General features: G+C 46.4%; 5 protein-coding genes and 1 long non-coding RNA gene across 13 annotated transcripts in view; 4 read left to right on the top strand and 2 right to left on the bottom strand.

Annotated features, from left to right (window-relative positions):
* MARCO (macrophage receptor with collagenous structure) overlaps nt 1–5,461 on the top strand; it is a 10,642-nt gene extending 5,181 nt beyond the window's left edge. The window contains exons 7-15 of the mRNA XM_033064977.1: nt 708–815; nt 894–938; nt 1,467–1,565; nt 1,654–1,707; nt 2,213–2,257; nt 2,399–2,506; nt 3,802–3,843; nt 4,140–4,316; nt 4,601–5,461. Coding sequence (XP_032920868.1) covers nt 708–815; nt 894–938; nt 1,467–1,565; nt 1,654–1,707; nt 2,213–2,257; nt 2,399–2,506; nt 3,802–3,843; nt 4,140–4,316; nt 4,601–4,731 — 809 coding nt within the window. The 3' untranslated portion in view covers nt 4,732–5,461. The remainder of the gene's footprint in view (nt 1–707; nt 816–893; nt 939–1,466; nt 1,566–1,653; nt 1,708–2,212; nt 2,258–2,398; nt 2,507–3,801; nt 3,844–4,139; nt 4,317–4,600) is intronic.
* Nucleotides 5,462–30,647: 25,186 nt separating this feature from the next.
* On the top strand, nt 30,648–34,777 carry LOC116998750. Its single transcript, XR_004418454.2, has 2 exons — nt 30,648–31,032; nt 33,316–34,777. It is a non-coding gene; the product is annotated as an uncharacterized LOC116998750 (long non-coding RNA).
* Nucleotides 34,778–59,256: 24,479 nt separating this feature from the next.
* Nucleotides 59,257–62,711, bottom strand: C1QL2 (complement C1q like 2). The gene is made up of 3 exons (XM_033064816.2): nt 62,005–62,711; nt 60,449–61,208; nt 59,257–60,049 (listed from the first exon to the last, which is right to left on the bottom strand). Exons 1-3 carry the CDS (start codon nt 62,088–62,090, stop codon nt 59,870–59,872), a joined length of 1,026 nt encoding a protein of 341 aa, XP_032920707.2. The 5' UTR covers nt 62,091–62,711; the 3' UTR covers nt 59,257–59,869.
* Nucleotides 62,712–82,416: 19,705 nt separating this feature from the next.
* Nucleotides 82,417–134,014, bottom strand: C7H2orf76 (chromosome 7 C2orf76 homolog). Of its 6 annotated transcripts, none has more exons than XM_033064313.2 (7): nt 133,967–134,012; nt 133,614–133,730; nt 132,242–132,394; nt 130,704–130,754; nt 127,177–127,214; nt 126,961–127,042; nt 82,422–82,747 (listed from the first exon to the last, which is right to left on the bottom strand). In XM_033064313.2, exons 3-7 carry the CDS (start codon nt 132,372–132,374, stop codon nt 82,572–82,574), a joined length of 480 nt encoding a protein of 159 aa, XP_032920204.1. In that variant the 5' UTR covers nt 132,375–132,394; nt 133,614–133,730; nt 133,967–134,012; the 3' UTR covers nt 82,422–82,571. The 6 variants fall into 6 exon arrangements, with proteins under 6 accessions (XP_032920206.1, XP_032920205.1, XP_032920204.1 ...); XM_033064318.1 differs by lacking the exon at nt 82,422–82,747 and adding an exon at nt 119,397–119,751; XM_033064316.2 differs by lacking the exon at nt 82,422–82,747 and adding an exon at nt 123,778–123,963.
* Nucleotides 92,015–116,097, top strand: STEAP3 (STEAP3 metalloreductase). Of its 3 annotated transcripts, none has more exons than XM_033064310.1 (5): nt 92,015–92,089; nt 103,835–104,318; nt 104,772–105,299; nt 106,871–107,035; nt 112,725–116,097. In XM_033064310.1, the coding sequence occupies exons 2-5, from the start codon at nt 103,836–103,838 to the stop codon at nt 113,013–113,015; spliced, it is 1,467 nt and encodes a 488-aa protein (XP_032920201.1). In that variant the 5' UTR covers nt 92,015–92,089; nt 103,835; the 3' UTR covers nt 113,016–116,097. The 3 variants fall into 3 exon arrangements, with proteins under 3 accessions (XP_032920201.1, XP_032920200.1, XP_032920203.1); XM_033064309.2 differs by lacking the exon at nt 92,015–92,089 and adding an exon at nt 103,508–103,706; XM_033064312.2 differs by lacking the exons at nt 92,015–92,089; nt 106,871–107,035 and adding an exon at nt 103,508–103,706.
* A 192-nt stretch (nt 134,015–134,206) lies between the features above and the next one.
* On the top strand, nt 134,207–137,143 carry DBI (diazepam binding inhibitor, acyl-CoA binding protein). The gene is made up of 4 exons (XM_033065415.1): nt 134,207–134,316; nt 134,400–134,517; nt 136,129–136,191; nt 136,848–137,143. Exons 1-4 carry the CDS (start codon nt 134,308–134,310, stop codon nt 136,919–136,921), a joined length of 264 nt encoding a protein of 87 aa, XP_032921306.1. The 5' UTR covers nt 134,207–134,307; the 3' UTR covers nt 136,922–137,143.
* Nucleotides 137,144–141,564: the final 4,421 nt, after the last annotated feature.

Raw genomic sequence — 141,564 nt, 5'->3', positions numbered from 1 at the left:
GTGGTCTCACATGGGCTGAAGGCAGGTGATGTGTAGTGCAGAGCAGGGAGGACGGTTGGACAGGTTTGGTAAGAGCTTCCTCAGATCTTCCATGGGATCCTGAATGCCTCAATGCTCTCATTAGCACAAGATACTCCAGAAGAGAAGAGTGATTGTAGGAGGAATACCCAAAAGCAAGAACTTTGGGGTAATTGTAGAGCAGAAAGATGATGAGAAGTCTTCAAAAGAGGCACTTTCAAGTAATTCAGCTCTTTTGGAACATGCTGATCACCTGTTCAGAGAAGAGAAGGTTAAGGGGAGATGAGAGAACTCTCTGGAAGCACAGGAGAGGAGTGTGCTGCCCTGTATCTCCACTGTGTCTAGCAGAAGGGAAGCATTCAGACTGCAGTAAGGGATATTTAACTAGAGGAGAAAACATTCCAGTAGCAGGGATAGTTTGGGGAATAGATTGGGGACTGGCTTGCACCACTGCAATCCTTTAACAGCAGGCCAGACAAACATCTGGCCAGAGAGGCTGACAGAGGCAGAGGTGGATCAGACAGACCAGCTCTGTCCTCCTACAGCTTTATGGTGCCAATGTCACCAAATGGTAAATGTAGGTGTGAGGCCAAACCTTGTGCTGTGTGCCCAGACAGAGATGCTCCACAGCCTGCAGAGACAGCAAACCTGCTTTTTTGAATTTACACGTGTGCTGTGCTGTTTGATAGGTCCCCAGGGACAGAAGGGTGACGTGGGCAAGAAGGGAGATCCTGGCCCCCAGGGACCTGCAGGTCCTGAGGGAGTGAGCGGATTGCCAGGAGTGCCAGGCTCTGAAGGTGAGTGAGAGGACACGGGGTGACCCCAGCTGGGGGCTGGCTGAGCTCCTCAGCACTGATGCCAGCGTGTCATTACAGGTAGCCCTGGGAAGCCTGGACCTCCTGGGCCAAAAGGAGAGGCAGGTAAGCAGTACAGAAGGTGCAGCTTCCTCTGGAGATACAAACTCTTTTATATGGTGCTCCATGACAAGGAAAACTGCTGCTGGTCTAGATCCCTGCATGGGTAAGAGAAGATGATGATTGGATGAAGAAACCATGCCAACATTTCAATGTCATCCAAACCCATCCAACAACCTTGTCTGTCTCTCCTGGGCCCCACTCCCTGTGCAGGAGCCTGAGGGGGAAAGAAAGGCTGTGCCCTCCTTCCTGACGTGTGTGCCCACACAAGGACAGAAATTGGAGGCTCTTTTAGGAAAGAACTTGTGCATTTAAGGCTGGCAGTCAGACAGGACCTGGTTCCATGCAGCCTTTCACTCCAGATCATCCCTCACTGCATTGCTGAGATTGGCACTGCCAGGATTGCAATCTGGAGACATTTGCCTTCATAGGCTCAACTCAGTGTGCAAGGGCTGGGGATAGAGCTGTCTGGTTTTTTATCAGCTTCATGTGTTGTGTTACACTTCATCTGTGCTGCTTTCACTCAACCTCAAGGTGCAGCTGGACAGCGTGGACCTCCTGGAAGTCCTGGCCTTGATGGCAGAGCTGGTCAGAAAGGGGAGAAGGGGGAGCAGGGCCCCACAGGTAGCCCAGGTACAGCTCTGCTCACACCTGTGACTCACTGACCTCCTACTCTGGCCTCACTTTGGCTTCACCCTCACTGATTTCCTTTTGATTTTAGGAGCAAAAGGCATTGCTGGACTCAAAGGTGAACGGGGAGAACAAGGAATAGCAGGTAAAGGAGAATAAAACAGGTTTTGGGTCAGCATCATGCATCATGCAGACACCAGAAAGGGAACTCCACCACCCAAAGGAGATCTCTTGAGTCTTCTTCTTGGACCCCCAATGCATGCCAGGGTGCCATGGCACTCCTGGGGCTCTGCTGTGAGCTGACTACTCACCAGAGGGCTGTTTCTGCCATCTGTAATATGTGTGAGGGGGTGGTGGTGCCTGAATTTTTGTAGAAAATGAAAATGCACAAGGAAACAGTTTAAGATGAATTTCAAGAGATGTTTCTCCCCTTCCTGTATTTTCTTTTTTGACATGGTCTGCTCTGAGTATGAGAAATGGGACACTTGATTCAGAAACAGATGTTTATGGTGTACACCAACATTAGATGAGTTAAAATCAATTGTAAATACTAATTTGCAAAACTTTTATAAATATATAAATATCAGTGTTATAATGTTTGTTTGTTTGATTGACTATGATTGATTGATTGCTTGTTTTGATGATCTTAGGACCTCCAGGGCAAATGGGAATAAAGGGAGAACGGGGCTTTCCAGGTAATCTCTTATATCATGATTTATTCTGATATGCAAAGAACTTCAGGTGCCACATTCCAGTGTTCTGTATCAATGTGAAGAGTTTGTCATGTCCTCTCCCTGGGAAGGGACAAAGACAGTGATTTTTTGCTTTCCACCCAGGCATCTCAGGCCCAAGCGGTCAGAAAGGAGCCAAGGGGGATTATGGCCAGAAGGGTCAGAAAGGAGAGCCAGGACTGAAAGGAGCCAGGGGAGACACTGGATACACTGGTAAGGCTCTGTGCCACAGGCTCTGTGGTGGCACCTTTGGATTTGGGGCTGTAGATCACACACCAACATAAGCTGCTCTGGGGGGCTCTCAGAGCTGGTTTGCAGGAGCTCAGCAGACAGATCAGCCTTCCCAGCAGAGCAATGTGCAGGGTGTCACACCCTGGGAGGTGTGCTAAAAGACATGCAAGTACACAGAGGCATTAGATTTTCCCAAATCCCTGATTTCACAGAAAACTGGAACAACCCCTGTTCCTCTTTGCTTTGTCCAGAGGCATCAGAGACACCCTGTCCCTGGGATAAATCCCATGTACACCCAGCACTCAGGAACATGGAACAGTGAAGCTGTGGGAAACACCTGACAGTGAGGCTATTTAACTGCACCTTGCTAACTGTGGGACACAATTGTTCAAAAGGGCCAATTCTACAACTACTCTCCATCCTTAACCCCCTTTCCTTACAATCACAGAGTGTTTAAAGAAACATAAGACCTGTAGTAAACCCCCCCCAATGAAATAAACAAACAAACAAAACAAAACAAAACAAAAACAAAAACAAACAAACAAAAACCTCCACCAAATCCCCAGTTGTTATGAAAGCCCATGGGAAGCAAACAGTGCTCCAGATGCTTTTTTTAAAATTTTAATTGTTCACACAAAATAGTACAAGAATCATCATAAATAAATTAGATTCTGTGTGGGGCTCCTCCATGCACTCCTCTGGAGCTTTGCATCTGGAAGATGGAAGAAGTGTAACTGTCCTGGTCTCCTGGTCTCTACAAGGAGACAGCAATGAGTGCTTTCTGGAGGTAGCTCTGCGGGAAAGAGCTCATTGGGTTTTTTCAAACACCCTTACCCTCAAGACCAAGATGCTCCACAGAAATGTGGAGGACTGTTGAGAGCACCTTTGTGCTCTCCCTGGAGATCAAATCCCAGGATGCAGATCTTCTGCAAGTACTTTGGGAGATACCATGCCTGCTTCTGGAGATCCTGAAGTCTATCAGAGACATCATTTGACAGGTAACAGTGGGAATGAGATACATTTCCCACAAGGGAATGAATGTATGGGATTTTGAAAGTGGCCTTTTTCTTGGGTCGTACATTGGGACCGTTTTGCTGTATGTTATCCTACTTTTCCTGCCATGTTTCTTTTACATGCTCTTAGTCACTTCAGGGTGTTCATTTTCTATCAGGGGAGGAGTCTGCACATCTCTAACTCACACAAGTATTCAGAACTAGATAATAACCACATTTTTCCACAAGCAACTCTCAAATGTTTGCTTTTCTAATTTGGAACAGGTTCCAAAGGAGAGAAAGGGAGCAAAGGTGAAAAAGGACAAGGTACTGGACTTTTACTTCTTCTCTCACTTGTCCTCTGCTATCAGAGCTACCTGAGATCAGGACCAAAATACCTCTCTGCTCACACTGGTTAACCCACAGCACAACTAACACCAGTCTGTGCTCCAAAAGGAGGGGCTCTTGAATTGTTTGGATTTGGGCTACCAGTAACCTCTGGTCCCACCCTGGAGATGGGAACATCCCTCTGGTTTGGGTGGTCACTGCCTCTGTCTGTCAGTGTCTTTTGCCTTATGCCTGTATGACCCATAAAGTTATTTTCATCTCCTCTGAACTCCCAGGTGGCCTCAGTAATTTTGTACGACTCGTGGGAGGAGACAGGAGGGGCCGAGTGGAAATCTTCCACCAAGGCACCTGGGGTACGATATGTGACGATGGCTGGACCACCCGCGAGGCCAGCGTGGTCTGCCGCATGCTGGGGTTCAACCGCGCGCTCTCTGCCTTCACAGCCATAGCAGGTGAGTCCACAGCAGCTTCTCAGCTCTCCAGGCCTGGCAGGGGGGCTGCTCACACCCACAAAGTCCCACAGCAAGGTCACCTACACGAGCAGCCTCAACAGGGCAGCTCATTCCTCTTGGGATGGGCAGCTCTGTGTCAAGTGCTGCTTGAACCGTGCCCAAACACTTGATTTCCAGTAACCCAACACACACCCACTACCCACAGGGCTCCCTTTAGGAAAGAAAAGCATATTCCTCTTTCTCCCATCCAACAGGTTTTTGTTTGTTTGTTTAATCTTCCAAAGGTACTGGACAAATTTGGCTCGATGACGTTAATTGCAAGGGGAGTGAAATTACAATTACGGACTGTTCCAAGCGCGACTGGGGTGCACACAACTGCAACCATGCCGAGGATGCTGGGGTGGAGTGTATTTGATGGGACACCCAGTCTGTCCTGGAAGCTGCTGCTGCCTCTGCTCTCCACAGAGCTCTTCTTCATGATGCAAACCCAATTTTGTCAGGCTGTGCTTTTGTGCATCTTTACCAGGTCATAGAAATATTGACAAAGAAAGTTGAATTTTCCACAAATCAATAACAGTTGCAAGACCCACAGGTAACCTGAAACATCCCAGATGTCACAAAACAATTGGAGCTCAGGCACGTGAGCCAGTTCACAGCTTTTCCAGCTACCTGCCATGAGCTCATCCGCAGGAGCTCACAAGTGTGTGACCTCCAAGTCCACGGGGGAGGGGATGGTCCACGTTAGCTCAGTGCAGCAAGAGAACAGGATCAGTGTGCAGGAACCTGCACTTACTGCAGCTGAGCTGGCTGGTCCATCTCCATCACAGTACAGCTGTGAACCTGAGCTTAAAACCCCAGGGAAGTGCATACACCCAGGAAAGCAGATGCTCAGAAATATTCAGATGATCTCTCTGGCATGCAGATATAAATATTCTTCAGTAATGATGCTGATGACACATTAAAGTGCAAAAATAACTGGCTGGGATCTAGGTGCCATACTACCCTGGTTCAGCACAGCACTTGTTTCTGACCTTAACTAAGCCCTTGCCTTCTCTGTCAGCATTTCCTAAGACGTCTCCAGGAGCAATAACCCTTACTTATCTGGTGTATAAAGCTAAGCTTGAGAAATTAGATGCTCCAGTAAAGCAAAATGATGACAAATAAAAAAATACAGCCAAGCATGAATAAGCTATCGATTGGTGTTAAAAATAAACATATAAATAAACAAATAAATGGTCGAACAGACAAAGAAATAAAATTTTACATGCACACCTGTAGATATTAGGGAGAAAATATTGAACTGGGCTTTCCTGGATCCCATGCGGTTGTCGCAATTTACATTCAATAAACAAAGGTCTCTCTGCAAGGACAAGCTCTGGACACATCCCACGGGATGCCACGGGCGAGGTGAGACGTGCGGGATGAGCAGGGCACCCATCAGCCTCCCCAGCATCGCTCCCGTCCAGCGGAGCCCGCTGCTCTCAGATGCTCCTTGCCGGCACTAAGGGGAGCTCAAGGGCCGCCACCGCTCCGGAGCCGTGCGGGAGAGCCGGGCATCGGCCCGAGCCTGCCCCTGCCCTGTACCTGTCTCTGTCCCTGCCTCTGTCCCTGTACCTGTCCCTGTACCTGTACCTGTCCCTGTCCCTGTCCCTGTCCCTGCCCTGTCCCTGTCCCTGTCCCTGCACCTTCCACACACCTGCAAGAGAGCTGGAGAGGGATTTTTGTCAAGGGCATGGAGGGATAGGACAAGGAGGAATAGCTTTGAACTAAAAGAGAGCAGGTTTAGATTATATCAGGGAGGTATTATATCAGGGAGAAATTCTTTGCTGTAAGGGTGGTGAGGCACTGGCACAGGCTGCCCAGAGCAGCTGGGGAGGCTCCATCCCTGAAAGTGTCCATGGATGGGGCTTTGAACAACCTGGTCTAGTAAAAACTGTCCCTGCCCAGGGGGTTTAAACTAGATGACCTTTAAGATCCCTTCCAACTCAAATCATTCCATGATTCTATGATCCCAGGATGGGAGGGCAGTGGTGGCCATGAAGGCCTGGTGATGCATCCAGAGGGTGCCTGTCATGTCCCACCTGTGTCGTAGGGAAGGATAAAAATGTGTTTTATCCAGTTGAACAGGTGATAGCTCACACAGTGACACCAAAACCTGAGAGTGGGGTGCTTGGTTTGAGGGAATGCAGCAGGCTGTGGTGGTTTCAGTCAGGTAACTGCAGCAGGGGTCAGCCAGTAATCCTAGAAAGAGACTTTGTGAAATAAGTGTGGATGGGTTTAGGCCTTTGTGATGCTGCCTCTTGTGCCTGATGGTTTGAGAGAGACTGCCAGGCTGCTGTGACACTGGTACAGGTCTTGCTCCCCACTCTTTAGCAGCTAGAAACACAATTTTTAGGGCAAACTCTCAGATTTTGCCAGCATGTCAGAGATGTCCCCTGAGAGGGACAGAGGAGGGATGGCTGCACAGCTCATCCCCCCGGGAGGGCAGGACACAATCCCAGCAGTGGCATTTGGAGCCTGAAGCTCAGCACTGGGATCCCTGTGCAGCATATGCTCACTTCTCCAGTCCACTGGGGCAGGAAGAGTGCCACAAGTCACCATGGGGTGGTTGGTGAGCAACAAAAAAAATCCTTTTGCATCTACACAAAGGGGGAGCCCTGAGATGTGTAGGTTGGTTCACAGGGCCACACTCCCTCCCTCCCAAATACCCAGCTCCAGCTATTCCACCCCAGCTTCAAAGTCTCCCAGGCATCCTGCAGTGTCCTGAATGTGACAGCTAACAAGGAGTGGGATAGCTTCACTTATCATTCATGCCCAGCACCAATTAAAAAGACTTAGTTAAGCAAAATGCAATTACACTGTCATGGATAAAAGGGATACAATTAATTAAAATGGAACACTTTCCCTTAGGAATGATGTTATTTCCAGATGCTCCCATCCCCACCCCTGACCATTCCTCGTGATCTGAAGAGATTTGGGGTGAATGGGGGTTTTTTTGGGGGTAGTTTTGTCCCATCTTGCTGGCTCATGTGTGTTTATGAGGTAAGTTAGCAAACATTCTTGAGGACACAAATGTTTTCTGGAGCCCTAATACAGCATTTCCAATGTATTTGACACTACCTTTCCAAGACATTGAACATTTCATAGAGGTTGTCTTGTGCCAAGCTGAGAGTTTTCTCCTTTTGGGGAGAAAACTGAGCCTTCTGTCATCTCTGAAGGGATGGGGAACAGCCAGACCCTGTGGGATATGTGTGTGATTGGAAGGATTTTCCAAAATTCACAGAGAAGAACTGAAGTGAGGTTTCCCATCTCAAGCGCCATGGGAAGGGAGAGAAGCTGAAGAGCAAAATGTTTACCAGCTAAAAGCCAGTTTTCCAGGTTTCCAAAGTCTGAAGTTTATGCTGAATGCATCATAACACACCTTCTTAGTAAAATTATAGATGATTCCGGCTGCAAAGGTAAAAAAGGCAATTAATGCATTTAAGACATTGTATTAAAATATGCAATAAAGGAATTAGTTCTCTGCATTACATTCATATGACAGACAGGTAACAACTTTAATACACATGCAAGCTACATCTAAAGCTTAAACTCATCACATCATATATAGGGCAATAATTGTATTTTCATCCTTCTCTTCTGAAGCCTTCTGATGTTTTAGATCACATCTCCACAAATCTGCCAGCACATTTCCTTGTTTTTTCTGTTAAACATCACAGTGGAGGGCAGCATCTGGTCTCAAAACCCTAAGACTTTTTTTCTGTCTCACTTGGTGTCAGAACAGGTCAGGTTTTGCTTGGTTAACTCTTCCCACCAGCATGGTCCAGCAAAGGCCCAACCAACCATCTAGTGCAGTACACTAGCCCAAACTGGAAATGTTTCTGACCCTGCAAAGGAGCCAGTTTGGCTCTCACAGGAGCTGGCACAAAGCTGGATCATGCACTGATGCAGGCAGCTGCTGTGCTGTGACACCAAGATGATTTTAACCCAAAGTGCTTAAACAAACTGTTAATGGTAGCTCCAAGTGATTATCCATTTATTTCAGTATTTGTCTTTTTCAAATGTGACCTAAAATCTATAAGTAATTAGTTATTGTACAGGCTACGGTATTGCAAAATGCTTCCCTTCATTTTTTATTCCGACTCTGAACTCTAACTCCAAAATCATTCCAGTCACACCAGCCTTCAAAGGTCTAAATGGGCAGGAAGGGGGGCTAACTCCTTAGTATCTCTGAGATTTACAAGAATATTTGAAGATTTTCTGGGGATTCAGTGCGAGACAAAAAAATAAAAGAGTTTTGCAGGCAAACAGAGAAACTTATGCTTCCAGTTCAAAAGGAAAGACACATCCAGATAGAGAAAGATTTAAATGCTAAAATGATAAATAAACATTGCTATTCAGCAGTGGTCTTTGTCTTTTGAGTCCTAGGTTAAAACTACTTCACAGGGACTATAAACGCTCATTACTCTCCTTTGTTGGAGCTAAATTAATTTTAACTGCTGAAGTTCCAGAATCAACTGATAAAGAATTGCCTCAGCAGAGGAAGGCAGGAGAGGACTTTGGGAGCTGTTAAACAAGGTGAATAAGAAAATAGTATACAAATTGCATTTATTCCACTTGTGAAATTTTGTATAAATGCTAACAAATCAGTAGTGCTGTGAAGATGCTGGTTCCACACATCAGGGTACCAGCAGCAAAAGAAAGCACAGTTCTGCAATGACCTTGCCTTAGGAAATCCCAGTGGAGCCAAGGGATTCAGAGGGCTTTCAGGCTCAGGCCATAAATCACTCAAGATATGAATTACTGCCTTATTAGAGCAGATTCATAACTGCAGTTTTAGATAAATACACAATTAGTGTGATCTCCTCTGATAACATGCCAACAGGAAAAAAAAATAAGTCACCTCCTACCAAGAAGAGTAACTATTCAAAGGAACTGCAGCAAACTTTCACAGATGTTGAGGCCAGCAGGACCACTGTAATAATCCCATCTGATCTTCTGCATGGTGCAGGGCACAAAAACTCCCCCAGGGATTTCTACATCATTTTGAAACTGCAACTTGTTTTCTAGGAAGGTGCCTTACCTTGGTTGAAAGTTTTCTGAAAGCAGAGAAAGCATTCCTTAAAATCCCACCGTATTCTTGCCAATTAATTAATGTGGCAGCTCTCTCCCAGTGGCTCCGCTCCTGACCTGTGCTGGGACACCAGAGCCAGTTGAGGTCCTTGAGCCACTGACTGCTCTTGCCTGAAGTCCACTCAGACAAAGTTTAAGAGATAAAATAAGTTTTCCTTAACACAATTCACTCCACCTGGCAGGGACAAGCCCACAACCAGGTTTTGGAAGAGCTATTTACTGTTCCAAGTAAGCTGCACACCTCTAAAGGGATGCTAATGCCCTTGCCAGAGTTCAGGGAAACGAGTTATGTGCAGCACATGCCAAGATCAAACCAGAGGTGACCTTGATAGCTTTACTTCTGCTCAGCATCTGACAGGGTATTTCTGGAAGGCTTTTGCCATGATAGCTGTGGCTGATGTGAACACTGGGACTCTGCTTTTGCAGTCTCTCTGATTTTAAAGGAGATGTTCGACTCTATGGAGTAGCGATAGAAGGAGCTCGTTGGGAGTAGAAGGCTCTCAGCACACTTCTGAGGCCCTCAAACTCTTTTCTGGGTGGAAATAGGATCAGCCTAAACTAAAGTGGCACTGTTTGCATGAGTAACAGCTAATCCAAATTACCCAGGGCTGAGAGATGAGGATCCCAGGGCTAAAAGAGCAAGGGTGTTTTTTTCCACACATGGGTAAAGATTGTTGACTCAACTTGCAGGGCTATAAAATTTCTCCAGTAACAAGCAGGGACAGACTCCTACAGCAATGCTGCAGGGAAGGGAAATACCCTATTTCTGAAAATCCACTTATTTCAACCAGACTGAAAGGGTTGCACAAGGCTACAAATGGATTTGGCTGTGGTTAAGGGGTAGATGAGAGAAGGAAGAGCACCCTTTGCTTTCCTGTGTTTTTACTTCAAAACTGTAAGATTCAGAGCGAGGAAGTTCCCTTCTTCCAGTTTATTTGCTTCAGAAGCCTCTTTGAGTCCCCTCGTGCAAGCTGGCATGAAGAGGGCAGGAGAAGCTCTTTTCTGGACATGGTGTTCTGGCACATTATGACTTTACACATCATAGAATGGGAAATGTAAAGAAAAAAAGTCACTTTTTCAACATTTTCCTTTTGTTGCTCCCGGATGCACAGTGCCACTTCCCATCACAGGCCAGCATGTCAGCTGTGACCTGCTGGGGGGAGACGTGCTGTGGCCCCGTGGGACAGGCTCAGCACACTGGGGATGTGAGGGTAAAATGTGCAGTCCTCAGTAAACCTGTGGGGCCCAGCTCAGCGAGGGGTCCTGAGCCATGAGACTTCAGCAGAAGGCCTCCAAGCATCAGCCAGCGTGGGAGATGAAGCAGAGTTGTGACCTAGGTCACATCTGCAGCTGGTATAAATCAACATCGCTCTGTGGATAACTGGGGAAATACATGGATTTGTTTCTGCTGATAATTCAGCCCTACCGATTTTTTTTTCTTTTTTATTTTGCCCAGCTCTCTAAAACATTGCTTAGGTCCTGGTGAGTCTTCCCTTGGGCTTGATGGTGGGTTGTGTGTGCTGTCCAGCAGCCTGGGAGGAAGGTGAGACCCCTGGCAGGAATAGTGAGTCCTTCCTCAAATGCCTGGACTACCAGGAAAAGCATGCCTTAGACTAGGAATCCTAAAGTTGTCTAGTGCAGAAAGCAGCAGGGATTCTTTCCAAAATGGTTATTTAAACAAGGCATTTTAAACTGAGCTGCACTGATTATTAGAAAGTGCAGTAATTTTCAATCTCATGCCACAAGGGCATTATAAAACTGCCGACAACAGCATCTCATTAACACCTCTGATTCCAGCTCTCTCCCACCTTGACACTTCTGCAGTTTAACCCTAATTATTGCTGCTTGCCCCGTTATGATGGATGTAGTCCCAAGCCATCTTTCATCTCTGTGCCATCAAACTCTCAAGGATCCTAATTCCTTCACTTAATGTGAAGTGATGAAATGGGTTCTGGCAGCAGAGACACCAAGTTGGAAAGCTGAAGTTTTTTTAAGTATAAGCATAGAAGTGAGTTGTGTAGAGCTTTCATCCAAATTACTTTAAAGAGACATATTAGAATCAGAATATCCTGAGTTGGAAGGGACCCACAGGGCTCATCCAGGTCCAGCTGCTGGCCCTGCACAGGACCACCCCAAAGATCATTCCATGTGCCTGAGAGCATTATCCAAGTGTTTCTTGAGCTCTGACAGGCTTGGTGCTTCCAGAACCAAGCACCCTCTGGGAGAGGAGCCTTTTCCTAACATCCAACCTAAGCCCCTCTGACACAGTTTCATGTCATTCCCCCAGGTCCTGTCCCTGTCACCACAAAGCAGAGATCAGTGCCTGCCCCTCCTTCCCTCACAATGCTCTCTTGTAGATGGTGACATCTCCCCTCAGTGTGCTCCTCTCCAGGCTGAGCAGACCGAGTGACCTCAGCTGCTCCTCACATGCCTTCCCCTCAAGGCCCTTCTCCATCTCCGTTGCCCTCCTTTAGATGCTCTCCAACAGTCTAATATTTTTCTTATATTGTGGTTCCCAACATGGAGAGGAGAAACTCCTCCAATGTAAAAGGTCTTGTTCCCCAGCTAACATCAAGTACCACAGCCTATCTAATGAAGTATTTGTGGATCCCTTCCCTATTTAATGAAGTATTTGTGAATCCCTTCCCTTAGATTTAGAGGGCAGTTTTAGTTTTTCCCTTCTTTTCAGTTGTACATCTTCTGCTCTTTAGCTCTAACTGTTCCAAGATGTTCATCTGATATGAATTTACAAACCAGATGATAGCCATCATTTTCACATTAAGGAGGAAAACTCATGTACTGTTTCAAAGGCTTTAGCTCTAAATCTGTTTTCAGACCTGTATGCACTGCTCTGTTCATATTTCTGCCATTTAGTTTCCAAATACTCAATCCTTTTCAAACAAGATCGTGGTAGCTGGCAGTATTTGAAAACACTGATACTGTTAATCAGCAAAAGTCTGGTTGAGTTGAAAGAAACCCAAACTCATCTGTCTTGCATGACAAACAACTAATGCCATGTTAGCCCAGCTGACACGTTGAGGCACGAGCAGGGAGCAAGCCTCTAAGGCCTTTAAGGCTGGTAAAGACAGAAAATATTTTAATCACAGCTGAAAAAGGAAGAGATCACTGTCAGGTTTGGATAGGCTCAGTAAGGTGCTCAGCTGGTGTAAATAAACTCAACTCTGTCGAGGTCAGAACCGTTTATACCCACAGTTATTTTTCCTGAGTGAGGTGAACATGTACAATCCCTTACTGAGTAATTTTCAGCAAGCTTGAGCACTACAATTCTCTCTAAAATCAGGAGGAATGAGCAGTCTGAGAGAGGACCACCCCAGTTATTGCAGGCTATCAGCAGCTGTCAAGGGAAAAATGGCTGCAAATCAAAGAATACAAAGTTCTTCTCCATTAAAAGCACAGATTAAATGCATATAGCTGAAAGGAGCTCAAACACTTTTCTTCCTTTGTGTGCTTGATGCAGCAGGAGAGTATTTGTCCTGGCAGCAACATTTCAGGTAAACTGGAATAAGTCAAATATGTAAATACTGGGTTTGAGCCATCCCATCTGCCTTTTGAGGGTTGCTGAGAGAGTTACCTGGCAGGTGATATGAGCAGAACCTGGATGGAAAGAAGAGAATTTCAAAGATGAGGGGAACATCCAGCTTTCAAAATGGTCAGAGGAAAAGAAGGTCTAAATTGACTCCATAGGAAAGAGTAGAAATGCAGAAACATCCAACAGAACATCAAAACCCCACACTATTATGAAAACAAAGCAATATTTTTAGGGAGTTAGGGATTATTAATTAGAGTCTGGGCTTCAGAAGTATTTGCAACCACAGTCAAGTCAAATCTGAGGAAAAAAGAAAGCTCATATTGTCACCAAAACTTTGGGAAAAACAAAAACTCTCCAACAACATTAGCGTTAGAGGATCAAGGCATTACTTTATTCTGGCCAGGACATGTAACAGAAATGGTTTTATCTACACATAGCCTGGGTTGGGCAGAGAAAATCATTGCATGACACATTAATTTTACCAGATTTTTCAGATAATTACACAGCCAAACCCCACAGAAATTCATTGGTTCAATGTTCATTGGTCCCAAGTTACACCGTTCTTAGGATTTGGTTTCCTATTAATTGTTGGTCTCTTTGCCTTTGATGTTAATTAGGTTCTCATTCTTGGTTCTCACATCTCTCTTTTCCCAACAGGAGTCTCTGACCATGCCAGGGTGATGTCTGGAGTTGATGGTCATTGATGGTTGTTATGTTTTGTGTGTGCTCTGTGCTACTCCCAGTCTGCTGAGATGTTAAACTCATCACTGCCTTGAGTGATGAAACAGTCCTTTGAAAAGAAACTTAAAATTCCTTTTGCCCGGGGCAAAGGTGAACAAAACCCCTGACTAAAGTTATATAAAAAAAATTAAATTTGGTATCTTTTCCAACAATATCAAGTCTAAAAACTCCAGGCACAGAAGATATGAGAACTGCAGCAGTAAGAGACTTTTTGCGAGCTTAAAAAAATGCCCAAAAACTTGAGATCGAGCCAAAATACCATTTTTTTTTCTGTTTTCTTACCAAAACAAAAAGCAAAAATATTACCATTTCTAGGGAAAATTAGTCTTAAAGATTTCACCAAGTTTGCCTATCATCAATCCACAGTAATTTAGGGGTGGTCCCAGCCATGAGGAAAGCAGCCTTATCTATTCCAGTCAAAAGTGGCCCAAAAAAGGAGTTCAGCCCACCCAGCACTGTGTTTGTGCCACACTAAAACCAATTTAATCCTAATATCCCTGTACCCACCCTGCCAATAAGCACTTCTGAGCATCCCAGCTAATTTCTAGAAACTTTCTCAATGGTGACCATCTGTCATTGGGAAAACACAAAAAGGGGGATTAGAACAGACTGGCAGGGAATACTGGAAAGCTGGCAATATATTTTACTGAGTACAGATGTAAACACAATGAGGATATTGTTTTGAAATTAAAGGAAGAGCAGGAAATTTTGCAGTGTTCTCCTGAGTTGGTTTGTTGGGATTTTTTTTACCCTTGCCACATGAGTGTGAAAAAAAGGTTGGCGAGTGAAAAGACTAATTACAGGGCATAGATGTACCATTTTGGGGAGTTTCCCCTGGGGTCTGCCTCCCCTCCCTCACTGCTCAATTGCCACCATTACTGCACGTGAGGTGCATGTTTATGCTGCTGCTGAATGAATGCACAGATGCATCTCTGTTATCCTCAGAAGCATAAACTGCTCTTTCCAACAAATACATTGCCCAGTGCACAAACACACCTAACGAGCTCCTTCTGCCTTGTTTGCTGGAATACAGCACCTTCTGCTGAGACAGAGATAAAACTGAGAGAGCACAGAAACCTCCTGGAAAAGCTAAATGGGGGTACTTAATTGCCTCAGCAGTCTTGCTTCCAAAATTAGAGGGGAAAATGTTTTACAGATGAGAAGATTTTAAAGTGCGCCAATCACAATGAGAGAGATTTCTGTTTGAAATGCTGATGGTCGAGACATCTCCAATGCCATGTTCATAGCAGAAGGGGAAAATATTCAGAGAACTGCCAAAAATGTCATCCAGGGAGGGAACCTCTCCCCAGATCTTGTCTGCACTAATAAGAATTTGCTGGCACTTCTGAAGGCAGATGTATCTTCTGCTGAAAAGTCTTTCCCATTCCCTCGGTGAAGGAAGACACGCTCTTTGGCTGGTGTGAACCCATATACTGCTGCTCCTGCTAGCAGTAGTCAAAACATCATTAAAAATCACAGCCTGAGAGGCATTACTGTAGCAGGAGAAATCTCTGGCAAGGGGGAGTCTTTGGCTGGAGGCTGTGGCTTGGGAAGGGTCTGTAACATTGCTGAAGCAGGCATAGGGGCCAGCGAGTCCCCCAGAGTGAAGCAAAAAGCACGAAGGCAAATCTGCCATTAGCAGGGCAGTGTTGGGCAATGAACGTTATCCACAGGAGTGGAGGCTGGCTGGGATTGCTCCCACATCTCTGCACTCCCCTCTTTCATCACTACTCTTGAGGATCAGCCTGGAGCTAACCAAAGTGATGGAAATACTTCACCGACTTTGACAGATTTTGGATCCAGCTTTTCATGACATTTTGTCTTCTCGTACTGCTCCAAAAGGTCCTACACAACAACCATGAGGCTGAGATTTTCAAGTCTACTCCCATCACTTCCAACAGAGACTTTTCTTCCACCTGCCGAGACAACCCCGAGCCACGCACGTTAATAATTAAATAACAACTGAGCACCAGGGGAGGGGAAGTGACAAAGCTGCCAAAATCCTTCTGAGATATTTTGACAATCCACAGCCTGAAAAGATTTTAAATGAGGGCCTGGCCCCTTGTTACTCTCCCACTTTCTCTGCGTATCTTTAAGCATCACAGGGATTATGCATCATCCATCCCAAAGATGCATATTGATGTCATAACAGCATTTCCCACTCCGGACCACACAACACCGAGCTGCAGCCACCGTGATTAACAACTGCTTTTGCCCCTGTACCTTCCGGACTCCCATCAAAGCAGGATTTGTCCCAATTAATCAAACCCAAGTGTTCTCTACTGCCGGGTTTGTCTGCACGGAGAGGATCCCAAACGTTCATCCCGGATGCTGTGCGCGGCTCTAACCTTTCGCTGGAGTCTGCCGGGAGCTGCTGCTCATTTATATACAAAGCACAGCAGGGAAAAGGGCAGCTAAACATAATTTACCTGGAAGTGAAGTTAAAAGTGGTTTACCAGCTTGATGGTGTTTGGCTTGAGAAACAAGACGTTAATTAACGCCTACCCATCGATTAATATTGACCAGGATTTTGCCTTGGGCAAGTTTAAGGCACGTGATGCTTCAATTTATTTTTATTTAAGTTTTACCTGTACCAAAAATATTCTGGCTGAACTTTGACCAAACATGAGGTTCCCTCTGGCCTGACATCCTAACACAGAGAAGACTTGCACCTCCACTGATGACTGTAAGCTGCTCCAGGAGGTTTTCCTGCCCTCAGTGGGAGAGTGCCCCAGGACACCCTGATCCAGTGCCACTGACATTAATGAGCCTTGTCACTGCTTCCAAACTCTTAGGGCCAAATCCTGCTGCCTGCAAGGCTGGGACTTTATGACATGCTCTCCTTGCCTTGGGAGCCATGACCAATTTCACTACAGGCATGTTAGAAAAACCCAGCATAAAGGCACAAATCCTGTGTTTCTTTGGAAGATGTCATATTTATTTAGCAGTGGAATCCTCCTGGTGCCATGCAGAGATTGCAATGCACTGTGGGGTGTTCACATGATCTCAGCACCCCAAGTGCCCTGCTGCTCCCACAGAGAGAAGCTGAGCTATTTCACCCCAAATAAGAGAGAAGACCTGCCCCATGATTTGTGGTTGCCCCTGGAAGCCTGTGACATGATTAAATTATCCTTATTGCCAGGGTGGTCCTCTTGGCACAGGAATATAGTCCTGGTTCATCCTCTGAAAGTGCTGGGTTTATCACTTCTCACCCATCCATGGCACATTTAGATTGTCAATATGAGATACCAACAAAACTAAAGCCAGCTATTCTGCCATCTGAGGCAGGAGGGAGCCTGGATTCCTGCAGCGAGCAGACACTGAAAGAGGGGAAACTGGCTTTCCTATGAATCTTTTCCCAAAAGAGGCAGCATAAGCCCAAAACTCACCCACAGATGGGACCTCCCAGGTCCCAGGAGACCCCATTTAAAGGAGGGAGGTGATTCTGGACCTATGGTGGGAGTGCAAACACCTAAGCCTTATCTTCCTCCACAACCTTCCTCCACAGTCTTTCCAGATGGCCAAAACCATTGGAAGTGGCTTCTGCAAAAAGCAGAGCAGGTGAAAAAAGCCTTCAGGAAGCAAAGACAAAGCCTTGAAGCTGTATCTGCCTTGGCAGGCCTTGAAATACAGCCCTTGCTTTGTACTGTCTTTTGGGGGGGTTTTTTGAGTGGCTCTTTAACTGGTGTTTATTTAAAAAGGCCACTTTTGAAACTTAAAAGATCTTTTTCCAAATTGCCATACTTTTTCTCATCTTCCAAAAATTTGAGTTTTTTCTTGACTTGAATTTTCCATAAATAAAGACCCTCTGCAACTTTAAAAACTACTTTGATTCAAAGCTTTAACAAAAAATTTGAGGCATCTTACTGTCCTCTCCTAGAGGGCAGAATACTCATTTGCTTGTTGGTAGGGTGGAAAATGTTGGCAGTAGTGGCATCTTCAGGAAAAATTAATTTTTGGGTGATTACGTGTTTTTTTCCTGGCGATTCAAAAAAAATTGTACATTGGGGTTTATACCTTCAACTATAGAAATATCAAAGCAAGTGTTTGTTTAAATTTAAGCTATTAAAATATTTCAGTGCACCCAAGAATCAATCTGATAATTTTGTGTTCTCACCTCCCCTTTCAGAATGGGATGACTTTGCACTCTGGAGTCATGCTGTTCACTTCAAGATTGACCTGACTGTTACAGGACAGGTGAAACAATCCCAACTGCAGTGTGATTTTAAACAAACCAAGCATTCTGGAAACAACAAAAATATATACCAATCACTTGTTTTCCCATGCAAAACCAGTACAGCACACTCTGAGCCCACCAGTGAGGTGGCTGGTTCAGCCACTGCTGAAACCATTTTGCAAGTTTGGTTTTGTTTGCTTCATTGGGTTTTTGGGCTGGTTTTAAGGATAGATCAAAATGACACATCTTGCCCATCACAGATCAATAACCCATCCTATTCTTGGCCTGTGTCCTGTCCTCCCACCTCCTAACCACTGAACTAGAACAAGCATTAGAGGAGTCTGAAATCAGTCCTGGCCCAAGACATGGGCAGCAGACAGAGATCTCACTCTGCAGAAGCACATATTGCTCTCTGTGCTCCAAAGCCCCCAAGAAAGCATTCTAAAAACCATTCTTCAAAATGTTCTGCAGCTTAGCCTTAAATGCTGAACATAAATGGGGTAACCTCAGCCTTCAGGAGCTGCTTCATGGCTCAGGCTGGTTCAGCACTCCCATTTTCTGCCAAGGGCTTGGGGTGTGCTCACATTTTATGGCTGTGCAACAGAGACAGCTTGTCTAGTGATCAGGTGAGAGATGAGGAGTATTCCTAATATATAAAGGTAAATAGAAGGATGAAAATTATTTACATGTGTGGTTTAATGAGAGAAAGTTATTTCCTTGCAGTTGAATCCTGGTCTCTCCAAAACAAAAGGAAGGCTGAACTTGCTTCATCCCTTTACAGGCAGATCAGTGCACCAGGCTGCAGCCACTACTTGACTGACACAGAGATTTTGGAAGCCCTGTGAGTGATGAGTCACGTCCCTGCAGGAGTCTCCCTCAGCCCCAGCGTGGGCACAGGACAGCCAGCCTCTCCTCTGGGTGGGTGTACAGTCATACTCAGCACATGAATAAATTGTAGCTCTGCAAGGCTCATAAACCAGCCAAATCAGACCCACTTTTCAAGGGAGTGCCCAGCTACACTCACCAAGGAGACCCATTCCCTGGCAGGATTCACTTGCCTGCCCCCAGCTGCTTTGACTATGCAGATGTTAAAAATAAAGTTGCAATTACTGTTGTTAGAGGAAATAAAGAGGTTTTTTACTCTCATATTGCAGAGTAAGCAGGCCAGGTCAGCTCACAATCCAACCCCCCCGCCCCTTATTAAAAAAATACATGAAAAGTGATAGAACTGCTAACCCTTTTGTCCAGAGAGAAGCCAGGGTTTGGAATCAATACTCTGGCAGGCAAATACAGAAATACTCTTTCATCACCAAGAGACCTCAAGACCTCTTTAATCATCCATGCTGATCACCCCAGCAGCCTGGCCTTGTCTGAGTGCTCACCCAGCACTGTGTGGGACAAACTGGGGTCCTGCTGAACCCCAGCCCCACCTGCCCTTGGAGGTCACCTGCCAAGGCTGAGCAGCTGCAGCCCCCGCCAAAAAAACTTACTTTTCTGACACTTATTGTTTATGAACTTCTACAAGCTGCCAAGAAAGGGATTTTCTCACAGGGAGAGTTGACTGAAGCAGCAGGAAGACATGAAAAATGCCCATTCTTCCCCCACTTTCTCATTCATTGGTAAATTAATGAGAAGCATTTGCAAAGGACACAGGCATTGCAGCCCACGCTGCGCCCCAGGTTTCCCCTCCCACGTAACCTCACAGGTAAACAGCATCACCAAGGTCTGGCTCTGTGACAAAAGGCACCCACCATGGCCAGAGCCAGGTCTTTAAGAACCGCTCTTCAATTAAATTAAAAACATTTCTTGCAATAGTGTAACTCAGAGTCTAGGCTTAAGAGAGGATTTTTGAATGCCAGATAATCCATTCATTAAAAGTTAAAAAACCCACCCTTAGTTTATTACCTGCTATTCTGAGGTGAGAAACTTACACTCAGCTTCTGCAGAATGCAGCTATATTGACTGCAAACAGGATTACTCACAGGAGCTTTTCATTTAAAAGTTTTCTGTGGAGCTTGAAGGTCACACATTAAAAAGGGCTACAACCTCCTTCGAAAAACAGCAAGGGAGAATGCATTACCTCTGCTGCTGCTGCTTATGCAAGGAAACAGTAAATGCCTTTCTTAAATGGCATAAATTGAGCTGTGCTGATGTTTCACAAAGGCACAAATTGTTTTTCTTATTTAAATGTATGGTTGCTTGCTCCTGGATGAGATCTGAGCCGCTCCACCATGACAGACAAGATTAACTCAACATCTCTGAAGCAGGAAGGGCCAGCTCAGAGAGCCAGCACAGCTCACCAGGCCAGTTAAACCATGTCTGCAGGGACAAACCACTCTACTCCACACATGCAGTACTTTGCCACTTATGACCCAATGATCTGAGTCTCCAGAAGCTGAGAATTGACATGACCAAGCCAGAAGGGCCTTTGGCCCCTTCAGTGATCCTTCTCGAGACACTGGAGTTTGGAGAAGCCACCTTGTGCCTGCTAATGAAGGCAATGGGCAGCCACGAATTCCTGCCCCCAGCAGATCCCCAAACCCTGCTTGGGGTCTCAGGCAGCCTCACACAGGTGACACAGAGGTCACCTCTCCGCCTTGTTTCTGCTGGCAACAGCTCCAAACCCCTCACCGGGTGACAGTGCTGCAAAGACCAGGTGAGGCTGTTCCCATCTCCCTTCCCAGCCCTGGGCAGCACCAGTGATGTGCAGCACATGCCTGAGGACTCCCTGTTCTCATCAGGGACACAGTGGGGCTTGTTGAGGAGCAAAATGAACTCACCTCAGTCTTGCCTCTGGTCTCTGCAATAATTAGTTGTGCCCCAGAGGAGCCCTGGGCCAAAAATCATACATCTGAAGAGTTCCTTTTATTTTGAATTAATTTTCAGATATTTTAATTGTCTCCTTCAGCACACTTCAATAACATCTATCTTTTAAAAATGTCTTCATTAAAAGCCAGGCTCTCAGAACTTTGAAGGATAGCAGTGGAAGTGTCATAGGGAGATGCACAGACTCCTACCCCACCAGACCAACCAAGAGGGTTGATCTTTTCTTTTTTAAGAAAAGGAGGAAAAGGAGTTGATCTGTCTGGTCCACAAAATGTCTGCTTGGGACCCGAGGAGCCACCTGAGAGCAATTCCACGAGGTTCATTAGTAAGTACCAACACACACCAAGTCAGGAGCTTCTTTTCCAAAGTCAGCACCCATGACATGTGCTGCTCCCTGACCACAAATCCTCTCCTGCTAGGGTCAGAGCCTCCCTCCACATGGCACCAGCAGGTTTTATGAGCCTGGACTGGTGGCTAGGGCCATCTGCAATCCAGTTTTACCAACCTTAAGGACCTGCTAGTGTTACAACTCCTGACCTTGTGGTACATGCAGCAGCCCCCAGCTTGTGTCTCCTGGTTTACATCCAAAAGGATGCAGACTAATTTTTTTCTCAGGACCAGCTGTAACTTATGCAGCCTCTGTGATTCTTTTTTCTCACTACTTCTGACATTTTGGTGTGCTAGCTTTGTTCTGCACTATTATAACTCCTCCTCTCAACTGTGGGAAAGAAGGACTGGGTGGGTGGAAAGCTTTGTCGAAAAATCACAGACAAAACAGAGTGGTAATGGGGGCAGCAGCACAGCCAGGATCTCTTCTCAGATGTTGGGTTCCTTGTCTGGACAGCACCAAAGAGAAGTCCAGAAACAGTTTTGGACAAGGACATACGGCATGGTAGTGCCCTATGTATACTGAAGATCTCAGATATGAGACCTGACATGGTCAGGAACCATCCTCCCGGACTCAGCCTCTAGAAATACACTTCACATCAGGAGAAAACTTTGCCCCAGCTGTCTAAGCTGAACGTTGTTAGTAATAGGAAGGCTGCTGAGTTCCCAGGAGCTCCCCAAACCCTGCATCTGTGTGGTCCCGCAGAGCAGGCTGCAGGCATGGGTCAGCTCTGCCTCTTAGCATCTTCATCAGGTACCACATCATGACACAGATCCTGAATGCTAAATAAATCATGTCTTTCATAAGCATTTATTGCTCATTAGTTTGGACACCGAGCTAATGAATGACTCATTTGTCTTCTAAATCCCTAATGACCATTAATTAAAGAATTAACCCAGCTTGCTGAGAAATGGGAGAAATCAACCGACAATTATTTACAGATATATACAAAAATCCACAGCTATTTTTAAGATTCCAGGATGCTTTGTCAGGGGATTGCAATCACTCACCAAAGTGCTGTTCTTTAATTTTCAGTTGGAAAGCTTCAGAGCATGTCTCCTGGCAATTGCTAAGTGGCTGAATGATTGCTCCCCATTGACAAACGAGGGGCTGGCAGGTCGCAGGTGGTTATGTGCATTCATATGAAGCAGCACAATGCAAGCCAGTGTTGCTTAGCTGTGTGTGTCACCTTTTCATAACAACAATGAAAAATACCTCCAAAGGTTTCAAGAGTTTTGCTTATTAAGCAGTTGACTGATTGCTCCAGACTGGCAAGTGACACGGCGAGAGGCACCAGGTGTTGCTGCTTTCTGGAGTGCTAGAGCTGCCCACCTTCCTTTTGGACTAACAGGTTAGTGAGGGGCACAGTCAGAAGATGAAGACTTTGGTGGCTTAAATCTTTTGAAGTACCCGTTATGCAGTGTCTTCTTGCCGACCCAAGACCTCTCCCCTTACAGAGCAGCTCCTTCTAATAACTCTGAAAACAACAGGAAGAATACTTGGCTGACCACTTGAGACACAAAAGTTTCCATGGAGGCAGACAGGGGGCTTGGTGTAATTGGGCGTCAGGTGAGGAAGCACTAGGAAGCTTTTTTGTGTTTCCTTTGAACCTGCTGCTCACCAGTGAATACTTGTGTTCAACAACACGGTGAATAATCCATCCATCACCTTCAAGATATCACAGCTTCTAGCTCATCTCCCTCAGAGTCATTTATTTTCCAAGAGGAAAAGTCCCAATCTGTTTAGTGTTTGTCATATGGAAACTCTTGCATGCCCTTGGTCATCCCTTACCCTTCCCTGTATCTCTCCTGATGGATGAATGATGCTGTTGGCTTCACTGGAATCAGTAGAAGCATGAAATTGGGATTGAAGTTAAAAGTTTGTTGGTTTCATGTGTGGGTTTTAATTTTTTTAAAGCCACACACAGTCTCATAATTTCAGTGACACTGGGCTGGATTAGAAAAAGTGCTGGTTGGATCACTACAGACTAGAAAAACAGAGCCTTTGTGTGGACTCAGTGATCTGGATCACTCAGTAGCTTTCAAGATCTCAGTATTAGATGATGCAATAGCCAATACACCTTTGAACTTCATAATACTAATTTAATTTATATCCTATAATTTACATATTCAAGTGTTGGCTGCTGATGGGTGGGAATGAGACCTCATATTGCCAAAACAGCTTTCCAAAATCAGGTTAGATGTCATCCTGCCTCCAGAAAAATCATAGAGGGGGAATGTTCTTCTGGGAGAGAGATTTTTAATCTGTGATTTCTGAACCTGTGCAGCCTGCTGAGCTCACGTTTCCAGGCTCTTTGGATTAGCTGCTCTCTTTGCCAGTGTCTCAGCACCTCATGGTGACTCAGCCTATGATGAGGGTTTTGCTGCAGAGTTTTCTCTGCAGCCACTCCCCCAGCGCTTGCCTTGCCCATGGTCTCCTTTGGCAGACGTGGGCAGACATCATGGCTTGGGCATTTTGGGGTGTTTGAAGTGGGACTGCCACCATATTTTATTTTTTTTTAAACACCAAAAAAATTGCAAATTAAATCAAATTTGTAACCTCCCCTGTTTAAACCACTGCTGGATGAGGCAATGCTTAAGATCTCAGTATGTTTGATGGACTAGAAAAACCATTTCCCAACTGCCTAATTACAGCCTCATTAATGGGAGAATGGACAGTACTGAGCCACCAGCAAAACCAGGCTGCCACAAAGCAAAAACAGGGAAAGGCCTTAGATTTCATGACCTGTGGCACTTCCAGGCTGGAACACTGTGGCAGGTCTCATGAAGGACCCATCCAGACAGTGTGCATACACAAATATGCCTGAGCATGTATTTCTAATTTTCCACACATGAAAATTGGCAGTAGGTGGTGCCAGCCCCAGCTATCCCCCACCCAGTGCCCACCCCCAAGCATGGGCACACCTCTGCTCCTGCAGCAGGTCACCTTGGTGTCACCTTGGTGCCAGCTCCAGCAGCTTTGAACTGACAAAATGGCACTAAACAATCACCATGAAGCTGGATAAAAACCGAAAACCATGGGGTTTGGAGTTTCAGAATGACTTCATGGACTAGCAAATACCTTGGACTCTGAGTCTGCAGTTCCTGGGTGAGAGGTGAAAATTGAAGGTAGAAATCACCAGATGGGGTGAATATAACATACCTAACCTACTAATAATTAAAAGCAGGCTGGGTTCACACAGGACCCAAACAACTCCACGCTTCAGTGGCCACTGCACTTAAAAGCCCTCTCTTTTTTTTTTTTATTTTTTAATAAACTAGTGTGTAAGCAGAAGGAAAGGCCTGGTGCATGGACTGACTTTTGATTGATTAATTGACTTAATTAATTGCTTTTCATTTTTTTTTTTTTTCCTCCTGGCCATCTCTCATCCTCCCAGGCACACACCAGTGCAACCCAAATTGCTGGCAGAAGCAAGATGAGAGCACAGAGGAGCGTTGAAGGTGGGTGTTTGGCAGCAGGGCTGGGCGCCTGCTCCATGTTCATCACTGCTGGGAGGACAGCAAGGAGCCAGAAAGTTTCATCATGTCCGAAAGAAAAGAGCAGAGTGATGAAAGACTGCTCAGATGGTGCTGCGGGGTGCTGAGGGTAATAAATCAACCAGAAAGAGAGTCAGAACAAACAGGAGAAAAAACCTGGTTTTGTGCTGAATTTTGAGCTTGCTTTGTTTAAGTTTGGAAGAATTTGGTGAGGGCAAGTCTTTGCTTTTATATAAAACATTTGCAGTAAAATTCCAGTTTCTCATCAGGCTCTTCTGTTTAAATCAGAATGATTCTATTTTTTTTTAAATCAACAATGAGCCTTCCACAAAGGATTTTGTAAATGGTACATCTACAAAAATTATATTTTAAATAGGATTACTTTCTGCCCAAATTGCTTTTGAAAATAAAAACTCATGTTTATTTAAATGTGCAATTTGAAAAAAACATTGACCAAAATCCTCTTAGCAGAAACCTTGGCCACAGTGTAATGAAGGGGATTTTTGTTCTTGGTTACAATGAGGACCAAGATTAATCACAACACAATTTTGAGAAACAGCTGGATTTTTGACTAGAGGGAAGGGAGTTTAAAAATAAAGTTGGCATAAAGATGAAAAAAAGACTTAGACATTATGTTTAGCTAATTAGCTAATTATCCTGTCCTAGCAGTCTGCACAAAATGAAAATACTCTTACACGAGCATCAAACTCCTGCAAATTTCCAAAACATGTTTTGGAAACTGTTTTGCCCTCTGATTCCTTCCCTGAATTCCTCTTCTTTCCCCAGCCCAGCCAGTGGTGGATTAAATCCCCTCTGCTCACTCTGGGGTGAGGTGCAGGCAGGGACCTGCCCTGGTGCAGCTTCCCAAGGCTGAGAGCAAACCTGGCAGCTGTTGGGAGGGCCATCCTGGAGCTCAGCTCCCCTGCTCTCACACACCCCAAACTGCACAAATAAGGACTATTTACCCCCCTCTCACCTGCTGGGGAAGATGCAGACCAGCCCTTTGCTCTTGGGGCAGAGGAGGGTACTTTTACACTGAAATCAAAGCTGTAGTTTGAAGTGTTTGTTTTAGCTCAGAAATGAAGAGCCACCCATGCCACACTCTCAGCAAGCACTGACTGAAAAGAGATTTCCAGCCCAAGACCAGAGAGAGCTGCAGACAGCCAGGGTGAGAGCAAGGGCTGAAGCACCCACACTCAGGGCAGGCAGTGAGTGTCAGATAAATGCCTGGACTTGGTGATTTAGAGGTCTTTTCCAATGTTAATCATTCAACAACAACTGAAGAAGGAAGCTCCATGGTGGCTCATCAAGCTGCATTTGTCTGGCAAGGAGGAAAGGTGGGTGCAGGGGAAGCTGGAGGAAAGATGTAACACCAGAGGCTGATGGAGGGGTGGTTGCCTGTAGCTGCTGTACAGAAATAGCACGTAGGGCACAGGCATAGCCTGGAGGCAAAGGGCTTGAGCTGGCAACCAGACATCCACTAGGACATGTCAGAAAGACAGGCTGTGACTGATCTGGGAGAGCAACGCTGGAATGCCAGCTGCCAACATTCTCTGAACTGAAATCTGCAGATGAGCAAACCTGAAGAGAGTGGGGGGAGAGGAGAAGGGGTACAAGGGTAAAGCTGTGTGGAGCTCTGACATAAATATGGGATGACAGCAAGGATTGTCCAGAAGGGATGGCACCACCCTTTACCACTGGTCCTTGGGAGCACTGTCCTTCCCCAAAGAGCTGTGAGGAGCAGGTGGATCTGCCCTGCAGAGCCAGGGTTCTAGAACACTGGGCATTCAGCCCTCTGCAAGGCTCAGAAGAGCTCAGCTGAACTGCTTGGACCTTAGCTCACCCACTGCAATATTCCAGAGGAAGGGAAAGAATCCCAGGGAAAGTCAGAAAAAGATTAAATCTTAGTGTTAGTCCAATAAACTCAGACACACTACTGCAGCTGATGCAATCATGATCCCTTCAGAGATGTGCTACCACCTCCTGGGATTTTAAACATCCAGATCATTTTAAGCCCAGTTGCTTCATCAGCAGTGCTGCTCAGGGGCTTTGCTCCACGGCAGCCAGTCCCACATCAGCTTGAACATGAGTCTGGTAAAGCCAAACCATTCCTCCTCCAAAGCCCTCTGACCCTCAGCAACCTCCAAGCAAAAGTAAAGCAACAATTAAATCTGTTCAGTTTGGTTTGTTTTGATGCTGCTGACAGCTGTAACACCGTGGTGCCTGCTCAGTGGTGGGTGCCAGGACATGCACCTAGCTGCACAAAGACCAGAGATCCCCTGAGACAGGAGGATCAAGAAGGGATGAGAAGGTGCAGCATGGACCTGCCAGACAGCCCTAGTCCCACATCCTTGCAGAAGGAACAATAATACTTTTCCTGGCATCAGGAAGCACTGATTGCTCCTAACAGATGTCTGTGCTCACCCAACTACATGAAGAAATGCTGAGAAACCCTGTTTCTGCCACCACCAGCACACAAAGCATCCCAAAGGAGGGTGGAAGCTCCCTGATCTGAAGACATTTTATTTTATTTCTGCTGCCTTTGCCCTTCAGCTGTGAGTCCTGACCAACTCCCCCGTCCTACTCTACCAGGACAGCTATTTTTGTGTTCAGTTGTACAAAATGTCAGCAGGTATCACCACGTACTTCCTGGCTACAGTTTGGGGATTTCAGAGCTTGCAGCCTTCCTTGGCAAGAACAGTGTCATTTTGACAATGTCCTCCCCAAATTCCTGCACTGAGAGTCTCCTGGATTAGTGTGGAGTGTCAAAATGAATATATCAGGCTAACGCCTCCAACCCACGCCTGTTAGATCAAGTCTGGCCTGCCTAGCAAAAGTGAGTTTGATGGACATGGTGTCTTGGTTGGCTGCAATAAGGAGTGGTAAAGTGACCTCACACAAGTAAAATTAAGAGGGCAGAGCTAACTGCAGCGGAGCAGGATTTTATCAACAGCTACGTGCCTTTGCCAGAGGTCTGTCTGAAGTGAGCAGACATCAAGCAGCAGGGTTGGGCTCTTGTGAGCGTGTCAGCCAACATGAACCTGTCACCTGAGCTACTGGGGACAAAGTGGGACACACCCCTGCCCACTGCCAGTGTGGCCAGGGACAGTAGTTTCTCCTCCGTGTACAGCTTAAGCCTCTGGTGTGCTCAGCAGCCTTCTGGTCATCCACATCAATAAATTAACTCTCACTGATTTTGTGACACCAGTTCCTCACGTCTAACCCACCCATACACCTCAGTAAAGAGTTGTAACAACTTCTTTAAAACCATCATTCACTGGAGTCCAAAGCAAAACACCTCTTGTTCAGCACAGAAAGGATGTGGACCTGCTGGAGTGAGTCCAGAGAAGACCCCAAAGATGCTCAAAGGGCTGGAGCATCTCTGCTGCAGAGACAGGCTGAGAGAGTTGGGGCTGTTCAGCCTGCAGAAGAGAAGGTTTAAGGGAGAACTTAGAGCAACTTTCAGTACCTAAACAGGCTGCAAGAAAACTGGTGAGGAGGCTTTTTATAAGGCCTTGTGGTGATAGGACAGGGAGGGGATGGCTTTAACCTGAAAGAGGGCAGGTTTAGGTTAGATATCAGGGAGAAGTTCTTTGCTGTGCTGGTGGTGAGGCACTGGGTCAGATTGCCCAGAGAAGCTGCGGATGCCCTGTCCCTGAAAATGTTCAAGGCAAGGTTGGATGGGGCTTTGAACAATCTAGTCTAGTGGAAAATGTCCCTGCCCAGGGCAGGGGGGTGGAACTGAATGGTCCTTACGGTCCCTTCCAACCCAAACTATTCTGTGATTCTGTGATTCCCAGTGACATTTCAATCCGTAATGAAATCTCTTCAAACATACATTTTCCTGTAACCAATCTTAGACAAACTCTCCAGAACAGTCATTCTTGCTCTGGCTTCTCCTTGGACTTGTGTTTTCAGCATCTCTGTTTAAAACCGTGTCTCAGAGGTTGACTTGCATGTGGTGAGCCATGCCCAGGAGCACTTCACTAATTGCTGTATGACCAATGATCCTGGTAGTACATCACAGTTTCAACACCCTTGGCTCAGGTGCAAACACAATTTCATAAGAGTCTTTTGATTTTAACAGCACATTGCTGAAGTGGGGAGGAGGTGGGTAATTCATCAGCTGCAGAATCTCTGAGCTGTAAGACATTGCTCTCTTCATGCTTAGTGTGAAGAACAACATTCAAGCCTTGTCTTGAGAGGCTCCTCACCCCAGCTGTCAGTGTGTGACCCCAGCTACTTGTTTTTGACCTAGTGAGTCTTTGCAAAAAATTGTCCCTGATGGATACCACAAACTTCCCAAACCTTCACACGCTGCTGTCAGATGTAAGCAGATTTGACTGTTATTGCATGAAACAAGATACTAATAGCTAATAGGCAATTTATTTGGTGCTGTCAGCTTCGTGATTATCCACCTCAGAGACATGGCCTAAGAAAACGTGGATAAAATGTATGGGCCAGATCCTCATCTCTGCAAATCTGCCTCATTATCTCTATTTGTGCATGGGAGATTTTCACAATCTGACACTTAATTCATGTGAAGGACCAATGTCAGCCACGGGGAAAGAAGCACTCCATCAAAAACAGAAGGTTTGCCACAAACACTTGGAATACGAGGTAGGATTTAAGTATAGAGGCAAAGGGCTCAGAAATTATAAACTTATCTTAATTTCCCCTTCACATTGAAGACTAACTCTCCCATGGGTAGCACTGAGTGTGAGAGCAAGTCAGTGCTTGAGTGGCTTGTAACATATGTCACATTGGGGATTTTTATCCAGCTCTGGTGGGGGAAAAGCTGGGCACTCAGACACATGACCCAGGTTTGCTCAGCTCTTCCCAAATTGATGCTGACCTGTGGCAAGGACAGGATGGGGCACAATTTTCCATCAGGGACTCAACATGTTTTAGGTCCCTTGACTATCGACATACTGGATGTTCCTCAGAGCTGGAGGTCTGGTGGCCTGTTCTCACACAAAGTCACCACTGACAAAAACAGGCAAAGATTAGCAGCCACTCCTTACAATAACAACATATGTAATGGGTCCAGGAGTCATAAAAGACATAACACTGCTGAAATCCTGCCCTTCTCCTTTCCTTCCACTACAGAGTGGAACATTCTTGCAGCTATTCTCAAAGCATGCTCCATCTTGCTGGATGCAGAAGGAGCATTCCCCAGTGTTCCACTCCAGCCTGGGCCAGGACAAGGGCTGCTTTGTCACTGTGCACCTACAGCTAGTGTAGAAAGGCAACCTTGTGGGCTAGCAAGGACTTCATCCCATTTTTCTACACCCATCAGCATTAGTTCATTACTTCATGCCCCAAAATTTTCTACTTGTAAGTCTCTTTGAAGAGGTCTAAGTAACTTTCATGGTGCTCCATCAGATCACTGGGTTTCAGGGCTATTCTTTTTTCCAAGCTTCCCTCGTTTGCATTCCTGGTGACAAGGGCTGGCGCAGTGCATAAAGACAATTTCATACCTGTTTATTATGGGGAAGGACACATGCATCTGTAACTGATTTGACAGGAGACAGCATGACAGCTGTTTTACAGGATTCTCCATTGAAATAGCAAATGAGAGGCTTGCTGGCATATATGGGACATATTTATATCCTAAACAAAAGGGCAATAACATACATAGTGACAAGCCTTGTTTGTACACAGCTTTCAGCAAGTTTGTGCCAAGCGCTGGCTCCCAGCCAAGCTCAGGGCTGGTACAATCTGGCACAGCCCCTCTGACTCCAAGGCAGCTGCATCAATTTACACCAAGGAAGAAATGAGGTATAATTTTCTCAGTTACACACCAGAATTACAAGAGATGGGGTGGGGGGGAGGGAAGAAGCAGTGATCTGCAGGAAGGCTGGAGGCGAGCAGCATCTCAGGCTGCCACGTGCTGGATGGAGGGGGATAGATCTGGATGTGTTTGCAAGGCTGGGTCTTTGGATTTGTGTGGGGGGGTGCAACAAAGATAGAAACATTTTAGAAGCCCCCATAGCTGCCTGCATCCAGCATGGCAAACAGCTCTTGGTACAGCAGCCCATTGTTTTCAGCCTGTTTAAATGGGAGGGTTCCGTGGGGAAAGCTGCGCTTCCATCGATGCTTCCACACAGGGAAAAGGAGATGGGGCTCTCCTGTACCCCAGGGTCCCTAATCATTCTGCAAACAGCAATTTTCTCATGCAGGGAAAAGAGATATGAAGATCACCTCCAGCCCTCACTTAGTCCCTGACCATCTGTGTAATGCCAGAGGATGCTTCAGGGAAGAGGCTGATAGCTCATGGAGGCTGAAGCAGGACATTAGTGATCACACCACTGAGCTGAATTTTGGCTGAAACTAGCAAGTGAACAACCTTTGCCATACCATTAGTGGGGCTTTTTTAACAGCAGCACACTCTCAGGAGCACAGTAAGTATTAATGCCATTTCCAGACACCAGTTCAACATACTTTGTAGAGGTCTCCACCTTAACCTTTTAAATTGATTGTCATAACTCAATGACCAAATTAAAAAATATTATGGATGCTTAGTCCTGCTCTTTAGGGAAGGCTTTGCTTCTCCATGGGGGACTCCTTAGCTCCTTGCTGCACCAGGCTGTTGTCTTGGCTTAAACATTTCACATTGTTTCAGCAAAAATAGAAAGAAGTATCTGTTATTGTTTATAGCAATTCCAACCATAATAAATAATGCCATGCCTGTACATCTACTCATAGTATATAACTACAGCTGATCACACCCAGCCCTGTCCACAACTGCTATGGAGTGTAAGGGATTTGCTGTATTTCCAACCCAAAGCCTGGTATCAGATCCTCACATGTAGCCAGAAGGCTGCCCAGCAGATGAACACTGTCAGAAGGTTAGAAATTACAGTGGCCCAATCATGTAATTTTGTTTTCACTCTGTCCAAAAAAAAAAGCATAACACAGGAAAGCATATAGGACATAAATCTTAGCAAGAAGCTCCCACAGATCTATGCTCTTGTTTATATCACAAGTTTTATGATGATCATCTTGATGTTGGCTTTTTATGTCAAAGGTAGGTGTTAAGAGAAAGGTTTGGAATGGCTTGTTTTAATTTCTGTTAAAGCAGGAACTGATATATAATTAATTTTAATTTTAGCCTTCTAATACTAAAACCAAATTTCTTTTCAGAAAACTGAGATGGCTCTGCCTCCAGCTATTAAAGGCAACAATATGGGTATTGTATGCTAAAAACCCCAGGAACAATGGCAAAACAAGGACTCAGTGTAAACAAATGGATGAGGCAACAAAAACTGAGTGAGACATTTTCAAACATTTAATGATTACATGTCAAAACACAATTTAAATATCACAGCACCTTATGTGCTCATGAAGAGGAAAACAAAATGACTGAGAACTCCTGGCTAAAATAGTCTTGTTCCTGGCACTGATTGATATTCTTGAATGGAAGACTTGATGGATTATGATTTTTGCAAGAGAATCATTACACGCCAAGCGCACAAATAGAGAAGTACAGCTTGTTGACACCTCTGTGCAAAATAAAGCCATTCTAGAAATTTTGATTCATTATATCTCTATTAGGAATCAATCCACCTGACCTAAATTTTGCATCATAAATCAGATTAAGGAACCCGTCTGGATCTCAGCAGAGGCTGTACGCCCTTGGTTTAAAATCACTCCACTATATCCAGCACACCATTATTATTCTAAATGCAATAATCTATACTGTATAATTTAGGTCAACTTGATTTCAGACTAGGCAAGAGCATTTCTACCCACTCACCTGTAGAGGAATTTAATCATTTTAGGGACATTATTTGTCTTTTTGTATATGGGTTATTTGTTGCATTTTTTTAGTTTCTTATTCACTCACTGCTCGAGGTGTGGCAGAAAAAATTAGCACAACATTGATAAAATACTACAGGAAGATCATAAAGCAACTTTGGAGAACCTTAAAGTAGAGCCATATAGTTTTCTTACATGGGTAATTACAGTAAATTGGATTTACACAACTAAGTAGAGAGTCATTGATTTTTCCTGGCTGGCCACAATGCTGAAGAGAAGCCAGGTGGGTTTGTGATGCTGCCTAAAAGACTTTGACAGCTGAAAATCTTCCCCCCTGAAAGTGTTTAAGAGTGCATAGGTCTGGCTGAAAGTCAAAGGGAGTTGCATCCAAGTCTGAGATGCTTTTTAAACTATCCCCATTGGTATCAACCTGGAATTTGGAGTGAGTTTTAAAAGGAAAGACAGTAGCATTTTCTGCATAAAATTAGACAAGTTCATTAACCGTGAGGAATTTTTGTTTAACTTTGAGGAGCTGCATCTCTCGCTCCTCTTTGAGCTGCACAAGCAAACCCAGGGGTGCAGCACCAGCCTTTGACGATGAAAGGGCTATGAGCAGAAACAAAATGGGTTTTTGAAAGCTTCAAGCCCATGACAGCTGTGAGAGAGCAATAATTCAGGAAATGTCTTGGGTAAAATCAACTCGAATGACTTGATGCTTTGTTTTATCATTACGAACATAAAGGAGTTTCTTTTAGTTATCAACCAAAAATCTCAAGGGGTTCCCCAAAGATTTGCTAATAGCATGCCTTGAATAGAAATGACTGCAAGTGATTGGAAAGGGACATTTTGCCTACAAGTGTCAGTGCTGTCACTAAAACATGAGATTCCCTAGCTACACCTTCACCCTGTTCCCTCTAAATCCACAGGGCAAGTCTCTCTCCAGGCTTCAGTCTGCTCCTCCATAAAACAAGGATGTCCAGCTGGCTGTCTACATTCCTATGCAAAGTTCCTGGGAAACCTTCAAATGAGGCCATTTATTGCTACAGCCCCACGGCTCTTGGTGGTCATTTCCACCTGTGTGTGTGGGAGGTAGGGAATAAAACGTGCTGTTAGTGTTGGATGCTTTGCAAACACTTTGCCAAGGGGGAGGCACCAACGGATGGGAGCTGAGCCCTGTGGACACCTCCCTGCCTGGGGAAGCTGGTGCCCATCCAAGTGCCATGCTGCCATCAGGCAGAGTCAAAATGACAAGTGCTTTTCTGTAACATTCAACACTGAGTTTCTATGGACCCATTTCCAAATGAGATGCCTCTTTTCCTGGTGAAGGAAGTATTTACACATAATTTGGTTATTTTGTTATGACCTGTAGACATTTACGTGCCTTTAAAGAGGTTTCCCACCCTGGGCATGTCTGAGATGGCCCCAGACTCTGATCCCAGGGCAGGACCAATCCCCAATTCCATGGATGGGTAATACCCTGACACTATTCTTGCCCCAGCAGAACCCCTCAGCCTTGAGACAGCTCAGCATGAGCCCAGGAGAGCACAGTGAAGTACCAGGGAAGATGCCAAACAAGGTGATTGCCAGCTGTGCTAGCTGGTTATATTTATACCTGCAGTGGAAATAGACTTCAAAGGGAACATAAACGTTCTTGGCTCCTTTCTCAACCATTCTTTCACCTGGCACAGTGGTGTGAAGGGACTAAATAAACACTGAAAATCTTACTTAGTCTGTATTCTGCTAAATAAGACCCTACCAACTTCCTTTTTATCTTTTTAACACAAGACAAAGAATTCTCTTAAGACTTTTCTGACTTTTTCTAAGTCCTCACACAGACTTTCTTAGCAAAGAACTAAGTTATGCCTTTCTTCCAGAACATTTGGACAAATGACAAGACTAGATAATAGGTCGTCCATATCCCTTAAGTATAAATGTATTCACTGACTGCCTATGAGGAAGCTGATGAAAGCTTTAAAAATCTATAAACAGTCAGAATAACATTTCTGCCGTGGGGAGACCTGTGACAAACAAGTACCCCTGCAATTTAGCAGCATTTTTGATCTAAATGGTTAATGCTGGAGAAGAAAAACTGCCTGTGTCACACACCTTAGGGGACCTCGAAACACCTTGGCTGAATGGCATCTCCCCTGAACTCAGCTGCACTGTGGATGCCTCCCAGAGCACTGGGTTTAGGTTTTTAATCCATTCCCAAACTCCTCCAAGTATCCAAGGTTCCATGAGGGGTGGTCTGAGGATGCTCTGGGAGCATTGTGCTCACATCACCTAATTCTCCTGTCAAACACTGCAAAGTCCCCTTGTGCCATGTCCCCATCACTGGAAATACCAATGTTATTTTCACAGAAAATAAAGACTTCCTGATAGACAAGATTTAAATAATACAGTCTTGGCTTTTTTAAAGGGGAAGAAACAATCCATTCAAATGTAGAATGATTTCTTTCTCAGAATGTTTCAAAGTCATGTCACTCTATCTATTACCCAAGACAAATTACTTTGACAGCACTATCTACTCTTGACATTTGAGTTGTCTCTCTAGCCTATTATATTTTAACACAGGCATAAAATATTGTTCAGACAGTATGGTTAGTCTAAAAGAGTAAATCTAACTGCTTTGAAATGGCCTATTAGGAGGCGAACTCTCAGTTTAGCTGCAGGCAGAGAATTAATCCAGTGCTTTTCTTAGTTCTTCAATGGCAATCTTTTCTTCCCGCTAACTAAACGCTCTTTATTTGGAGGCATGTAAAAAGAGAGTGATCTTCAGAAGGAGAGGGAGCAAATTAAACAGAAATCAGAGGGGAAAGTGTCATTAAGAAAGTCTGACACATGACATCGTTAGAGGACATATCTGGGCACTCCTGTTGTGGCAGAAATGGAGATGGGGTTGAATTTTTACTTCAGTCTTGAGAACAATTATGTACACAACTTACTCAGCCTCCTGCATGCCTTAAAATATAACACCTGCCTCTGCTGTTTGGGCTGGCATGTTGCAAATGTCCAGTTATAAAAAGGAACAGCCTGGGGGACGCCTTCCCAGAGCGCAGCTGCTCCTGGTCATGAGGATGGGAGCACTGGGGGGTCCCAGCCCTGCTCACCCACATGGGCTCCAGCTGTTCACCAGGGGACAGTGCCCAGCTCATAAAGGGCTTGTGCCTGTCTCACAGCCCCACCTGGGGCCATGGGAGTGGTGTGAGCTTGTGCATGGCCGCACCATCCTCTTCTGCGTGTGGAGATATGCGGTTTGTAATAAACAAATGGTTGCAGCTGCTTCAGAGGAATTCATTTCTATCCTTTCCCCGAGCTTCTTCTCTCCTTAGAACCTGCCTTTCCAGTGCTTGCTTTTACATCAAAACTTTAATGTTTATCTACTTCATGTCTGCTATTCAGCAGCTCCTTCTGTTGCCCCTCGGCAGCTTCTGCAGGAGAGAACCTGGAATTGGAGCCATACACATACTCACAAAGGCCAATTAAACAGCAGTATCTTGCTGCCCTCCAAGTGTGTGATGAGGTTTTGCACAGGTCTTGAACCACCCCCAGCTGTGGACATCTCCCACGCAGTGTGTGTGCTGGTGGAAACCCGGGGAGATGGGGACTGAGAGAGGGGAGCTTGGGCGGGGACAGGACCAAAAGCCACCCCAGCGTGCAGATACGGGCAAGGAGTGTTCCATGATGCTGAAAAGGCACCAAGCTGGAGGTGCTGGGGTCGGCCAGGTGCTGCTGTGCCCATGTCGCTGTCCCCATGTCACTGTCCCCATATCACTGTCCCCATGTCAGTGTCCCCATGTCAGTGTCCCCATATCACTGTCCCCAGCGCTGTCCCCATGTCACTGTCCCCATGTCACTGTCCCCATATCACTGCCCCCATGTCAGTGTCCCCATGTCACTGTCCCCATGTCACTGTCCCCATACCACTGCCCCCATGTCAGTGTCCCCATGTCACTGTCCCCAGCGCTGTCCCCATGTCACTGTCCCCATATCACTGTCCCCATGTCACTGTCCCCAGGGTTGTCCCATGTCGCTGTCCCCATGTCGCTATCCCCATGTCGCTATCCCCACGTCGCTATCCCCATGTCGCTGTCCCCAGCGCTGTCCCCAGCTTTGTCCCCATGTCACTGTCCCCAGTTCTGTCCCCAGCTCTGTCCCCATGTTGCTGTCCCCATATCGCTATCCCCATGTCGCTGTCCCCATGTCACTGTCCCCATGTCGCTGTCCCCAGCTCTGTCCCCATGTCACTGTCCCCAGCGCTGTCCCCAGCTCTGTCCCCATGTCGCTGTCCCCATATCGCTATCCCCATGTCACTGTCCCCAGCGCTGTCCCCAGCTCTGTCCCCATGTCGCTGTCCCCAGCACTGTCCCCAGCACTGTCCCCATGTCACTGTCCCCAGCTCTGTCCCCAGCTCTGTCCCCATGTCACTGTCCCCATGTCACTGTCCCCATATCGCTATCCCCATGTCGCTGTCCCCAGCTCTGTGCGCAGGGTCCCCGCCGGGGCTCGGCGGCTCCGCGGGCGCTGCGAGCGCCGGGCCGGGCTCCGGAGCCGAAGGCAGCATTGCCACCCTGTGGAGAGAGGAGGGCAGCGGACAGCCCGGCCGGGCACGGCTCTGGGCGCTGCCCCGCACCCTCGGCACCCCTGGCCCGGAGCCCGGGCACGGTGCGGGCTCCCCCAGGCCGGGGGACCGCGGTCTGTGCCCTGCGAGAGAGCACAGCTCCAAAAACGCGCAGTGCCCAGCGGCTCCAGCAGCCCCTGCCCGCCCCGCTGTGCGTTTCCCCGAAGGATGCCCAAAGGGATGGGGACCCACTGAGCCCCCTGAGGTTTCCCCGTGCTCCTGAGGAACAGCACGGGGTGAAAGCACGGATCCTGGCAGCTCCCCGGGACAGTGCAGTGCATCCCAGCCCTTTGCAGCTGTCCCAATGGCTCCAGAGTTTGTCAGGTGCTGTGATGCATCCACCCGGAGCACTGCATCCAGCTCCAGGGTCCTGAGCCCAGAAAAGACGTGGATCTGAAGCCAGAGGAGGTCATGGAGATGCTCAGGGGGCTGGAGCACCTCTGCTGCAGAGACTGGCTGAGAGAGTTGGCATGTTCAGCCTGGAGAAGAGACAGCTCCAGGGAGAACTTAGAACACCTTCCAGAACCTAAAGGGGGCTGTTATGAAAAGGGAGAGCAGCTTTTTACACAGGCAGACAGTGTTAGGTCAAGGGGAGAAAGTGTAAGATTAAATACTAGGAAGAAATGTTCAGTGTGAGGGTGAAAAGGTTGCCCAGAGGAGTTTTGGAGGCTCCATGTCTGGAAGTGTTCAAGGCCAAGTTGGATGGGGCCCTAAGCAATATGACCTAGTAGGTGGCATCCCTGCCCGTGAAAGGGGGATTGGAATGATATTATCTTCAAGGTCCCTTCCTCCCCAGACCAGTGATGCTATGAAAAAACAAACTGCAGATCAAATGCCTGAGCAGCAACCACTTGCACCAGGGCTGAAGCAGTGTCCAGGGATTCTGCACATCTCCAGTGACAAATGCCAGTGCCATTTGCCACGTGGTAAATCTGCCTTCATTCCCCTCACTCCTGGATGATGGTGAGGTTGCAATTCTTCTGTGCTTCCCGCATGGTGAGGTCACTTATTGCTAAAACACATTTATTGTTGTGACAGCTTTGCTTTGTGTAATTATCTGTTTATCAGCCACCAGCCTTCTCTTACTGAGGAGCTTGACGCCTTCTTTTTTATTCATCGCGCCTGATTAGTCTTGAAGATAGATATCAGGTTAAACGAGCTTCCTGGGCCAATCAATCAGCTCCGGAGACAACACCTCTTGTTGCTCAATGAAACTCCCCTGCTGCCCTACCTGTGTGGGGTGATTGCCTTTCCCTTCCCCCGGGACTGCAGCAAAAGGATCCAGGAGGCATTTGTTTTGCTTTTGTTAATTGAAAGGTGAAAATTCCTCTAATTAATGATCCTACTACAGGGCCTCATTGTGTCATTATTCCTTATTGATGAAAAAGGAGTAACAGGCATCGGATAAATTAGGGCAGGCACGTTTGGACCTTCACTGTGTGCCTAAATTGCATGTGTTGGCTCGTGAAGGACTGAGCATAAAGGGGCTCATTAAGAGTGACTTGGTGACCAAAGGGATACCCAGGATTACTGTCCCCTGCTATTAGATGTGTCTGAGTTACACGCCCTGTGGTAAGCCAGGAGCTCTTTGTGCCCTTCCTCACGTCCTTTCAGGAGCTGACCCAGCTCTTTCGCTGGTAGGTAGGAAATCTTGACCCCCCTCATTCTTCATGGGTGTAGTTATGTTATATCCATCTTTTTTCTTACCCAGCATTGTCCTCTAACTCACACAGTTCCTTCTGCATCCCCATGTCTTTATCAGAGAGAGCACCCAAAGACAAGAGCTCCTGTCCCTGCTCACTGAGCACTCCCAGCCTCTTCTGCAGGATAAACTCTCCCCTCTGCTCTCTTTCTATCAGTCTTGCCCTGAATTCCAGGCTAAACTCATCTTTCTTGAGGATGTGTGACCCACATATGCAGTATTCCAGGCAAGGACTTGTACAGACCTTGTGTGCTGGCAATGATATCTCATTTTACTGTATCTGGGGAAAGTCAGTGCCATCCCTGGGTTACTGCTGCCTTTCTGATAACTGGGCCAAAGAGGGTGGCTGTCCTCACTAGCTCCCAGCCCCAGTGTGTGCCACAAGCTCCCAGCACGGTCTCTAGTGTCCAAACATAGGACTTTGCACTTCTCACATTTCATTCCTTTTCTGTGATTCCGCTCTCCACTGGCCAGATCGCCTGAAAGTGTCTCAATGGCTAATTAAATAAAGAAAATGTTGGCTTTTTGGGCCATTAAAGAAATATCCTTAAAGAAAATCTGTCCCAATCTTTGAGGAAAATGTTTATTAAGTTCCTTGCTTGCTGCTGTCTGCGTGTAAATGAATTCCCTATCAATCTTATTTATTCATCTGTTGAGAAACAACTTTTCTAGTTACACCAGTGACTTGCAAAGTACTTTCTCAAGACTACATTTTCAGGGAGGAGATTTACTGCCCTTGTGTTGAGTGTGTTTGTTAACTTAGCCAAGGAGACACAAATCAGATTAACCTGGCACGAACTTCCTGGCAACACCTTGCAGGATTTTGCCTTGCCAGCCTTCCTTTTAAACTGTTTGTGACTCTGAACCTTTGTCTATAGAAATCAAAGCTGCCTTTCCTACTGTTGAATAGTCCATGAATCAAATGTTCCTTCTGACAGCAGCTTCTGAAGTGTCAGACAATCCACCATGTTCAAGTCTTTCCCAGATTTCTATTCTGTGTGCTCCCACTTCCCATCCCAACCTTTTTTCCCCCCTAAAGGTGGGGCAGACCCTTCACTTAACCAGTCAGAGGTTAAGAAGAGAATGTGAAATGGCATTTGAATTTGAAAAAAATAGTGAAAGGGAAAAATTGCAAAAGGGAAACTTTCTTCAGCTGCATGAAACCCACCTTTTTGCACAAAACTGAAGAATTTAAAGACTTATGGAGACATTTCCTCTGAAGCATCAACCCACTTGTCCCTGCTCAGTGCACAGAACAGACCGGGCAAACACTTCTGCTGTGGCTGAGGTGGTACAGCACAGGCTGCAGCCAAGTCAGCCCCAAACTTGGCTGAGATGAAGATGACATCTACCACTGTCTGCTCGCAGCACTCTGAGCAAGACAGGCAGGAGGTGCCACTGGAGCACCAGCAGCAATCACGAAGGTGTCTCGAGGGCACGCGAGCTGTACTCGCACGCACACAGCTCTTTAATGGGGAATGTCTCACCTCCTGAACCGCTCTGAACCAGGCACGGGGATTCTGCAAGCCAAGCAATTGTAGGGGAGGGAGATCCAGGGAAGACTGGCATTTTTATATAGGCAATAAATCCTACTTCATGAAGAAACATGTTGAGGTAAAATTGCCAGTGGCTGTTTTAATAAGTATTTATGATACATAAAGGGATTTGATTCATAAACGCAGTAATTATGTCTTTACTACAAAGCAGTACAAATATAAAGCCTCCTACCTACTACACTGAAACTGTAATTGCATCTCATTAAAGAATATAAGCAAATCAAAATTAAAAACTTGAGCGGGGGGAGAAGCTACCCAAAGTCTTGGTGGTTAGACATTATTGGCTTTGTGTTGTGCCATTCAATCAGCCTAAATACCTCGTAAAATGGGGTGAAGCCCTGAAGAACTGGGTGGTGTTTGGGCAGCCCAGAAGATGGCTTTGCTCACCCAGGCAGCAAGTTTCCTAGGAGACCTGTCCACATAAAAGGCACAACAGAAACCTTGGGTTTAACCTCAGACAAGTGGGAATTCCACCAGAACCTTCCATGCGGCTGCAATTGCACCATGCCAGTCATGGCAGAGCCACAAAGGAAGATTAAACCCTTCCTAGTCCAAACATGGTTGAGGGATAGGCTGAAATAAGCATTTCAAAATATTATTTAAGTGCACACCTCTGAAGACAGTCTTTTGTGCTGTGGCAACAGAGAGGTGTAACATCACATTCCTCTACTGCAGGCACCAAGTGTGCACAGGGTAAATTAATGTCACACAGAAAAATAACAGCCCTGAGGTTCAGGCACTTGTGACAGAGGTACCAGAGCCCAGTGATGGTTTTGTCCTCCAGGCTCACCTCCTTACACCTGGCCTCTGCCAGGACTCCTATTGCTCCTTACGAGGTCTTCTCTCAGCATCTCTGGAGTCTCAGCCTTTCACCCTCTGCTCTGTTCACCAGAGTGCTTTTGGGGTGAGGCGCTCTCCCTCCTCCCATCTGCACCTCACCCTTGGGCAGTTTGTGTCCCTGAAGGCACCAAGCTCTCCTCACTGTGTTCAAGAGGAGTCCCCTGTGGTCCAGTACAGCTTTTATTGCCCCAAGTCCCTTCAGGCCCAACACCTGCCCACCTCAGTGGCTCGGTGCTGTGAGAGAACCCCCTCAGCACGGCTGGAGGAGTGTCACTGCAGTTATCAATGCAACTTTCCTACCAAATGTTCTCTGCTCTAATCGCTTTCTTAAACTACACAAACACAATCTCTGCACCACGATCAATTATTTAACAGAAAATGATGCATTGAGTTAGAAACTAAATACCATTTAATATGCTTCAGGAATTCTAATTGAGAGATTTCACTGTACTGCTAATGAAAACTTTAACTTTGCGGTGTTTTCAAATCTTCTTTGAATATAGATTAGCCAATATCTATATACATTCTTTTAATGTCCGGAATTATTTTGCCATTTTAATGTAATCAGTCTTTCTATTTTGAAGAGGATGCCCTTGTAGGCTATTTGTTTTCCTTCTGTTTTGCAAATTGTTCCCTTTTCAGGATTGTTTGTTTAGTGTCAAGAGGTTATTAAACAAACCAAGCACAGTCCTTAAACTAATCAGCTAGAAGTGACAATAGAGATCAGGAATAATTCAATATTAAAGAGGTTACTTTTAAATTTGATCTGAAAATGTAACGCATTGGGGGGAAGGGGAAGCACATGCACATCTCTTATTAAAGTTGAAAAGATGAGCTGGAGGGACCAGATGCCTTAAAAGCATGAGCCAGGAGCCCCCATTGATGGGAATAGCTGAGTTCCAACACACCACAGCCAATTTCCACACTCACACATGTTCTCCCCACTAGAGTGTCTCAAACAAAAACTCCACAGGCCTTGCAAGCAGGTGAGAAAGTTTGCCTTTCCACCAGCCTTTGCTATCAGTCTTTTCAGTCTTTGGGAGCTTTCTCTAAGCATGCTGCCCCCACTTAGGGTGGACCCTGACTCTTGACCTCAACTCTGACCTCATCTGGTCTTGCTAGGAGGTAAAGGCTAAGGGGTCTGTAAGTCTGGGTGTCTCCAACAGACTGTTCTTTAGCTAATTAACACAAATCACTGTGGATCTCTGCCCATGCAACTTCTGGCACTTTCCTCTGAAGTTCGTTCAGCACATTGCCTTAGGCACGGTGATGTTCCCCCTGGTTTACACACTCCTTCCTCTCTCCTTCCACTGGCCCACAGCTGGTCAAAACACAGAAAGGGAATGAGAAGAAAACCATCCACTAAGGGACCTTCTGAAGGAGTTTTAGTCTGAGTCATTTTGGCTGGGTGCTAATTCTTACGTAGTACGGACCAAACCTCTGCCAAGGACTCAGCGAACTCCTGGCACTGTAAGCAGTATTTTCCATCCCAAGGGCTTTACATCTTTTCCACAGTCTTCTGCCTGTGGAAGGCAGTGCAGGAATGAGATCTGTGATGGCCAAGTGTCCTCCTGGAACCACAGTTCCTCTAGGACCAGCAGCAGGTCACTGTGGCTGCCAACCTGCCCTGCAGAGCACCTGGAGGTCAAGCTCAGCAAACCACAGGCACTGCTGGGTTTGTCAGCAGTTACAGCCAGAGCCAGGCTGGTGCTGAGCGCTTTCAGCCCTCCTAAAATCAGCCCTTTACTGATGGGACAGCCCTGTGGTGTCCCTTGGTGCCTCACCACAAGGTCACCACCCCCATAGTTCTTATCCCAGTTGTATCCACACGTGCAGAGCATGGCCTCTCCTCATGCATGAGGACACAGCAGGCACTCTGTGAAATACATAGGAGCTGGAAATACATAGGAGCTAGCTGCCCAGCAGTGCCCAGCCCAGGAGCCCTCGTGCCCAGCAGCCAGCTGTGAACATTCCTCCTGCTGCCTGTTGTTCAGTCCAATCAGCCCAGCGCTCCTGATCGAAGCAGAGCAGAAAGCTCTGGTGTCCCCGGTTTCAAACACAACTGACAGGTTGAATTAACATAAAATCACCCTTTCATCATAATTTTGGGCAAAAGATCCTCCAGCCAGGCTATTTATACTGAAGACACACAGCACAGAACATGGCATGAGTCCTCTGGTGCCCCTCGCTCCCGGTGCTAATTGTTCGGGAAGTGTCATCAGGATCATTGCCCTGCTCATGTTGTGACTGACTTTGGGAAAATTAATTTAAAGGGAGCAGCTGGTAACAGTCCTGATCTTTCAGAGGCAGCAGCACTGTGCCTTACAGTGTGTTTCTGTCTTGTGTAAGGATGCAACAAGCAGTGGCAGAGTCCTCATGCATGGGAGTGACTTTTTGCATGTTTAAAAAAGAATAAATATCTAAATTCTCACCTCTGTAGTGCAGGAGATGTCTAGAAATCCCTCCCTGCACTTTCCATGTGCCCATCAGCAAGGGGTACAGCAAACAGCCTCCAGCAAAGTGCTGCTGTGGAAACTGCTGGCTGGACACTTTCACAGTGCTGTAAGTGGGCTTTGGGGGTTTTTGAATATTTTTCTTCTTCTTGATGTCACTTGAAATCAGATTTAAGCTGAAGTGAAAAAAAAAGTAAGCCATTCATAGGAGGAGATTTTGTAAATTTACTGGTCTTATTGAACTTAAAACTTTGCTGTTTATTTAAAGCAGCTGAGGGGAAGGAAGGAAGAGTGGAAGGGCAAAATCTGGCAACAAAGCTTCTGTTGTAAGCCTGGGTAGTGAGAGCTGCTGTCTATCACAGACAGGGCCTCTTAAAAGCAGAAATTATACAACCACTGAGGCAACCAAAAACCCAGTGTCACTTTCCCTTTTTAAGATATTGGGGATAAAGTCTTTAAAATAGAGAAATAATATATGCATTAAGAAAATCCTGCAAACCCACGTGATGAATAGGACACTGAAAAGAGGACAAACACCACAATCTAAGTCACTTTCTTTGTTACAAACCTGGGATAAACAAAGCTGTTTAATAAATATTGATATTGTTTGTACATCCTGCCTTTGCAAATGAATAGCAAAGTGATGCTCAAGTCCCTTTCCCTCTCTGAGGAGACACTAAGCTCAACACTGTGCATCTATATGCACCCCAAACTGGTTTTTAGAGAAAGCTGGAAAACAAGTCCACAGCAACATTAAAATATCCATACCAGCTTTTGGAAGTGTTTAGCTACACCACCTTTTATTCATCTGTTTAATGCCCAGGAAAATCAAGCTTTCCCAGTATGGAATAATCATGACAATGTTATGCTGGGAACCAAGTGTTTTGGGACCAAGGAGTTATTGCAAGGTGGCTCTGAGGGCTGCCTTGGATAATTCCCTGGGGCAGGACAGGGGTACCCCCAGTCAGGGTGCACTGCTGTATCGCTAAAGACTCCTTGGCAGACCCAAAGCTGATTCACTTTCTATCCCAAACTGGTCTTTGCTTTCTTTGGGACATCTCTTACACAGCCTTTCAAGCTGGGTCTTGGCTTCATGTTCCTCTCTACCACCACAGACCTGAGCATCCCTTCCCTTCCATGTCTCCCACCTCTGTCCTATGCAAAAGCTCATCCATTGTTACAGACTCAGCTTCCCTTCAAACCACTGTCCTCCCAAAAGAGCTCTGTGCCCCACAGCCAGCCCCCCAGCTGTCTCTAAAAAGGGACACAGTGACATTCCCACAGCAGTGTGTGGTCTTGTTCATTCCAGCTGAAGCTTTTAAAACATGTGTCAGTGTGTTCTGTAAATATTGAAGCAAAGCTCCAAGGCAGGGAGGCACATTCCCTGCAGTCACAGGGCTGCGATGCAATGAGCTCACCCACCCACCCCACCTGGCATCCCAACACGTCCCTTAATTCACAGCACCCCCAGGAACACAAAGAAACCACCATGGCGATGGCAAAGGCACAGTTAAACCACTCCAGGCTCCTGTCCTGCTGCAGTCAGGAGCCATCAAGCCAGTCCTAACTCTGGCCGGCACTGCCCTTGGGAACAGAGGCTTTTTTCCCTCCTGTCTCCGCAGGCAAGGACAATCTCCCCCAGCACCAAGGGTACTGCTGCCACATCAGGCAGCTGACTGCTGGACAGATCCTGCATTTCCCCATCCCACCTTCTGCAGAGTCCCTGCAGCAGAAACCTGCGGAACAAGAGGCCAGGAGACATCAGGGGGTGCCTCTTGTTCTGCAGGTTTCTATTGCAGGGGCTCTGCAGAACACTGGATGAGGAAAACACAACGTTGCTCATTTCTTCAAGGTTGTAAAAATAATGAGCACAACTCTGCCAAAGCCTATTGTCCCAAACTCTGTGAGGTCCCAGCAGGTCAGCAACAGTGCAGCACCCCAGTAATGCACAGGGCTTGGGCACCAACAGGGCTGGTCTCCTGCTCCTGGCTGGAGCAAAAATGCAGGCTTCAATATGATTGGAATAGGCTGCCAGCACTTCCACATGGTGCTTAGCCATTTGAGTCTTACCAGGAGCTTACAGTGCTGTAGGTAAACTTTTCTTTCCTCGTTTTTGGCTTGAAATTTAATTCCAGAGTCTTATGAACATTCTTATCAGATACTTTCCTTGGAAATACTCAAGGAGTTCCCTGTGATTAAGGTGGAGCAAATTACAGCTCTGACAGGGTGGGCAGGAAGGTAGCTGCCCCTTCAGCTGGAAGTTTCCTCTTCACACATGACGGGTGGTGACCCTGTGCAAATCCTGTCATTATTGTAACAATTCAAAGTCTGGCTCCAAGGAGCTCCAGCAGCTCAGGCCTTGAGGAAATCACCATCCTGGAGGTTCAAGTGAACACATTTGGCTTTTCAGCTCAACAGCCCCACCCATGAGGGGTGAATTCCCAGCTGCTTTCTAGAACACCCTGGTTCGGCTGCTCACAATCGCCAATCCCTGACCTCCACCAGCTGCACCTCAACCATCAGCCCCAGCATCCTTGCCATGACAGTGGGACCAGCTTCAGGTGTCAGGCTTTGTCTGGCTGCTCTTTGCCAAGTGCATCCCCATCAGGAGAGGAACGTGGTGAGTGAAGGTGCTCTGGAGCACAGCTGCCCTGTCACCCTGCCCTGGTGGAGGGAGAGCAAGGGGTGAGTTACATCTGCCAGGAGAGGGAAAAGAAGCAGAAGGCACCAGCTTGAAACCCTCTGACATCCTCACACAAGCACAACACACTTCTGGACCCACAGCCAACACACCCTCGATGCTCACTGTGCAAACAACAGTGCTGGAAAGTACAAGCCACAGCTGTTTGTTTTCTCTGCCAGTCTGATGATGACATGATCGGTAAAAACTATCTTCTAAATATGCCCATCTCATTTAAACTACCTGGGGGTGTTTAATTATGGCTTAGCTCTAGCACACACTGCTGCATCTTGTTTTATATAAGTGCCTGGGTGAACCCCAAGGCTCTGTGTCCTCTCCTGCACTACACCACTGGGATTACACAGGGATGTACATAAAGGATATTTACAGTGCCCCCTGCCTTCCCCTGCTCTCTCTAGAATAATGCAGTGCTTAGCATCATTTATTCTGTATATTTTTTATCATCACCTTATCGGCTTCTCTGGTGGTAGAGAGGTAATTTGCATTTAGCAGCTTCCCTTGAAGAGAAAACAAGAATTAACATTCAGGTGCAGGTAGAACAAGAAGTAGAAGATAATATAACATCTTTGCTCTCACACTGACCATGCCTCATTCCTCCACAAGTTTTTGTCCACTAAGCTTTGGCAGAGGCAGCATGAAGATTTCCTCTGAGACAGCAGCTGGGGGCAAAACCATTGAGCCCAGCCACTGTGTGCAAAAACCACTACACGAGCAAGCCTGGTGGGTGACTGCACCAGCAGGTGATGCCTGATGCACTCCCCTTCCCCATCCCCACATGTGTTCATCAGTGTTCCTTAGACACAGAGCATTGTTTGTTTTGCACTCTGGTTTTTTGCAGCTCACAGCTCTAATCACTCCAGATTACACTGGTTTGCCTCAATTTTGATATGTTTTTAATCTCTCTAATTTTTGGGTGACGTCAAGGATGAAATTACACCTGAGAGATACCCTTCATGAAGTGTAACTGCTGAATAGAGGGGTGGGCTTTTTCTGGTTTAGTTTAGTTGGCTAAAAACTTACCAGGAATATTTTTAAAAGACTGAGGGTTGCTATTAGCAGAAATTTCCTCATTCTGCACAATAATTTGAGAATTAGAAGGCTAAAAGAACCATGACAAACCATTCTCTTTTTTCTCTCTCCTTGCTCCATGCAATGTGGAACAGGCTAATGTTGATTTGCATTAAAATAATTTTAATCAGCATACCACACAGACCCCTTTTGAAGAAGGTGGGAGTTCTGCCAAGGTTTTACCCTCTGTGAAGCACAGCCTCACTTCCTCACCCTCTGGCTACATGGACTCCCACTGCCTACCCAGGCTGAAATAAAATCATCCCATGAAGATCCCACCCCTGTGGCTGCTCCCAGGTGGCACAGACTGCACCAAAACATGCAAATTTGCAGTGAGGTTATTTGATGCTGAAGACACTCACTTCTCTATTCCAGCCACGTGTTTTTCTGAGGCACTGTAGTATTTGCAAACACAGGGCTTGTCTGCCTGCAGCAAAGCATGGACTGCAGCACAGGGGCCCCAAACACAGCACAGTGACCTGTACTGCTCTCTGGGTCATGCTTAGAGATGACTTTTTCTCCATGGAAGCTGAAAGGGGAGAGCATGAAAAAGGTGGGAAAGGCCACAGGGAGCAGCCAGTCCCAGTGGAGTGAAGAAGGGATGGAACTGAGCAGGTGATGGGATGGCAGCTCAGGTAGAAGGGAAGAGGAACTGCTGTGCACAGCACAGACCCCTCACCACTGCAGCACGGTGGTGTGGACACCAGCTTTGAACATGGTTTGGGAAGCAGAAGAACTCATGGAGGAAACCATACAAAGCCACCACATCAGGCTCAGCAGGTCCAAGCCAGGTCCCAGCAAGATGAGACCGAGGAGCATTGGAAATACAACATTTAGCTGTGGTCTGGGTATGGCAGCGAGCTGGGCACCCCTGCTCAGCCGTGTTTTCACAGACACCAGAGCACAGAGCACAAAGTGTGTGCTGGAGGAGGTGAAATGAGTAATGCCACCAAAAGAGGGTGATTTGCCTTCCAAGAGACACATATGGGTCATGGTCCATCTCAGTTATAGAGGTGGAAAGTCACAGAACAACCATGGCTGGAAGGGACCCCTGGAGGTTACCTTGTCCAACCTCCCTGCTCAGGCTGGGTCCCCTAAAACACATTACCCAGGACTGTGTTCCAGCACCCTTTGAATAAAGTCCAGATAACTCCATGATAACTCTACAGCCCTGCATGCTGCTATCACCAAAATAAATGCAGTGCCTGTGAGCCAGGAGCAAGACAGAACAAGACCCCAGAGAGAGGAGGAACCTTCCACTGGGCACGGAGAGCAGGCATGGCTGGGGATTGCTGTTACTCTGCTGGCATATTGCAAGTCAAGCAGCCTTGAAGTAAACTCCAAGCTACAGATGAGCTGCCCATGGGTCAGTCCAGCCTCTGGTGGTGACTGCCAGTGACACCAGACCTGAGGAGTGCAGGAGCAGGAAAATCTGCCACGGTACCTCCCTGTGCCAAGTCTCACTCCATCTCTCTGTTGATCGCTTTATTGACACAACTGGGAGGTTCACAAATCCGATCAAACAGTGAGAAAGAGCTAAATATTACAAAACTATCAGATGAGTAACAGAGAAGAGGAAAAATAAACTTTTTATTTTTTTATTTAAGCCCAGAATCAATCAGGGAGGGATATGTAATAAATATATTAAGCAGATGTATGTATAGTTCTGCAGCACCTCCGCTGGCTTTATCTGACATGAATTTCTAATGGAATTGAATCTGATTTCACTTCCCAATGACCTCATCTCATCACTGCCACACATCCCAGCACTGCCCCACTGATGGCAGCAGTGGCTGATGGCAGCACATCCTCCTGCTCCTGCAGCGGGCTCAGCCCTGCCGGGTGTGGGATCTGCCCTGCCCAGCTGCCAGGGGGCTGGTGGCAGCTGAGGCATCACAGGAGCCACTGTTTGTGACTCCCAGGGAAGTGTGAGTCAGCAGAGCCACTGTAAACCCTGCCTGCAGAGGCTTAAATACAGCAGCTCTGGCCCGGGATGGAAACAAGGGTGGTCACATCCTTGTGAACAAAGTCAAAGCAAACTCAAGCTGAGACTTGAAAAGCATGAGTGGGGTTTATTTTTCTCTTTTTTTTAAAAAAATATAATTTTTTCATTTGATAATCTGAGCTGATTGGAGGGAAAGACAAAAAAAATCCACAAGCAGGATATCCAGACTATGCCATCTCCTTTCCTTTTACATCTCAAAGTTTTCTTTCAGTGAACACTACATTTTCCACGTGCAGGATTGACACACCTGGAAGTGCATTAGGACTTGAAGAGGAGACCTCAGAAAGCCCCCACAAAGCCAGAGAGGCTGAACAGAGGGGCTACAGGAACAGGAAAATTAAGTGGCAGGGATAGCTTTGAGACAGACCTCTGCATCACTCACAAAGCTACCAATAGTGAGTTACATAAGAAAATACTTCAGGCTATGCTGGTTGTTTTTAACACATAAACTGAGGATTATACAGATTTAAGAAAAAAGACAGTAAAAAATTCAGAGGCATTCTCACCTGGTGTGGGACACTATGGCATAAAAACACTGAGTGTTCAGTCCTGCTTGGGGTGAATGGAGCTGAGTGCTGGTGCATCAGGTACTTACACAGAGCACTCCTGGAGCTCAGAGGCATTTAAGCTTCTCTTATTCATGAACTTCAAAGGCACCTGAGTGTTAGATGCCTGCTGATCAGCAGGTGCATATTTCCATCTTACCATAGATGCAAAAATAACGTGCTCAGATGCAGAAACAATGTGGTCAGATTTGTAGAAGCTATGTCAGAAAAGCACCCAGTGTGGTGAGAACACCTTTACAGAGCCATTCAGCAGGACTCGGGGGGATCCTGGCAGTCTGGAGCTACAAAACAGAGCTTAGCTCTAGGAACTCACTCCCTCAAGAGTCCTTCCACCAGCATCACCCTGCCCACACCATCACCCCATGTACCTCCACCTGCCCCTCCAAAATGGATCTAACAGGGATGGAGTCACTCTGGTGTGCAGACAGAGCATTTTTGGGGGCACAGAAACACACCAGGCTTCATTTTTTTTGAGGGATCTATTACAGGCAGGCAGATGGGAGTAATATCTCTGCAGATCCACGGAGAAAGGAAGGGTGATGGAAAATCAATAGTGCATGTGGTCTGAGGAGTCTGGCTCTGCTCCCCACCCCAACACAGCTAGGTTACAGCCAGGTCTGATGGATGTCTGGCTCACTCTTAGAGTCCTTCTGTGCCAGAGACCCACAGCCTTCCCAGGCAACCTGCTCCCATGCTTCATCATCCAAAAACTTCCCTTTCTGTTTGACCTTGCTACTACATCTCAAGGCCCTCACTCTCTCCTAACCAAAATTATTTCAATAACACATTTCCCTTCCTCTCTTGTCCTTAAGGACTATCCCTTCTGACTTTCCAGCACATGTACTGCCTCCAGGTAGAGGTAACTTGCATCTCTTTAATTCTCCCCTGGTATTTTTACATCTATTTCCTCTGTTTTGTCAAAGCCACTTTGAGGTTAATAGTTTTCTCTGCCTTTATGTAATCTGCAAATTTAACAAACAGGTCTTTGCTCAGTGAGTCCCATCACTATCAATGGCACTGACCAGAGCACAGGACACACCTGGGCACTGTCCCACACAGCACTGCTCCTCCTGGCAATGCACCATCCACACCTGATCTCCCGGTACAATACCCTGCAGGCTTTGAATTCACTGTATTCAACAATCATATGATCAATATTTATAATATTTCCACAGCTGTTTTGGAAGTCATTTGCTACAATTTCAGATAATTTTCTTATTTATGAGGAAGAAAAGAGAGAAAGGAAGGAGGCAGATTCACATCTGTTAAATCCACTGTTTTCTCTGCATTACCTGATGCCAACTCTGATGCCTGCCTAAGGAATTGCCACCCACAGAGAAGCCTAAAGGGAAACACATGGGAAATCACCAGGCCACTCTGCTCCCAGAAGACTTGCCCTTGTATTTGTGCCTTGTAGAAAGGTCTGAGGACACAAAGGGACCTCATTTTGCAGACAGAGGCAATTGCTCAATCCAACCCCAAAATCATTTCACTCCTCTCACTTCACTCCCTCCCACCACCAGCTTGCAAGAGCTAAGACAAATTTTTTAAAAGTCAGATCTGCCATTGTCCATACTTCCATTTGACAGCATAATTAATGGGATTTTTTTTAGTGCAGAGGGGGCTGTTATATTCACCTCGTTTGACCTTCTTAAACAATTCAGGCTCCTGTATTTCACCTGGAGATTTCCAGAAGCGAACCAAGTGATAAACATACAGATACCTCAAAAAATCCCTGCCTACCTGACAAGTTTGCTTCTCTATTGCTTGGAGTAAGTAGTTTGAGAAATCCAGTATGAAGAGCAAGCTCCATTTTTCAATTTAAAGTCTGCTGAAGCACAGAGGTTTCCGGTGGCTACAAGCTGGCATAAATTGATTCCCCAAGCATCTTTCTTCCATGAAACAAACTGCTTCCCATTTAAGACCCATCTAGAAAGTAAAGCTTGGCAGTCCTATTAGTCTAGTAATAGAAAAGAAAAAGCAAAAGGACAGCTTGTGGTTAGGTAGGTAGTTAGTGCACTAACTCAGAAGAAAATTAGCTTGGACAAGCTATCAAGAATTCTGCTTTATTTTTGTGCCCGAAATAAAAAATGCTATCTTTGAAATTAGAGATAGCATCCTGTATATTGTACATCTTCCATTCTCTAAAGCTGTCGTACAACCTCTGCATACACGGGGATCAAATGCATCTGCAATTGCTTCAGTTTTACCCTGATTGCCTCTTTTTTTTTTTGTTTTCCCCTTTGGAAGGATGGCAGTGTGAACAGGAAGAGCAAATCTGAATTGCAGTTATCAGAAAACACCAACCACAAATTAACTCAACAACTGTGTATTTGTTTTGTGCTGTTCTGAACTAAAAGCACACCCATGCCACGCTCTGCTCCAGAGTCTGCACATATCAATACAGAGGTTTATTGATTATGCCAAGACCAAATTGAATAATTTCCTGAGAACTAAAAACAGCAACAAAAAAGATCACCACCAAGATTAAGCTTAACCAGGCTCCTACTTCACCAAAACCACTGAGCACCTGCCCTCCTTCTTCAGTGGGGATCAGACCAACCCCATGAAGAGCATTTACTCTAGCAACCACACCCCTTCTCTTGAGCCCTTCCACCTTGAGAGCAGAGCTGCCACAGACCTGGCGATGCAAAGGAGTCCAAATGTAAGAAAAAACAGAAAAAATGCCTCAGGTAGACAGCCCTCTCAATTAAATATTCTGAGACTAAGAGCCAATCATTCCTTACAAAGTCCTCCTGATTTTGCTGCTTTAGGGAAGGATGCTGAAAAATATTTGGGCAGAATTTATTCTAATGCTGCAAAAGGCAATTCTAAGCAGAGTCACTGCAGGGTTCAGTGGTCAAGGACTCTTGTTCTGTCCTAGGATGCCAAAACAATGTTCTTCTGGAAGAAAGAAAGTGTTCCATCTCCTAGAAACCTTCCTGTCCTGTCTCCCTTCTCATAGCTTTGAACAAACCTTAAGGAAAGATTATTTAGATACTGCAAATTAAAGCTAAGGCAGCTTTAAAGAACTGCCTTGCTTTGATGAAAATATATATTTCCTTTACAATCTATTTGCATCAGTTTCAGCCTTTTTTTTAGGATTAGCTGGAATATCTTTTCTTTTTTCCCACTGCAATTCTGAAACCAATATAAAGTGCAAATAGCCCTTGAGACACAGCATATGCTCAGCAGAGACACATTTCTGGAGGGTTTTCCTACCCCCTCCACTGACAGCCAAGCTTTTGGAAGAACCTGGTGAAGTGCTGTGACTCACCCAGCCTGTAACACTTTACCTGGGATCACAGCAGGATTCTTACTATGCACAGCAGTGTCTTTTGGATGTTTCACAGGGTACGCCGTCAATATGTAATAACACTGCACCGTGAATTATGGAGTTGCTGGAATCAATGGGATTTTGCATATTAATTGCAAACACACCCAAAAAGACAAAGGAATTTATTGGCTTAATTAGTGTTTCAGCTCTAATAGTATTCAGGCTTCATTCTCACACAAATTGATAAATAGCAGCAGCGTTGCTCCTCAAGGATGCTTTGCCTTTTGAGAGGGAAGGCTCAAGTTTACGATCTGCGCTCTCTCAGCTGCAGCAATGCACTCAGCAGGGGCTTGGAGGAGCTGAGCTTCAAAGCTGTTTGACACCTCTCCTTCCTCAGCAGGTTGCTAGACTTCGGCAGAAGGAGCTGCCCTGCCCTCTCGGGGTGGTTTTTTTCTGAAAAGTATTTACATAGTGACACTTACTGGGCAGGACAAAAAATGGACCTGAACCATTTCCGCCCCTAGGGTACAAAAACTGAGATTCATCTTACATCCCCAAACACTACTTAGCCAGCTGCCACAGCAGCAATCCGAGGGAAGATACATGTAATGTTCTTAAGGATTGTTTCTGACTCCAGTGTGAAAAAATTCAGGCAAGTGTACCTGGAAGCAAACTTTGGCCCTTGGGCTCCCAGCTCCTATGCAGCACAGCTCTGTGAAAAATAAGGTGCTAGAAGAACAGGAAGCAAATGTCAAGAATTCAACTGTATACCAAAACAAAACAGGGAGATCCACCTGGATCTGATCTCCATCACCCCCAGCATTCACATGCTGCAGCACAGCATGAGTGACACAAAGCTTCAGGAACAGCATTACAATAATGAGGGAAGAGCAAGACACCACCTGAAAAGCAGCTTCCTCCCCAAGGACTTAAAACATTTTCTGCATTATCATACCACCAAAATTGCACCTTAGAGCTGAGATCCAACAAAGAATCATTGTTCATAAAGCCCGTGCTTACATTTTCAAACAAGTTATTCTCCTGGGCGTTCCTCCCCTTCCTTCTCAGCAGCAGACTCTCATCTTCGGGATGGGGATCACAACACAACACTTAAGTGATAAACAATTTGTTGACAAAGAGAAATGTCACCAAGAAAACATTTCAGCTGCATTCAAGACTGGAGCTGGATACTTTTTTTGTTTGTTTTTCTAGACATGATCTGGCAGCTGCAAGCAAAGCGAAGAGCCAGGATCATGTGGATGTGCCCTCGCTGGGGGGAGCGCAGTCAAAGGCTGCAGGCAAGCCATGCTCTCTGTGTCACCATGCTCACAGAGCACTGGAGGAAATAATCCTGCATTAATAGGGCAGCAGATCATAGAGATCAAGCAGGCCTTTTCTGTTTCTACCCTAGTTCGTGCCAAAAGAAAACAAAATGGGAGCAAATGCACAGAGGGATAGGCCATCAGCTCTGGTGAAGAAAATCTACTCCCATTTATCAGAATATAGAGAGCTGTGCCACACAGCTGAATGGTTAATTCAGGCTACTTTATAATTGGAAGGAGCCAGTTTGTGGGCATTTGTGGCTTTTTCTACAAAGGAACAGGATCATCACTCATAGCTCCCTCTGAATTATGCTCTGCAAAACCTTGAGAGATCCTGCTGAGCACTCTGTGGCAGGAACCAGGACACAACAGTGGCTTGGCACCCTTCAACTTTTCACCTGAAACCACCAGCTCTAGGCTTCAGCCTGAAATGCAGGGGGAAAGAAGGGGAATTTCAATGTTATGTTCAAGCCTAGAACACCAAGTCCCACCCCAGCCTCAGCCTGTCACCTACCCAGGAGCAAATGTCCCAGTTCTCCTTGCTGGCTGATCCAGGGAACAAGCCTTGCCCTTTACTGGCCTCTTGGTAACTTACCATTGAGGCAATTACCAAACTGGTCCTAAACACAGAGGAATCAGGAGCTCAGCCCCTTTGTCTTTAATGCCCCTGCTGCAGTGCCCCCACAACCTTCAAAACCGAAGCTCATTCAGGAGCAAGTGGGTTCAAAAATAGTGAAGTATCTCCTCCACTGCTGCTGTGGCACCTGCTCTGGGACCAAGGGATTCACTTCTGGTCTAGAGAAATGGGTCCCCATTTGATGTTACCTGCAGTTTATAAACAAGCTGAACCTCTTCCTGCCATTAAATGTGAAACCAGCTGAGAGCAGGCTCTCACCAAAACTGGCAGGGTGTGCACACGGTAACAATTTACCTCTCTTGTCTGCAATTAATCTTCCCAGTCTCTACATCATGTAGGCTTTCACAGTAAAAAGGACAAAACCTCTTGCAGTCTCAAAGTCAGTGAAGATTCAGTTAGTCTTTATTTTATTGTGACAGGTTTCTTTATCCCAGAGACAATACTAAGACACATGATTTTACCAGGATTTTTTCCCAGAGTTCAGTCCAATCACAGAAAGGGAAAAAAATAACATGTTACCAAAAAAAAGTATTTAACACAGATTTGAAATATATTTATAGGCCATTTTGCCTCTATTGTCACAAACCCTTTAATATAATTTTGTCTGTGGCATAAACAGAAAAAGAACACATGAGTATCCACCAAAACCCATCCTCCACAGTATTTGAGTTCACAAATTAAACCTGTCCAGGCACTGTGAGCCACTGAAGGAGCCAAGCAAAGAGATAAACAAGCATTAAATCACCAAGAAAAATGCCCAGAGTGAATTTCAAAAGCAGCAAGACGAAGACCAATGTATGGTTCAATGCATGCGTGTAAAGACATGAGGCACAAAAAGCAACACTTTGCTTTTCTTACAGCAAAAGGGAAAGAGAACCCAACACAGTACTGTTCTGGCTGCTGCAAGACAGGGAGCCCCACTGACCAAGGTCCTGCTCCACTAGGGCATGAGCATCAAGGAGGAAACATGCAAGCTGAGATCCTGGAAAACACTGAGGCACCAGACCTGGCTCAGGACACCCAACACCAGCTGCTCTGCTGCATGGATTCCTCAACTCTGTACCCTGGCTGGAGAAAACTCAGCACCAGCAGCTCACCCTCTTACCCTAAACAAAGCAGGATTTCCTCACCCATCTCCCTAGAGACTTGCTAGCAGTTTCCCAAACCAATGAAGGTCAAGACAGAAGAAAACAAGCACCTAGCCACAAACGCGCTGCTTGTGGAAAAGCAGAGTAACCTGAACACCTTCCTGCAGGGAGCAATGACAGAGCAGGGGGGGCTGGCAACCCCTCAGGGCTCTCAGCAGCATCATTTCCCCTTTCACCATGTTTGTGGGTTTCAACACCTCCCTGCTCCCTTCCATAACCAGTACTGACCAGGCACAGGTAAGGGTGAAGGTCAACACTGGTAGCACAAAGGTTGAGGATTTGCTGGTGCAGTACCTAAGTTACTCTGACAGCATGAACACCTGTCCCTTTTTTTTGGTTTTCATCTTAAGTTTTGTATTATGATTTTAACTTAAGCACATGGCTGGGGACAGAAATAGAGAGCACCTTTTGTCTAAAACTCCAGTCTTCCACTCCTTGCTGGGGGCTTTTCCTGTTCACATCACACCTGATCACCTCCCAATTCTTAAAAACATTTGCTTAACTCATCAAGTAAATAACACCTCTGAGGGGTCAGACCTCCAGAGCAGACAATGGCTCAGGTGTGAGATGCAGTATTATTTGGGAATTCCAGAGAAGGCTGAAGCCAGCCCCTTGAGTACACTTTAATTCTCCTCTAGCCATCCCAACCAGGGGATGAGGGTACGCCCCTTACAAACAAGCTCTTCTCTTTGTGACATGACACGTGCAGAACACACAGGACATTCCCAAGGGCAGGAAGGCTCAGTTGAAGCCCAGAGGGTTACAAGGCCACCTCAGGCTGTTTGCCGGACTGTGTGTGACCCTGCTCTCACCCACAGCCACTGGCAGCACAGGGACCACCGTCCCCATCCACAGCGCTGCTTCTGCTTTTCTGGATAACTGCACCACTGAGCGCTGAAGTTTTTCATCTCCCAATTGCTTTTCCCTGCGTTACTTCATAAAAAACCACAACCCACACACTGAGCTACCACCAAGATGACTGGGACAGAGGAGCCTGTGCAAGCAGCACTGCCACAGATGCTGGGTGAGAGCCATCAACCCCCCACAGAGGCAATCTCGGAAGACCCTGCAATGAGGAGAGGAAACAAAAAAGCCTGTGAGCAGCTGAGGGAGACGCTCATTCTATCGATTGTGTAAACTGTCAGTGGAGTGGCGATGAGCAATTTTTTTTTGTTTCTATCCTGGGGAATAATCCAGCCTGATAATTAGTACATAAGAGATAAGTGGAAAATGAGACATCTAGCCAGGGTGGTTCAAGCCTCCTCATGACATTGATAATGTGCAGATACATAGATCACTGTCGGGGCAAACTGCCACTGTGAGCCTGTGTCTTCCCATTGCCTCATCAATCCATCATCCGCTTAGCTACTGACACCTTGGCAGGCACACACCACCAGCTCTGCATTTGAATTGAGAGGAGCAGGCTCCACCAGGGAATACAGATTTAAAAATCTAAGATTCAAATTTGTTTAAGTATTGTGAACAGCAATTCCCTTGCAAGGCATCTTCATTGCCCTTTTGCCAAGGGGGAACAGTTGGGTCTTTGTTAGAAGTACAAATTGCTTCTTAATGCAAAGGATAAAGCAGAGCCCAGGCACCTCCTTAGAATTCCTCCTGGCTCCTGCTAATGCTGCTGCATGTCAATTTTAATTTTTTGAAATTTAAACCAAGGGCTTTGTGTCTAAGCTCCATTTCATTGAAGGAGGGGGGAGGAATAGTCAAAAAGGATTACGGATCCGGTGGGAATTGAGGATCCATAGCAATTATACTTCATTTGGATGGTCTCAGACACCGGTTTTAATCATATTCTAAATAGTACAAATCGACAAGACATAAGAGATTGATAAGTGTCTAACACGTGTACCTGGTTATGAACTCTGCTTCCCTCAGCAGGGGTTGTGAGAGGACAGGATGGAAGATTGCTTCCTCCCTCTGACCCTCCTCCTCCAGCCAACGAGAAGACAACACCCACTGAGGACTAGGTAGGAGACAGGAGTGACTCTAAGTACTTGGGCATCATGGGGCTGTCCCAAAGTGGGGCTGGAACAAGCCCATCTGACTGTGGCTCCCTTTCCTCCTGCAACATCAGAGCAGGGGCACAGCTCCAGCCTTGGCAGAGCTGTCCCAGACCGGCTCCTGTCTCTCTTTGCACTAACGCTGCAAAGGGCAGAGAGCTGACAGGGAGGTAAGACCTTCAGCAGGGAAAAATTAAATGGCAGGACAGTAAAATGAAAGCAAGTGCTTTTGTAAATCAATTTAGCGCTTTTAGCTTCAGCAGTCCCAATTTACCCTAACTGAGGAGGGTAAATGATGAAAAATGGGGTGATGATGAAAAATGCACCTCCTCCACCAAAGGCTCAGAACCACATGCACTACTGGTACACCTGTGCATTTTGAAAAAAACCAAGGGTGGCTGGGATTTCCAGAGGACCATCAGGAGAAAACCCTTTCAAATGGTCTGAATCCATCAGTCCTGAGCAGGCTCTCTCACCCAGCCCATCTCAGACCCACCTCCAGTCAGGTGTGGCTTCCAACCCACACACACACTGCCAGTGCAAGGGTTTAGATAAACGCTCTCCCCTGCTGCCTTCTTAACATTTGTCAAGCATGTTACAGAAACATGGCTTTCCATAATCACTGATTAAACTGCTTTTCCTGTACTTCATCTAACCTCTGGATCAGGTTTTAACCCAGTAAATCTGTTTAGGAGATTCACTCCAATTTCACCTCTTGGCAACTGTGTGCCTTCTTTTCACAAAGCTGCGTAAAGGTGAAGCTTTTTTCCTCTCTCTCTACCTCTTTTCAAGCCCCCTTGAACCATATTCAAGACCTAGGCAACGAACCCCATCCTAACTTTAAATGTTACTATGAACCTAAAGGACTGAAGTGACTCCCTCCTTTACTTCCCACCCTCCTGTGGCACCACCACAGTGCTCCTTTGCAGCACTGGAAGAGACAGAAAGCAAGAAGGCATTGTCTAAAAACATAATTTAATGTGGCATTTGGGTGACTGTGGTCAATGACCAAATTCTTTTGCAGACAGAAACAGGTTTGACGTTAATGACACCACCATTCACACGAGCATTGCATTGCACAGAAAGAAAAGTTTACACTTGACCCCATACAAAGCAGCAGAGGAAAAAACAGTTATGATCCAGTCCCACTTCGTGAATAGTCCAGCTGAAAATTCATCATCGTCATTAATACTTATTGATGAAAAAATGTGACCTGCTCAAATGCCATGTGTGACACAGTCCAAACTCTGGGCTCTTTTAAACCCTCCTGGAACCACTCGAGAGTTTCAAGCTGCCAAGTTCCTCATGTGACACACGAAACACTCAGGAAGACAAAGGGAGAGCGGGGATCAGAAGAAATGAGGGAGAGTAAGGAAGGGATTCACTTTGTTTCATTTCTGTTTTGTTTCCACAAGGGTGAAAATAAAAACAAACAAACTGATAGTGAAGCTAAAGTGACCTGCGGAGACAGTGGACACCAGCAGGAACAGCAGCACCACGGGGTATGGAATTGCCAAACAGCCCCATGTGCATCAGTGGCAGGGCCAGTTGTGTTGTGTCACTCGTGTGTTAATCAGGGTATAAAAGAAAGCCAGAGAAAGTGCTGTACTTATTGTTGTTGCCTCCGTGTGCTTTGCCTCCATCCAGCTTGACATACACTTCGTCGCCGGAGTCCAGGTGCAGCACCACGCTGTTGCTGGCATAGTCGTAGTTCTGGTCTGCGTCTTGGGCGATGGCACTGGCCCGCACCTGCAACACAGCCGCTGGGCACATCAGCCCCCCTGCTAATCTCTATTAGCCCCCCAGTCACTCTTCCGCAGTCCTCCACCCATCCCTTTTGCGGCCCCTCCATCTGTTCCCCCGGCCCCTCCATCAATGCCCCGAGTCCCTCTTTCCCACCCCCTCCACTACACTGCGTCCTCCCTCCCTCCCCTGTCCTCGCTTCTCCTCCTCGCCAAGCCGGCAGGAAAGTTTGCAAGCCGGCAGTTCGGAATTTCTCGCGGCTCTAGAGGCGCACCCCCGGCCCGACGGCGCCGAGGATGCTCCCGCTGGCTCCTTTCCCGGGAGCGGCGGGACGGGAATGGTGGGAGGGGGACGAGCGAGGGACCCCGAGCGGGGGGGGACGCGCGGGGCAGCGGCGGAACCCACCTGGCCGTTCTTGCAGAGGTCGGCCCACATGCTGGTGCCGTCACCGCCGCGCATGAGGATGTGGTAGGTGAAGAAGTAGATGCCGCGCACCTGGCAGGTGAACTTGCCGCTGGCCGGGTCGTAGTGGTTGCCCAGGTTGGTCACCACGTCGTCAAACTTGAGGACCTCGTAGCCCTCGTGGGGGCTCTTGAGCCCCACGTAGAAGGCGATGCGCGGCCCGCTGAAGGCGGCGCTCAGCCCGCCCGCCGCCTCGCCGCCCGCCGCCGCCCCGCCGCCGCTCCCGCCGCCGCCCGCGCCCGCCAGCGCCAGCCCGGGCAGCCCCGGCTTCCCCGCATCGCCCCGCTCCCCCGGCGGGCCCCGCGGCCCCGGCGGCCCCGGCTCCCCGGGCGGCCCGCGGGGGCCCGGCTTGCCCGGCCGGCCCGGCTCCCCCTTGGGTCCCTGCACGAAGGGCGGCGGGGGGTTGGCGCCCAGGTCCTGCAGGGCCTCCACGGTGGCGGTGCTGCCGGGGCCGGGCGGCCGCCCGCCGCTGTACGGGTCGCAGATCATGCGGCAGGTGCCCATCATCTCGTAGTGGGCGCCGGTGTCGGCGGGCGCTTGCAGCAGCAGCAGGGGCACGGCGACCAGCAGCGCGACGGCCATGGCCAGGGCGAGCCCGGCGGCGGCCAGCAGCCGCCTCCTCCGCTGCCAGAGCCGGGCGGCGGCGGCGAGCAGGTCCTCCTTGCCGTGCGAGGCAATGGTGGCGCGGGGGGCCGGCCGCTCCCTGCGGGGGACGGCAAGAAGAGGCGGTGAGACCCCGCCGCCGGCGCCTCCCCGCCCGGCCCCCGCCTCAGCCCGCCCGCCGGCCGGCCGGGAGCCCCGCCATGCCGAGAGCCGCCCCGCTCCGCTCCGAGGGGACGCGGCGCCCCGTCCGCCCGCCGGGGCTGGGCGGGCGCGGGGGCGTCGCCTCGGCGAGCGGGAGCGCCCGGCTCTACCCCTCGGTCCCGCGCGGGGGGACGGGCTCGCCCGCCCCCGTCGCCGCCCCGACGTGGGGGGCGCGGGCAGGGCGGACCCACCTGCGGGGGGCCGGGGCGGAGCCGCCTGGGGGGCTCCGGGGCGCCGCCGTCGCTGCGGTCCGCGGGGCGCCCGTCTGGCAGCGCCCGCTCTCCGCGCAGAGCGCCGGTGTCGGCGCGGCCCCCGGGCGGGGCGGGCGGAGGGGAGGGGAGAGGCGGGGGCGTCCCGCACGTCCCCGGGCACTCCGGCTGCGGGGGGGACCGCGCCCGCCCCGCCGGCACCGGCGGAGTCACTGCGGGTGCCGCCCAAACTGCGCCCCGCTGAAACAGCGACGGTCGGGGACGCATCGCGTTGTCCCGTTCACCTGCCGCCCGAACCGCTTCCTCCCCGCATCTTTGCACCCCTTCGTCCCTCCATCCCCCTGCCCGCAGCGGGACGGCCCCTGCGCGATGCCCGGACGGCGGCCGGAGCCGCGGTCCCGACGGGTGAGCTCCCCGCCGCCGCCGGCACGCACAGATTCTGCTGGGAAAAGGGGCCGGGGAAAGCCCCGGCGGGCAGCAAATCACCTCAGAGCCGTCCCCGTGGCTTCCTCAGGCTCCCCTCGTCCTGCCTCGGCGGCCCAAAGACGAGCGGGACAGCACCGCGGGTGCATCTTGCTCCTCAGCACAGCCGAGTGTAACCACAGCCCGGTACACCCTTCCCGGTTTTCCAAAGGCAGGGAGGGCTTGCCAAGAGAAAGGGGAGCCCTAGGAAGAAATGCCTTTAGCAGAGTTCAGGTTAGGTTACAGCACGGTATTCTGTAGTTTCCCTGCGTAACGACGGGTCCAAATCAAGTGGGTTTTCCCCCGAGAAAACTGTGATTAATTGCCAGTGATTTTCCGAGTAAACGGTGGTAGCACCGCGGGAGCTCAGGCATCGTAAACTGCCTGCGGAGATCTCCCCTGGAGACAAAGTTGGGATCTCACGCACGTGTCTCGGAGCGGCGGGTTAAGCACCCGTCCTGGAAGGAAATAAAAGAGAGATGCAGGGATAACACACATTGCCTCAGGGCGGCATTGCGGTGTCCCACGCTCCCTCGGTGCGAAAGAAGGATGAATTCCCCCGGGCTCGCCAGAGCTGAAGGCGATCTGTTTGCTCTTAAAGCAGGTAGAGCTGCAGGTCGAAGGAGCGAGCCGCCCAGTCTGATCCAACGCTGCTGAAGCTGATGGCCTGGAGGCATCGAATGCAAATAGGGACATACAGGCTTCTTCCAAGAACTGTGGAAATGCCCTAAAAGGACTTGGGACTCTTTTGATAGTTTTTCTTGAAATTTAAGGAGGGGACATCAAGGTTTTTCTGTCTGGAGTGCAGCGCTTCAGGACCAGCTCTCATCTCAGTTACATCCCTGCGTGCATCCAGAATTTTTCTTGGAGTTGTTCGGGCTTTGCACTGCTGTTGCTGAGATCAGGGTTCAGCCCTATCCTTTCGAGTGTCTCTGATTATTTTCACTCACATCTATATACTTGAAGCAGGAAGGGAAATTAATTTTGTAAATGAAAACCTTTCGCTGAGAATTGTATGGATAGTCACATTAAAGTAACTACGTCTATTTCTTAGCACAATGGAGCTAAATGTTTAAGAGACGAGATTATGAGGAAGACGTAAATCCTTTTCCTCTCCTCTGAATAATGAGTTGCATCCCACAGTTATTTTAAACCCCCACACGTGTCTAAAGCCTTGTAAAATTATTTCTAATAGTTGCTTCTGTTCCAGCTTTAGTATAATTTTCCATATATTAACTGTGCTAAATACAAATAAATTCACAAATAAATTACACTGCTTTGCTTCTCATCCCTACTTAAGCTTCTGTTAATTTCCCTTTTGTTCTGGTATTTGTCACTCGCTGTATTCTTCCCGTCTATGTGGATCCTTGCTATTCCCCCAGAGCTCTGCAAACCCCCCTAAAGTGGCTTTTTAATCTCCTGTTTTCCAACGGCAGCAGCCACACCGTAGGTTTTCTAAACCTTTTCTGAATAATTAAGTTCTTGCATCATTTGGACTCTGTTGCAACGTCCCAATTTGCAGCAACTCGCTTCTCTAATGAGGTGACCGGTACTGGGAACTATATTCCAAACAGAGGTTCACCAGCCCCTTCTGCAAAGCCAGAATAATTTTATGGGACGGGGTCTGTTATTCCCATAGATCAACAAGGATTTAAGAAGAAATATATTCTAACTTTCTGCAGGACAAAATCAGCACTGGTCTTAGAAAGGAAGGTTGAGCATTTGAACAAGTAGGAAGGAAAGATTACAGAGATATCAGCAGTTAGATTAGGTGTCAAATTCTAGCAATTTTGTTTGGGAATAATTGAATTACTCCTCTGTGATGTGGTGAGATGGACTGATCACCTAGTTAATCCCTCCTCAGATTGCTTTAAGGTAAACACAATGTGACTTTAATGCATAATTCCAGTAGGATCTATATTCCTGAAGACCTGGAGTTACTGCCTGACTGATGCGATGCATCTTGTGCCCCAAGACGTAGCACTTGAGATCCTTGAGGCAGAACCTACGCCGGTAATTTGGAACATTGTCACAAAAAGGTTACACTTAGGTTACAGTTTTGATACAGGCTGATACTAGGCTGCCGGGAGCCTGCTTTCCATAAGCGATGGGATGCAGCAGTAAAAGGAGCAGGGAATTACCAAAGCAGCTAATGAGGCAGTGTCTGAGGTACTGCCAGCCCTGTAGGGAGGTTCCTTTATGCAGCTGGGGTGACAAGTACCAAAGCCCCTCTCAGAGTCAGGCACTTCACATCTTTCAAAAAGTGAGTCAGGCTGGTGCTCCATGGCTGGCTGCTCTGGGCTGGCAAGACTCAGGTGCCTCTGGGTGTGCCCGGAGGAATGAGGCACCCACAGAGCATCCTTGTGAAACACAAAGGCTGTCTGGATCTCGGCATTAGACATGGGCTGGGCAGGAGCTTGGTGATTGATGTTGTTGGCCAAACAAAAATGCTAAAAGCTTGTATGGGTCTAACTTAAAATTTCTCTTTCAGATGTGGTGTAAGGACATGGGAAGGTGACTGCTCAGGGAACCACTTGCCAGTTCAGACACTGTTCCCAAATTTGGACAGGCAAAGAACCCAGACACTTTGCATTGAAACTCCAAAATTCCCGGAGCAGAAGAATTTCCATTCCTTAATTTCTGCTTCAAGGGCCAGTCACCCACCCACCTCAGGTTGCTAGTAACCTTCAAGAGATATTGTGCTCCATCAGATCCACTTCCCACTGTCATTCCAGAGCGTCTGCTGGATTGGGCCTCTCACAGCTATTGCATGCACTTACAGGGCTGGTGAGGACACCAGCCTGGGAGGTTGGATGTTTCTTCCAGAGTTTCACCATTTACCAGATTTAGAACATCTTTTTAAAACTCTTTCCAATCTTCCAGGAGAGTAGTCTCAGACTTCCAGATGTTGGGTGTTGTGAGTTGGATTTTCTTCAGCTTGTTCTCTAGGATCTATTCTGCTGTAAAATGATTGGACCCAAGAGACAGAAAAAAACCAATCTGATGACTGAAGGAGCTCAGGGATGACATGGATGTCACTGGGGCTGAGCCACCTTTCAGGATATGGGCAGCCTGTCCTTCCAGAAGCAAACACAGGATGTCCTGCAGGCTGCAGCTGGCCATCTGTATTTCTCAGGGAGGTTGTCAGCAGGGTAACAAAGAGGAGATCTGGGTTCAGCTTGATCTGCTGCCTGAGAAATACCAACCTGTGTTCCCAGGGGAGCTACAAAAATCCTCCAGGGTGCAAGATACCCGGGGAAGGTGGAGAGAGCAGAGGAGAGCACTCCATGCCCTTATGCTGAACCTGTTCTTCTTTGCATAAAAAGAATTAAAGATTCATTGAGCTATAAGAGGAAGATCAAAGGTGAGTATAATTTTTAGTTTAGTGGTGAGAGCACCTACCTGATCCGGAGTTTCAGTCTTCTTCCAGACACTGTTTGTGAATTCCTGCCAGGACACACTTCCTGTTCCTGAAAGATCAATCCCAACTGCTGAACTAAAGACTCTTCTGCACTTGCTTTCTGTTCTCTCAGAAGTTTTACTGATTTGGGGAGTTTTTCACCTTCTCAGCTGCACATCCTTAGCACAAACTGAGCTCATGAACCCAAGCATGTGGTTTGCTCCAAGTCCAGCAAGAGCTGAACCATCTGTAACCCTGGCAGGATGCAGACCCACCGAGGAGGGGGAGGTTCCAGGCACAGGGTGACTGTCGTATATTTGAAGTTCTTGGAGACTGAAGGTTGGTACTTCCTGAGTTCGGTGCTTCTAGGATTGGACTGGAGCTGAGAGAGCCTTTTTTTTTTTTTTTCAATGCTGGATTTGGATGTTTCTATTTTGCTTTAATTCCTTCTTTTAGCAACTTTTTGGATTTGGCCATTAAATTCAAAATGCAAGAGCCATACCAGCTCAGACACCCTATTTAACAAAATGTTAAAATCAAAGTAAGTCTATGCTTACAGTTCCCTGGTATTTTCCCTTAATCTCCACCAACACATGTCTTAAGGAATTCCCAAGCCATGGTAAAATACTTTTAAGAAGTTGAAATCAAGATTACTTTGAGTAAAAGCACAGTACCCTTAGATCAGTACCCTCATCCATCCCAGTGTATAACTTTATTTTGCTGTCTTTTCTCATAGTTTATGAAAGTTATGGATAGCATTACAGTCTGATCCTCTGAAGTGCTTCATTCATTCCCTTTATCATATCACAAATATTTCTCATTGCCAAAATTAACTATCTGGAACTTGGCATATTCAACAGCTAGTAAAACATAATACATATAGTCTTTATATATTTCTTGCTAAAAGCAAATTCAAATCTGTTAATGTTCAGAATGTAGATAATATTATTTTCATTCACAAAATATAAAATGTAATGACACTGATTATTTTTGCTTAATGGAGGGAAAACATTTAGAAATTGTTAGGTTTATTGTATTAGCAGCCATCATTCCCTACAAATATTGTGTACTTCTTTATGACCTATGCCAGGGTTTCCAACAGGACTTGTTTTAAGAGCAGAAAGCTCCATTCACTCCCCTTTGATGGACCCCGTGGGTACATGAGGTCCTGCACAGCAAATAAATGCAAAAGCATTTTATTACATAGAACAAAGAGGGGAGCTGGTCTCACCTGACTGTCTGTAAGGCAGAGTTGCAATAGCCCAGAGGCACTTGAGCTGCTGTAGCAATGCATAAATTTCTGTCCATATAGCCAGAATCATCCCCTGGACTGGCACAGTGTCCCTTAGAGATCCTGCACAAGGAGCAGCTTGCACACCACCCAAACAGACACTGCAGCTGCATGGGCTTTGTTGGATGTATCGATCCCTGTGAACTGCTGCTATTTGCATTTTGCCACATCCACTTGCTGCACAGGGAAGCTGGCTCTCCCTCTGTTGGACAAATACCTTTGAGTGTTTACAAGAGAGCAGCTTTCAAACCCCAGAGCTGCCAAATATCAAAAGGTGTGGAGAGAATCAGTGAAAGACAAATGCCTTCATATTCCCAAAATAGGTACTGTTCACCAAACTCAGAAGAAATCAGCCTGTATTTTCTGGAAAAAAAATCAATCAGAGCAACTGAACCTTGCTTCCCACTTTTGTGCCACTGGGACTTTTGTCCTTGCCTTCTCTCACAGCAGGGTCACACCCTGAAGTTAATGCATCAAAGATTAGATAAATTCTGTGAGAACAGAGCAGCCTCAGACAATGACTAAAACTGGTGCTGAAGATGCCTGGTCCAAGAGTATGTGGCTTCTCCTTTGCCCAGGAAACTGTCAGGAGCTGTATTGGGAGCAGCAGCCGATACCTGGCCCCAGCAGCCAGGGTGGTGGAAGAAACATCAAAGGAGCTCCAAGCTGAGCAGGTCCTCAGTTGGATGTAAAGTTGGTTTAGAAAGAAACAAAACTGTCCTGAAGAAATGGCAGGGTATGAGCATCAGCACCTGTCAAACATCAGCTTTCAATGAGGTCTTGCTTAGACACAGTAAATTAAAATGAAGCTTGCCCTTAACCAGCTGAATCCAGGTCACAGCAAGAGCAAGTTCAACTCTTCTCTGATTCTCTGCTTCTCAGTGTGTGTTTACAAACTGCTTGAGGAGAAACAGGTTGGCCCTAGATTTGTCTTGTTCAATTTGTCTCCTTAGATAAATAATGCTTTTGCAGTGTGACTGCTGCAATAACCCTGCACTATCTACACAAAAAAGCATCTGTTTTTAATTGAGCTAGGGCCTTCCACACAAATACAAATAATTAAGTAATACTTAAGCATAATTTTTTAACATGATTTGGGAGGTCTAGTAGAAAAAAGAGATCCCTTGCCTTCTGAGTTCAAGGTATGCACTTGGCCAAGCTGCTCAGCAAAATGTGTGTGCATAAAACCAAACCCCTGGCAGGTTGTCCAGCTGAAAATCACCCATCTCTGTTCCAAGCCGTCTGAAATTCCCAGCAGGATTCAGCTCTCAAGCCTTCATGGCTTTCTTCAGAAGAGTTAAGAGGGAGGCTGGAAAGTCAGAATACTGAATTCAGTCCATTTATGCAGACCCCTTGTCTCAATTCAGCAAAATTTCCATACCCAACCATGAGGCTGAATATTTCTATTCCATGAAAGGAAAAATTGCTGCAGGGAATTGATGTGCATGGACAGCTGGTTTCACCAGGATGAAAGACACACATTAAAAATGCTTTTGAAATGCATTTGGGCTTCCCTCAGGGAGTTTGCTAAGCCTGCAGTCAGGTACCAGAAAGAATTTGTCCCCTTAAGGCGAAGACAAGATTAAAATTAGTAAGAAATAATAGCCAAAGCCACAGGTGGGACAGATGGCATTGAATGGACATCTGTTGGAATAACATTGAGTTACCATGATAGGCTTTTACCCTGCATCCCCCAAAATGAAAGGTGCTCCTCTGCTAATCAAGAAGCACGAAGAGGAGGATGTGTGGATTGGAAACCCAAAGCTAAGGATGGCAGGAATTGACAATAAGTGGGGTGTCAAAGCTGGGGAGGGCATTCGGGGGAGGTGGGGCAGATGGTTTGGCTCCTGATGCTCTGCTCTGGTTTATTGGTGCCCACTGCTGCCCTGAGGCAGCTGTGAGGTCTGTGCACAGAGAAGGTGCTTTGTTACTCTCAGGCAAACAGATGAGAGGTTTGGCTGCCACCTCTGGAGTAAGGGCAGTTTGGGAGAGAGCTGGAGACAAAGGTCGAGGAGAAGCAGTCCAGTGGCATGGATCAGCCAGAAAACCTGCTGTACCTCTGAGACACCCAGGGAATTAATAACCAGACTGACTGTGACAACTGTTTTTGCAAAAGCCCCGCCAAGATGAAAGAGTAACTGTGAGAGAAAAACAGAGATTTCTGTAAAAATGAAGCTTTAAATAAGCACCAAACCAAAGTAGGCAAGATGACTTTGTGAGATTTAAAACATTTGATTAAAACACGGTGTAATTGTCTCAAAAATATGTAGCCATGTATAATGTCTTCAGTATAAACCCAAATGAAAAGCATGACAATAGGTTTTATTTAGAAATATCCTGACCTTTCTCGTATGACTCTTGTCCTGCCTTCTCGTTACTTGTCATTCTCAGTCACTGTATCTTGCTTAAATGAAAAGTGTAAGCTCTTCAGGGCATAGGGCTGCATCTCTGGGTTTTCTCATCCACTGTGTACAACAATGCATGCAGCAGGGACATTCTTAAAATTGTTAAACAGAACAGAAATAAAACATTTCATCTCCGATTTTGCAACTTGACTGAATTTCTTCACAAGAAAACAAAAAACCCCTCTAGTGTGGATATCAGTAAGAAGCTATTTGCTCACATTAGGAACACTTAGGGTAAATAATGATCAGGGAAAAGCAGCTCTCTCCTTGGTAATGATGTTTATTGAATCACAGAGCAGCTCCTGGGGAAGGGCAGTGGAATCCCATTGCCTGGAATTTTGAGAGCAAGGTTGGGCAAAGCCAGAGACCGCACTGCAGGGCTCGGTGCCCTGCTGGCAGGAAGACGAATGAGAAGCCCTAAGAGTCTTCTCTATTTGTTCTTCTATGATCCTTATAAGAGAGATTGATGCTGACAGCATCCAGGTGGTGTGTCCGTGACTCAGCTGTCACGTCACTGCTTACGGCTTAGAGCCAGTGAGTCAAGGAATGAAAAACAGGTGGAAGGAGGAGGAGAGCCCTCCCCAAGTGCTCACCTCCAGCCATCTCTTCCTGAGCAAGCAGGGCCAATTGCAGGCCACAGGGACACAGGAGAAAGAGAGGCAATGACAGAAGGAACGGCTGGTCACCTTCCTCCAAGGGCAGCAGGGCTGCAAACCCTTCACACCTCACATGGTGTGGAATAGAAGCTTGGTGTGAGTTAATGGCTTCTGTGAGCCAGAAGTGTCCACCCTGTGTGGAGGTCTGAGGCCCACCGACTCTTGTAACTGTGCTCTGTAGCAAAGCTGTAGATAGCAAATATTAAATCTATTTGTTTTAGCTCCTGCTAGACAGAAAAGGTAACATCACAGATGTCTGATTCCACACATTGTCGTCAACACAAAGTTTACTACTATGGATCTGATTCCACATGACACCCAAAATTCTGTTCTGAGAATGAGTCCTCAATGTGACCTCAAACAGTGACAACAGACACTAATTTCTATGCAAATCCAAGAATTCCTAGAATACAGAAAGCAGACTCCTAGGTTCGGGTGGCTTCTGAGACACTGCTGTCTCTCTGGGTAGGTTCACAAAAGAAATCTGCCACATCTGAGATCCAAACCTGATTTTTTTTTTTTTTTTCCACTGCCTCGATTGCAACATCAGATTCTTGTACACAATTCCCAGTAGCAGAAGGTCAATGACATCTCCAGAGGTGGATACTCCACCACTTTGTCTTTGGGTATGATCAATGTTTAAGGCATGGAAATCTCTCCAAGGGTAGAAACATCTTAACCTCCTCAAGAAATCTGCTGCATAATCTCTACCATAAACAAAAAAAAATTGCATAAGGATCTGACCTTAATTTCTCTGCTGCAGTTTAAGTCTCTAATTCCTTGTCGTACTCACCATGGACAGAGAAAGCAGGTGATTGCCTCCCTCTCTGTGACAGCCTTTCACACACCTGACACAGTTGCCACCTTGCTTCCCTGGTCAGTCCACACTCCAGATGCTCAGTCCACTCCACGTTTCTTCATCACCTTTTTTCCCTAGAGTTCTGTTCATTCCCACTGCTCTCCTGGACTTTCTCTGATGATTCACATCTCTTTTGATCTGAATGACATCCTGGTCTACTCATGCAATTCATGATTTGCCACTATTATTTGGAGTTCTCAGCTTCTCCTTCAGCCTGCCAGCTGTCACCATGTGCTTGTAAGTTTAATAAGTGTTCCTGTCCCATCATCAGTGCCTTTACTGGTGATCTAAGTAGTACCAGACCCAGATGCATGTGCTGGCTGTCACTTATCCCTATATCACATGCATGGTTTGGTAGCTTCCAGAAAACTTGTTGTGCATTGGCACCCTTTTGTGCAGAGTGCTAGGCAAAATCAGAAATCAAAGATGGATCCTGTCCCATGAAATTAACAATCTAATTTTTTTGTTTGTTTGGTTGGTTGGTTTTTGTTTTTATGACCCCAAAAGGATATGCCAACTCCTACCTTATCACACTTTGCATCAGGAAAATGAGACCTGCACACCTGTTTTATCACAAAATGAGATGACCACTTCTTTCTGGAAGTCCCATAAAAGTAGCTATTATCAGCATTATCAAGAGCCACATCTAAGCCTTGGTTTTAACTGCATTAAGCCTTACTTAACTCTAAAAGACTTTGTCTGTCTGCATCCCTCTTGCTGTCTGCTCGCTCACTGCCTGTTCCAGCTCAGATGTGAGTCAGGCAGCTCCTTGGTTTTCAAACCTGACTGCTCCCAGTCTGAGTGACACATCTCATGGTGCCACAACTGCTGCAGGGTCTGTAGGAATTGTCTGAAAGCCAAGAGCCCTGTCCAAAGGAAGGAAAAATGGCAAGGATATAGTTATGTGAAATGAATGAGTAAAATGCATCAACTCCAAGGCTGCAAGGCAAAGTAACTGAGACTGCGGCATTTTGTACTGCTCCTGTTGGGCAGAGTAAACCGATTTTTAGAAGTGCTAAATCACGGCACTGGTTGTGGTGAGCAATGAAACTTCATCTTATTTTATGGAGTTTTGATCTGCACAGACCATTACCAAGGTAAAGTATTCCAGAAAGTCTGTGACTGTGTGTTTGCAAAGCACCTGTGACAGCAAAACGTGGGCTCTGCTGTTGCTGCTGGAGCTGAAGAGTTAGTAACAACTCCTGTTGTTTATACGTGCAAAACATTTGGAATTAAGCACAGATCTGTGCTCTATTTAGGTGTGCTTTTAATTACTTTTGATTAGGATAAAGAGGATAATTTTCTTTTACAAATTCTCAGGATATTCAGAACATCTGGAAATTAAAGCAATTCTTTGCATGCCAGGTTATTAGTGTCAAAAGAGAAGAGAAGAGAAGAGAAGAGAAGAGAAGAGAAGAGAAGAGAAGAGAAGAGAAGAGAAGAGAAGAGAAGAGAAGAGAAGAGAAGAGAAGAGAAGAGAAGAGAAGAGAAGAGAAGAGAAGAGAAGAGAAGAGAAGAGAAGAGAAGAGAAGAGAAGAGAAGAGAAGAGAAGAGAAGAGAAGAGAAGAGAAGAGAAGAGAAGAGAAGAGAAGAGAAGAGAAGAGGAGCCAATGCAATGGGCTTATCCTCTTTATCATGGGATCACAGCAAGGATGTAATCTTTCATCATGGAAAAGCTCACTACAGCCAGGGATGTAGCCAGACAGGCTGTTTTTGCAGCCCTGAGGTTCCCTACAGCATCTCTCACCACCACACTGCCCAAGCAGATCCATGCTGATGGAATTGGGAAGCAGGCATGGATGCTAGTGATTTACTGGGAGTGCAGGAGGTTGCTTGTTTTAATATATGGCACATATAGCATGGATGTGTTAATGGAATTTATACTGTAAAAAAATTATGTCCACACAAAGTATAGAATTACTTGGGTAGGATTTATGCAACAGGCATAAAATCCAATGGAAACAGTCTAACCTTTCTGAGGCTTATTAAGTTTTCTTCTTATTTATGGAAATGTCTTAATATATGCAAGGTGAATGCCAGAAAAAAATACTATAGATTTAGTCAAAATCCAGCTCTTGTTATTTATAAACTTCCACAGCTCTATTCTGCTCTTATTTACATCAGGAGTAAAATTATTTCAAGTCACTGGGCTCACAGGGCCCAATCCCAAATCATCTGCATGAGTCTGTTGAATGGGCACCAGCACTGTGTTGGTATCAGTTGGCCCCAAAATGATGCTAAGAATGAACAAGAGAATGTGAATGCAAAAATGTAATTAAGGACATTAAAAATTTGCAATTTTCCTGCTTACTCTTGTTGTATATGTTGCATTAAATATACATCAAAGTAACCCTCTTCCATTCTTGCCTGCCTGCCAGGAGGAAGATGCAGGGCTCCCTCGGCCTCCCTGAGCTGCTCAGGACAAGGATGGTTTTTCCTTGGTGGTGAAGGAGGATATTTATCCAGGTTACCAAAATGGGAGTGACACCTGAGACTTGCTGTCTGTCCATCCGTGGGTAAGGCCCATATCAGAACTTCAACCAAACTGTGACAATGCCTTTCAAAAAAATTACATCCCTACAAATGCCATGAATATCAGAGAGGCAGAAATCAGTGCCTTGGTAAAAGGAGGCAGAGTGTCCCCAGGGTTACTCCACCTCTGGCAGGACAGGCCAGCCAAGGAGGCCACTTTGGGCCACCAGGAGTGTCACACACAGGGTGGTGTTTGCAGTGCAGAGGGAGGAGGTTGATGGAAGGAGAAAAATGTGCAAATCCATGGGAAAATAGGCTTCTGTTCTTCATCAGCTTACACATCTTACTCAGTGCGTTGAAATCCCGCACAAATTTCATCCTGTACTTTTCCACAGCTGTTGAGCTGAAGCATCTTAATTTCTTACAGACACTAATGAATGCAACTTCAAAACACCCCTGAGGTCAGCTGGGGTTACTAACTGGAGGTGACAATAAATGAGCTCCAGAAAACCTTGCTCTGGTGGTTTCCAGCACCACCTCAGTTTTGTTTCAACTTCTCCCCAAAGTCACTGCTGCATGGCTGGCAGAGAAGAGCTGGGGCTGGCTCCCCACTGCCCCTGGCTCCCCAGCCTGCATCCCAAAACCAGCCAAGACAGAGCCAGCCAAGGCTGGTGTCTTGGAAAAGAAACTTGAACATCATCCCAAATCCCAGTGTGTAATGCTAATGCAGGAGGAAATCAAATGGCACCGGGCAGTCTCTGGCCTTTGGAGACCTTGCCCCTGGAAATGAGTTTGAAGTGAAGCACTGTGTCTTCTGCTCTGATTTTTAAAAGCAAAGGATTTTTAAACCTTCCTGATGAGGAACTGTCCTAGTTCCATGGGTCAGGGAGAGTTCAGGATGGGGGCAGATAGGAGGCAGGAGAACTGGAGTTCTAGAGCACAGATTTTGCCACTCTGGATGATGATGAGATAAATGCAGTGCATCCTGCTGGGAACCAGCCCTGGAGAAAACCTGGAGCCAGCCTTTGTCAGGGTTCTGCCTCACACTGAGGTCTGTCACCTACACCAAATCTAACCCATATCTCTCATGTAACACTTTAAACACTGCACTCCACTCAGCTCCCTGGAGCAGCAACCCAGCAAGGTCCATCCCTCCCCCTGGGAACGTGAAGGGTCCCAGGAGACACCCCCAGGCTGTGCCCAGCATCCCAGTGGGATGGGCAGGAGCAGGGAGAGCCTGTTCCCATCACCCTCCAGAGTGGGGCACACAGCACTCAGAGGCTCTGCTGGGTGCTGACAGAAGCCACTGTCTCTCTGTGATGCTCTGAGATTTTTCAGGCTTATCACTTCACTCAGTCTGGGGTTGTAAATGGGGGTGATACCACCTGGAGAGCAGCCCTGCTGTCAAACTTGCAGCTTCCACCCTAAAGCATGGAGTTTCTTCTAGGCAAAACATCCTTAGCAACTTCTACAATGTGGATTAATTATCTGCATTTCTCTAAATTTATTCCCAAGAATAGCTATATTCTCTAATCCTGAAAATTTGCATTGATGCGTATAACCAAATATAAAATTGCCATGTTTATACCAACTACAGGCAGAAAACTTCCACCAAAAGAGCTAATGTTCAGTAAAGTTATAATCCAGTGAAAAACTTAATCTTATCATGTTTAGACATCTTAACTAGACATCACAGTCTGTATTACTTATAACAGGGTAAGGTTAATTTCGACATCACTCTGTATCACAGGGAAATCTGAAAGCAATGCTCATATTTCATTTATTCTTCACTCCACTGAAACTCCCTATCAAATCAAATCAATGTTAGCTGAAAATAGTGCTTTGCCACAAAAAAAGCACATTCAGATTTGTTCTGCTTCCACCACTTCAGTTATACTTTTCACAATTATTTTGAATGATGCCCTGCAAATCCTACCTTGTGCTACAAAACTGCATCAGCATCTCCCATCTCTCTGAGCTCATCTGTTCTGCCTTTGCCATTATCCCATCAAACTCTGCAACATGGTCATCTCTGCCTCTTCTATAATGCACACTGACCCAGAACAATAGAGGGAAATATTAGCAAATGTGATTCTTTTAACTGGGATCTTACATGTACTCTCTAAATGGTGTCTGATGCAGTGCATATGCAGATCTGACTTTGAAAGTGTCATTTAGGGGAAATCCCTGGAGGATTCTCATCCTCTGAGTTTGCCAGCACTGACAGAATCTCACTACAAACACGTTTCAACAAATGGGAGGGGAGGATGGCTTTGAAAATTCCCTTTCAGGACTTATGCAAAAGCTATGTTTGCCTGCTCAACAGATATAAAAATGGAAAAGGGGAGGGTGGAAAATACAAGAAGTGATTTGTCTGTCTTACTAAGCAGTTTTAATTGCTTGTGGATTGCGGCTGACAGGGTGGTACAGCCCCACATGGGGATGGAAGGGGCTTTTTGCTGCAGATGCAGCATTGCTGAGCCTGCAGAGCCACCCCGAAATCCCACCTCAATTCCTCTCCCCATTAACAGAAAAATATGTAGAACAAAGGTGCTGAAAGGATATAGTGGGCTTTTCTTGCTGATCTGACAGAGCAGTTGTGTACAACACGGTGTAACACTGAAGTTCAGCTGTTACAAGGATGTGAGACCAGGTCCTCACATCAAGTCAGCCTGTCCCCACTGCTCTGCTCCCAGTCCCATTTGATGCCTTCTCACTTGCTGACACCCTGGTGGAGTGTGGAGACCTCTTGGCTGATTTCAGCACCATCCTTGTTATTCATCACACAGGGTTTGAGACCTAGGGAGGGTTGGATAGGGCACAAAGCCAAGGCAGGGACTGTGACACTTCAGTTCCACGAGGTCATGCTCAGCCCCACAGTCAGGCAGACACAGACAGAGCTGGGACAAAAGTGACAGGAGTATCCTCAGGAGGAAAGGTCCAGCGTTTTATGATCCAAATCCCCCCACAGTTTTTCCTCCTGGCTGTCAGTGAGGGGACTGAGGGACAAGGAGCACACAAAACGATGCCGCAAGTGGGAGGGAGCTGGGCACAGCTAAACACAATCCACCCACCACCAGTGGCTGCAAGGTGCCACAACAAGACAGAATCCTGCTGTGGAGCCAGCACTGGAGAACCTCTCCTCGACTCAAACACTGCTTTAAGCAAGCAGAAGGCCTGTGTGGCTGCTCAGGAGAGCGTGACGTGTCCGAAGGCTGGCAGCAGCACCGGCCGCATGTCACAGCTGTGCACAGAGCTGCTCCAGGCTCAAAGCTTTGAGAGACAGCTCTGCAGTGAGAGCTGAGCTCACAGCCCTCCTCAACACAGATACCAAAACAGAAACAAAGCACTTCACATTTGTCAATGCCTTTTCTTCCTCTCTGCCTTGCACTTTGCTGTAGCACAGCGCTGTCCTCCAGGGACTCCTGATAAACCTGTGCCTCCTGCACCCCGGCCATCCCCACCCCACGTCCCACTGCAGGAACCCTGTCCCCAAATCCTCCTCTCCTTCTCCCTAGTGCCCATAAGACTTAAAATGTTTTAAGCACCCTTGAAGCTCCTGCTCCTAGATTTTTTTCATTCATTGACAATTTGGGATGCTTTGGATATTAGCATCAGCGCTGCCTTACGCAGCGGCCATCAGGGGTTGCACTTGTCACAGATGCATCCCAGTGGCACACCAGTAATCCTTTTCCGAGTTAATTGGCCCAGGAGTGCTGCACACACCATTGCATAAAGCTGTGGGTTTACCTCTCTGGCAGTGTCAGCCCGAAGCTGGCTTTGCTCCCAGGCTGATGTCCCCGCGGGGCAGCGCGGAGCCCCCCAGCCCATGGCACACACCCGGTGACACTGCCACCAACCTGCACAGCACAGCAGGCAGCCTGCAGGGCTGCGTGTCAGGGTCAATGCACACCACCAAAAATAGTTCAGGAACTGTGAAGCCAGGGCATCCACCTGGATACCAAGGAAAAGACCTTCTTCCTTCCAGGGATCACATGCAGCCAGTGTCTCTGCAGAGTGAGAGGGAAAAGGGAGGTGGTTCAGAGCGCCCACAACACTGCTGTGCTCTGGGGGAACACCTCTCTCAGCCACTTGTAGAGATACTCAGACACCAAACCTTTAAATCAGGTGCTTAGCATGAATATTCTATATGTTTTTATCTCCTGTGTCCAACACTTTGTTATCCAGTAAATAATTTTACTATGTAGTTCATGTTAAAGAAAAAAAAATTTATACATAAAATAAAACCAGAACACATCTTTACACATCTCAGGTTATACTGCATGATAAATTTGGCTGGCTGAGCCTTCACCTCTGGCTGCAGAGACCCCAGCCTTGCTGCTGGGGGTTTGACCAGAGGAACTGCATCCCAGCTAGGGTGGGCTGACAGAGTTGTCACCCCCAGTGAGGTAACCCTGGTATTACACATGCTGAATACTCTCCTTTGACATCACACCTCTACCTCCTCAGCATCCCCAAACCCATACAGTGCCAGGCAAGCTGATTCAAGCTTTTAAGTGCCTGACCAAAATTGTTTCCTCCCCCCTCCCTTCAGCTTTGCTCCCAAGAGAAAGGCACCAAGTTGTATATTTGAAACACACTAATGCACATCTATAGGTGAACTGCATATTATCCTATAAATTGGGAATTAAAGATTCTTACACTCTAACCCAACAGCAAAAAGACAGCAAATCTATGAAGAGATACATCCTCTTTTCTGTTTCTGAATACATTATGTTTAAATCCCAGGCAGTGCCTGGTAATCACCCCAGCTGTGTTTCCAGTGGTATCAGCATGTACAGTGCTCATGCAAACACACAGAGCTGGGCTCCCCAAATCTCCAGGTGTCTGCAGAAGGACTGACCAACTCCCCTGGCACCAGGCAGCAGCATGGCCTGGTGAGTTTGGCACAGCCATGAAGGGAAGGATAGGGCTGCACTGCATCCTCTCCATTCCAAACCCAGGAGACCTCGAGTGAATTCCCTGCTCCCCGTCAGTGCTGTGAGACCCAGCACAGGGAGCTGAGAGCTGGAAGGGCTGTTTCAGTCACTCTCTGCTTCTGATGCTCAGCCATGGGGATCCTGAGTGGCACAGGTTAATGGGCTGCACACATTTCCTAATCCTCGTGAGCAAACACTGCCAGGAATGATTACCAGCCCCTGACAAAGGTCGTGCTCTATCAGGGCTCTACACTCATTGCATCGGGATGTGTTTTCTTTCTGCTTGCATGTGGCTGCTGAAGCTCCATTATTTTCATGCATTTTATTTCTGACACAGCTTTTTTGTTGGTAATGCCCAGTGCTTGGTGCTGAGCATGGCGAGGAGAGGAGAGGAGAGGAGAGGAGAGGAGAGGAGAGGAGAGGAGAGGAGAGGAGAGGAGAGGAGAGGAGAGGAGAGGAGAGGAGAGGAGAGGAGAGGAGAGGAGAGGAGAGGAGAGGAGAGGAGAGGAGAGGAGAGGAGAGGAGAGGAGAGGAGAGGAGAGGAGAGGAGAGGAGAGGAGAGGAGAGGAGAGGAGAGGAGAGGAGAGGAGAGGAGAGGAGAGGAGAGGAGAGGAGAGGAGAGGAGAGGAGCACTGGGAATGGGAATTCATCAGTGTACTGAGTGGTTTCAGTTTGCAACAAGCAAGGCTTAATACGATCAGGAGGAAAACCAATCCTTCAAAATGGAAAGCAAAGTTGAAGGAATGAGTGCTTTTAAGTTACAGCCTGTAACTTAAAAGGTGCCAGGGTATCCCAGGGACCAGGACAGCTCCTCTCATACTCATGCAGCTCCACCTAACCTGCTGCTGACCTCACCTTCCCAATGATCATTTTTCCAGGAATCTCCTTTTTGTCCCATATCACCTTTCTCTTGAGTCTCTCCCCTGTCCTTTCATGCTATTTTTCCCTCCCTGGCTGCAGGATGTGATGTTTTCCCCCCCTGCCCGCTCTCCAGCAGTAGCAGAGCTGTTTGTGCGGAGTGCTGGTGACATATTGTGGCTGGGCTGGTTAATCACACATATTCCCAAGAGTTCTCAAAGCTGGATCCGACCTCTGAGCTAACACAGAACACTCACACTGCCCCCCAAAATCTACACAAGCCAGGGGGGTTGTGTGGCTCTGGGCTCAGCCCTTCTGCCTGCTGTGGTTTAGGGTTCAAGTCTGAAATGTTTTACAACACTGATGTATAATTACACACAGGCATGGAGTATTATTTAACACACAACCTTGACTTCAAAAATATTGTGATCTAAGCTTGAACTGGATGATATTTGCATATAAATATAAATCCTGGCTTTGTGTTTAAACTGTATCATTGAACAGAGTGGTGGGGGCAGGCTCTTAGGCACTACAAGTAAGATAATTGTTTAACTGACATCATTACACTGATTTAAGGTATGAGAAATTCCTGCATGCCAAAGCAGATGCAAAAATTGCTAGCTGTTTATTTATTAATTGTTATAAATCGTTCAAGCCTGCATTTATAAATTTCACAAACCTAGAGCCTAAATATACCTCATGTCAGCAGGTGGAGGGCAGTGGTAGCACCTGCAAGTGCTTCCAACAGATCACATTCAGGCTACAGAATAGCTGCACAGTGGTAGCCAGAAAATATTCAAGTCCTTCCTTGTGCCCTCATGCCAAATGACGTTTCAAAACTGCGACATCGAGTAATTTGAATTCTGTCAGTTTATGCAGCATCTCAGTTATCCTTTAATAGTATAGTTACTCTTCTCTCAGAAAAGAGTGGTGTCTAATCACGTCAGGATTTTCTTAAGTAATTCTGCCTCAGGGTAAAGAATATTTTTTTATACAGCAGCAGTGGATCTATATGGCTTTAAGAGGCAGATTCTTCTAACACTCAGGGCCTGGCTTAGAGGAGGCTCCTGAACTGATTCTGTCAAAAAGTGTTTGCATTTTCTTCAGGGCAAGTTAGAAAAGGGAAAAAACCTAAATGCGTTTTGACATTTGTATTTGGAGTGTTATCTGTCAAATACGCCAGGACCAGATCACAAATTTCCTCAAGATTGTCGTGGCTCTCCTGCCTATCAATAGCAATCTGGAGCTCACACAGGATGCAGGCAGAAAGGCACCCTGATAGAGTGCAGTGACAGATTTCACATTAGGATGGAGGAGGAGCAGGGAGCAGCCAACGGCATCTTAAAAACTGCACATTGGTCTTCTCAGTAAGTGAGGTCTGACAGGACAGTTTGCAGAAACCAGAGAGGAAACAGAAACCAGAAGGTTGCCCAGGGCCAGGGCTGCACTACCTGGAGCTGATCAGTGGCTGATCACCATCTGAGTCTTCATCTCTTTTCATCCTTTATGTTTTCTAATGCTCTGGGAAAAATTACTCTGTAGGAAGTCTTGACCTTTCACTTCCTATTTATGTGTTATTTCAGAGCAACTCTTCCAATCCCCTCTACTCTGAAAGCAGCTATGGGCATGGGACTGTGCAGAGAAAGTCAAACAATGCCACCAGGGCTGAGGGATGCTGAGCAGAGAGGCCCCAGGATGGGCATCCCTTCCTCCTCCAGAGCCCCAGTCCTGGGAAGGGCTGCAGCACTGACTCCAGCAGGACAAACAGCACTCGTGAGGGACATCCACAAACAGCCTTGCATGTGCCTGTTCAAAATCAGTGCCAGCAGAGGACAGAGGCTGCTTAGATTTTACATTGCTTCACCTATTTAGTCCTGCAGGCTGGGTATTGATTCTACAGGTGACATTACACAAAAGCCCCAGTGGACTACATGACCATTTAGGACAACTTCTTGTACTCCAGCACATCCAGTTAGATCTTCTTGAGGTGATCTGCCAGCTCTGCCCCTCCATCACACAGCACATGGCTGTTTCCAAAGCACCCTATTCTAATATTCCAGTTTAATGCCATATAAAGAAGAGATCTGCAGGTCCCATTATTATATGAAATTAAAATTCACTCTGTGCTGGTTCCATTCCTAGGTTTAATGTATTGGCACTGCTGGCAAAACTGAGGTACAGATGTTGTATATGGATGAGGAATGCACAAACTGGTGGCACATCACACTCCAACATTAGAGTGGAGATGTAATGCTGTGTAAAGAGATGTGTGCTGTTGTTCCCCAGGTGCATTAATAGTCAGGCTGAACTGGGGGGGAAAATGTTGGTCTGTTTGCTGCTGAATATTCTTGAAATCCCATGTGGTAAAGCAGCACTGGTCTGTTTGACCACTGGTGATTTATCCTCAGCAGGGGCATGTTTGCCCCAAGGTTTTTCAAGGATCATCAATGCCCTGAGCCCTGCTACAGTTGCTGTCAACTATTTCATTATGGATGTTTAATCCCTGGTAGTGAGTTAGCCCCTGGTCTTCTCCAAACACCAGCATGTACCTGTAGCAGAATCTGATTTTCATCCCAAACAGTGAGCTCCCAGGTAGCTTTGATTTCCATAAGTTTGTCCCTGCACCAGGAATACCTTTCAGTCACATCCAGGCAGACAGGCATAGGCTTCAGCAGGTGTTTGCTTCTCACATAGTGAATCCTTCTTCAGAGCCAGGATAGATTTGGCAGTGGACTGCATTTTTCCAGAGTTTGAGATGTTGCTTGCAATGCAACATTGCAGGAGACACCACAACCCCATGTGCCATGTGACATGGAGCCTCTTGCATCTTCCTTCTCTCAAGGTGTGTTTCTGGGAAAGATGCTCTACAAAGCACCAGTTCTTAAAAGCAGTTGATGCTGAGCACCAGCCTTTCCTTTCCTCCCCTTTTCATTCCAACCTGGTCCCAGTTGCTCGTGTCCCCACAGTTTCTAACTGCACACAAGCACTAAGTTTTTGTAATTCCTCCTCTCCAGTGGGCCAATACAATAGACACTGACACTGTGAACAGGAATCATCACCAGATGGATGGAGTCCCCAAAGGCCAGGTGGGACGGTGAGGTGGCACGCAGAATGACTCTTAACACAGCTACCATGTATTTCATAGCATTTGTAATTTGAATATGTTACATACCTGAATTATTTACTAAATTTAAGGGAGTTTTAATACCCATGTTTTACCTGTAATTCCTATAAAAACCTAATGTCTTTTGAATCCTGTATCACTGCTGACACAAACAGCTCCTCTTTCTCCATTCAAAAGAGGAAAAAATAATCCATCAATGATAGGGAATATAAAGGGTAGATTTATTTTTAGCATCACCAGAATTTCAAAGCTAGGATATAGAAATGGATGAAAGTGCTATGGCATGGCCCCATCACCTGTGCTGATGGGGAAGCATCATTGCAGAGTAGAATAGAAACATTTCCTTATTTTATTTATTTTGGAATCAAAGGGATTTACAGGCATCATAACCCCTGGGAATAAAATGTCCATGGCAGTAAGGGCTCATCCAGCTCATCCCAGCACAGCCAGAAGCCCCCAGCCAGCCCTGCACCTCCCAGGACTGCCCCAACATCAGCCCAGCTCACCCAACCAGACCTGTGAGATGTGTGCTGGCCTCCAGAGAGATGTGTCAGTGGTGGGGAGTGCACAACAGCCTAAAACAAAATCAGGGCCAGGGCTGAACCCAAACACTATCTCCTCCCAGCTGCAGCAATGGCTCCAGGGTGCAAACCCCAAGGAGCACAACTGATCCTGTAACTTCAGAACTCCCTTCCACAGAGCACCAACCAGGCTGAAAACGATGCTGACCACCATGAATGCTCCACATGTCCTTCTGTCCATCTGCAAATAAACACAAGGCAAGTTCCTTCAAGCATGAAATAATGTGAATGAGGCAACTCCAGAAAACCTCAGCAAGATCATCCCAGGACATGCCATAACTACCTCTAGGGCCTTACTAATGGGTCAGAAAAAATATTTATATCATGTAATAGCTTTCTCATCAGCTACTTGCAAACCACCCAGATCAGTGGGAAACCTGAGCTCTGCAGCCATCAGGGGGATACCAAAAAGCACAGAGCTTTTTCCTGATAATGAAGAGGAGGAAGAGACACCATAGGGGATGTCACCACCCAGCTGAGCTGGGGACTCACAGAGGTACTCCAGCATCTGCTTGAAAATACATTAAAGCCCTTCCTCTTGATGGACACATTTGCAGTATAAATGGTTGTGTCCTCTTTATTTCACTCTGAGGTTTAATTAATATATAAATCAAATGCTTATAAAACTCACAAATGCTTGGGAAGATGTAAAATTTAATTAGTTTGCCCACACAACTCCATATGTCAACTGTTAGCTCAATTACTCTTTGCCATAAAATACTGACTGCACTTTCCCATATTACTAATTTCCCTCTATCTCAAGTCATGCTTAATCAACACCCTGAACTCAACACGCACACACTTGTGCTAAATTAAATATTGAGCACAAGGAGCAAGAGCCTCTTTAATGAAACCACAGCTGGATTTTGCTCAGAAATGAGATCCTCACACAATATTGGGGCAGAGGATATCTGGGGTAATCCCTGGGGTGTGGGGCACGTTATCACCTGCTCTGGGATGTGCTACCAGACCAGCTTGCAGGACATGCACTACCCTGCTCATGTTCTTCCATGGAGCTGGAGGAAACACATCCCTGTCTGTGTTTTGTTGGGATGGAGCAGATGCTGTGGGGCAGGGACTGGAGGAGGTGAGGGAATGAAGCACAGGGCAGGGATGGGCAAGGAGGGGCAGGCTGTGGATGCACTGTGATCAGCTCAGGTGTATGGTGTCAAAGTGCAGGTGTGCAGCAGCTAAAGGTGGGGATGAGGGACCACTGCACCCATTAAATATTCATTAAAAGCAGGCTCAGGTCAGCCCCCAGTCTGGCAGTGACAGTCAGTACAAATGAGCACTGACGCTGCATTTATTCCTATTTCAAAATCCTCAAGAGAGAACAAAATGTCAGAATTATCATCTGGAAAGAGTCCAGCAAATTCTCCATCCTCCTGAAGCCTCTCCCTCTCCCCCATCCCCATCCCCACTCCCAGGATGAGGGCCCTGGTAGCCTCTTGGCTGGGGCTGTGCCTGCAGCTTTTTCCTGGCTAGCCATGCCCCAGGGTGACGTGGAAGTGACCTTTGCTGGCTCAGCCACAGCTCCCAGCACGCCCAGCTGCTCCCAGCACAGAGCCAGGCCGTGGCTCCCATGGGCTCCCAATGATCCATCCCACAGAGGATGGATCCTGCCTGCCTATGGGGACAGGGGGACACAGAGGTGTCACCATGGTCAGTGGGACTGTTCAGTCAGGAGGATGCTGGTGGCTGGAAATGCTGTGGTAGAGGGTGCAGCAGCCAAGTGGAAATTTAAAAAGCTGCAGGGGATGCACTAAACCATTTTTGCCACTTTGAGGAGAACTCCCTTGGAATAAAGATGCTTATAACTATACAAAAATACTGTAAATTAAGCTCTTATTTTTTCCCATTTGTGCTACTTGCTGGTATATAATTTTCCTGTTTGTGCTGTGAATACAGACTATTCATTTTCCCTAAAACTATTTTCTGGCTGATTTTGCTTTCAGGAGTTGGTGTGGGAGCAGAGCCTGGCCATGACCATGAGCTGCCAGCACTGCCTGCCCTGGGGTTTCTGCTCAGAGCCACTTGCAGCAGGCTTTGACAGCCCTGGAAATATTCCTTCCACTGTCCTTCCTGAGGCAAGGGTTCACCTGTCACTGGCCCCTGGTTTGCTCCCAGGGTTTGTGTTTTGTTCCCCTCCTTGCAAGGCAGGAGCTGTAAGCCTTGCTACCAGACCTGAGGTGATGCTGGGAGACTCTAAGGCTTGGATCAAGCTTGGATCTCTCCCATTTACCATCCATAGTTCAAATCTCCCCTAAGCCCATGAAATCAAGTAAGAGCCCCATTTCTGTGTGACCATCTAAAAAAAAAATCGTAATTTCAATGGTAAAACCACACTGAGGGAGGAGTTGGGGATTTTTTATGAGCTATTCTATATAAGCAGAGCTGGAATCCATTATACTGGAACCCATATTATACAAAAATTTTTAATTCTCGAACATCTGTCTTCAGGCAATCAGCTTGTTTCTTCAATTCAAATTAGATCTTCATATTCAAGTCTCATTCTAGTTAATCATATTTTTCAATTAAATTCAATTGTCTGTGATGTCCCTAAGTTCCAATGATTCCCTGCATCTCTAATATAGGCAAATTTTGCATTTGTCCTTTTATTTTTTTCTTTTTCCCCAAGCTGGTAACATTTTGCTTAACAGAACCAATTTCCGGCAGTGGGATCAGAGCAGAGCCATGGTTTGGTCTGATCATGTTTGCATTGTTCATACACAAGTGATGGTTTACTAAAACAACACTGCTGGGAGGGAAAACACGTTTTTTACAGGCCACCTGCCTCTGCTTGATGTCAGGATGTGCTTGTGCTCCCCATGGTCAGGGAGGAAACTCAGAGTGACAGAGGGGCAAGCCTGAGACAGGCTCCTGCACCAGCAGGTGGAGGTGGAAAACCTTGAAACCTTGTTGTTTGAGGTCAAGGAACATCCCTCTGCTTTTTCAAGCATCCCTTCAAAACACAGCTTTTATGCATTTATCCCTTCTAAAGGGAGAAAAGGAAGTGTTGCATGGAAAGCATGGTGTTAAACACGGGCACAAGTACCTGGGAGAGCTCAGAGCAAGCCAGACTGCTGATTCTGAGTGTCTGGTACTCAGTGCATTGCAGCTCAGCACTCCAGACACACGAGCACAGCTCACTGTCTGGTACTGGACCCAAACCCATCCCTCCTGCAAGCCATGCTCTGAAGTCCCAGGAGGCCTCTGCAGTCTGACAGTACCTCCTGGTCAGGAGGGGGGACCTGGGCAACACCAGGGTCATTCAACAGACAGGAAAAGCAGCTGACAAAGGAATTGAGAATTTTTAGGACAGTTTTGTGCACAGCTGGGAAGCACCGAGGGAGCAGAAGAACCACCTTGGTGGTGAAGGTGACAGTCGTTAAGAAAATTGCTGGCAGTGGGCAGATAACTTCAGACAACACTTACTAAAGAGGCCATAGAAGAGAAAATCACAGAATGGTTTGGGTTGGACGGGACTTTAAAGATCATTTTGTTTCCAACTCCCTGCCCTGGGCAGGGCACCTTCCACCAGACCAGCTGGCTCAGAGCCCCATCCATCCTGGCCTTGAGCACTTCCAGTGATGGAGCATCTACAGCTTCTCCAGGCAATCTGTTCCAGTGCCTCAACACCCTCACATGTGGAAAAGAATTTATTCCTAATATCTAATCTAAACCTACCCCATTTCAGGATAAAGACAGGAAAGGCACAGCAGCCCAAGGATAAAACACAGAGGTGATGTGTATTATCAGGGACATCTTTACCTGGCCAGTTCTCTGACACAAGAGTGCAAAAGGCCCTCCTGTCCTGCCTGGTAGCACGAGATTTGGCATTTGCAGGGAAAATGCTCCTGTGTGATTTACTCAGTTATTGCATTAGGGGTGTTTTGCTGCTTTCATGCTATAGCAAAGTCTGGCTGTTTCACCACCAGGGTCATAATGATGCTTTCAGTGCTTCTGGAAAGGTTACAGGGACCAGAGATCAGGTGAGAAATTCAGTTTCCACCACCTTTTTTAAATACCAATAAAATACTAATAAATGCTGGTTATCGTAAAAAAGCCAGAAACAGCTCCCAAGTGTATTTTGAAGATGGAAAGACCAGCAGGCAAAGAAAAAAAAGCCCCCCAGTTTTATTATTTTGTATAATCAGACTATAATTGGAGAGCAGACGCTGTCTGTAGCACACTGCCATTGGGGACTCTGGTTTTCTAATAAGAAATCCATGAGGGAATTAGATGCTGCTTCAGTGGTGTTCTGGCTGATTTAAGGGATGCACCTGGAGCCAGAAATCATGCCTTCAGTTGCTGTACTTCACCAAAAGCAAAAAATGTAGGTGCCACTGGTAAATCCCTGCAAAAATTGGGTCTGCAGTGGCAGCAGTGAGAGCTCCTTAATTATAGCAGTGCTTTTGGGAGCTGGGATAATTAGGAGTTTCCGGTGCTCTGGAAATCAAAGTGGTTTCTATTCTCTTCTTTAATTAATCCAGGCTTTTATCCGTGAAAGTGGAGATGAATTAAGGTTGTGCTCTAGGCAAAGGGCAGTGATGATTGTGCAGTCCCTGGCAGGGTGAAGCCACTGGACCCCCAGGATGTGGGTGACATCCCTCACACTGCACATCCCTGGCCTCTGGTTCTTGATATTTGGGGGGATGAAGGGGAAGGACCAGAGTGTGACATGCCTCGAGCAGGACTCACCAATATCACCAGAGACCTGCTGCAGCCCTGTGTCCACAGCAGGGGACATTCAGCAGATAACAGACACCAGCATCTATCACCTCCCCTCATGGGAAAGGGTGACCCAAGCTGCACAAAAATCACAAGATTGGTATAAAATCATAATTTTTTTTTTTTTTTCCTGTTCAAAGGAAATTATTGTTATAGAAGGATTGATTTTGGGAGGTTTTCTAGGGCTGGGAAATCACACTGAAAATCCATGTGTCTCTTAGAAGATGACAACAGCAGTACAGGATTTTGCACGGCAAAACCATGCAATATGACCAAAGTGAATGCCTCCATGGATGGAGAGAGAGGTTTCCAGCTGTAAGTAAAGCCTCCAGATGAGGGGATGTCCTCAGTGTTCAAAACAGGAGCATCTGTCACCCACCAGATCAGAAGGTAGCAAAATGCAATTAACCCATACAGATAATTAATCAAATCCAGCCCTGACAATGTTATTAAGGAACTGCCTGGAAATTATTTTTAATGTCAAAGTCTATTTTTAGATAAAAAAAATCCAGACCCACCCTAGACAAGCTGTGGACCAGCTTGGGGCATCTCCACACTTCATCATTTCCCAGCAGTGAATTCTGCTGCAAGTACCCAAACCACGAGCTCAGCCCTACAGCCGTGCCCCAGAGCAGTTTTGTCTCGGATTAAATATTTTTCTCAGAGAGAAATTTAATTTCTACATTCATCTTCTTTGGCTTTCGGTCTGTTTTCTCCTTTTCCTACTAGATGGCGCCTGCATGACAGGCGGAGCGGAGCCCGGCGGGAGCATCTCTAACAGGTCTGCCCCGTGAAGGGCCGATAAATGACACTTTTCCCCGAAAAGCCAGGCAGTTGAGAGAGCGATAACCTGCCGGGAGCTGATTAGAAGCAGGAAGCCGTTTTCTGGTGGCACCGCGTTAACTGTGCTTCCCCAGGGGATGCTGCCTGAGCCCAGGAGGGAGGGGATAACGGGGCCATGCAGAAGCTGTATCCAGCACAGCCCAGGTGTGCACAAGCCCTGTGTGGACACCTTCAGCCAGACCAGCTGCTGAGCATCCAGGTAAACAGTGGCAAGGCTGAGTTGTGTCTGGCACGGCTGTGCAGTCACCCACACTTGGCCACAGCTCACCTCAAAAGCCTAGTCAAAAAAAAAAAAAAAAAAGGCAAAAAAGGTATTTCATTGGCATTCCTGGATCACCAGTAGGAGACATGCAACCGATGGTGTGATTAACATGGCTACAGACCAGACTCTTAGCACCACACATAGCCCTAAGGTGGGAGAAGGGCTTTGGGGGTACAGCCCATTTCTCCCCACCTGGGACACTCTGGGAGGAGCACAGCAGTGCTTTGTCACGCCTGGAAACTGCCCCCAGGCTGCTTCCCCTCTGCCTGCTCCCTCCTGGCAGTTCCATGAGGATCCAGCCAGAGTTGTCAGGTGTCAGCATCACTCCCAGTCCTTCAGAGTAACCCGAGCAAGGTCGAGTGACAGCATGAGCTACCACAAAGCCACTGTGTGCCCAGCTCTGACTTCACAGAGCCATCACAGCTTCCCACATCCCACTTTTGCAGTCCCCAGCTCATTCCCCTACACGAGCTCTCTGTTTCACAACCGTGCCAAACAAACTCCCGGCCTCTGCTCGCTGGCAATAATTAACCAGATGTTATCTCCACACTCCACCTCCACTGTACATGTACATTGTACGTCCAGCCTCTCGGCTGCTTTCTGAGCTTGGCACTTTCAGCAGCCCCGGGCCATGTGCCAGTCCAGAGCAGACAGAACCCTGTTGTGCTGATAACCCAATTTCCCAACTCAAACGGTACCACTGAGCCCCAAGAAAGCAGATTCCAGCCCAAACCACAGCTTTGGGACAGCCAGAGGAGGAGCTACGCTTACTGACTGCCCTGCCAAATAGCTTTGGTTTTCCAGTGGTAAGTTTGCCATTTACTACCCCTGGATTTCAGGGGGAAGCTGAGCCATTCCCTTGCCGTGACATTGCCAGGAGCAGGGTGAGGTGGTGTCCCCAAACTGCTTTTGTCACAGTGCAGCCAGGGCTGCCCAGCACTTCTGCCTCTCCAGCAGCCTCTGGGTGCAGAGCAGCCCTTGGGCTGGCACATGATGAACCCGAGGGAGCTGGCAAGGGAGAGGGGAGGCTCAGGGACCACTGCCTTTGTGTGTCAGCACAGCAAAGCCTGGCTATGCCCTGGGTCACCCCCGTTACTGATTGGGTGTGGGGCAGCAGCTGAGCTGGCCGGGTGCACCCCTCCCACTGTCACCTTGGATGGCTCCAGCTCCCCAAAATCTGTGGGAGGTGGGGACTCCCCGTGGCTCTCTGGCCAAGGGAGCTGGTGAGGTTCATCTGCTCACACTGTGCCAGCACACAGGCACTGGAGCAGGCTGGCAGCCCCAGCCCTGAGCAGGTCCAAGGCAGCTCCCTGTCCCCGTGGAGGGGAAGGACAGGGAGGAGGGGGTGCAGGTGGCATTGAGGATGAGGGGACAGCAGGACACAGCCAGCTGGGCACAGGGACACAGATGGTGCTGCTGGAGAGCTGCAGCTCTGACCAGCAAGTGATGGGCAAGGAAAGAGGATTGCAGGGAGAAGAACAGTCCAGATTACACAGAGAAAAGACCTTATTCAGTACCAGCAAGGAAAAAGGGGGGAAAAAAAAAACAGAAATACACCCAGAAACACTGGCCAAGTTCAGCCCAATCCTGGCACATTGGGTCTCTCTGGGTAGAAGAGAAATTAGGCCAGCTTGCAAGCCCACACATCTCTCATCAGAAACATGGTTCCAAGGGAATCTTTTGAGTAACCAACAAAGCCAGTCAAGGTCTGGGAGCTGGGGAGGCCTTAGCTGCCTACTGAGATGGCTGCAGAAAAAAATGGAGCTGCAGGACTCAAACTGTCCAGCAAACAGGTGGCCTGGACAGGGCTAGCCACAGGTTTGATAAAACAGGTATAAAATTGGTGTTCATTCTGAGGCACTTCCCTGTGATATAAAGGTGGAAAAGCAGAGGATGTTTCGGTTTGCTAATTTACAAAAAAGCAAGCGCAATCTAAAAAAGGAGAAGTGGATTTCTGCACTTCCAGAGGGTTGGTCATTACTCACAGCAGTGATCACACTGCCATGGCAGCAGCCTTGCCCCACGCAGGGAAAGAGACCCACACAGTGCAGAGAGAGCAGAGGAATCTGTAATACGAATAGCAATGGCCAAGGCAAACAAGGCAATGACTCTATGGATTCTGTAAACAAATTTAAAATCAAAATTTGTCCTTTACATAATGTGGGAGAGCAGGTAACAAGATACAGCAAGTGCAGGAGAGTTCAATGATTTCTGTCCTTCAGTCTCCACAGAGAGCTGATCGTGGAATACAAATTATCACCATGATAGGCATGAGGAGGCAGGGGCCACTGCCGGCAAGAGGGGGCTAAGGAGTAATCTCATTCTTCCATATGCATTTAGTCACAGATGGCCTGTGCAGAAGTACAGCTACCCAGCGATCCTCCTTCTCCTAACCATGCCAATAGGTTTTCACACCTCTCCAGTATTGTCCAACACCCAGAGAACTCACAGCATCTCACAGTTTGCAGCTTGAACATCCCAAGCCTCTGGAGCTCTCTCTTATCCAGTGTCCAGGCACTGGGAGTCACCAACGGGAACTTTCTCCAGCAATCCCACATCTTTGCTGAAGCCTGCCCATATCTGCAGGTTTCTGTATCTCCCACCCCATGGATGTGAGAGGTGGAGAGCACCCCTGCAAGCTGGGACAGTCCTGGCTGGAATCTGGGCCCGTTTGCAGGCAGCACAGAGACTGGAGAGGGGGAACACAGGACAGGGTGAGAATGGCTGAGACAGTTAAAATCACAGCCTGCCCGGCAGAGAGGAAAAAAATGGGACTTGTTTCATCCCAGGAAAACACACCCCATGTGAAAGGAGGACAGCTGGCAAGGATCAGGAAAACCCTCCTGGTTGCGTAAGTGGAGCACTTAAGGCTGGATTGAGAGGGGCTGCACATCCCTCTGCCCGGGCTTCAGACACACACTGCAACCGGTTCAGGGGCGGAGGAGAGAATCCCTTCCCTCCGTGCTCCTCTCCCCCACTGAGCAAACCAAGCTCCAGAGGGATTCGTTTCCCAGTCTCTGTGGGTTTGCCCGTGCTTTTGCCTGCGGGCTCCCTTTGGTGCCAGCTCCTGGCAGCTTTGGGAGCTGCTCTCTCCGGTGTGTCGGAGCGGGGCCGTGGGGCAGTGCTGGGCTGTTTGCAGCAGGACAACGCAGGGGAAGAGCCATTATCTGCTCCACGCCTCGCGGCACAGCTTTTGGGAACAAGTGCGCGGCTCCTGATAGCAGGGGCAGAGCGCAACAAGCCGCACCCGCCCACTAAAATGAGACACCGGCCGGCTCTGAAATGCGTTTATAAATAGAGAATTAAGGTCTGCCTTCGACTCCTGCCTGTAATGGACAGCTGGGCAGCGGGGCCGTCCTGCCCGCGTGTTTAACCTGGGCACGGCAGCGATGCTCGGGCAGCACTGCGGGGACGGGGCTGGGGTCCCCACCACGAGCCGAGCCGTGCCGGGCTGTGCCAAGCCGTGCTGAGCCGGGCTGTGCGGAACCGTGCTGAGCCGGGCTGTGCTGGGCCAGGCTGTGTCGGGCCAGGCTGTGCCAGGCTGTGCCGAAACGTGCTGTGCCGAGCCGAGCCGAGCCGTGCCTGCGGGCACATGGGCAGGAGGGCGGGGCTCGCGGCCCTGACATCACCCTCGCTCGGCTCTCCCCGCTCCCGGCCGGCGCCGCTCGCCCTCCCGCCGCCGCAGAGGTGAGGAGCGCGGGGGGACGGGCACGGCGGGCACGGGCACGGCCGGAGCCGGGATCGGGGCTCGAACCGCCCGCGCCGGGCGTGCGGGGCGGGGGAGGCTCGGCTCGGCTCGGCTCGGTGCCGGGGCTGCCCTGCCCGGGGGGAAGGTGCCGGCTCAGGGCAGCGCTGGGTCCCGGCCCCCATTCCGCCGCAGCCCCGGCCCGGGATCCCCGCGGCTGCTCCTGCCCGCGGCCCGCTCCGCTCCTGCTCGGGGCTCCCGGCCCCCGGGGCGGTTTCGGAGCGCCGATGCTGGGGCTGGGGCCGGTGCCGGGCGGGGATCTCCGCTGTGTCTCGGTGCGGGCGGTCACTGGGGAGGGGGCGGTGGGATGCTCGTCCCCGGCGGTGCGGGCTGCCCGCGGGACGCGCTCTCCTTCCCGTGCTGCTGGGACATCCGTGCGGTGCGGAAACTCCCTGGCACCGGGCACAAACCCCCGGACGGGTCGGCTTCGCTGTTCCGAGTGATGCGGTCCTCGTGAGCGCGGCGGGGATGGATGGATGGATGGATGGATGGATGGATGGATGGACGGATGGATGGATGGACGGATGGACGCACGTTCAGGCTTTGCTCCTCAGGCAGCAGCACCAGGCACTAAGGTTTCGCTTTTCGTTCTCAGCTCGCTAAATGCTTTAAGGAAATGAGTGGCTTCTTCCAGCCAGGGAGAAATCAGCACTGAGATATGAAAAAAAACTGGGGGAAAATCTTGGCCAGGGCCCAGGATCCCTGAGAGGCGAGCAGGGAGCGGCTGTGAGGGTTCTGAACTGATGTAGGGACTTGTAAAAGCTGTAAAGGTTGGATACTTTTTGGGAGGACTGCAACATTTGATGCTTGTAAGAGTAACGAGGGATGGAAGCTGTGACGGAACTGTAGAGGTGACTTTGTAGCAAGAACATCCCACAGGGGATGGAAGGTGGGGTGAGACCGTCCCTGTGCTGTGCCCTGTGCAGGGGATGACATCTGCTCATGACAGATGGACAGCAGGGAGCTTGGGGGACTGCTTGTGTTTGTAATGCCTGAGCTGGGCACAGGGGTACAGAGGACACCAGACCATTTCCATCAGAGTAGTCTAAATAAAACTAACCCATAGAGAATCGTGGCAAGAAACCAAAACTGAGAGACAGCAGGAGAGGAAGGCTGTCGCCTACAGCATCAATACTCCTGTGGGCTGAGCAGATGCAGGACTAATAAGATTTAAATACTGCATCAAGCTTTCATTTTCTTTTCTTCTAAAATCACATTTGCTATGAAACAAATGTACAGTAATATAAGATGCCACAGTCACTGCACATATTTGATTTCCTCTGTGATTATAAAGGAGAAAATGTTGATGACTCAACAAGTCTGTGTTTAACAAAACCACATCAAACCCCAGGAAAACATGCTCTTTGATGGCATAATAATTTTTTTGTTGTTTATGTTGCTCTTTATTTTTGTTTCGGGGCTGTTTTGCTTTTCATTGTTAAGAACTATGCTTTGACTATGACCTTGTAACATCACACCCATAAATAGAAGCAGGTTTAGATTCAGGGGAAACACATTTTTTCCAGTGATGGAAGAAGTAGGCCAGCCATGGCCTCTCTTGAGAGGTGGGAAAGGCAGTGGCAGCTGTCGTAAGAAATGTCACACACTAGGAATTAAAATACACCAATTTGTTATCTATAAGTTTACCATCACTGATTACAGTTTGCTTTTTGTCAGCATCATAGTGGAAGAAAATGCTATTTTCAAATTTGAATTTACTGCTGCTTCAGAGGTTTTTCTATGAAGACCTACAGTGGATTAAGCAGCTTCCCATCTTCATCAAAGTTTAAGTGAACTGCCACTTAACTGAAAGTAAAAAGCGTCTGAAAGTATGTCAATGACATGAGAGCTTCCAACACATTTCCAAAAGCCTTTACATACTCTGGGGCCTAAACATTTTGAAAATTTTCCTGTGGTTTAACATACAGAGACAGAAATTCTTCCCATCCTTATTCTCAGATTTCAGTGAGTCTCTTTAAAGCTTTGGTTGTGGCAAGATGGGCATTTCTGTCTAATACGAATACTCCACTGTGGTCTTTGGAAAAAATTGTCCTAAGAGCTCCCCACGGGGTGTGGACTTCAAGAATCAGGGTGTGTAGATAACATGTCCACCACTGAAGGAGGCTGATACCAACGCTGATCATGTGCAAGCACCAACAGATCACAGAGCTACGCAGGTTTGGGTAGGAAGGGACCTTAAAGATCTTCTCATTCCAGCTCCCACCATGGTCAGAGCCACCTTCCAATAGACCAGGTTGCTCAAAACTTGGTCCAGCCTGACCCTGAACACTTCCAGAGAAGGGTCATTCACAGCTTCTCTGGGCAATCTGTGCCAGTGCCTCACTGCCCTCATAGTGAAGAATTTCTTCCTTATAGCTAATATCTAAACCTGCCCTCCTTCACCACAAGGACATTCCCCTTGTCCTACCACTACAGCCCTTGTGAAAAGTCCCTCTCCAGCTCTCTTCAGCTACTGGAAGTTGCTCTAAGGTTTTCCCAGTCCCTTTCCTTCTCCAGACTGAACAACCCCAGCTCTTCCAGCATGTCTTAATAGGAGAGGGGCTGCAGCCTTCTGAGCATCTCTGTGACCCTTCTTTGGGAGCTCCAGCAGCTCCACATCCTTCTTATGCTGGGGTTGGATACAGGACAGAACCTGTGCCAGTGCAGCTTGGCACACTGGTGAAATACATGGTGTTTGTACTTGTCCAGCACACGTGAGTCATTGGGGTCCTGGGGGAGGCATGTTCACAATGCATGTATTTTTCTCTCTGGGCTGATCTGCAAAGTGAAAAGGTGAAGCAAGCTGGATCTGCTGTGCAGGATGCTGGACTGAAGGCAAATGGTGTGAGAGGAAGGGGAAGGCAGAATGCTGTGGGGTCCTGGCACCTCAGGGCACTGAGTTGATTTCCAGCAAAGAGCATTCTCTCCCACCCATCTGGGTCCCCAAAAATAACTACCTGGTCAGCCAGTTGTGTTTGCCTCTCTCCCAGGAGCTTCCCAGGAGCTGCTGGGAAAATCAGAAGAGCCGGTACATGGTCCTACACTCCTTGCCTTTCCTGTTTTCACCACTGTGCTTATTCAGGGCTGGCTCAGAGCTACCTCTGTGTGTGTCATGCCTGTGCTGCGTGGAGGGGGAAAAACAGATCAGCAGGAGATGGGCTGGGCCTCTGCCACAGGCTGTGTCTTCCTTCCACCCCACACTGCCTCCCAGGCCATCTTCTCCCCATGTGGTCCTGTGCATCTTCTGAGTGACTGGATGAAGCAAAACCAGAAAGGCAGGAGAGTGCTGATCTTGGAGACCCTTCTAACAGGCTCAGCAGCACGGAAACAGCCAATACAAATATTTCCATGCACAATTTCCATGCACACACAGCGCAATTCCTCCGTGCCCTTCCTGGAAAGAAACAAAGATGTTTTAAAGAGCTGGAGCCTGCCAGCTCCCTGTGGTGACTGCTGCAGCCAGCTCCTGCCATCTCTGTCGGCTGGAGAAGGGTGGAAGACCCAGCTCATTTTAGGCAGGGACACTCCACCCATCAGGGAGTCACTAGATTTACCTGAGAAGCTTCCACCATCCAGGCTCTGGGTTGCTTTCCTGCTCTTCTTGCACTTGGGGAGGGGAAGGCTCAGAAGTGGGGGCGTCACTGAGTTGTTAACTTGGTAAGAGCAGCAAAGGAATGAAGACCCCAAAAGAAAGTAAGAGAAGCCATACAAGATTTAAGTGCATCACTTGAAGTTGTTGTAAACCACTCCTTTATGTCACTTCAGAACTGTGAGATGCTAAGCTGGGAAAATAACCTCCTTATTCAGAGTCACATCAGCCAGATAAGCTCCCTTGTGCTGTGTCAGCATCAGCACTGCTCTAACAAATTCTGTCTTGCTTCAGGTCTGTGCTTTCCACAGTCTTACAGTGAAACCTCAGGATTTCCCAGACTTTCAGATTCCCATTTCTTTATGTTTTATTACAGGGTAGGTCTTTCTCAGGCTTCTCATTACTCTATCAACACAGTAGGCACTGGCAGCAAGATGTTTTTGCAGAAGAGCAGAGGAAGCTCTTCAGACAAGGACTTCAGAGAAATGGTACTGCAAATGGAGGCAAATTTGGGGGAGAAAACTTTGAGGATATCTATGGCAGAACCTGTTGGTAACTGTGCTTTAAAGTACACAGTTTTGATGAAAACAGGCCAAAGGTTTGTTTTCCAGTTGTTTATCATAGATAGTTTTCCTGCTCAGCATTAAAATGGAGGGTTTATCCTTGGGGAGGGAAACTGTCCCTGCAAAGTGATCAGAGGCTGGTATAGTTCTATAGGAGAACTGTAGCCAAAATGTCCGAGCTTGTGTGGGAAAAAGAGGTTATTTTGTCCTATGGGGAATTCTGCTAGCCCTTTCTCCTCTACTTTCCCCTGCTCTGAAATATATTTTGGAATTTTGGTCCTGGTGAAGAACATCTTGTGGTCAGGGACATGGACATGCCTTAGGCTTCACTGCTGGCTTCCAAAACCAACATTCCCAGTATTTCTCAGTGTATAAACCAGAGGGTGTATGGAGTTGGGAGGGTCAGAGCCTGTCAGCCCGTGTTTTCATTAGTGAGTGATGCAGTAGGCAGGCACATACTGAATTTCTAGGTGACACTGAGCTGCAAGGGACTGAAAACATTTTAGGGAAGAGACTAAGAATTCCAGATTGTGACAAGCTGGAGAGCTGGTTTTATAAACCAGGGCACAAGTCCTGTCCTGTGTGGTAGGACTGGCTGACCGCCTGGACACCAGGTGAGTGACCAGGCAGGCAGTGGCCACGGGGACCAGAGGGCAGGGACATTGTGCCCCCTGAGTCCACAGGGGCACACCGTTGTGCAAAAGCAAACAGTCTTCTTGGGATGAAGAACGAGAAGTGCTGCATTGGGGAAGCAGTGTCTCTGCTCAGATGGTGCCTTTTAGGGGCTCCCTTGGAAAATGCAGTTCTGGGCATCCTCCAAGAAAAGTGAGAGCAAGGAACAGAGGCTGAGTTGTTGGACATTCGGTAAATAATATCTCTGATTAAAGAGTTGGGTTTCATTTGTGCAGGAAAAACCGAAGGGAGATGTGAAACCTGTTCTTCAAATACAGAACGTGTCTGTCTGCAGAGGAGAAGGCAAATCATTTGCCATGTCCTTTGGGGGGAAAAGAGGAAGGGATAAGGTTAACTGGATTGAGAGATAAAGAAGAGAGAAAGCAGGGCTCTGCAGGAGCTTATGACAGTGGTTTTAGCAGATAAACACCTGATAAATGAAGTAATCAGATAAAGAGCTGCCCTGGGGCAGGAGGAGGGATGGGGACCTGTGAATGCAAAGTGCATCAGGGTGGAGAGCAGTGCAGGGGGACATGGGGCAGCTCCTGGAGCCCCACAGCAGGTCTGGGACACAGCAGGTGTGGGGTACAGCAGGTGTGGGGCACAGCAGGTCTGGGGTACAGCAGGTCTGGGGTACAGCAGGTCTGGGAGTACAGCAGGTCTGGGGGTACAGCAGGTCTGGGGGTACAGCAGGTCTGGGGTACAGCAGGTCTGGGGCACAGCAGGTCTGGGGGCACAGCAGGTCTGGGGGCACAGCACGTGTGGGGCACAGCAGGTCTGGAGTACAGCAGGTCTGGGGCACAGCAGGTGTGGGGTACAGCAGGTCTGGGGTACAGCAGGTGTGGGGTACAGCAGGTCTGGGGCACAGCAGGTCTGTCCCCAGTGATGGCAGCGATGCCAGCTCGGGGTCCCCTGGCCCAGGTCCCTGTGCCACCTCCCCAGCCCAGCACAGGGCATGGGTGCACAGCCCCGATCCCTGTCCCTGTGCCTGCGGGTGAACGGGCTGAAGGACAGCGGCAGGGACAGCCCAGCTCCAGCATTTCCTCATTCTCCTCCTGGCTGGCAGCCCAGGTGGCTTTTCTGGAAGGGTGATTTGCATCCTTTGCCAGTTCCTGGTTTGCGCCATTTGGGAAAAAACTCTGCTTTGGGAGGAGAAAGAAGAAAAGGGGGAAGCAAAAGGGCAGCAAGCTCGGTTTCCCTGACTCTTTCTTTTGCAGTCATTTCCAGTCAGCCTGGGCAGGACTGAAAGGTCTCCAGAAATGTGCACCAGAGCTGAGATTAAAGCAGCTTTGGATAAGCTCTTTTATTACTTAAATCTGTTCCAGTTCCAACAAGTTCATGGCACTCGCTGTGCTCCTGGGAGGCATGCTCTGTGTGTGGGAGAGACTTAAACATTTGGTTTTCCCTGGAAATAAAATGGTGGTAGCATAAAGAAAAAAGTGTTTCTGCTCACAGCAAGAGCTGAGTGGAACGCTTCAGGTGCTGAATGCTCCTTTCCAGCTGGGGCTTTTGGAGGGTTAACACAGCAGGAGATGCTCTGCAAACAGAGGCTGGAGGGCTTTGGCTGCATGGTTCAAAGGTCTGTCCATGCAGACTGGGAGTCCCCTGGGGCAGAGATCACCCCTGTCCCTGGAGTGTGTGTGTTTGTGGGACCATTCTGTGCGTTTGTGGGACCATTCTGTGTGTTTGTGAGACCATTCTGTGTGTTTGTGAGACCATTCTGTGTGTTTGTGGGACCATTCTGTGCGTTTGTGGGACCATTCTGTGCGTTTGTGGGACCATTCTGTCATTTGTGGGACCAATCTGTGTGTTTGTGAGTCATTCTGTGTGTTTGTGGGACCATTCTGTCATTTGTGGGACCATTCTGTGCGTTTGTGAGACCATTCTGTCATTTGTGGGACCATTCTGTGTGTTTGTGAGACCAATCTGTGTGTTTGTGGGACCATTCTGTGCGTTTGTGAGACCATTCTGTCATTTGTGGGACCATTCTGTGCGTTTGTGGGACCATTCTGTGTGTTTGTGAGACCATTCTGTGTGTTTGTGGGACCATTCCTGTGCCAGCCATGGCTGGCAGGGCCCAAAGGGACCTTCCCAGTGCAGAAATGAAGATGTTCCTCTGACCTGACCAAAGGCTCTGCTGCATCATTTCATTCCTCATGCTCCTTGCTGGTCTTCCAACCCATGTGCTGGTTAAGGAATGTGTATAAATCATGTGCTTTATCTCTGGTAACACCCAAGCAGAAGCTGAAGCACAGAGCAGGCTCTTTGATGACCTGCACAGGTTGAATCCACAGCTTATGGAGACTCAGTTGTGGTCAGTCTAAACGAGCACTGACTTTGGGGGAAGACACAAAAGCAGTTGTTTTAACCTAGGTGGTGCAGACTGGGTATGTGAGGCTAAGCTCAAAGATGAGTTTCTGTGCAAACAGGAACCAGTTTGGTTTCACTGGACAGGACATTCATTGCAGATCTGTATGAGATTCCTGCCATGCTCTTCAGCACAGTTTGATATGTTTAAAACACTACCTTTTTATTAGAGTTATGGTAAAACTAACTTGTCTTTCATCTGAGAAATCTGAATACCACCAGGGCATTGAAATTAATCTTGATTTTATTTTTTATTTTTTTTGTCCAGAACTGATGGAAATCTCATGCCTTGCCACCACATCCTTCTTCAGGGTACGCAGCTCAGACATTAATTACAGCTAGGCTATCCTCCTGCACCAGAGGATATGAAAGGGGCCCCAAAAGATGGTCTCATTGTTAAAGACATGGTCAAAGATATCTGAGTCATCCCAGACAAACTTGCTGGAGTCCCATCATTGTTAGTATCTCCTTCCCCCACATCTGTTGAAAGAGGATAACAAAAGGGCTGTTCCCCAGCAGCTGTGGGGATGATCTGCTCAGCAGATTGACTCTGCTGTGAGCCCAGGGACACCTGAGTGGGCTCCTGCAGCCCAGCCCCATCCACACAGCTGTCCTGCTGCAGAGCCTGACTGAGGCCTCTCAGTGTGGGCACAGAGGCAGAAAAACCTTGTTTGCCTGGCACCAAGCCTAAGCTAACAGCCTCTGCCCAGCCTCAGGTGCAAAATACGTAGAGTTATCCCTGGTTTTCTTCTGTGAGAACCCCTCCCTCTGCCTGGGCAACAGAGATTTGACTGCTTTGTTTCATGCAGCTGCTGTCTGTCTGATCTCACTCCTTGGGGCAGAAGTTTTTGTAGTGCCCAGCAGAGGGGAGCTCCCCATCTTGCTCACTGCCCATCACTGCAATTAATAGCATTAATGGCAATGCAGTTGCTGAAATGCACCTGGGAATAAGTGTGCTACAGCTGGACACAGCAGTGATGTAAGGGTGTCATTAGCAGCTGTGCTGAAGTGCAGCTGTACATTGAATTCAGTATTTCAGTTAGGGAACTGCTGCCCAGTTAGAATTGGAACTTGATTATTCCCACTGGGCTGTGCTTTGAATCATCTTGTAACCTCCTTGGTAAGAAACATCTCCTTGAATTGCACGTGCTGTAACGCAGCAGGGACGCAGTTTGATTGATAAGGAAGATCAATAAATGGGTTTATCTAAGTCTGGAGATGCTAAAGATGCATCTGAGTGCCATGATATTCACTCCTGACTCCTCAGCCTCTGAGTGACTCTGCAGCATCCTGGCCACTGTGCTCTGCACCAGCTCTGGGTGGGTTGACCTTGCTGTGGTGAATCAGCTTTGGGAGGGAGAGTTTCAAGCAGGTGATGTGTTGTCCATAGGTGCAGAAGATGCAGTGTGGACATGATAAGTCAGGGGTGGTGGCAGGAGGCAGGGGGTCTGAGTGCTCCCCAGAGATACAGAAGTGAAAAAAAGCTGTTGCCTAATCAGACAGTCCATTGCCAAGCATCTGTTAGGCAGAGACCAGAGTGCTTGTTCCAGTGAAATGTGTTTATGGTGAAAGAGGAATGTCCCCCTCCTTTCTCAGGAGGATCTCAGTGCATGGCAATGACAGCAATGCAACCCACAGCCAGCACCAGGGACCATCCCACCGAGGGCTGGCAGCAGGGATGAGCCCTGCTCCAAAGCCCCACCAGTCAGAGCACGACTGAAATAATCACACCAAAATTCACAGAAAAGATTTTGAGTGTGCTTACTTTGTAACTATCCTGCTGACTTCAAAGGCTGTTTAATTCTGTCATCCCTTTTAATCAAAATAACTGGAGACAGCAAAGATGTTTATCTCCAAACATTGCCAACATCTCTCTACATGTTCAGTGGCAGCTGCAGGACAGAGGAAACACACTGTAAGAAAAATTGCTTGCAGCAACATTTTTATCCTAGGGGGACCACAGACATCACTTTTGAGGTGCCTTGAATCGATTATGAAATGAGTCTGTGGGTAACAATCACTTTGTCACCCTGAATGCTGATTTCTCCCCCATGGCTAAGAGCCAGAGATGTGTTTCTTTATTTTGGGGTAATATTTTGTGTGCATTGGTGGAGGAAGAGGGAGGGGGAGTATGGCAGAGCAAGCTAATTATTCTGAACAATAGCATTAGCCCTAGAACAATTACTAGTTCTGGACATAAATAAATTTAAGTGAAGCAAGAAGGATTCTAAAAAGTAAAGCACCGAGTGTGTGATAAAGCTGCTGATAAGAAGGGACCAAGAGAAAAACAAACCAGCATCTTTGCAGACAGAGGTCTGAAAGTCATCCCTCTCACTTTTTCCCTTTTGTGGCGCTTTTCTATGTTTATTCTCCCCTTTTTTTTTTGCTGTTTGATCTCTGTATTTATACAGTGGACATGTGTTTTTAAGGGGAAGAAGTCACCATACACTTCTTTGGCATTTGTTTTCCCCTGACAGCACTTCTTCCACGAGCACACATTTTGGTCTCTGGGACAAGGTGGTGCTTGGTGAGAGGCAAGGAGAGCAGACAGATCTCTGCCATAGAAACAGAATTGTCACTGAAACCATGATGGGTTTGTACCCAGGACAGTGAATTACAGTTTCAAAGTCCATCTGCTGAAGGTGTTCTGCAGGCTTTCAGTGAGGAGCAGGATTGAGATCATGGTTGCTGTGTGAGAGATCTCCTCCAGTAACATGGCTGTGCTTGATATTTGTCTGCCAGGGACCACCAGGTTGGTTTTTTCATAGTAATGGGACCCTTTGATCATTTTATTGAGCTGTTTTAACAAATTTACAGCTCATTAAAGTGTACATATGGTATGGGGAGTTTCTGCCCACAGGCAGCTCTTGCCATGTCTCTCTAGCATCTGTAGTGAATTTTGGTGCTCAGGCACTTCGAATGAGGAGATCCTTTTGCAGAGTCTTCACAAGAAAAATTGACTGTCCTAAATGATTTTGAGTAGATTACGAAGAAATTCTTTAGTATAAGGTGGTGAGGCATGGGAACAGGTTGCAAAGAGATCCTGTGGATGTCCCATCTCTGGAGGTGTTCAGGACTTTGACCTGCCTGCTCTAATAGAAGGTGTCCCTGCCCATGGCAAGGGGTTGGAAGTAGATGACCTTGAAGTCCCCTCCAACCTGAACCACCATTCTATGGTTCTGTGATCACTAAGCACGAGTTCAATCTTCTCAATATTCACTCTCCCAGATCACTTATGAGCATGTTGAACAGCATAAATCCTCAGGGAAATCCCTTGGCAACCCATTCCCATTATGAAAATCATTTATTTCTTCTCACCCTTTGTTTCCCATTGGTAACTATTCATGTAGAAGTGCCCTTCCCCTTTGCACTACTACTGTGCCAATCCCAGAAAAACCTTGGGTGAAGGACATTTCCAAAAGCCTATGAAAAACACACCTGTGCCAGGGACCAGGTCACCCCATCCAAATGGTCACCTTCACTTTGAAAGAACTTGACCAAGTGCAAGGCAAGACTGCGCACCAAAGCCAGTTTGTCTCCACCCCCAGTGTATCACAAGTCTGTTAATAATGGTCTCTATTATCATCTCTAGCAGTGTGCCAACACAAAAGGCAGATGTCCTGCTGTGTAAGTTCCATGGGCCGCCTTTCTGAGCCCTTTTAAAATCTCATTTGCTGTTCCTTTAGGGTAGATTTGCTGTTCCTTAGGTTGGGAGGCAGATTTGAGCCACTGACACAGCCCATGAATAGTCTGGCAGTTCCCTGCTTGAGTCTCTTATGACCTCCAGGTTCAGCTGCTGTACCTCCTGTGAATTTATTGATCTGCTTAAAACCTCTCCATGCCCTCAATATCTAATCTGTTACAGGGCAAAATTCATTAACGTTTGTAAAGCTCATCAAGATCTTTCATGAGCAAATCCCATCATATTTTAATGTATTTTTTAAATGTCACGAGTAAGTTCTCATTACTCATTAAAGAGCTGAAGCAAACAGATCTTGCCAGACCCAAATATTGGCACAGGCAAGGGCTGCAACTCTCTTAATTTGCCACTTTTAGGACACTTTCATTTCATTTTGACTTGCTGCCTTGACTCTGCTTTGGCAAATCAGAAGCACCCCTCCAGCTTTTCCAAATGTAATCTCAGGGATCTCCATGGATATCTGGTAGCTCCATGGGACTCTCAGAGTTTGTGGTCCTGATTGCTGTTAGTGTTGGCCTGGCTTTGCAGTGTGAGATACCAGCATGAAGGACAGCAGAGGATGGATGAGTGTTGGATCACACAATCCCGGGAAACCTCTGATAAAGCCTTCACCTTCCAACCCATATGGCACCCTGCAGTGGTGCCTGTACATTGCTGCACATTTCCTGGTGGGTTTGGCAAATGGGTTTGGCGTTCCAGTGGCCCAAGTGGCATTTTCCCTGTGACCTCAGACATGGTCTGGGTCTCTGCGAGAGCTCCACAGTGAACCTGCATCTCTCCTTGCTCTTCCTGCCAGGATGTCCGGAGGAGACATGGCCAAGCCTCTGCTGGGCCACAGGAGCACAGAGGGTGACTGCAGTGCCGCGCCGCCGGGCGGGCGCACCGTGGGCGTGCTGGGCAGCGGGGACTTCGCGCGCTCCTTGGCCGTGCGCCTCGTGTGCTCCGGCTTCAAGGTGCTGGTGGGCAGCCGCAACCCCAAGCGCAAAGCCAGCCTCTTCCCTGCTGCAGCTGAGGTCACCTTCCAGGCTGAGGCCGTGAAGAAGGCGGATGTCATCTTTGTGGCGATTTTCAGGGAGCATTACTCCACCCTCTGCGACCTGGCTGATGTGCTGGTGGGCAAGATCCTGGTGGATGTTAGTAACAACACCGAGATCAACCATCACAAGGAATCCAACGCGGAGTACCTGGCCTCCCTGTTCCCAGCCTGCACTGTGGTCAAGGGGTTTAATGTGGTTTCTGCGTGGACGCTGCAGTCAGGTGCCAGGGATGGAAATAAGCAGGTATTGTTTCCTTCCAGCAAGGGCTGAATCCCAACTGTTTCAGCAGCATCAGCAAATGGCCTTAGGCGCCAGGAGAATGAGTCTTGAGTGCTGGCTGTGGCATCCAGAAACCACCCCTAAGCTTCTGCATTTCTTTGTCCAGAAACGAAGTACCTTCACTCAGTTCACACACTTTGTAGTCTTAGGAGCATCTGCCTAAGTGAAAAGTATTATTCAGTTGTTCTGTTTATTTAAACAGAGCCAGTAAAACAAACTGGCAGTGCATGCATGAAAGGAAACCTGTCCAGGAGAGAGGTCTTTGGCAGCCATGGTAAATCCCTGTCCAAAAGCCTGCCAGGAATCGTGATGCTCAGTGGATTAACATAGGCTCTCTGTGACACAGAATCCTCCCCATGCACTCCATCCCAGCAGCCTCGTCTCTTTGCCCTATGTGTGCATTTCTGTTTGTTGCAGGTTCTGATCTGCTCAAATAACCAAGAAGCCAAGCGCACCGTAGCAGAAATTGCCCAAGCCATGGGATTCACCCCCGTGGACATGGGCTGCATGTCATCAGCCCGTGAGATCGAGAACATTCCCCTGCGCCTCTTGCCAGCCTGGAAAATCCCCATCTTTTTGGCTCTGGGGCTTTTTATTTGCTTCTTCACCTACAACCTGGTCCGGCAGGTCATCCACCCGTACATCAGGGAGCAGAAGAACAAGCTGTACAAGATCCCCATCGAGGTGGTGAACACCACGCTGCCCTGCGTGTCCTACGTCATGCTGTCCCTGGTGTACCTGCCCGGAGTGCTGGCAGCCTGCTCCCAGCTCTACTATGGCACCAAGTACAGGCGCTTCCCAGATTGGCTGGACCAGTGGCTCCAGCACCGAAAGCAGATTGGTCTCCTGAGCTTCTTCTGTGCAGCCCTGCACGCCGTGTACAGCCTGTGCCTGCCCATGCGCCGCTCCCACCGCTACCTGTTAATTGAGACGGCTGTCAAGCAGGTAACGGGGTGCTCCTCACGTCAGCACCTGCAGGACTCTTCTAAACTCACACAGATGTTGGGTGGTGGGCTTAATAGCTTGGCTTTTTCATTCGTTTTCCTAAGCTGGTGTGGGACAGTGGGATAAAGCTGTTCCCTCTAGGAGCAATTCCCCCACAGCCGCACGCCACGGACAGAGCACTCACCTTCTTTCTGGGGTCAGTGCTTGTTAGTTCAGAAAGTTTAAAATTTTCAGTGACTAGGGTTTCAACATCTGTGCTGAGGACCTGTCATCTTCCTGGACACACAGCACCCTGTGCATTTACAGCCAGGGCTAGGATCAACCCCCTGTGCCATCGCTCCCAGAAACACTGACAAGCCTTGCCTGGCTGAGACTAGGTCACAGGCAGGAAAAATGCTAGGAGAGGGGAAATCCAGTGGTAGGAGGAGCAGAGTTCCCTTCAGTTCCCCAAATCCCTGTTTGTTCACACTGATGTTCATAATTGTGCCTGCTGGAGGAACCAAGTCACAACCCAGAGAAGGTTGTGCATCCTCATCACAGTGTGCCTGCAGCAGTTTAACAAAATGGTGGTGAAGAACCGGTTATATAAGAACAAGGAAATGGAAAAGGACTTTATTGCTTTATGGACACTCTCAGCAGTGTTTATCCAGTGTGGGATTGCTGCCTTCAGGCAGTTCAGCCAGCTCTGTAACTCGGCAGTACCATGGGAGGATGGGATTTGCTCTTTTCTGTCCCTTCTTCTCACTGCTCCCTCCTGGCATGGCACAAGCTTCATGCAGCTGAGGGGGGAATGGGAGCAAGGAATTACCCCACAACCACTCCACTTTCTGTGCTGGGATATTTGTCCAAGTGGTTCCAGATATTTGCCCCAACAAGGAGGGAAGGGGCTGTGGGGGCAGAGGGGAGAAGAGGGCTGGTTTTGGCAGCAGTGCCTGTTCAGAGCATCCATCAAACACCATTTCAGCTACTCAGCTCCAGCCTTGAGCAGGTTCTTCTCAAGTGCCACAGTTCCACATTAATCTCAGGCAAGTATCCTGTGTTCATTTCCCCTCTGCCTCCTGTTTTCTAGCAACATCTTTGTTTAGTAAATTAAACCCATTTAATGGGCTAAAGAGGACAGTTCTAAATGTTCCTCTTTGCCATGCAGTATAAAACCCATCTTCCCTTCCATTAGCATGAACAATTTCCCCCTTAAATGCACTTAAAACAAAGGTTATTAGAAGACTACTGCATATTCAAGCATCTGTATTTGTTTTCATGGCTTTAAACTGAGTTCTCATTGTAATTACCTTTCCAAATGTGACTTTGGGGCTTGCTGCTGTGGTTACAGGCATGGGAGCTGAGAGCAATCAGCACTTCTTCCCAGCAGGTTTCAAATCAGATCTAGCTTTGGCCAAATGGCTTTGGGATAAGAGAGCATTTCCACATCTCCCAAACAGGCAAATAATGCTGGAGGTGTGAATAGGACCCAGTGCTTATCCAGGAAACCTGCTTCCAAAACCAAAACAGATAAAATTCAGTTCCTCTGTCCCTAAGAGCCCCATTTTAACAAACCTTCATTGTCATGCCAGGCTGTGGAGAAGAGGATGACAATCTGGGTAGAGGAGGAAGTCTGGAGGATGGAGATTTATATCTCTGTTGGAATAATTGCCCTGGGCTTGCTGTCGTTACTTGCCATCACTTCACTTCCATCCATCGCAAACTCTCTCAACTGGAGGGAATTCAGTTTCATCCAGGTAAAGTTGACATTTGCTGATGCCAGAGAGTGATTCTGCAGAATCAGTCAGGCCCTCACACAGACAGGGCAGCTGCAGGCTGTGCAAAACCTCCCCGTGCACCCCAGAGCCACAGACCCCTCATCCAGAGGAGACACCCAGAGGCAGAGAGGGGCAGAGGGCTGTGGTGTGTCCTGGGGTGTGCTGCTCTCACACAGGGCTTGTCCTACCCAAGGAACCTGCTTTTCTCAGGAGAAGGGAAAATGCAAAGTGTCATGGGCATCCACATGCAGAGCTGTGCAGGGCAGGCAGGGAACTGCTCTGGAGACAGCTGGCTACAGGACACAGATCTGCCCTTGCTGCTCAGGGAGAGGGAGCTGCTGGAAAGGAGAGTGCCTGGAGAACAGTGCAGGGGAGGGACAGGTTTGGCAGAGCCTGCACGCACCCATGTGTTCAATAGACAAGTTCAAAAAGGCTTAGCGTGGTCTCTAACCTGCCAGAACCCACACAGCACAGAGAACTGGGTATGATTCCAATGAAAAGGCCATGTGTGATTCAAAAAGCTGAATTAGTAATGCAGTTTTTCCCCAGTGGTTTAGGAGCCTTCCTCCCACTTGCAGTGATGGCTGAGCTCCCAAGGGCCAAATTCCCCTGGTGACCTGAGTCTACACCATGGGATGTTCACAGACATCCTATTCTGTGGCTGCAACTTTTTCAGGGATGCATTTGGAGCCAGGCTTAGGGCTAATTAACAGAGACAGCAGAGAATTAACTTTCCAAGTATCCCCTGCACATTAGAACTGATTTTGAGGCCAGATTCCACTCACTGTGTCACAGTTCTATCCCTAAAAACCCCTTGTTACTTGTGCTCCCTATACCAGGGCTGCTTAGCATGCAGCAGGCTTTGTGTCCCACTGCAGGAACCCCTGTGGCACCCACCATGTGTGAGCCCCCCCAGGACCCCATTCCCCTGCAGCTCCTCCCTTTGCACCACACTGGCACACACCTAACCCTTCCAAAGGGGAGGGCAAGGTTCAGGGATGCAGAGGTGAATATCTATCATCCAGCCTCTGTTAAGCTCTGCTGAAGCTCTTCAGAGGTATATAAATAATTCAGTATTCATTAGAGCAGGAGTTTGAAGTCTGCTCCCCTGCCTCTCCCATGAGTGCCCCGATCACCAAACGAGCAATCCAGTTTGTCCTCTTTCCCCTCTTGCTGTGGGCTAGCCAGTAATTATTTACACTGTAGAAGAGCTGCACCAGGAGAGCTTGACCCCAAGAGATCATCCCTCGAGGAAAAGACAGACCTGGCTTTAAACCTCTGTTTCAGACTGGACAATGGGAGCATATTAATTCTCAGCACCACATCTCAGGAGAGGGCTGCAGCTGCCGGGACACTGGATAAATCAGTCCTGACTTAGGCATGTCATAGCAGGAATCCCAAATGAAGGAAAGTTCCCAGTGCAGCCTGGAAGGAGGCTTTGAACCCCCCTGCATTTCCCTTTGGCTCCCCAGGCAGCCTGGCAGCTGTCCTGGAGGGTGCTGGCGTTGTGTCATGTACCACGTACATTGTCGTGGCAGGTAGTGCCTGTGCCACAGCTGTCCCACCTGCCCTTTGGGACCCCTTCTGAGCCTTTCTAAGGGCATGTCAGCACTGGGACCAGACAAATCCGGTTCCAAAATAGCTCTTGGCTGCCCCACTGGCTGGCTCAGTCCATGGAAAGATACTCACACCTATTTCTGTCTGCATGGAATACGGCGTGACAGCGTGACACGAGCTCCCAGCTGATCACATGCAGGACAGGCACGGCTGGTATTGTGCCTTACTGTGGAAATGCCATGTACAAAGAGCAGGTTACAGATCTCCTGACATGTTAGCTTCCTTTTTTTTTTTTTTTTTTTTTTTAATGAGGGATCTTTTAAGTTATGTACTCCTCAATAAGCTGGTGCTGCCCTTCTTGACGAAATTAAAAGAGAAGCTACAGCTACTGTTTGCAGGCTCCAGAGGTTACATTCACATAGCTCAGTGTGAGCCTCCCTAAATTAATACAAGGGGTGAAGCATGAGACTGCTTTCTCAAATATTTGGGATTTCTAGCACTTCTACAGCAAAAAAGAGGTGAAATGCAGAGTGCAGGCACCCTAGCCAGATGCCTTCCAGAAAATGCAGCAATTTGTTCCCATGTCAGTTGAACTGGATGGTGTTTGAGAGATGCTGTACCAAAAGCCACATGTGAGGCAAATTCAGGAGCCACTTTAGTCCCCTCCTTACCCAGAGCTTCCCAGGTCTGACATTTTCCAGCAGTCAGTGTGTACACCTGCATTAGTGCCATATGCTGCCACAGCATTAAAATACACATCTGTTGCCTGACAGGTCGAAAATCCCATTTGTATTGTTGCCAAAGTTATAGGAAAAACAGTTAATTTTCACAGTAGCTCCTGCACTTACACAAATTTCAATTAAATATAGTTAAATTGGATTCACAGTTCCCCCATGTGTCCAGTTTTAACAGAAAATGTACAGGATTGAAATACAGACTAACAGGAATGATTTGTATGTAATTCAACTTATAGGAGACATTTTTAATGTTCCCCAGTGATTTACAAATCAACTCTAATTGCCTGAGAAGTAAAAATGTGTATGATTGCCTTTACCTTCCTATCCTGAGAAGCCCTCCTGGAATTTGAAGGTTGACTTGACCTGGTTGCTTTCATAGTTCATGTAGCATAAGATGTAAAGAATCTGTAATCAGACCTTTTCTAACCCTCCTGTCGAGGCAGTGAGAGGGGCCAGAGCTGCTTCCACTGAGCTAATAATTTCTCAGAACTGATGGCTGCACAAGTCAGAAACATTTCTGGGTCAGGAAGGGGCTCTTTGCTTTCAGTGCTGCCCAAGCATTTCTAAATGAGCCACACGTGATTGGATCACCTTTGCTGCTGCATTACAGGGAGCCTGCAGGCACCAGGGAAATGGGGGAGGTAAAAGAGTTAATGCAGGATAGAAAATACACACAAAGCCTGCATCAGGAAGATACTGTCTTCATACAGCATCTTTCAGAGAGCTTGAACACCCTACAGGGCTGCTGGCCCCACACTCCCCATGTTGTGACAGTACAAAGAAAACCTTTTCCACTGTTTAAAACAAAACCCAGAAAGACTTCATAGCCAGAAACTGCATAGAGGGGATGAATGAGAGCAAAAGAGTGGTATCAGGGCTGAGCACTTTGGCAAATCAGACCCCTAGGGTGCTCAGCAGGCTCTGCATTGTACTACACTGAGTGAAGAGTGAGCTGCAAATACTGAGCCAAGCTGCAATCAGCAAAAATTTGGGTTTTGTGCACTTGCAGACCTGCCTGTATCCAGCTGTCTGGTGGGTGCAGCCAGCATCAGCACCAGGACCCCCCTCTGCTCACCCCAGTCAGCTCCTCCTTTGTGTTAAAAGTTCATTGCTGCTGTCAGGGGAGCTGTCAGCCCGGTCTCCAGCCACCAGCACCTTAGCCATGTGTTTGTTGCCATGTGCTTGTTGCCAGTTAGCCTTTCTGTTCCATCCTTAGCCTTTCTGTTCCATCCCTGCCATCCAACACCAAGGTGGGTCAGTCACACAGTGCCTATGATGGTTTGTCACCTCTTGTCCTATTAATTCCTCTCCTGCTCTCCCCCTTACCAGCAGCTGTTTAAAGAGAAACTGCAGAGGAACCAGGTGATTATCTCCAGCTCTGACATCTCTGCCATGCACAGAGCCCTGCTCGGGCTGACTGTGAATGCACCCCCTGCCCAGGGCAGAAAGCCTCTGCTCTTGGATTCACTCTGTCCCCTTTCCCCTTCCCTGCTTTGCCAGATGAGTCTTAATCTGGTACTTCAAACCTTTTGCCACCCTGGGTTTTTTTTGTCTGTTGGAGAGAATCTTAACCTATAAATGATGGCTGATCTGCAGGGCAGGTCCTGCTGTTAGGTTCAACTGTGACCATGACATTATTTCAGCAAACTCCTCCTTAATTTTCCAAAAGCAGCTAGTCTGGACTCTGCTGGGTTTGCTGCTTGTTACCACTTTGATTCAGGACATGAACACAGCTTCTGGTAGCAAGGACCTCTGTGCCTGAAGGGAGGGATGAGTGTGGGGTTGCACACAGGGCTGAGGTTCAGTTCCAGCTCTGTTCCCAACTCCTGGCATGACCTTGAGTAATGCTCAACTGTAACACAGAGAAGAGTTCTTCCCTGCCTTGGCAGGACTCAGTGACACCCCCAGACTGCCTGATACTGTAAAAGTGAAGTACCTTGATCTGGTAGCACATTTTAGAGCTCTCCTTCCCTCCCTCGCCCAGTCCCTTCAGCTGCTTAAAAGGTTAGCTCTGAAGTTTAGAGGACTCTTGGCCTGGATTTTGGTTAACAATATGCTACATTTTTTAAAGTTGTCTAGGCTTTTTAATTGTTTCTCAGCAATCAAAAATAGAAGGGGAAGATGTAATTGCATAGTTATTTGGCTGAAACTGTTTTTTCAAAAGAGGATGAGTCCTTCCTCCCATCTTGCCCTGGTTCCTTATTTCCCTGCCACATCCTCTTTCCTGGACTTATCTTCAGGAAGACTGTGCTTCTTACTCATCTCTGCACCAAAACAGATATTTTGGCTTTTAAAGGCTTTATTCCCCTAAGTTAGGGACAATAAGCAGCAAAATTTTCCCTGTCTAGGCATCTTGAAATTTGATTATTTCAGGCTTAGACCAAGCATTTCAAATTAGAGCAGCAGAGCAGGATGCTGCACCTGTGCTTTTCTCTGAAAACACAGCAGCAAAGGTGTGTACAAAGGAAAACACAGCAGCAAAGGTCTGTACAGAGGAAAAGTGAGTGCAAAGGAAAACACAGTGAGTGTCCAGTGCTGCTGAGTGCCAGCAGGCTCTGGGAGCTGCCAAGCTCAGGAGCCACCACCTCTGATGCTGACAGGAAGCCATCAGTGAGGGAAACAGTTTAAAACCTCTTTGAGAGCAATCCTCAGAGGGAGCTGGAAATACTCAGGAGGAGATGTCTCTGTGGGTGCTTGGAGCATGATCTCAGCTGAAAATGGGCAGAGTTCTTGCCTGTAGATCAGGGGCTGTGTTCTTGCTGCCTCCTGAGTGGACAAAGTGCTCTTGACTCCCCATTCTAAGGGCTTAGCCTATCACACAGCCTTTGAACCAGCACACATCTCTAAGACAGAGGAGGACAGAGCACTTCTGCCTGCACAGTCTCATTTTCCTGTAGATGACACCAGTCACCTGAAGATGTCTTTGCTCTGTGTGGAGCTGTGGCTTCACCCACTTCCAGCAGTGCCAGCTGTGGTCCAGAGCCACATCACATCCAGCTGGTCAGAATCCTGAGTCGGGCAGGGACTGGCAGGAGCAGAGCTGGGAGCCTCAGCTCAGGAGCAGCCCTTGGGAGCTGCCTGTGCCCACCTGCTCAGCAGCTGGGGATGCTTCACAGGATGCAGGAGCCCTCTGCTGAGTCTGCAGCACCTCCTGGGAAATCCCTGCTGAGCTTCTAATGTCACACTTAACCTCTGATTAGGCAAAGATAAACACAGTCTGGCACACTACCCAGGAAAGGTTTCCAGCCATGCTTTATTCTGTTCTGGAAACACGGGAACACCATTGCTTTCTCTTAGAAAATAGTGTCAAAAATACAGGAGGACAGCCAGCACGAGGTACTCAGCTAACTGGTGTGTGTTTCTTTTCCTTTCAGTCCTCCCTTGGATTTGTTGCCTTGGTGATCAGCACTCTGCACACCCTCACCTACGGCTGGTCGAGGGCCTTTGATGAGAATCAGTACAAATTCTACCTGCCCCCAACCTACACCCTCACACTGCTCGTGCCATGCACTGTCATCATAGCCAAAGTCATCTTCAGTTTGCCCTGCATCCAGCACAGACTTCTGCGAATCAGGAGGGGCTGGGAGAAGGGCAGATACGTCAAATTTGTTCTGCCCAGTGCAACGGGGGAGTTTTCAAGTGGAGAGACCTCCAGCAATGTCTGACAGCCCCAGCTTTGAGGATTTCAAAGCACTATCAACATTTCTATAAAGGTGTTTCTTTTTCTTAAATATATATATGTTTTGGTATAATGGTATTATGGATTAAAAAAAAATAAAATTTGGTGACTTTAGAAAATGGATGGCCATAAAACTAGGCTAGACAGTAGTAGTTAAATTATATTGCTGATTTGCTAGGACAATTATTGCCTTAAAAATGACTGTGAGAGCCGAGCTAGCAGCACTAACATACACAGGAAACTGATGGACTCTGTTAGTCAGATCAGTCACTTGATGTGCTGGCTGGCAGCTCCCCAAACCAGTACTTCTCAGTTGCTTTCCTAGCTGCTCTCATAAATTTCAATGCCTTTTTTTTTTATATGAGGTTGCACAGATTTTTCTGGGGTTTATGACTGCAAAGATACCCTGCCTCTTGAGTGCATGGATCAATCAAGGCAGTGAGGTTTACAAAGATCAATTGCCTCTGGTTTTGTTCTCCTCAATGAACTCTGTGGACAAGTCAGAACAGCTATATTCATGTTATTGTGACAGCAGATTTTACTAAAAACATCAAACCTGACAGCAAGCTCAGTATCCCTGTTCTCTCAAATACAGACAGCACTTCTGGTCCTGGAAGCAGTGCCTGATGCATGTTTATAAGCTGAGGAAATAAAGCACCTTTACCAGCAGTATAAAAGCATTTGAGAGAGAGAGACATCCCCAACAGCAGCCGTCTGGTCTGCACTGCTGGCTCTGAGATGACAGCTACTGCTGCATGTTCTCTGTTACACTGAGCCAAACTTTCAGGAGCATTTGATTGAAATAGAGCGAGGATAATTATTGGAATGGCCTGCTGCTTCACAAAATTACACGGAGAAAACCAAGGCCTTCCAGCTGGCCTTGCATCAAATAATAGGGTGAAGCTTTTGGAAATCGCTGTCACCTGAACATTCCCATTTAAGCAAACAAAACAGCAGCTCTGAACCCACTGGTTTCACTAGCAATAATAATATCTGAACAGCCCTGCAAAGGGATCATCAAGCCTTGACCATAACATGAAAACATGGCAGTTGTATATTTTGGGCACAGTCCTTCATTGCCCTACACCTTAAAAAGTCACTTGCTAGATCACAAAGCAGGTATGAAATGCTCTTCTGCCTTCACACCCACTGTGGACAAGGCACAGGGCAAAGAAGATTTCTGCCCTAATTTCATGTTTCACCTGTCGCTTTCTATGAAGTTCTTACTCTTCATCAGAATTACTCTTTAGGTTTTGGACATCCAAATCACCAAACAGTGAATGGAGAGCTGTTCACTAAAGGTCATTTAAAAACAAGCAATTGGGATGACACAAGAAGACTACCTCAGTAAGGTCAGGTACAAGGACATGCCTGGAACAGCCTCATTTTCCTACAGTTAAGGAAAAGACAATGTTCAGTATTGCTTTGAGAAACAAGAGCTGTCAGCACTAAATGAGATTGAGAGACAAGGAAGTACTTGTTACCAGACCAGTTAATACAAAGGGCAGGGGGAATGATCAGCTTTGGGGACATAAGCCCCTCTACAAGCCAACATTGCTCCCAAAACCTGGAAAAGTTCTACACAGACAGACTCATAAAAATCCCCTGTTTAGCCTCAAGTAACTACAGTGAGTAAAATTCTCCAAATATTACTCATGTGGCCAGTGATGATACTGAGTGTTAGTTCTTGCCTAACACTTACAGTAAAGTCTCCAAATGCTGCTTCTTTTTGCTGAATAAAAATAAACTGGCTTGAGGGGAAAGCCTAGATTTCATAATCAGGTGATTTTTGCGTTGTTGTTGTTTTGAGGGGGTTTGGACAACATGGTGAAGGTACCATGCTTTACCACTGCCCCCCTCAGCAAGCTGAGTTTATTGGGTTTCCCCATCCACCTCCAGAACTTAGCCCAGACTGGCACCTGAACAAATCACTCTCCAAGCAGATTGATGACCCAATGCTATTTATTTCTGGTTAGGTGATAGGTTAAGTTTCCACATGGATTGGAGACAGTTTCACCTGAATATAATTCCACCCACTCCAGTTTAACTCATCCTTGAGGGAAGACTGGATTCAACAAGCCTGGATTTTTAGTCATATTTTCCATTTCATCATTAAGCAAAGACAACATAAAAGCATCACTTTATGGTGTATTTCAATGCCTTTTTTTCCCATGTAGGTTTCTTTTCACATCTTTAGCTCAGGCAAAACTACTGTCTGGCAGCCAAAAAAGATTAGGAGGCAGGGAAAGAGCATTACACAGGCTACCAGGGTTTGTCTTTTCAAGGGGAAAAGAATGGTTTATTTTGAGTCACTGCAAAGTTAAAGACTCACCTTTCTGCCAGAAGGTTTGCACCTCGCTTTGTTTACATGACTTCCACAGCTACAAACCCTTTCCCATGGCAAAGGGACAGTTTCCATGAGCAGAAGGGGAGTCAGTGAGTCAGCATGGTGCTTTTCAGATGGACACAAGCCCAAAGGGACAGAGAAGCCAGCTCAAAATCCCCACAGCTACTGCAGCTCTGCAGCATCTAAAAAAAAATAATCTTGTTGGTTGTTTCCAGGTAATGCCTGTGCCAACAGACTGCCCAGCCACCCACCATCCCTTCTGAAAACCAAAACCAATTCTTATAAATGCAGAACAGCATTTCATGATGCCCTCTGTATATCTCTGGTCCTCAAAACATGTGACACAGCAGTTTGAGTCATTTCTTCTGATTCTGGAATGCTGAAAATGAAACTAAGGAATTTTTCAATTATCTTTTCTCTAAGCATTTTTGATGTGCATAGGACATTCAGTGACATTGGCTTAAAATTTACCATTTAACTGGTTTTGTACTTGAAGTTTTTGTCTCTGTATATATGTACACACACACACATAAATATATATATATCTTATTGCAGAATATATAGCTTGAATGTAAAAATCTTTGTATTTTTATTTTCTGTACTGCCTATGTGCCTCTGGGATATGTAAGAACCAAATGAAAAGCTGTAAGAGTAAGGCCAGTTTTAATCACTGGCCTCTGTAGTTATATAAAGATATTCTGAACAGGTCTACATAATTATATCAGAACTCGTGTGAGTCTTTTTTCCCACCTCCCCCCAAACAAAACCATTACTTTAATGGCAGTAGTAGAGTAGTGTGATTATCTAGAATTTAACCACTAAGAAATAAAACCCACTACAGCCAGCAGCTTGTAGAATCTCATTATCAAGGTAATAAAAGAGTCATTGCTGTGACCCATGGTGCCAGGGCTCAATTACAGAGTTCCTATGTGTGAGAGGGCACAAGTGTGTACAGACATTTATTTCATTACAGGGGGCTACTGATATTACACAGCACTGGTAGCACAGGATCAAACAAGCTTAATTCACTAAATAGAAAGTGCTGTTGATACAGAGTCCAAGGAAGAAGGAGTTCCAGATGGGGGACTGCAAAGAAAGATGGCGTTTCAATACTATAAATTTGTTCTCTGCTTCTGAAGTAACTTTTTCATACAAGTGGTATGTCAGATCAACCAACTTCTGGATCTGTAGCACTGCATTTTAATGAGCTAATTTGTAAGTTGATTTTAATGAGTTCATTTAAATTCCTGAGCTGAAGATTAACCTCTGCAGGTACAGTCCTCTCACTCCTTCAGTTTTATAATACAAGACTTTAAACAGTGCAATTGGCTTCTTGCTCTTAAGGGATTTACTCACAAAGGAATATATCAAACTGTAGTTAAAACTTTAGGGGGATGCACTTGCTTCGGCACCTCTGTGCAATATATTTCCTCCAGTGTCTCCAAGATGGCCAGCACAGCTACAATCAGCAACAAAACCTGGTGTTATTCTTGAGCTCTGAATTTCACACACTGAGCTGGCAGGATTTGCAGACTGTGCTTTGGGTTTCAGGAATGAGATTTGTTACACTAGGACAGTTTTCTTTTATCTATTTATTGTGCCTTAATAAGCAGCATCAGCTTTGCAGAATTTCTGCACAAGTTTTTTTATGTGGTGAGAAGCACACACATTTTAAAGCTGAGTACAGAATACATAGATACCATCTATGATTAGGGACAGTTCTTGTTAGCAGAGCATGTACAGGACGTTCATAATCAAAGACTAAAAATAATAAAATAATAATAAAATTGTCTGGGGCCAGTCAGGAGGATCACATACCACAAGCCACAGTATTACTGAGACCTTTCAAAGAACTAAAGTGGCCTAAGTGCATTCTCCTAGAAAGATAATCTGCTTTAGATTTGCAAATCTCAGCACTGGAGGATGCACTACAGCTGCTGTTCATCTGGTTAGTCACTCTTGTTACCTGTTTCCCAAATCTGATCTGCAATTAGCTATCTTCAGCTGCTGCATGCCAGCCTCCTGCCTTAAAGAGCTCTCTGCAGGCAGATGTCTGCCTCCAAAGTAGCTGTCTGTGTTCTGCAAAACCAGTTGTATTTGATTTGGGAGGGGTGGGGCAGGGGAGTAGTTGTGAAGAAATGGCCATGATGGTAATTCCTGGGATACAAAGCTATCATGGCTAGATTGCTCTTTGACTCTAAAGCCAGCTGATGCCCTCCAATAGGATGGACATAATCACAGAAGCACAGAAAAAGACCTTTAAGATAAGAGTCCAACAGTTATTCCAGCATTGCCAAGCCCATCACTCAAACATGTCCCCAAGTGCCACATCTAGGAGTCTTGTAAATCCCTCCAGGGTTGGTGACTCCATTTCCCAGGGCAGCCTGTTCCAGTGCTTCACAACCCTTTTGGTGAATAAATATTTCCAAATATCCAGTCTAAACCTCCTCTGGCACAACTTCAGGACATTTCCTCTTGTCATGTCACTGGTAGCTTGAAGGAAGAGAGCAACATCCAAATGTGAGCAGAGAGGCAAAGAAGTGACTTCAAAATAGAGTCAAAATCAGACCAACACCATGCCTTCCATTTTAAAAATCCTGGTTCACTGAAGAAAAGGGGCTTCCCAAACTGTTCTTAAAGCGCATGTTCTAAGGGCTTTAGGTAAGAAAGCAGAATTCAACCTTCTCAGGTGTGGAATGAGAGCAGACAGCAGCAGTTCTTACAGTACTCACATTGAGCAGAGACATTCCTGGTACACAATACTGTAAGTCACCTGCCAGAGAGCAGGAATGGACAGACAAAGGTAAATTCTTATGTTAGAATCTGTCACACTGAGCCCTTTAATTCACTCACTCCCACTCTTCTGGCTAGCTGCTTCTGTCCCACTACAAAGAATGAATCTGTTGGTATCAGAGGGAGAGGATGGTAACAAACAGAAGTTACAATCCATATCTGATCAAAAATACCACATCTACAGGGACATAAAACCCCAGTGCCCCATCCTCTGCCCCACTCCATCTCCACCCCAAACACTCACCCCTCCTTTCATCTATCTGCCATGTGTGCCAAGCTTCCAGACCAGTCCTGGTCCCCATCAAAGCAGAGCTTGGTGCTGTGCAGAAGGGACAGAAACCAGAAAAACATCTCCCAAACAACCTGCACACCACACTGGCTGCACCCAAGCACATCACACTCTTCCCCTGCACACAGCCCAAGACTGCACAGCTGCAATTTGTCTTGCATCACCTCCAGAGTGTGAACAGTGTTTGAGGGTTCTAGGGATAGCTTGGAATTGAGAAGCAGTTCCCATACAAGCAAGCTGTGGCAAACCCCTAACATGACACCAGGCTAGAAGAAAGGAATTAAACAAGCAGCCCAAAACAGGAGGAAGGAATGTTTACACCACCCAGGCTCTACCTGCCACTTTAACTCCCCTCTCTTCAACACCTCCCTGGCACCTGCAAGCTGCTGCAAGAAAAGTGATGGGAATCTGAGCAGAAAGCTCTGTCACACCTTGTCCCTGTGCAAAAATTCAAATTTAGCCTCTTAACCAGGCAGCATCTATGCATGCTCTAATCAGACAGCATAAAGCCCTGCACAGTGCTTGGGTTCTGAAACTCACATCCCCCCTGAGCTCATCCCAGCTCAGGAAGCACAGCCCAGAGGATACAGCACCAGATTCTCCTTAGCTCTTGCACTACAAGGAGGAAACAGTGGGAGCTTAGGGTGAGAAGCATGGAGGATCCATTTGCTGTGTGTTTAAGCTGTGTTGCTGAAGATGTTTTGCTCTGCTTTGCGTGTGTGTCTGTTCCAGATGGTTTTCCTTGTGTTTAAAAGAAATAGGCATACTTCAAATCTACTTTACAAAACCTCAGCAAATTAACACTGATCTTTTCCAGACAATTCTTCAAATGAATGTTCTGCAAATGCCCCCTCATAGCATGCAAAGATTTAGATACGCTGGGAACCGGCTCCACAAAGGATGCTCTCTAACAAGAGGAATTTAAGCACTGAAACCAGTTCAATTTGCCGCTTTTTGATTTTAATATAAAAAGAAATGCTTTCTGCAAGGAAAGACTCAGCTTTCAACACCAGAACCCTAGTACAGACTTCACAGGCTAAGCCAGTTCACAGATAAGCACTATCCACAAACATGACACATCTCTTGGCTTTCAGAGGTTCTGGAGAAACAAAGAACAGGCTGTGCTGACATCTGGTGGCTTTCACTGCAGGCAAAGAGTTCATGGCAATAGGTCTTGGCTTTTCACTGCCTTTTTTTTTTTCCTGATGTAACTCTTTCATTTCCTTGCAAGATTCAAAGCATTGTGATGAAAACATTTTTGTTTCCACTGACTGGTGGACAGTGCTGTCCCTCCTGCAAAGCAGGAAAAGAGCCTTTGTTGTGCACTTAGTTACAGCGCAGAAAAAGTCTCCATTTCAAAGCACATTTTTTCATGAGGAAATTTTTTTTAAATGTACATTCACTGCCACAGGAAATGCTGCTATGGCATATCAGATGAGGTGCAAACCTCACCACTAAACCACTGCAAACCAGCAGAAGTGGCAGCAAGAAGCAAAGGGAAGTGGTTGGGGAAGCATTCGAAGCTGTGTCTGCTCCTGACTCAATAGGAAATGGGGAGTAGAGAAAAGTCAATATCCTGATAAAATGAAAAGCAACAAAAGTTGTCTGCTGGGTGTTTCTTGACTTATTAATCCCTTGCAAAGCTGTGCCAAGTCGTTCTATGGAAAGGAAGCAATGGAAGGGGGATCAGGTGCCAACCAGGAAGCCTAAACTCGTCCAAACTCTTCAATAAACAAAAGTGTGTGTTTGCCTTGGGCATTTGTAATGCCTCCAGTCAGGCCTGCTCTGTATCTGGGATCCTATCAGTCACAGGACACCAAGAATGAGTATCATATCCTCTGCTCTTAGCTTCTTTATCTTTGGACACTCAGGATTTCTGTGGCTGTTAGCCTCCAAATCCAGGGCCCATGGATGCCCCATCATGGCTGTGGGAACTCTTGGACTGCTGCTTGCAGGCTCATTTTTAGAATAAGTGATCTGTCAGGGGATGTTAAATACTGCCAGGAAGTGAAAGAGAAACACCACAGCTTACAATATATTTGTGGATCACCTTTAAGTCACAATGTTTACATCAGATAAAGCAGTTAACTGTAAAAGTGATGCTTATCAGATACTTGAGTTCTCCTTTATGCCACTGGCATAAAAACTCAGCTGTCCATGTCAGTAGATTTTTCTTAACTCTTGCTTCTTCAAAAGACAACATAACTACCTCTGAGCAAAAAGTATATGGATGCAGAAAGTATACAGTAACAAAGCCAGAAAAAAACAAGATGCCTATTGGAGCAGTTCATTAACTCAATTCCAAAATTATGAAAAAGCACCATTTTTTTACCTTTAGTTCTATAGAAAGCAGCACTGTTCTGGTATCTCTGCACCAAGAGTGTTGCCCATGCAGATTTTGCTGTTCATTCAGTTACACTGTTACCTCTTATTCCTATTTATGATAATTCTTTTCCAAATTTCCTCTCTTCCTCTTCAGCAGCAATGCTTTCATACCTCCTAATCAAAACTCCAGTCTCTCTGAAGTGATTTTTCTCTTCAAAAACAGCCAAGCCTGACACAACACTGCCCCAGGGTTCCAGTTTGACTGCCTTTCCCTGCCACACTGTTATAACCCAGGATAAATTTGCCCCTTTGTTCAACAAAAAAAAAAAATGGTGAATGGTTCCAAGAACACCCCACTGAAACACAAATCCTTATTAACCCCACAATGCCTGAGACCACTGGCAGAGCAGTATGACTTACCCCACCACACCTCTGATTAAAAGCAGCTGTAAACCAATGCAGCTCATGATTTCTGCCAGGATAACAAACCACAGTGCCAGCTCTGTGATTTCCTTCAACAGATGTCAAAACAACATGGGCAAAGACATCTCAGTCTTTACTCATTTATTAGCCAGTGTTCAGAGATTTTATCCAGTACTCAACAATCCTGGAATCAAACCTACTTTGACATACAAGACTGTACTATATCCCACCAAAAAATGTTGGAGCAGCATCTTTCCTAACAAGTTTTCAGTTATTATCTGTGGTTTTGTGGGGTTTACTTGAAAGAAGCATTACTGAAAGTGCCATTTAAAAAAAAAAGCAACACATAAAACAAATAAACAAAAAAATACACAGTAGAAAAACACTTCAGGAAGAAACCAGTTTACAAGTATGGCCATTGAGAGCATTACAAAAGGCTCCACTGTGCTGCTGGAGAAAGAAGCCAATGAAGTGCTATTGCCAGAGCAAACTGAGCTCACAAAGCAGTAGTTTAACTCTTCCCTTGGAAAGAGAAGTTAATCTGGAGTGCCAGTCACATCATTCTTGAATATTTGCAGTAGAACATTTACAGTTTTTCTCACTGATGCTGTAGAATTGCTCTTCCACTGTACCACACTTGATGTGACACTGCAAGACTGGAACTGTACAAGCCCAGAAAACACAATTGTTGAAATGTGGAGACTCATTCAAACACAAATGCTTTAGAGAAAAGGGATCACAAAACTAATCCAAATCTGTCTGAAAGGGCTGGAGACCAAATTCAAATCCTCAGAACAGGAGGAAAAGAATGGCAGTGCCTGCTCAGTCTGAGAGCCTGCATGTGCTGGCAGACACCATTCAGATGCCCTGGCAGACCAGCCTGAGACACTGATGTCTCTGGTTCTTACAAAGTTACCTTTAGTATTGTAAATTTGGCTGAACAAAGATGAGATAGTCTGGAGGGCAATGCATCAGCTTGAACTGAGAAGATGAGCACAAACTTGTATTATAACCACAGAAATCTGCAAACATGACAGATTGTGCAAGAAGGCAGCTGAACATGGGCCCACGTTTGGGGAGCAGGTACCAGCCACAGAGAGGCTGCCTGGACAGAAAGAGAAAACAAGAGGTAAATTCTCCTCATAAATTCATCAGGGCATGCATAACAGCATCTACATCCTAGGAGAACAGAGGTGACTCCAGTGACACAGGACTCCTCCTCACAAGATAAAGATACAATAATTTAATCATGGTTGAGAAAGTGGTAGAGTTCTTTCACTACAGAATAAAACTCTGAAACAAAGCTGTTGGTGAGCAAAACAGCCTAAATCACAGAGCTGTCAGGAAGGATGAGGAAAATGAGGTGGGAGCAATACACAGAGAGTTCTTTGGCCCTACTTCTAAAATAAAGGGAAATTTTACTTAGATACTTTGGAAACCACACATGTCAATAAAAACAATAATCAAAGCTCTAGGAAATGGTAGGGTTACTCCTCCAGAAAGTCTCATGGATAGAGCATTGTCAGCCCTCACCCAGAGCTCAGTGTAGATGTGCAGGTCTAAAGCAATTGCATGTGAGGTCTCACTCAACTCAGCAGAGCCTGTGCCCAAAAAGCCTGCTAAGGCAGAGCCAGCATCATTCCTGTTTCAGTGAAGGGAGGCTTAAAGGCACTGTTTCCCATGTTGGTACCCCCTAAAAAGCATTTCATAAGTGATGTCTAACTAAAGGTACTTTATTGGATGCATGATTATTTTCTATTATTCCTAATTTGGTTCACATAGTAGGAAAGCCCAGCATTACCAAGAACAAACACATAGCAACAGAGTCTTTGGCTCATGGAAAGCATAAAGAAATCAATTCCAGTCTTGAAGACATGTGGTTCAGAGACTGGGCCTCTCCTCACAAAAAATGCAATTATTCAGGTTTTATTCTTAAAACTGAAACCATGAACTTTCACTCCCTTGGAAAAATGCCCAATTCCTACTCAGGCACACTGATGTCCTGGAGCTGCTACCCCCATGTGAAGGTGTCTCCATGAAGTAAAGCTAGGCAAACTGGTTCTTGGACACAAAAGCCTCCCAGCAGACATTTGTCCCTTTCTGCATGCTAAAGAGGGCTGGAAGAGAGGATAATGGAAATCATTCACCACTGAAAAGCATGAAACAGTGGCCAGTCTGCACTATTTAAACAAAAGAGACCAAACATAAAATGAGAGAAGTAAAGCTGTGACTTGAAACACAGAGATTCTCTTCTCAAGCTCTTTAAAATACCCAGTGATTTGGTCATAAAACATTTCATTTCATTTGAAGGAGGTCTCACTTCATTTTCATTAGCAGTTAGCACTGTGATGGGATCATCCTGTGCATTCTGTAATTTCTACATGCAGTGGCTGTGGGATCACACCAAGAACGTGTGTCATGGGTCAGGGATGGCACTGCCTGAGGCTCAAGAGCCAAGCACAGCAAAAAGAAAAGGCAGGAACAAAAAAGTCATTTATGTCCCCCAGTTTTTCTCCTCTCAGCCACAGCATATTGACAGAAATTAATTTCTATAGGAAGGGAATTGCACTGTTTGCAAAGAAATCCTCTAGGATTTATTGATCTTTAAGAAAAATCTCATTAAGCAGAATAAGGAAAATTTACAACAGGTATGGGAAAACAAAACAATCTCTTGGGATCTTCACCAGGCCGAAACAGGATTAGCTCTGTAGTTTCTGTAATCTTCCTCACAGAAGAATGCTAATTCCGTCTCATTTGCTAGAATGAATAAAAAATTAAATATTTAGCACACCAGTAAATGAACCACCAACAGCCAGATATTTACAATCTTGGAAGACAATTAGCAACTTCATGGTCAAAGACAATTGTAAGTCACCGTACACTTTTTTCTTCTTCCTCATCATATTTTTGAAAAAGGTTGACAGTATTAAAGATGTCACTTAATCTCATTAAAAACAACACAAAAAAACCCCCCAAAACCACCAAGAACATGAATGTATAGAAGTAAATATGTACATAAGACCACTCAAGATTTGTTTAACACAGTGTTCAGAATTGTTTGTATAAGCATTCAGCAAATTAAGTGATTGCATTTCTACCACCTTCAAATGCTAGGAAAGTAATGAAGCGTGATACACTCTTTTTTTGTGCATTTTTCTGTTAGGAAAGGGAGAAAGAAACTTCTTTTTTTTCCATTAAATTAGCCTGTAGGTATAATAATTTAATACTTAGAGGATCAGTAGAATATTTTACAGATCACTTTACATTCTCCCTCATGACCCATCAAAATATGTGTCTGAAGAAGTTAATTTTTTGCCCTGCTGATGATTAATTCATGAGGCTTCGACAATATGCAAAGTGAAAGACACAAATTGGCTTCTCCAGCAATACCTTCAAATACCTCTAATTATTCACAGGGGATATGGCAGAGCTAAAGGACCCACAAAGGTTCAGAACAGTCACAATTCTTTCAACCCAGTAGGTCAAGGACTTCCTCTTCTAAAACAATAAGTCAGCAACATTACTAATTCAGAACAGAGACAAATCTGATGGAATGCCTTCACAATTATTAAACATGGAATTCTTTAAGGTGCTGAGCCAATAAATTCCACATTCGTTTTTTAAATTAAACCTCAAGTTAATGAAGTCTGCCTGTCTTGCAAAAAAAAAAAAAAAAAAAAAAATAAAAAAAGTAGAAGGGATTTTAGAATCTCAACTAGAAAACAGACAAGACTATTTGTAATGAATACTGAACACTTTATTAACATACACCCTGCTTAAAAAAAAAAAAGTGCAAGCATTAACTTTGCTGACTGGATAATAACTGTAATAATAATTACTACTACAGAGGCTTTCCTGAGGATACTTATCTAATGTCCTCATAATTTATAACTCTCTAGCCCAACCCTGCATAGTGCCAAGGGCAATCAACTGCAGCTTAGGAAAAATGTTCTGCATGTATCAGAATTTCCCAGATTTCCTAACAGTGATTCTGATTGTTTTATTCTAGCAAGTGTTGTCCAGACTAGATGTTGGAAAAATTTCGTATGTCAAGAGGAGATTTCAAATTTTCTTACTGATTTAAAGAAAATGCACAAAATTATTTTGTACAAAATGAGGACCAGTGTACATGATACATGTTATCACTTCCTTGGCTTACTCTTTTCTTCTTCTTGTTGAAGGAGAAAAGTAAAATCTTCCAGATTTTACTAAAAGGAGCCCACTCCTAACTAAGCTAATTTTCACATCAAGATACACTGGAACATATCCAAATTCAAAATGACATCATGGCACATTGCATCTTCCAAAGAATGGGTTTTCCTCTTCTGTCACAAATATACTAATGACTAATAACTGCTGTTATTCAGGAAAAAAACAATCAACTTTAAATCATGTTCTGCCCTAAATGAACCATCCCTCCCTTTGTACAGACACAGAACAGGGTGCTGCATTCCTATTTCCTTTCACTGTAACATTCAGTAGGATGTTTTGACACTTTTTTTGAGATCACATCCAACTGTTTCACTGTTGTAGCTACAAACCCAGTTTCAAAGATGGACAATATATACAAATCCTTATCCATACCTTTTTGAAAGAAGACAGCTTTGTTATTTCTAACTCAACATTCAGCACTGTCATCAGTCCCTCTCCTGAACTGCACTGCCTCTTATGCCTTACATAGATAAAGATCATGGTTAAACAAATCTTCTGCTAACTAAATTACAGTTCTGCAAGGCTTGGGTGCCAGGAATCCTCCCTTCCTCCTCCACCCCCTGCAGACAAAAAGACCTGGTGTAGTAAAAACTGTGATTCATATTACAGGAACACTCAAAGACCTTTAGGAAAGGTATATTGGGACCAGTTGTAGTTCACACCAGAGAAAAACATTGAAGAGACATCCCAAGTCACTTAAAACCAGAAAATAAATCGCAGGGAACAGGAGAGCCAAGTAACCTACAAGAAAGAAATCCCATTTAGTAGCTGGGGAGCAATCAGTGAGCAGCAGGAGCAGGAAGGAGCCTCCTCTGTGAAACCCCTGCACTTAGGGCTCAGGCAGTCAAATCAGATTCAAATGAGCAAACGTCCATATCAAGGTGGAATGCAACCACATCCCTTAAGTGCCCTGCTGCCACAAAGTCATTCAGCCACACTTATGAGAAGCCCAAAGGACATCCAGGGACCATCAATTTTATCATGACAGACATTTCTTTACATTATTACCAAAAGACATGCCCTATATGTAGTCTCTTGTCAAAATGTGAGAAATCAGGTCAAGTTTCAACTCTTTGCTATGTTCAGCACATTCTCTAAATGATACTGCTCGAGCTTTCCTGAGCTATCTGACTATCAGGCTCTGTATGCTGCACATTAAACAAATCTAATCTTATTTCATTATTCCATGCTGGTTCCACTACTTACATTTCTAACCAAAACACCAGTTTAAATGTTACTGATAAGACTAAGCAGACACGGTACTAATAACCTATCTGTCAATCATTTAAAATTACTCTCAGCAGAATTATAAGCATACCCTCTAAAAACCACAATTTGCATTCTGAACATTTGGAATGCAGATACCTGCTGCCCTCAGACCAATGATTTGAATAATGCTTCCCTGAATAATTATCAAGTCGTGTAAAGAGCGTCAGAAATAGCATTTACTTTTCAGCAGCCTGTCCAAACATAATCAGCCAGTTATCAGTTTAATGCTACCATAAGGAACAGCATCTTCAGTCAATACAAATGTACTCCTACCTACTCCAGCTGCTTTCAGTGTGCTGTCTTCCTTCAAAATCAGTTTGTCATCATCTTCCAAACTCACTACAAGCTCACCAGTCTACAAATCAGAGAACCAGAATATAAAGATAAGGAGAATTTACTGATTTCCTCTGCTCCAGTCTTATTTGACAGTGCAGAGATCTGCCTGCATCAAAGCATGCAAAAAGGGAAGAACACAGCTAATAATCTTACCTTAGATTTGTGTGCTTGGTGAATGATCTTCATTGTATCTGAAAGAAAAAACAGTGTTTTTCTAAACTAAGGCTTAATAAGCACACAACATTGAAAGCTGTACTTAGGGAAAGAAAAACAAAGGGGGAAGCTTCAAAAATCTTTTGTTATTAACAATTTTGTGTATTCAACCTGAAAGTGGAGAAAACATCTCAATCTCACAGTCCTGCAGCAGTCAATGCAACATTAAGGTACCACATCCTATTGGGCTTCTGTCTGCTGGCTGAATTACAATAACCAACTAATGACCATCTCAATTGCCAGTCAAAACACATCAGTTTAAATGCCACTTAGGGTGTTTTAACTTAATAGGTTTTACACATGCAATTGGGGCAGGACCAACAGCATTTATGCACTGTCAACTGCTGCAGCTGAGTTGATAGGCAGCAAGTGATTAAGACACAGCAACCTGATCACTTCAGATCATCCCTGGAAATCTTCCTCCTCATGAACACAACACCCACCACGGTAGAAATCTCTAAATTAAGCAAGTTCATTTTACATGAACATCTACAGCCTCTTCTCTTTAAAGCTATACCCTCTTCAATAATTTTTATCTTACATTTGTGCAGTGTAGTGCTTATAGAAATTTTTTAAAAGTACTGCTTTCTTCTGGCAACATGGGCAGGGCTTTGTTAACAGAAGGGAAAAACAGGGGGAAAGAACACTCACTAAAGCAACTGGGTAAGTGCAAAGATCCAGAGGGAATGGCTTAAAGCCATGCAACACTAAAAAAAAAAATAAAAAGTAACTCTGAAGAGACTGTGTTTGAAATTTGGAGCAACATATCAATCCCTTCCCAGTAAAGAAAAACCAGTTCTGCTTGTCTGGTCATTTTCTGCTGTAGTTTAGTTTTGTGCATTGAGTGAACATTGCATGTTGAAATAGTCTGGTAAGAGAAGGATGCAGCAAAGCTAACTATTGGCTAAACCAACTTTCAAATTACCAGGAGCAAGTATTCAGATGTTCAGAATAACAGAGAGCACATTCCCAACCAGAAGTTCATTTCCACACCATTCTGGCTCATTTTGAACACTATTTAAAATATTACATAAGGTAAGAAGTTCTCTGTATTCTCACTGCAGAGGTCACTGGGAAGGCAGCCTTGGTATGTTGTAATAACTGTGGTATTAGAAGCAAGACAGACACTAAATTGCAATTACCAGGATCCATCTTGCATAGAAACGTTACAAAAAGACCAAGCAATCACAGAAAAAAATACTGCAATCATGAAACCTTTCTGCTACAACAAATAAACCCAGTCTGTGCCTGTTAGTTTTAAGCTCCTCTGTCTATTTTGATACATTCCCTTTTCTCTAGTCTTTGTTCAGTCATGCCCTGAAGTATTGTCCCAGTTTTACTTGCTCAGAACTCCACTACTGGCACCCAGCACTTTACCATGGGCTCATCTGGCTCCATCAACTGTTTTACAGAGATGAAACTATAGTCTCTTCTCATAAGGTAAGTCCTCTGGCTGGCCTTTGCTATTTCATCCCCATTTTATTCCACTCAATCATACTGCCAATTTTTAATCTTGCCTTTTCTGATAATAGGGCTATTATGGCAATTGATAAGATGAGCTTACCACCTTCACAAGAAAATCACTTTCTAAGTGATTTTATGAGCTACCTGCCATACTGCTCCACATTCATGGATGAAAGAAATAAAACTGAGAAGCAGCTTACAGAAAAAGTTGCCACCCAGACTGCCAACATCAGTGAAAAGATGGCAATGACAAGGTACTCAGAAGAGTTCTAGACCAAGAAAAAAGAATAATCAATTTAAAGAAGTGAAGAGAAAACAGAAGTTTGAGATGTGAATTTGAGCACTAATACAGGAGCAAAAATGTGATGGCATTATATATGATGTTAACACAAAGTGGTGCTGAATTCTGCAGGGAAGGAAGCTGAAAGAGAAAGGTGAAAGACAACCAGATCTGAGATTTCTGGTACTGCCAAACAAAACAGGAGAAAAAGTCTGGCTCTTACTGGCACTATTTATGCAGAAGTCTCACTGCCCTTTCCTCACAAAAACCTAAGAAAGGCACAGGAAAGAGACAGGAGAGATGCCAAAAACATGAACCTGGATGATTCACAGCCTGAGGGGAGGGTGAGGAACCTGGCTTTGATTTTCCTGTGTGAAAATTTTCCTGCAGTTAGCACCATCACAGTAAGAGTGAAAACCCAGTAACTGGTGCAACAGGTTTTAAAGTCATGCTCAGTCCTACACGGCACAATCAGGCTCCCAGACACCAGATATGTCTTGGGAAAAGCTAAACTGATCTCCAAGTGATGAAAGAACTAGCAGCTGGGATAGGCAGCACCAGGGATTCAACTGAGAGCAGCAGCTCTAGACAGGGGCCCCTCAAACCACCAAAGCCAGAGAGGGGGTGAAGGGCACCTCCAAATTCACACTTACAGATGTTCAGACCTTAAGTAACACATTAAAAATAATAAAAACATTCAAATCCCTGCCACTGATCATCAATCTTAATCCCTAACTCTTTTTCTGGCTTCAGTTTGCACATTCTGTTTCATCATCAGCAAGAGCACAAAATGAAATCCTTTGCATTTTTTTTTTAATAGGCAAATAGAATTTATTACCCTTCACATGTATTAAGTAGATTTCTTGCTCAGTTCTTTAAATCACCATAGAGGAAGGAGTTTGTTAACTCCAAGAACATGGGAGGCAGAGGATCACTTGCAAGAAAACTCCAAGGGAACTTTGAGAATTGCCAAGTTTAGGACAAGACGTGATTGATACCCGAGTTTACAAACTCCAAGAAAGGAAGTAACTTAAGTCTATTTAAAATGTTTTCTCTGTCCCAAAGAGATGAATTGGACATGTTCATGCCAATTTGCACAAAAAGGAAATATACAGATAGCTTTACATTAGAGGATAAAGTCAGCTTAAATTTCACATCATGCTATTTCATACCACCAGCTTGCACTTCAGAGCTATCATATCTACTTGGAGCAAAGTTCCCCTGTTTCTCTTATATTGTGTAAGCTATTTAAGTATATAAATCTTAAGCATCTTCTACTTCTTTAGAAGCCTTCAGCTTCTGCTTCACCATCAGTAAATAGATATTGAAGTACATAATCAAACAGAGAACTACAATTTCAGTATTTCGAGATCACAAGCTGCTCATTAGGGTAAAGACAGAGTTAAAAGGCACTTATAAAAGTAATAAAAAAATAATTTCAAAACCCTTCAGTTCTCAGTAGCAAATAATGTAAACCATTCAGCCTAATTCAAAGATTAAAACAGATCTTTGCAATAATGGTCAAATTCTGCAGACAAGATCCCAGTGGCATAACTCCAGCTACAACAGCTGGATAGAGCTGCAAATGTAGTCAGGCACTGGCACCAACATTAGTATTGTACAGCAGTTATTTTTTTATATCTTTTTTTTGTATAAATGCTGGTGTAAAATGTTGTGTGGTTATTTGATGGCAATTACAACAAGAAAAATAAAAAACACCTACCATACTTGTAATTTTTAAAAGGAGGAGGAAGTCCTGCTCTTGAAGACACATCTATTAAAATAAAAGTACAAAGTTAAAACAAAGTTTTCTTTTCAAATTATTTCCAATACTTCATTTTCCATTATTGTGCCATGTATGCATCCCCTGGGTAGCCTTTACATCAAAATTAATCTGCAACACAGGAAACTTGTTTGAGCATCAAATGCTAAAACACAGCCTTTGGCTCAGATTCTGTAGTGACTCCATATGTGAGTAACTTCATTTGAGCATGAAGCCCCTCTGAACAAAACACCCCATGAGGACACTGAGTCAGTGCAATTGGGGTATGATCAAGAGAGCCTGATCCTTCAGAAATCTGCCAGGAACATCCTTTTAATGGTTTGCCCAGCATCTCTCTTTACCATATACAACCAGCTGACAACTATCATTCAGAACTGAATCCTGTTATCTTAAATTGTCTCTTCAAAACAGATTACAGTAAAGGAAGGAACAGGCTTTTGGACCCCTGTGGAATGAGGTTCTAAAAAGTCTCATTCAAAACACTGGCTTTGTCTCAAATAGCAGCGAGTTGCAATACTGCACACATCAAAAGCAAGTTTCATAGCATTGGTTTTTATTTTCTTGTTCATAACAGCAGCTGTGCCATATGTTCTGAAAGTGCTTGCAGTTTTCCAAAAGCATCCTAAGATCTTGCCATGTTTATCATGGTCTAGAAGTATGGAAATTGCCAAACACAAGACACCCATGAGTCCTAGGGCAATGTCCTAGGAGTTGCTCAAATGTTATCATCTATAACAGCTCAAGACTTGTTTAAGCTGACTTCATGCAAAAAAAAAAAAAAAATTATGTTATTTTGTACCCTTTGAATGTCTCCACTGAGGTGTGTGGAAATACACCTGCAGGATTAAGGGTAACACCCTAGTTACCAAGTCCCTGTGTGGGCTGCTCTGCAGTACTTAACTTTTAGATTCACTGTCAACCAGGCTTCTAAAAGAGAAAGCCCACAGATGAATAAAACTGCACCACAAAGCTCAAGATGGAGACAGAAACTCAGAAACAAACACACACAGTGAGACCACACAGTGTCAAAAACAAATTTTCAAGATTCTCCCTTCTCACAAATAGCAAACAGACTTGTGTTCCCACATTCCACATACTTGTGTAGTTAGGATCAAAGACGTTTTAAATTCTATTAATTTATTCCTAATAATTTATGAGTATTTGCCTGACAGCACCACTCAAGGAGCCTGAGGCACTGAGCCAAATGCAGCAATGCTCTTGTGTTTTTTAGACTAAATGTGGGGATTTGGGCAGGAGGAGCAGTCCATCCAAATTCAAGCATGGCACACCGACCATGGGAGCTCTCATTAACTCCAGACCTTTCATCTAAGCAAGGAAAGCACACAGGGCATGTAAACACAAATCTGGCATCTCTATCAAAGCCACAGAATCTCCATTAGTTTGCCCCCCTCCACTTTCTCGTGCAGGCACAGCAACCCCTGGGACTGAAGGGGAGGAAGGAGAGCACCCCACCTTACCCTTGCGCACAAAAGCCATGAAGTCCTTCACCGTCTGCTCCAGGGGGACTCCGTGGTACACCACGGGTCTGAAATTGCGGTGCTCAAACGAGCGGACAAGGCGAACTGTGACCGTCGAGCTTCCTGCTGACATGGGAATTAACTCTGAATAACCTGGGAAACGTTAAAGGGAGGAATTATTGCCTTTCCTGGGCTCGTGAGCACAGCTGGAAAACAAGGTGCAGGTGGGCTTCATGCAAAGAATGAAACGTGGTGAGAAATCCTTTCAGGATTTCACTTCTGTGATTCCTGCTGGAGCAGTAACAGGGTCTCGGCACAAACAGGGCATTACTGACACTGCACACCACACACTCCAGGATCTGTGCTGAAATGCCACACCAGACTCACTACTAAACATGCAAAAGTGCTGTGGATAAATGAAAGTTGTGTGGGTTCCAAGTACTGAAGACTTTACCTGCCAGGTGACTAACCCTGTGCTCTAGAAGAATGGCCTAATACAAACAAACCCAAAGACTTTTTTTAACATACTTATGTTGCAAACAGTGTAATACTCTGAAAAATGCCTAAGCTGTTACACAATACTCATTATCACCTCCCCAGGGAAAGTGAAAAACCACCCCCACATACACAAGCAAGTAATTTTCCTGGTGCACTACTGCATAATTAAGGGATTTAATTTATAATAGTCGGTCTCTAGAATGGCTCTGTGGGCTTATAGTAGAGAGCAGAGCCTAAAAGAGAGTGGCCTTGTCAACCCCAAACTCTCTTCAAACAAGTCAATGTATTGTTCTGATGGGTTTTTTCTCTCCATAGGAAAATAAGCTCTTTTCTACCTTGACAAATTTCTCTGTTTTTTGCGCTGGGCATCCCTCAGCTTGCTGCCCACGTGCTAAAGTGCCACAGCTGCTGCAGCAAGGAGCAAGGACTGCAGCCACGTGTTCCAGCATCAGCACAACCTTTGTACATCCCACCCCTGAGCGGGCAGCTCAGCCACCACCTCCAGCCCCGAGAGGGAACCTTGCACCTACTCATCCCCTTATGTTCTTTCCTATATTCTTTCTTGTGTGTCTTTTTTTTTTTTTTTTTTCCTTTTTTATTGCTGTGGGGTTGTTTAATTTCCCCACCACCATGCAGGTGCACCCCAACCTTGGCTGTATTTGTCCCAGCCATAGCCTGGCAAAGCAAACTACCAATATTTTCATCAAGTACTATCTGCAGAATGGGGACAAAGACCTCCCACCACTCAAGGCGACTTGCCTTTACACCACCTTGGTTAATAACCCCCGAGCTCCAGTTCCATTTTAAATGAGCTCTGTGTGTCACACACCACACAAGTGACACATGTGAGTTAATAAAAAAACATACTATGCACCTGAAAATAACTCGATTTATAGTAAACAGCAAAGATGGATGTTTTCTTGGCGCTATTCCACACGGGCTGGTGACTCGGGGGATGCAGTAAAGGGCACAGCATCCAACTCACTCGTTCCTAAGCAGGAACAGAGAATCGGGACCTCAATCAGCAATCGCAATTTCCACGTTTACTACTCAAACCGATCGCGCGCAGGGCTATGACCATGTGATACCCCGCGCCCCCACGGGCACAGGAGGGAGGCGCTGGTGGCCCATTCCTCCGGGGGACAGAAACCTGCCCGGACCCGCAGCAGCCCCGGGACCGCCGCCCGCCCCAGCGCAGCCCCCGGCCCGCCCGACCGGGCCCGTTACCGCTCTCCGCCGGCACTTCCGGGTCCGCCCCCCGCCCGCTCCGCCAATCGCGTCCTTCCGGCGGCGCCCCCGAGACACGCGATTGGCTGCGACGGCTCTGCCCCGCCCCGCCCCTCACGCCCCAGGGTCTCCTCCCGCCCTGATGAATGGGAGCCCCCGTGCCGCCCCCCTATTGGCTCCTTGCCCTCCCTGCGCCCGCCCCCGACCCACGCTGATTGGTGCTGGCGGGACCCGCGGCGCTGCGATTGGCTGACGGCCAGTCTGGCGAGGGGCGAGGCGGGCGTGCGGCGGGGGCGACCAGGCAGAAGCGGCGGGACCGGGACCGCGGTGGGTTCGTCGCAATGACCGAGGTGCGGGGGGCTGCGGGGACCCGGGGGGAGCTGGGGGCTCCGGGTACCTTCCCTTCACTCACCCGCTGCCGCCTTCCCCCCAGGCCGCGTTCCAGAAAGCTGCCGAGGAGGTGAAGCAGCTGAAGTCGCAGCCCACGGACCAGGAGATGCTGGAAATCTACAGCCACTACAAACAGGCCACGGTGGGCGACGTGAACACGGGTGGGTACCGGCCCGGCAAGAGCTCTCCCTCAGTGCGCTTCCCTCAACCACAGTGACTCGGTGCCCGCTTGGCACGGATTTGTGTGCGGGAGGGCAAGGCTGACCCGATAAGGCTTTGTGCGATTCGTGGTTTTTAGATTAACGCGGCTGCCGCCGTCTGTGCCGTGCATGAGGGCCTGAGGATGCTTGGTTGGGATTGGGGTTTTTGGAGGCCTCTGTCAGGAAGTGCTCAGGCCTCTCAGAGCTGCTGATTTAATGCCAACACTTCTGGGTTATACTGACTTAAAGGATACAAGGCTGGAATTGCAGCACTGGAGGAGGTGACACATACAGTTCATTTAGACTGGATTCGCTGCTAAAAATAGTACTGGAAAGCAAAACCAGAAGAATAGGAGAAAACTTTTCTAGGAGCTGCAATTAAATATACTTCAGAAAGACTGTAACAAAAAATATGTCTGCAAGTACACATTGCAAAATGTTTCTGGCTGCTTCTCTCGCTACAGTGCTGTCGATGGCAGCTCAGCCTTTGGAATAACAAACATTTAAAGTGAGGCGTGTCTCTATCGACCTTGTGTAATTCTGGAGTAGCTAGAATTAGAAAGGGAAAAGGTCATTTCTTTCTTTGCAGTGCTGGCCTCCTAACCCAGTAGCTGGCAAAGTTTATTGAGCGTCCATTGATTTAAAATCTGGCAGTGCAGTGTACAGGAAATGGTAATTTAATCTCCTTTTTCCAAAGCTGGCAGCATGAGGGAGAAAAGAAGTGACTTTGGGTTAAAGATGTGATCCTTTTGGTGTAGCTGGACATCAGCATTGTTAGTGCTGGACAGGGTGAAGCAGTGCTCCAGAGTTGTGAATATGCCACCATTCCTGCGAGTGTCTGCACTCCTGGGAAGCAGCAGCCAATGTGAGTTGGCTGGAGAAGCAGCCTGTGGGGTTTGTGCTGGAGAGAAGGGGAGCTGCCAACTGGAGCTGCAGGTCACTGTGCCATGGGAGCTGCACAAGGGTGTTCTGTGGATACTGCCCAGTGCCATTTGTGAGTTCTTAGAATTGTCTTTAAGGAGAGAGGGAGGAAGTAAAACTACAAAGGGGACTTTACACAAAGATTAAGCATATACATGTCATTCCCTTTCTGCTTGGCAGTGAAGTGAGTCAGATTTCCAAGGTTTCCAAATGCAGATGCAGAACTATAGGTTAGTTACACAGCACTAACTTGATGATACTGAGTTCTATGTTACTACAAACAGCTGTCTGTTTTCATGTCTCTGCCTGTAATGGACCTCAGGGTATTTGTGCTTTACTGTACAGCATTTCTTCTTTAAGTGGATAGCTCTTACGTGACAGCAGGCTCGTCAGAAAGTACAACTAAACCAAATCACAGCAGTTGATCTGCTCAGATGCTGCTGTCCCAAGGGAGTTTGAAAGAGTGTATTTCTGTTGTCACCAGCCATGGTGTAACTCCCCTGAGGTGATCTGCTGGCTACAGGTTAGCAAATAACAGCTGCAGAGATGAGCCATTGTATTTAGTCACCGTTAAGAGCTAGCTAAGCCTTCAAGTGGGTATTACCTGCAGCCAGATCACACAAACTAATCCTGCTGCTTATCCTGTCTCAGAGCGCCCTGGTATGCTGGACTTCAAAGGCAAAGCAAAGTGGGATGCCTGGAGTGCACTGAAAGGTAAGTGTCTGATTAAAGAAATGAATAAAATTTCCACTGGCAAACTAATCAGAAAGACACATACAGTTCAGCAAGAAACAGAATAGTGTTGTCTTTTAAGACAAGAGTTCTAGAAGTTCAAAATTACCATCATAATAAACTTTAATTACCTCTGCAAGTCAGAAGTAATCCTGAAAAATGTGGTCTGTGTGAAAGGGAATTAGGGTTCAAAATGCCCAGCTGGCCTAAGATGTTAAATAAAGAAGAGCAATAACAGCAGCAGAAATCTAAATTTGTTTTCCTGGTCCCAACCTGGTACCCCAAAGACTGAGCTCTCCCTCCAACTGTTGAGAATCTTCCAGTTAGGAAAGCTTTGAGGAAACAACCGAGCTCCCAACTCTAAAACAAGTGGTCTAATCTGTTACAGCAGGTCAGTGACATTAATGAAACTGATGCACTGCTTAGCTGCTGCCTGTGCAAAGACTGCTTTTCTTGGAAGTAATGTTTTTCCATGGCTGATGGAGAACACATTTGTTTAAAACTTTGGCAGTGGATTCACAGCCCAGTGACCTTCCTGGCTCTTTTCTCTCTGGTGGCACAGGCTATAGTGAGGAATTGTGACTTGTAAAAGGCATCTGTGAAAGGTATCTGACTGCTTCATGTGTTCTGTCCTTCAGGAATGTCCAAAGAAGATGCAATGAAAGCCTACATAGCAAAAGTGGAAGAGCTAAAGGGCAAATATGGCATCTGAGGACTGAGTAAATCAGCTACATGCACGCCTGAAACCTGCCTTATTTCTAATAGTGTGGAAAACTGGTTTCTAAGAGTAACCTTAGGTACCTAATATGTCCTAGCCGGTTCTCCTCATGCCTGTAGTTCAGGAGAAATTATGTACCTGCCTAATGTACTGACACGGTATAAATTCCTTCTGGGAACAAAATCTGGAACTCATTAAAGTGCATTTGGTACTTTAGCTGTTGTGCTGGTCGTCCCTGAGTGTTGCTGTGAGCTCATCGCGCAGCTGCCGAGCGGAGCCGCCTCCCCCGTCCCTGTGCCACTAGAGGGGGTCGGTCACCTGCGTTCGGGCACTGCCGGCTCCTGCCCGAGCTGCTCCTTCCCAGCAGGTGAGGGGCAGCCCACGGAAACTGGAGCACCACAGAGCTTATCTGGAGAAGGTTCTCTCTAATGCTGTGTGTGCTAACAAGGTGCTTGATACTTGCTGCCAGGAGCTTTCAGAGACTTAGTCATCATCTGCCAAATCATCTTTCATAAAACACTTCTGGGACATGTTATTTCCCAACAGCAATGCTGGGCTTCTGGAGGAAAGGCAAATGCAAAACAGAGAGCCTTCCCTGAGAAAGGAAAGGTTCCACAGGCAGTGGAGTTGATTCTCTTGTGCTGTAAAAGCAAGAGAATCAACTTGATGTTGCATGCAATTGGCTGCAGTGAGGAGTGAGTCACATATAGACAGGCCAAACACTGGCAAGACTGCTTGAAGAGAAAGACTTACAATGATTACCTGCAAAAGTTCAATTACAAAACACACAATTGTGACCATCTCCAATAGTCTAATTGTTCTAGTCTGCCTAGTGTAGTCTCTTGGAGCTGCTGATGACAGAAAGGGAAGATTTTGTTTTTAAAACATTGAACTATTCCAGCACAGAGCGTTTGAGAATGAAATCACAACCTTTTACAGGAGTAAGGCATTATAATTCCTGCTGTACTGGTTAGGATCTGAATAGGTGAGGACTTCAAGCACTCTTCAAATAAGCAATTGATTTATACAACTACACAGGGATGAAAAATATCATTGTGTATCTGTCTAGGTAAATGCATTTTTGTAGCTAGTTATACATGGTGAGTAGTAGATTTAGAGATTACTTCACATTCTTTCAAAAATTTTAACTTCCCCCTTTACTGCTTTTAATGGGAAATGCTCTTTGAGCTGCTTTATGTCCTTTAAAATGTGTTAGGATAAAGAGGAAAAAAAAAAGGCAGCTTACTCTTTTTTATCCTTGTTCTTCTGGGTAAGTAAAATAAATATTTGGGGTTTTTTACCTACTCTTGTGTCCTCTGTTACTTAAATTCACTTTGCAAGAGAGGGGTAAGAGCAGATGTTCACCATAAAAAATGTTTTTACCTCTTCTCTAAGTCCGAAATTCCACATAATCTGCATCTCCCTCTTAGAAGCTGGTTATCCTTGAAGGATTCTGCCAATCTTTACCAGAACAGAGCTCACACCAGCAAATGCTCCCACACTGCTCTTGCTTGCTGGCAGCTGATGCACTGTGAGAACACTGTGCTTTGCCAGCATGTTTTCTGTCAAAACAGGTGTACTCAGAATTTCTGACTGCTCAAGTAGTGAAGTTGGGTCTAAAGGATGGGCTGGGAGTAGCAAGTTCCATATCCCAGTCCTTGTTTGTATTAGTTCCCCCTGTGACAATTAATTGTTACAGTGCTGCTCTCCTTTCTCATACCTCTAACATTAGGAAAGCATCACTTTGTACACAGTGCTTATCCCAGAGAGGGTTTGCTCTTAGTCAGGCTTACAAATAATGCTATTTGCCAAGTTATACAAGTGACTGACAACTCTACCTTATATGTCTCTATTTGGATATTTATTTTTTTTACTATAGTAACACCTCTCTGCTTGCAGCTTCACCATCCTTGAGAAAGTAACATCAGTGGTCTTGCTATTTAGCTTGCCCTTTGGCAATCTTTCAGGAGGAAGCTGAAAAATTGGAAGATGTGGAAATAGCTCTGCAGTAAGTGGTTACAAAAGGCACAAAGCCAGAAGTAAAGGTACTGGTGGTGACTTCATACATTGTTTGTGATTAGAAGAAGCAACACAAAATTTGGCTGGAGGGGTAGTAATTGTTGAGTTGGAATAGACTGAGATTTGAAACAGACTGAGCTAAGGGGGTTGTTGTGGTTGTCTAGCACCAGAATGAATGTCTGTAAGTGTGTAAGGATGCTGGGCTGCCTGAAAATGTTGCTGAGCTGGTGACTGCCTAGTGCTCACAGGTAAGGTGTGTGAGGTGCCTGGGCTGCATAAATGGGCAATGGTGACTTTAGAGCATCTACAAGCAGATTTGTAGGTCGAGGTAATTGCTTTTATTAAACTAATTAGGTGGTAAGACAACCATTATATACAGCCTTGAGATCAGAAACAAACCAAACCAAAATATAGTCCAGAGCCATTGCTCTGCATGCACTTAGGTACTTCTGGTGGAAGATCAGATGCTTTTGATGGCTGGGCAGTGCTGCAAAACAGGGGATTGTTCTGACACCCACTCAGGGAGTTGCTGCTATTTCCTTTTTGCTAGATCAAAGAAAGGCCAGCAACATCCTGATCCTCGCAGTGCTTGGGAAGGAGGAGAGGCTGAAGGCAGCCCAGCACACAGGAGGTCAGAGGCCAGCTGGCACACACACTCTGCTCTGCTCTGCTCTGCTGAGTTTGCAGTGTGCAGGACGGAACCTGGACTTTGGCTATGGCAATCATAAATGTTAACTCCTGCGTGCGATAAGACAGTGTTCCTTCTATCACACTTCCATGATTAGCTCTTGCACAGAGCAACACAGAGCTAATTGACACCCACCTCGGGTAGAGATAAGAAAGGGGATGATGTTTTCCTTGGAAATATCTTTCTGATGGGTATTGCTTGCTTTTAACAAACATGTGAAGGTGCAACACTCCTAGCACAGATTTAACAAATCAGTATTGGTGCGTTGCTTAAGCCCATAACAGATTTTTCAACCCTGTGAGGTAAATTTTTCAGTTTAGTTAAAATGCCCTCCCCAAGGCTGACTGCAGTGTGCGACTGACTCAAAATCCTTCAGTACTCATCTGGAGTGATCCTGCTTCACGTTGGAAGCATTTTAACCTTTGAACTTACTTGACCCTGATGATACTGCTAAAAATAAATGACAATTGCATTTGCTGCTGTTTAAAATATTTGCTCTTCCCCCGAGTGTTCAGAACAAACAGTATTGGGCAATACTACTGTGGGGTGATCTAAGCCCATCTTTGGGGTGATCTTTGGCCATCTAAACCATCTTGTGAGATTGATTATAAGTTGCAGAGACAAAAAAGAAAGTGTATTTTGGTTGGGACAGTTTTCTAAATACCACAGCTCTCACCGCAGAAATAGGTTACACAGTCTTCCAAGTTGTCAAAACTGTGTAGAAGTAAGACAAGTTGATACTACATGTAAATAAGTCATTTGAGGGCATTCACAGGAATAAACTCAAAAGGGTAAAGGTTAATAGAATGAAAATAGAATCTGATTTTTTTCTCCTCCTCACAAGTCTACGAAGTACCTTTCAATCTGTGAATTAGCCCATCTTCAGCTGCTCACTTAAAGTGCAAATACCATCAATCCATTTTAGATGAGTCTTCATCATTTATAAAATCAGAGTATCTGTGAAAGTTAAAACTTTTTGAAAGTAAACACAGCTTAGTTGTGTTATCTTTAGAATACAAAATTCACATGGAGCTTGTCTGCAGTGATCTTTTAACTTTCATTCCCAGTTACTCCCAGTACACATATATTTAATACCTGCATCAAAAGAAGGATCACCACACACTTTCTTTCCACACCTTGGAAAGAAAAACAATTGCATTACTTGGCCAGCACAGCCAGGCAAATACCTTGTTTGTCCCCACCAAAATGTGCAAGGCACCAACTTGTATTTGCTCCCCAGAGGCTGAGGTAATGGTGTTATCTCCTCCTAACAAACACTGCTCCTTTGAGTAAGTTCTGAATCTGACAGATGAACTCACCAGTTTAACATACTTGTTATTTTTAAATCATTGATCTGACTTTTTACTGAGAGAAGAAATGTGTATGTGACAGCTGACAAACGGAATTATTTCTCCAACTTATGTAGTATTGAAATACAGACCCAAATTCTAGTAGTACTAAAAGGCTTAAAGTTGGGGTGGGTTTTTTTGCTTTGTTTTTTTTTTTTTTTTTGCAGGTGGAGATTGTGTATGTTTGTTTGTTTGGGTTTTTTTAATTGAATGTGTATTTCAAACAGAATTGTCAGAATGGTCAGATGCAAATATTTTGAGTTATATCCTAGGCCAGTGTAACTATTGCCAGAGGTCCCTGAAAAAGGCTGAATCTGAAGCAGACTGAGTGAGCACCCAGTGTTGGATCTCTGCAATGTGATGCTGATAGGTCCAAAAACTGCTCAGAAGTGAAAACACAATTCTTTCTGGGGTACAATATCTATTCCCTTAAGCCTGTCCTGCTCAAAATCTCTCTTCTTAGACTTAACTGAGGTGGGGGATAAAATCACTGTAATGGACTCTCATATCATCAGCATGTTTCTAGCCCAGCACTGAGTCTCTCAGCAAGTGCTGTATGATGTGGGTGGGCAATAGGACCT

Source organism: Catharus ustulatus, chromosome 7, assembly GCF_009819885.2.
Source record: "Catharus ustulatus isolate bCatUst1 chromosome 7, bCatUst1.pri.v2, whole genome shotgun sequence".
NCBI lineage: Eukaryota > Metazoa > Chordata > Aves > Passeriformes > Turdidae > Catharus > Catharus ustulatus.
The sequence above is the reverse complement of the archived record's forward strand: the minus strand, read 5'-3'. Positions and strand labels throughout refer to the sequence as shown.

Excerpts from the sequence above, each read along its gene's own strand:
- C1QL2 (XM_033064816.2), bottom strand. The coding sequence starts at position 62,090 with ATGCACCCGCGGTGCTGTCCCGCTCGTCTTTGGGCCGCCGAGGCAGGA. Across the intron at positions 61,209-62,004 it reads GCCACGGGGACGGCTCTGAG|GGAGCGGCCGGCCCCCCGCG; the intron begins GTGATTTGCTGC and ends CGTCCCCCGCAG. Across the intron at positions 60,050-60,448 it reads ACCTCTGCAAGAACGGCCAG|GTGCGGGCCAGTGCCATCGC; the intron begins GTGGGTTCCGCC and ends GCTGTGTTGCAG.
- C7H2orf76 (XM_033064314.1), bottom strand. The coding sequence starts at position 132,374 with ATGTCAGCAGGAAGCTCGACGGTCACAGTTCGCCTTGTCCGCTCGTTT. Across the intron at positions 130,755-132,241 it reads CATGGCTTTTGTGCGCAAGG|ATGTGTCTTCAAGAGCAGGA; the intron begins GTAAGGTGGGGT and ends TTATTTTAATAG. Across the intron at positions 82,748-126,960 it reads ACTGAAAGCAGCTGGAGTAG|ATGGACAGAAGGACATGTGG; the intron begins GTAGGAGTACAT and ends GTTTATTTGCAG.
- STEAP3 (XM_033064309.2), top strand. The coding sequence starts at position 103,663 with ATGGCACCCTGCAGTGGTGCCTGTACATTGCTGCACATTTCCTG. Across the intron at positions 105,300-106,870 it reads TTGAGACGGCTGTCAAGCAG|GCTGTGGAGAAGAGGATGAC; the intron begins GTAACGGGGTGC and ends TTGTCATGCCAG. Across the intron at positions 107,036-112,724 it reads GGGAATTCAGTTTCATCCAG|TCCTCCCTTGGATTTGTTGC; the intron begins GTAAAGTTGACA and ends TTTTCCTTTCAG.
- DBI (XM_033065415.1), top strand. Across the intron at positions 134,518-136,128 it reads GGTGGGCGACGTGAACACGG|AGCGCCCTGGTATGCTGGAC; the intron begins GTGGGTACCGGC and ends ATCCTGTCTCAG. Across the intron at positions 136,192-136,847 it reads TGCCTGGAGTGCACTGAAAG|GAATGTCCAAAGAAGATGCA; the intron begins GTAAGTGTCTGA and ends TCTGTCCTTCAG.